The following is a 108,306-nucleotide window of genomic DNA, read 5'->3' on the forward strand; positions in this document are numbered from 1 at the left end:
ACTTAGAATATACTTTTAAAATGCCCCTTCCGTCATGTTTTAAGACAAATAACTCTCAAAAAAAGTTCATCAATATGTTAAACATCTGTTCGGTGTACTTTCACACTTCCATACTTAAAGCCTGGTTTGCTGCTAGTTGACTAATTAGGTAAATTAACATTTATTAAGTAAAAGAGCTCAACACACTCTGGTGCAGTGAGACGTACCACTGGCACGAACTATGAATGAATTACAGATGTCTGTACTGCATGTTGTAGGACATTCATGCCACTCAGATCAAACATCTACAATTTAATACTTTATGAAACTTTCATGTTGTAGTTCCTGGTCTTTGGCCTCTCTGGTAAAATTGTACTTTGGGTAGTTTTTTTGCATCATTAAAATCTGAATTAATGTGTCTCTAAAATCAGTAAAACATAGAAGGATTTATTGCCCTGCTGTTGTATTAAAGTGCTTTAGTTTTAGAGTCACATGTACCTACAATTCTCCCCATTTAGATGCGAACACACCTTCGTCTTAACTTCATCATTAACACTCGAGCTGATTTTCTTTTAATTTGTCATTTTTTGCTTCCGGCTTCATTTACTTTGAAGGGTCGAGTTCCCTCCTCTGGGATCTGATTCACATTTAAATGTCTCTGCCTTGGCTGAAGGTGTGTCTGTTCCTCTCTGACCTTCCTCCCCCTGGCAGGCTGGAAGTGAGGCCTGCTGTGGTTCTGGTGAACTCTCAGGAAAACACGTGTAAACACCTGTGGAGCTCGGTGGCCCATCAGGCCATCTGAGGACGCTCCTCAGCGGGAAGTCTGCTCAGCTTCACAGCTTCCGAATCGCCCTTTTCTCACCTAATGAGCCGCTGATAAGGCCGGAGACAAAGGGCAGCCTAACGGAGTGGGGGTGGCTTGTAAAGAAGAGGTTTGTTCGTGTGAAAGAAGCCAAACAGAGCCCACCAAGGCAGGCGATCAAGGGCCGGAGTTTGGCCTGAAAGGCGACAAACGGAGATTTTACGCGCAAGACTTTTACGCACACATCTCCAGCGGCGCGCACTCTTCTGCTGCTTGGATTTGCGTTGCGGTGATGCGGATCATTCATGTCCGCTGCCCTGAGGACTCTGAGCCGGTGTGTGTGTGACCTGAGGCCCGCTGCTCTCCTCCACAAACGCTGGGCAGAAAATGGAGTGTGTGCCTTTAAGGCGCCCGACTGCCTGTCGCTTTTTGCTGCGGAGAGACTGACGCCCTCTGGACACAGTGGACACTTGAGCGGCGGCAGAACACCATCCTGGAGAAGTTCAAAGAGAAAACAGCCACTCTCACTCTTGAGGAGAAAAGTCGGGAACTTGTTAACAGCGTTGTGGTGAGTTTCAAACCTCTTCTATCTTTACTGTTTCGCTTGGTTTTTTTTTTTTTTCTTTTTCCTGCGCTCGGTTCTGCGTGCGAGTGAAACAGAGCTTTGGTGTTGGGCGATGAGCATAAAAGAGGTGAAGAAACGCGTTCATGAGTGAGGGAGCTAATGTTCCTCACATGTTTTCTCCCCGTCATGAGAAAGTGAACAATGTGCAGCAGAGTGGTGAAGTGGGAAAAGCAGAGCGACCGGATCGGACGGCGTGTTAACGCGCTACACTCTGGCAAGAAAAAAAAAAAAAGAATAGGTGAAGCAAGCTGATGTTGCCAGATGTGTGTGTTGTTATTCCACAGTAACGTGAGTGACTGGGTGCTGGCTTTGAATGAAATGTGACGCAGAGGCCTTTTTAGAAAAGTGGTGTCAGAGTTAGTTCAGGTTTGACAAAGCTGTGATTGTCACTAGATTTTTTTTTTTTTTTTAAAAACACTTTTGCATCTGGTTTTTGCTGCACTGTCCAGTCCTGCTGTTGGAGTTTTACCACTAAGATTTAGATTTCAGATGTGCAGTGAATGAGGTTCACACACAAAGGAAGAAGAACACATCATTCATTGTTATTATTCAGCTTAAAATCCATCTAAATCTAAATCATTAAGAGAATCAGATGGATTTTTACAGCTCACATCTGAATTGGACAAAAGAGTGATTCTAGATTAGTCTGAGTAAACTTTCTCTGTTTCTTTTTTATTCTAAGTGTTGTATAATCTTTATGTCCCATCATCTATTGGGCGCCGACTGCAGCTCTTCACTTTCCCTCTTGTGGAATGTCAGTGGTGAAGTGTTGTTTATTTGTCTTTGCCCTCCGTCCCTGATCTCCGTGGTCCTGTCCTGTGTCCTGTGTTGATGTAGGTGTTTCCAGTGCCGTGCTGGTGAGCCGTCAGGATGAGGCCTGGTCAGCTGATCCTCCTCCCCGCCGCCGCCGCTCTCCTCTTCCTCCTATCAGGGCTGTCTCTGACCTCCGGCTGCAACAAAGCCCTGTGCGCGAGCGACGTCAGCAAGTGTCTCATCCAGGTAGAGGACATCAGGGTGTCCACACTCTGAGCACACACTTTCACTGAGAGCGTTGGATGATCACACACCACTTGTGCCAACTCCTCTTTCCCCTCATGAGGTTTTGCTGCACTAGTTTTCTGAATCTCAGTCAAAGAAATCAAGCCAAACTGCTCTGATCTGTAAAGTTAAGTCTCCTTACTCACAGATATCCTGTTTCTTACTTTAAATGTTGAGTATTTTCTATGGAGTTCTGCTTGTTGGTCTTCAAAAATTCCCATTGGGAACATTTTAAAAAATGTACACAGACTTGTTCACTGATTTATTTCTTTATTCTCTGCATCGCTGCTGAACTGAACTTGTGTATTTGATGAGCTTTTCTGGGGATCAAAGCGGGAAATTTCTATGTGAGCGCAGCCAAGTTCAAGCTTTTCATCCTACAGCCTTGCAGCTGTTTTGTGTAAACAGAGGCTGTTGTTTCTCCCCAAAAGATCACAAATTAAATGTCGTCTGCAGCGAGAGTCGAGTTCAAGTTTAAGAGCGGCAGCAGAGCAGTCAAAACCTCACTTTAATACTAGTGAAATTAGAATCAAACTGGCAGGACAGACCAGCACCATTCCTGCTGCTGCTGTTGCAACTCGGCCAGCTTTGTGCAAACGGCTCAGATAAAAACAAACAGCAGCCACAGTCGAGTTAAAATCCTGTGAGATGGAGATCTGGAACGGAGAACAAGGATGGAATCTGTTTTGAAGAATGCAGATACATTCCTTCGATAAGCCAAGCGAAGTCTGGAAGGAAGGTTTTCCCAGAGCCGAGGAGCAGAGAGTGTGTTCTAACAGCGCGGCTCCACGCACACCTGTTCTCTACCTGCAGGACGCCCGTTCCCAGGCAGAGTCAGGGATGGTGCTGCGGAGCAGGGCATCATGGGAGAAAAGCTCGGTAGTTGTTTGACTTCTGTGAGGTTTTCCAACCTTTTTTTTTATTTTCACATCAAACCCCCTGACGTCTGACTTTGTTGACTTTCTGGCGTCACTTCCTCTGTGTCACCTTTTCCCGTCACGTCTGGAGCCCAGTGGGTGTGTGTGTGTGTGTGTGTGTGTGTGTGTGTGTGTGTGGGGGGGGGGGGGGCAGAGGGGCACGGGGGTGGTACCTCGTAGTCCGCTCATATTCTGTGAGGCGGTCTTGTTGTTTTGAGGGAAAACATGAAGAGAAGTGTTGGCCTGTCTTTCCACCACCTGTCAAGTCAAATTTGAGCTGCGGTTTGCCCTCTGTCCTTCGTCTGTGTGTGTGTGTGTGTGTGTGTGTGTGTGTGTGTGTGTGTGTGTGTGTGTGTGTGTGTGTGTGTGTGTGTGTGTGTGTGTGTGTGTGTGTGTGTGTGTGTGTGTGTGTGTGTGTGTGTAGTGGCCTCTGCCATTAACATCTCTGAAGAACTGTATTTAACCTCGGTGGCTACTTCACCTGTGTGACCTCGGTGGCTGTGAGGGAGCTACAGGTGGCTGTTCTGCAGGTAGCCGACATTTTTGTTTGGAAACTAGAGATGGGAAAGAGTCAGAACGAGTTTAAGTGGAGCTGAAAAGGCAGGTTGATTTTATTTAATGAACTGACTGAGGAATAATTATATTTTAGCATTTGAGTTTCCTGTCAAGAATCAACCCGGAGACCGTGTGATTATATATTATCTGTCTTTACCTCCCGGCCACTGAGAACGTTTATCTGCAACAATTATTATCTTTGATTTATCACTTGAGTCTGTTCATGAAGCAAAATGCCAAACATGCACTGACTTTAATGCTTTTCTCTTTGATAAATCTCTGTAAACTGAATCTCTTTGGGTTTCGTATTGTGTGTCAGACAAAACGAGCAATTTGAAGACATTTTTTTTTTACTATTTTCTGATATTTTAAAGTATAAAATAACACTAGACTCATCATTTATTACAGTAATCGCTAGTTGCAGCTCTAATTTTAACCAAATGATAGTAGTAGTGGTAGATGGAGCCACAGAATTAACTAAAACTGCAGAGCTCGCCTTAGTTTAGTGGATCAGAGTCTGATTCCTGTCTCATTTTGACCAAGTAAACTTTACTTATATTATGTTGCTTCGAGCCTTTAACAATACAGCACCTTGCAGAACGTTAAGTACTTAAGATGGACAAAGATTTAGAAAGATATATTTGGTTAAACATGACTAAAAGCAGCAGCGATTTAAAAAATAAATAAATAAATCAAAGGCCTGCGGGCAAAAGACCAAACCATAGATAAATCCAATTTACAATTTTAGAACAAAGGACTTTTTGTTTTTTTTATTCTGAATTTCTGAGTTACTTTGACTCGACCTCCTTTCAAAATATGATTTTGAATACCCATAATGCACTGCACACGGCGACATACAAAAGACCAGAGCTGCAACTAACGATTGACCTCATTATTAATCATTAATTAGAACAATTAATCAGTGTGTTCTGATTTGTCCAAAATTCAATTAAATTAAACTACTCATTGATGTCAGCAGATCCTCACATTTGAAAGCTAAAATCAGCATTTGGTTTTTTTTTTATTAAGTGATTATCATAATTGTTGACTATTATTAATGACTTGTTTCAGTGCTACAGATGACATTATTATTATTATTATTATTATAGATGACAATCTAAACATGCCTGTTTCAAATTCTGCAGCTTATCTGTTCTGCTCATTTCAAGTTCTGAACCAAAACATTTCAGAAAAACACATAATTTTACATAATTTTATTTTCCATTCTAGTCAAACTTCACAGGAAAATAAAGTCAGTAGTGGCCATTTTTACAGATTAGTCTGTGGTTTTCAGTATTTCGTGGCAGAGACTTAATGCCACCAAACCACCACATTCTGCTCCTCCTGGGTTCAGCATCCGTGATGTTCAAACCTCCTGCGTTCGACACACTTGTGGCTCTGCTTCTTCCTCTTCTTTACTTCTAGGTGGCTTATTTCGCCTGATGAATCACTGCTCAGGACAACAAAGCTCTGTAGCTTCCGCGACCCCGCCGACACCAAGTCGCTAGCTGTCAGGGGCGAGAGTGATGGTGCGTGTGCCATGAAGGAGAAACTTTTCCGCCTCTATAGAAGCTCCATGTTGCTAGTGATTAGTGGGATCTGCCATCTGACGCTCGCTTTTACGCTCTGCTGCCATCTCAAGTCATTTGTCTGAATTCCCCAAAACCCCTGAGGGTGGGAGAACATGAGGAGGAGGAGGAGGAGGAGGAGGGAGGGAGGGGAGGCTAAGGTCAGGAGGAGGTGTGTGTGTCTGTGGGGGGAGGTTGGCTGGGGGAAATATACAGTTGGGAGAGATTCACAAGCCGATTCTGTGCGGACCGGGCCGTTCAGCAGGGTGGGGCAGCAGATTTCAAAGTTAACACACAGCAGCGGTCGCTCGACAGGACGAGGCAGCACATGTTCGCTTTCTCTCCAGAGTCCTTTTGTCTCTCTGCAGTGGAGGTTTGACTGATTACGGCAGTTTCCGCTTGAGAGCGAGGGAGGCCTAATAAGAGCTCTTAAAGCCATTGAGATAAGCTCATCCATTTCAGCGAGGAAGCCGTCGTTTGCTGGGCTGCATCTACTGATTGTCACGATTATGGTGCCCCTTAGTTTTACGTGTTTATTCTGTAAAATGTGAGAAATAAGTTGCTGCTTGTGTCCAAAGACAAAAGTCCAAAGACATTCAATTTAGTGTCGTACAAAACAAAGAAAAACAGCAAATTCTCACATTTGAGAGGCAGGAACCAGAGAACGTTTGCCAATTAATGCTCGGTTAGTGTGTGACGTGCAATAAAGGTCTGCAGCTGGAGTCAAAGTGAGGACGTAGTTATGTCGTACGCTCCTGAACCTCTCAGCCACCAGGACACCATCACTAGTTGTTTCAAGGCTCGAGCAGTCGATGCTTCTCTCTGTCTTTGAGTTTCTGCTGTTTTCTTGCTTCTACCTCAGTCGTTACAGTTTTCTATAATTTAGCTTTGTGTGAAATCTTTTTTTAATGTGCTACCAGCCAGAGTTCACACATATGTAAGGTGAACACCCACAAATATCCTGCTTGTACAATCTATTTTTGGAATGAAGCTTGGCAATATTCTGTCTAGACAAGCTGGACTGTTGTGTAGACGTTGAAAATATGTAACTAGGCAGACAACACCCAAAAGACACATGAATGACATCAAGCTACCCAGCGCTGCTAAATCTATGATATCTGTAGGTTTCTGACCACCGTACATGTTTGTTTCTGAAATAAGCTCTAATGGCGCCCACTATTTATCCTCCCAACATGGAGTCAGGGCACCCGGGTGCTGTTCTTTAAGAAATAGTTAAAGTAAACTCCTCACAAAACCACAAATTATGTTTAATATTTTGCTGGATTAAACAAAAAGGCGTTGGTGAGCAGAAACAGGAGGCAGGTCAACCGTTTCCCTGCTTCAAGTATCTAATCCAAACACCTCAATGCTCTCCTTCTAAAACCACAAACTCTGGTTCTCACATTTTAGTTTGAATTTGGATTAAATAAATAAGACACAACATGTTAAGACGAAATAAGAGAGACTTCATTGATGTAACAGCAGCAGAGAGTCCAGAGACAGAAAAGTAATGCAAAAAAACAAGGGGTATAAAGATTCTAACAATAAATGCAGATATGTAAAATATATACATGTATGTTTTGCTCAGAAGAGAAAAACAATGACTAAATGCAGGTAGTGGTAATTATTGAGGTTTAGAGGGTCTGGTTTGCTGGCTGTTTCTCCTGCTTCCAGTCTTTATGCTATGCTAAGCTAAGCTAAGCTAAACTAGGCTAATAACCTCCTGCCTCCAGCTTCATGTTTGCTAAAACCATTTCTATTTCCATGAAATGGTTTGAAAAACTGTTTTTTTTCCCCTGGAATATGAGATGCATGTTTTTCCCTCCGGGCAGCTGTTTAGTTTTTTATAATTCCACCTTGGAGAGTCATAATTACTCATGGGATCAGATCTTGATCAGAGGTTTGGGGATTGAGAGGCTGGTGATTAAGTGAACTGTGTGTGGTTTTGCAATCCCTCACTGGTGAGTCACTGGAGAGTCTTTTATCATTGCAGAGACTGTTTACATGTAGGAGATGGCTTCTGCGAAGATATAAAGGAGGAGCTGCAGGGTGGAAATGGTAAAAAAAAAAATTGAAAAGAAAGCAAAAAGCAGGAGAGAGAGGGAGCATGACGGAGAGAGGAGTATAAAAAGACGGAGGAGGAGGAGGAGGAGAGGCTGAACGGGGAAAAAACAAGGGAGGGAAGGAGGGGAGCAGCCATGTTCTGTTCTCCAGGTGTTTTCTTCTCCCTCTCCCGTTTCTCCCCCCCGCCTCCCTCATCGTGGTGACCTTGACTTGGAGGAATGTGCTCCCTGTTCTGTGTCAGGAGAGAGCGGAGGGGGGAGAAAGAGGAACTCCTCTGGCAGTCTCACCCACTTTTCAATCCCACCTACACGTTTTTTGTTTCCCTCGCTGTCTGTGCGTCCCCAGAGGTGAGCTGAAGTTGAGGAATGAAGCCTTTTTTTCATGGTTTAAGTGTTTTGTAGAAGAGTTATGAGATCAGCAGAGGTTTCATGTTTTGGGATGTTTGCAGAAGCTCCTGTAATAATATTACTTTTCTTCTATAAAAAGCAACATGAGAAGTTCTCTGCAAGAGCTTTTTTTTTTCCCCCTGTGTGGACAAGCCTGTGTTACAAAAACGAACCCAGTGAACCAGTTCCATATTTAAAAAGCCAACATTTAAAAAAACCTACGATCAGGCCGGTGCATCACTGACCTAAAGAATAATTCTAATTTCTAACAATGTGGGTTTTATTCTGTGGTTTTGGCCGTCAGCGCTACCAGCTGAGTAAACGCTAAAAGATCTGAGAACAAAGAGCAGAAGGGCTGGATTATCGAAACCACTTTATTTGGAGGGGAAAGTGAAAGTGAGCGTACCTCAAAAACAGTTATTTATTATTTAGTAATTTACTTAAGTAAACGCTGTAGTTAAAATACTGCTTTCAAAAATCTTACTTAATTGAAAAAAAGGCAAGTATGAGCAGCAAACCGTGCTTCAAAGTATTAAAAGTAAAAGTACTCAAAGTGTTAAATTTATTACTGGAGTTTCTTTCCTGATTCGTTACTACATAAGCAGCATTTGAATAACTATACTGGTTAACTTCATCTATAATGCTGCGTTTTTTTTGTTTTTTTTTTACGATAGCTGTCAGACAAATGTAGCAGAGTTAAAAAGTACAGTAATTCCCTCTGGAAATAAGTATAAAGTACCATAAAATGGTACAAGTAAAGCACAAGTAGCTCAGACGTGTACTTTAGTACTTTAGTCCACCCTGTCAGTCGGAGGCGTCCGCTGGGCCTCGGCTACAGTTTAAAGCCATTCAGGAAAACGATTTGAATGCCGTGAACTTTGACGTGTCAGGACCTGCTCTGATCACGATTGGAGACACGGCCGAGGTTTCCAGTTTTCCTCTGAGTTATCGCGGCGCTCAGCAGATGGAGGAACATACTTCGATAGATACCACACATGCCACGTGCAGCGTTCAGTCGCACGGTCGTCTTGTAATCGCTTGTGTCTGGTAATAGTTACTGTACATGAAGCAAACCTGCTGTTCTGCTGATGTCTTAATGGTACGTCTCCCGTTTGCACCGTCTGTCTACATGTTGTGTTCTGTCTGCGCTGTGAGTCCAAACTCTGAAGCTGCTACTGCACCGATCACACGCCGACCTTTTATACTGAAAATACACTTCATTCAGTTTGAATGCACGATGGCTGCATTTTCCTAATTTCCTAAAATGACACTTGATAAGATTTGTGGGAGCTTTTGTCTTCTACAGTTTTGACCAAAGTTGAATTGATTTCTTCTTCTTCTTCTTCTTCTTCTTGGACAGATTATAATTATAGACTCAATAATAAAGCTCGAGATGAAGAATTTAGAAATCCATGAGTAATTTGCCACGGTTTTTAATTTTAACAAGAAACAGACGAGGCATCTTGCAGCTGTTTTGTACAGGTTGTCCCTGCTTCGCTCAGAGGTACCTTGTTTATATTCACCCTGCTGTTTAACCAGCTAACGGTTCAGAGTTAGTATCTCAATCCGCAGCATAACTCCTCCTAATTTATGCTGTCATTTTTGTACTCATGATTTACAATTACAGTACAGGACAAGACGGGACAGCTACAAGGTAACAGGATGTGAAGTTGGTGAATATGGGAGAACAATCTGAGGGCTCAAAAATAATTTAGACTGTTATCAGACACTTTTACCAGCAGGATGTGAGGAACCCCAAACAATCAGGAAGTCGTGTCGACAAAACACATGCAGTTAAACTTCGATTTAGAGCCTAAACAGGCCAAAACGTACAAAGAAAGTACCATGTATCATGTTTTATATCTGCTCCTCACCTCCATGTTTTCAGTTCATCAACTGTTTCTCTGATGTGTGTGTGTGTCTGTGTGTGTGTGTGTGTGTGTGTGTGTGTGTGTGTGTGTGTGTGTGTGTGTTTGTGTCCCGCAGGAGCTGTGCCAGTGTCGTCCGTCTGATGGGAACTGTTCGTGCTGTAAAGAGTGCATGCTGTGTCTGGGGAACCTTTGGGAAGAGTGCTGCGACTGCGTAGGTGAGTGCGGCGTCTCGCTTATTAGCGACATACTTAAAAGCTGACAGCAAGTTGGTCTGCGTGTTATCTGGAACTTGGAAAGAAGCTGGAGCATTTTGCCCACGCTCTTGTCTTAAATGGGCTCGGAGCGGCTGAGCAGGTTCAGACAGGCGGCTCTATGAGGCTGAGCTGAACATCTGTGAAAGAGATCAGTGCCAGCAGAGACCGAATCTGTATCAATGTGAATTTGTCCGCTTTGTTCTAAACTGTCGGCGTTTGAAAATGAATTTCTGAGGCATAATTTAAATCTAAACAACACAGTATTGAATTTGATGTTAATTTAACTCTGACTTCAGATTTACATTCCTCAGTTCATCTGACTTTTAAAACTTCATCATGTGCTGCTGCTGTTTGTTTCCACCTGCCGCTGTGGCCACGTCCACACTCCTTCTGTCTGTCGGAGCATTTGTAAAATTAACTGTCTTCAACACCCATTATTTGAGTGGCTGTGGCAGATAATACAATGAATTTATATTTTAACAAATGGTAACCATTTAATTATCACTTCTATGCTATTTATCATTTGCATTCATCATATGCAGTATATAAACATTAAATACATGGTTTAAAACTATATTACAGTAAACGTTTATCAATGTACAGTATTAACAGTTATAGCTTCTTTGTGAAAACATGTTGTGTATTATTACACCTGTGTTTTACTAGGTTGCCTTTCATTATCTGGTCATAGCCTCCATTCATGGTTAAAGCAAATACATTATTAACAACTCATATAATACATTAATAAACACCTATATGTGCTCACAGCTACATTAGTGTGTTATAAACCATCTATTGAATATTTATATACTCATAAATGACCAAATGAACACTGTACAAACAACAAGAGTGTAAATCGAAGACAAAGTTAAAAGTTAAATACAACAAAGGGAAGTGGAAACACAGCAGGCAGTGAGCCCTATAAGTGATCATACTGTGATCGTAACACATTAAAAAGGACTGTGGCTCTAATCTCTTTCCATACATGTGACACCTCAGTTATGTCTCGGCCCTGTTAATCTCTCAGCGCCGAGCACTTTCTCCCCGTAAAAAGCCTGTGAAAAACAAGCCGGTGGCTGTAACACACTTGACAGCCGAGAAACACGCAGGTTTAAAAAGGAGCCAGTTTGTTCCGAGTGTTGCTGCTCTGATACAAGATGAGTGTGAGCGGAGTGAAGCCAGATACTGAAGGTGCCTCTGAAAAGTGACAGTGTGGAGGTTAATGCAGAGCACAGCCGAGAGGGCCGCTGTTTATCTGAGCGTAGCGAGCTAAAAGAACAGTGTCACTACTGAGTGGCAGCCGACACACGTGGACAGGAAGTCCTGAGGTTTTCCAGAAGATCAAAGGACGAAGAAGCCGGAAGAAAGAGAGAGAGAGAACGAGGGGGGACGAGGAGGTCGACCTGCTCGGATGAACTTTGACTTTTCGGCCCCCTGCGAAGTGCGATGGGGGTGTAAATCCCAGGGAGATCCAAAACATTTTCATCTGTTACCCACCTCAAACCAGCCGGGGCGTCAAAGAATGGAGGCACATTTCTAAACAGAGTAAAAATGTGTTAAGACTTAAGATTTAAAGACCTGGTTTTAGATAATGAGACAAAGGACTGTGACAGGAGCAACACACAGACTGTGCTGCTCTGTTTTGTGTCTCTTTGTGGTTATTTTTGTCTCTTTTTAGTTGTTTTGCGTCTCACTTTGCATGTTCTGCTTCTCTTTTAAAGCCATTTTGTGTCTCTGTAGTCGCTCTGCCTCTCTATGTGGTTGTTTGGCACCTTTTTTTTACTCGTTTTAGTTTTGCATGTTTTGTGTCTTGTTTTAAATATCTTACTGTTTTTTCTGCATCGAGGTGTCATTTTGTGTCTCTTTCTGGTCATTATGCATTTTCTTTTTAGTCTTTTTTTTGGGGGTCTGTGTGGTTGCTTTGCATCTCTTTCAGTAATTGTCTCATTTTGAGTGTTTTCGTGTCATTGTGGGCATCTTTTTGTTGTTGTTTGTGTGTTTCTGGTAGTTTGGAGTCTCTTTTTAGTCCTGTTGCGTGTCTTTGGGATGGTTGTGCAAGTCTTTATAGTTGTTTGACTGACTTTCCAATAAGACATGCTAACAGTCACTTTATTCAGTAGTTCTGGTCCAGAGGGTCCCCGGGCCTGCACCCAGTGGGCCTTGTCAACAATCCATCCATGGTGCTGTAACGCCCCACCGTTGGTCGGCCCTGTGGGGGGGAACGACACTCCACCACTGAACCAAATGAAAGCTCTACTAACATCTTTTAAAATCCCCAAGCTGTGGGTTTATTAAGACACTAAATCAAGACTACAAACAACCATCAAAAGACAATAATGATGATAAATCAAAGGCTGAGAGGCAACAAGACCACTGGTCCACAAACCAGAAGCCTGGAGGATTTAACCCTTCCTTTCCTGGGCCAGGTGCACCTCACTGAGGGCCAGTCAGGTGTAGAAGACCTGGGTGGAGATATAGAGACAAACAAAATACAGCCCACATAACAGATACACACCAACTATCTACCACCTCCTGACTCCGTTAAGGGGGCTCCGCCACCCTTGGCTCTCCCTGTGGCTCCGCCCCTGTGAACCAGTAGGCTCTCTGATCAGCTTTGACAGACAGATATTGCTGTGTGTGCTGACAAGGAGGCTTTATTAAAGCTCTTTCATGTGGAACACAAATCTGACACTGAGCGCTGAACTCGCTGCTGCGGCGCAGATGTTGTGGCGGTGGAGTTTTCCTCCCGGACAGGACTTTTACGGCACACTGAGGACAGCCTGTAGCTTTAAGCAACTATATATTTCTTATTTATGTGCTTTTATTTTTTTCTCTGCAGTCCACTCTAAGTAAATTTCCACTCTAAACACGTTATCTGTGCCAAACGCTGGCTACTTTGAAATGTGTGTCTGCGAGTGGTTAGAGGAGCGACGGGGAGAGGACAGTTTGTATTTTCGTAGAAGGGAGGAGGAGGGAGGGAGGGAGGGAGGAAGGACACGAAGGGAGGACCCATGTGTATGTTTTATCGAAAACAGCTGCCCTGGCTCTGCTTTTAGCACTGGTTTGTAATCCAATTCCTCTGTCAAACTCCGTTCCCCATTAAATGATTTACCCATTAGCTGTAACTCACTTTGACTCATTTGAAGGGTTAGGAAGATCATATCTGAGGATGTGGGGGACGTTGTCAAATGATTGCTACTGTATTTGGAAATTAAATGAAGTGTTAAAAGGGCCTTAATTGAGATAAGACACTCTTGACAGCTGTGTGCTTTTCACAGAATGGCCCTTGTGAGCTGGCATTGTGCCGGAGTCCTGGAAAATGGGGTTATTTTGAGTAAAATTCTGATTTGCAAATAGGATAACATTTAGTGTTTATCTAGATAGCTTTAGTTTAATTTGCACAGCTTTTGATCTACTATTGGTCAGATTTTTTTCTGCTGCCCCCATTAAATCTAATCGAGGTGTAAAATTACATTTAACATGTCCCTGTTAGTCTGGATAATCCAAGATTCACAGTTTTTCTTACCTTCTACCAAAGACACAGTGAAAGACATGTCGTTGTTGTGAAGTGACCCTTAACGTCTCCATTGGTCTGTTTACATCAGGGATGTGCAACCCCAAGAACTACAGCGACTCTCCAGCCACGTCGAAGAGCACCGTGGAGGAGCTGCACCGTCCGATCCCCTCGCTGTTCCGCGCCCTCACAGAAGGCGACGCACCGATCAATATGATGGTGGTGTCCTTCCCCGTCGCCGAGGAGCTCTCCCACCACGAGAACCTGGTGTCCTTCCTGGAGTCGCTCGACAGCCAGCAGCAGAACGTCTCCGTGCCCGGCAACAGCATCCACGCCAGCTACGACACTCAAGGTGATGATTCTCACTTCTCGCCTCCACCTTAATGCATCTGCTGAAAGTTCCTCTTTACAGGAGGTTATACAGTCAGTTTTTCAGTGTAAAATTAGTTGTAGATGTCCCCAAACACTTGACCTGTGGTGAATATGTTTACTAAAGTACTGTAAGTCTGAGGTACTTCTATTTCCGTTTTATGCTACTTTATACCTCTATTTCGTTACATTTCAGAGAAAATGTTGGACTTTTTACTCAACTTCATTATATATAGTATATTTTTCAGGAATAGTTGATAATTATTTAGCAAAATATGATTTGACACACAAAACATATGACAAGCTTATAAAATATGAAGCATTTTATGGACTAAACCACCCAACTGTATGTAAAGCAGCTAAAATTACCAACACATCTACCAACTACTGTAACATTAAAATGCTCTTTGTATGTTTATTCAACAGTAATAATGATCCTACAATAGAGGATATATTGATCTGACACTGACAGGAGCGGTACTGCCTCATAAGGAGCACTTCAGCTACTTTTTAAAAGCCTAAAGACTTTTTTTTTTGTGAACCAGGGTTGCCTCATCCTGATGGCTCTTGAGAAACAGGACAAACTTTTTTTTAAAAAAAACTCTAAAATTCAAAAATTAATCATCATCATAGCCAGTTATCATGCAAAAGTCCAAAAATGTTCTTGCCCCAGCTTCTCAAATGTGAAAATTTGCTGCACATCCTTTAAATATTTCTAAATTTAGTATAATTGATCTCACAATATATTGCTAGTTGTAGCCCTATTGAAGAGAAGCCACCCAGTGCGCCTGACACATCTCAGCTTAGTCACTTGCAGTCTCGATAATACGCCTCCTCTCGTTGATTTTAAGCCTCTGTAGAGCGTTTGAGTCACATCAACATCATAATAAAGTCTCTGTATAAGTTGCACAAGCTACACAAGGGAAAAGCTTTGCTCACATGCTTTGTTATTACATAGTTTTCTGGTCCTGTCAAATTTTTCATTCGCATTTATGCACACTCACTGAGAATAAAATCAGGCCCCACCCAGAGCAGACGTTGGCCACAAAGTCTTACAGTTCAGGTTGGGTCAAGGAGGGACAGGACTGCCAAAAGACCTCCAGTTTATTGTGACTGGGTTAAAAGTGTTCTTCTTCTGCCTTATTTTATTTCCATTTGCGGCTGTTTTGGCTGTCTACCTCTAAGCCAGCGCTATTTGCTATAAAGACACTCTCATAATAGGAGTGTTCCCACAGAGCCGAGCAGTTAACTCATTAAGCTCACCGAGACATATGGTCGTACTTAGTTGCAGCAAATTAATTTCACCCCTGAAGTAAAAGTAGGAACACTGAGGGTTAAAGGTAATTACTTAAAACGGTGCTTGTTTTTATGAACCACATTTACTGGATTTTTGATTCACGTCTTTTTTTCTTTTTGCCCATCCTGTTTTTTCTTTTTTTATTGCAGAAAACATGTGCACAGTGGTCTACTTTGACGACTGCGTGTCTATCCGTCAGTGTAAACTATACTGTGAGTCAATGGGAGGATCCAAGTACCGCTGGTTTCACAACGCCTGCTGCCAGTGCATCGGACCGGAGTGTGTGGACTACGGCAGCAAGGCCGTGAAGTGCATGAACTGTCTCTTCTGAAGTGCGGGCACATATTGGTACCAAATGTCTGGGCCATACCAGAGGACTGAGGGCAGAGGAATCTAAGACTGTTATGTGTTAGCATTCCTCAGTTACCTTGTAAAATACCCCCTACACCCCTCCTCCTACCCCTGCAAATTGTTTTTATTCTGCTGTTATGTTTCACTGTATATTTTTAGATATGTTTTCAATAGTGTTTTTTACTAGAGGTGTATATGAATAATGTATTTTTACAATTATGGTCAGCTAAATCCCAGTCTCATGCCAAATAAAGAAAAGTTTGGTGACGTGGACTATTTTGTGTCACAGAAAGATGCCTGATTTTAAAATATCTTCTCTTCTTTTTACTATATTTTCTTTAAAAAATAAGTGCACAGCGTGAGTGGAATAGTAAATGTTTGTCTTCCCAGTTGCTCTAATCTTAGCCCAGTGTTGCCAGCGTCAGGAAACGCATCATTTCCTGGGGAAACAAAGTTGTTATTATGCCATTCTGGTCCACAGGTGTTCCAGTGCTCACTGACCGTCTCATGGAAGCGGAGGGGAAAGGGAGCGTTTATCGATGCCAATCTCTCACCGCCGCACACAAATGCTCTTTTGTAATGCGAGTGCATTTTCAAAAGGCAGCAGGGTGCCCTATCACTGATTCTGTTCCCAATTGGCATCCAGCAGCAGTTTGCACAGACTAATGTACCAGACGCACAATGAGACCTTGTTTGTCTTTTTTTTTTATGATATTGAATCACGACCTCATTTCACCACTGCAGCTGTGGGTTTGGAGCAGATGGTGCCAACAAAGATCAGAGGACTAATGCGTTTCACATGTCAGAATGACCACCAGTCTTCTCAGTCCAACCACAGCGTTTGGGAAAGTACACATGATTCAGAAAAGCTGGCGGTTACACCAAATTTAGATTATAGTTGCTATTCAAAACACTGTTTAACACTTTTCTCTTGTACACAAGCTTGTAAAACAGCAAACTTGTGGTTAATCTCAAAATGATACCACAGCCCAAACAGTCCTCATTAATTCCAGATGATTCTGGTATGAGAAACCTACTTAAACTATACATTTGCGGTGAAATCTCTAAGCATTTGCAGCACTCGTTGTCGAACTACATTTCCCATTATGCACTTTAGCTACCGCGCAGGCGCAGATGGGTTTATTTAGATACAGACATCCGGAAGCTCCACTCTGAAATTGACCGAACAGGATAGCACTTGGTAAAGTTTCTTGTCTTTCGTGTTTTGCATGTGCAACGACAGTACAGCGTTTGTAAAATAGAGGTTGGGAAATGTAGCTAACTATATATTTAATGTTGGTTTTGTGTGGAGGAGACGGTGGCTTTAATCGTCAGGGATAGGCTGGCTAATCAGCTAGCTTAGCAGGTTGGCAGCTAGCTGAAGTAACGTTAGCATATGGGCCCCTCAGTTCAGAGCAGAGCTTCTACTTTCTGGCTGGTTTTAATGTAAATGTGATGAAACTCACCAGTGCAGAAGCTGATCCGAGTACTTTAACAGCAGATTGACGATATGAGGCTGGTTGTGTTTGATTAGTTTTCCTCTGGAAACGGGATAGAGGAAGAAAATAGCGTTAGTGAGATAATCTGCCCACAGCGAAGAAAGATTAAGATGTCAGACTGACACACAGGCTTTATTCATACATTTTGTGTCTCCACTGTTCAATTAAGACAGTGTTAGTGGACGTGTAGCCTTGCTGCTGTGTTGCATCACTAATCACATCTGTCTTCTGGGCTCTGCAGCGTTTTTTTTCCGTAAAGAAACTGAGATAAAACCTCATTAACATCTTGACTTAAAAATAAGTCGTGTCTTGTATCAATATGTAACAGGAGATGTTTAACCTGCTGTCAGTTTGAGAAACATCTTCCAGTGATCAGTGGGGACATTTGAAGCTTACACCCTCACAGTAAGGACGGAAAGTCATCTCCTTCCTAAAACACAGACAACCTGACTGCCGAAGAGTTCCTTTTGTGCTTAATTTACCATAAACAATGCAGACTGACTGCATGCTGTTGTTTCAAATGATTGTCTAAACATTTGACTCAGATGCACAAATGTCTTCTTAGCTAAAGTAATCTGGTAAATGATAATCTGGTTAATATTTTTCTATATGAAGTGGCCTGTGGTTTCTGATGCTGCTGACTGCGGATATCAGAAGTGGCATGTTAGATGTGGGACATGGAAGATGTGATTGTTCATATAGCAGAGCCCCATCTGGTGGGAGGACGTTACTGTTACAGTTGTTCTGTTCCCATGGATGCCATTTTTTATTCTTTTGACTTTCTGTGTAGAAAATGTTTGTATGTTAACCAATAGTTCTGTTACAGATATTGAATGTTACTTTGTATGGAAAATAACTTATTTTCCCTGCGTTATCATACCTTGTTCTTGAGGGTTGATTATTTAAATTGTGTCACAGCTTTGTTGTTCGCTTTATTTAACATGGTTTCTAAACAATTAATTCAAAATGTATTAGAGCCAGAGTAACTTTTTTTGTTTTGTTTTCTGCTCTTGCAAAAATATGTTTAGCCTTTTATTTGATCAGATAAACTGTTTGCGATTGAGATCTCCCCTCTTAAGTACAGCAGGGGAAGACACACACTGCACCAAACATACTTCACTCATACTTATGATTGTAGAAAATACACAAACTGCACCAAAAACAGTCCCAAACCTTTCAAAATATACCCAAGTTGAAAGCAACTCATCTGTCTGGTGAAAAGTTTTGCAAAGCAAGTTCAGTTCATCGTATAGATTAGTTCATGTATGATCTGTATTTCTACAAGTCAGTGCAAACATAATAAATATCAAAAAAATCTCAGACAACAAGCAGAAGGAATGATGAAAGAGCGCGCAGACCGACATGCAGGGTTCTGTTGTGTCAGTATCTCATATGTTCGCCCACTGCAGGTGTGATGGAGAGGTGAGGTGCCAGTCAGAGGCGTGATACGACCAGAGCAGCCATGACTGAGTGCTTCCTGCCCCCCAGCAGCAGCCCTGCAGAGCAGCGTAGGGCCGAGCACCAAGGGGGCGTGGCCCGCACCCCCAGCTCTGAGGAGATCAGTCCCACTAAGTTCCCCGGCCTGTACCGCACTGGGGAACCGTCGCCGCCTCATGATGGCCATCACCATGAGGCACCTGACGCCTACGTCTCCGATGATGACAAAGAGCACGGCAAGAAGAAGAACAAGTTCAAGAAGAAGGAGAAAAGAAGTAAGAAATGTTTATTGCTGACCTTTGAAATAGCAGTTTTGATAAAATTTCGTAGCTCAGGTCGCTAAATGGACATGTTACGGATCTTTCAGCCATTTCGGCTTTGTCAAGCTACGTGAAATACCTAAAGCTCTGGTAACCTTTCAGCAACTGACTATTAAGCTACAAATTTATGTCAAACTTATTTTTTTATATTTCTGTTTACCTATAGATTCATGTTTCAGTATAACAAAACAATGTTCATGAGATAAAATATTGGCCATGGGAAATGTTGTAATGGAATGAGTTTACTGGGTAAATCGTATGCTAGGATGTATTTATATAATATTTTTGTCAAATTGCACAGCACTAATTGCTTGTTTCTGCTGCATGTCATACACTGTAGTAATGCCTTAGTTATGATCTAGAATCATGAAACTGTTCTTTGTTGATAATAAGAAAAAAATCACAATCCTGCAGCTTTAGATCAGTTGAGGACTGAATGCTGTTGTTATCAGTAATAGTAGCTGAGTAAAGAGAAAGAGTTTCCCATTTTTTCCATCCGGTTGGCCGTTGCTGCCTGTAACAGTGAGAAATATTCTCAGTAAAGGAACATTTCTCACTGAGTGGTTGTCAGGCTCATTGTCCACTTTCTGTCAGGATTTTTTCCATGTCTGTATTTAGCTCATACACAGGGGTATGGTGGGAGAGAGGAAGGGATGGACAGTTTCAGAGCACACCCAGAGCGACCAGTGAAGGTGTGTCTCAGGCAGCAGTGTGATAAACAGGGTCTGTTCTAGGGGAAACCCAGAGGAGAGAAAATTCGAACTGTGAAGAGGCCGCTAACTGTCTTTAACACCATCTTGTAGCTGTTTGCTCTGAGGAAAAATATTTTAACTGAGTCCGTTCTTCAGAGGAAAGGCGTAAGGTGCAGTGGGAGATATGCTAAATCGGTGGCTGACCTCTTTTCTAAGTCCCCTTTCTCCCCCTCCTTTGCTATCTTCTCTCTCTCACACATCTCTCTTCCTGTTTCTATTTCAGTACTATTATGGTTCTGTCGTAGGAGGAAGATGAGAAAACAGGGGTGTTTCTCCTCTCAAATCTAACCCTACTTTTGCCTCTTCCTACTCTTTCTTTACTTTCACAGCGGAAGGCTACGCAGCCTTCCAGGAGGACAGTTCAGCAGACGAGGCAGAGAGCCCGTCCAAGATGAAGCGCTCCAAGGGAATCCATGTGTTCAAGAAGCCCAGCTTCTCCAAGAAGAAGGAAAAGGACTTCAAGGTGAAGGAGAAGGGTCTAAAGGAGGACAAGGCCAAGGATAAGAAATCTAAAGACCTGACTGCTGCAGACGTGGTTAAACAATGGAAGGAGAAGAAGAAGAAGAAGAAACCGACAACCGAGGCAGAGCCAGTCCCAGTGGAGACCCCCACCTTCAGGCCCATCTTTGGAGCACCTCTCACTGAGGCTGTCAAGCGGACAGCTCTGTACGACGGCATCCAGCTTCCGGCCATCTTCAGAGAATGTGTGGACTACATTGAAAATTATGGCATGAAGTGTGAGGGCATCTACAGAGTCTCAGGTATGGAAACTTTGAGAAGAAAGGCAAATTACCATGTTATACTATACATCTCATTGATACTCACATCAGCTTCTCTTGTCTGTCAGGTATGAAGTCCAAGGTGGATGAATTGAAAGCAGCATATGACCGTGAGGAGTGCCCCTGCCTGGAGGAGTATGACCCCCACACAGTTGCCAGCCTACTGAAGCAGTACCTGCGTGAGCTGCCAGAGAACCTGTTGGGCCGGGATCTGGCCCAGCGCTTCGAGGACGCCTGCGGACGGCAGGTGGATGCAGAGAAGGTGTCGGAGTTCCAGAGGCTGCTGGCCGAGGTGCCGCCGGAGAGCAGAGTTATGCTCTCCTGGCTCATCACGCACATGGACCACGTCATCGCCAGGGAGGCGGACACCAAGATGAACATTCAGAATATCTCCATCGTCCTCAACCCAACCATACAGGTCAGAGAGGAGGGCTTCATTAAGCTGAATTTGACATTAATGGGTAAAGCTAACAAAGGAAAGAAATGAGCAAATGATAAAAATGTTGCAGAGATTAGAGATTCAACGGCAACAGGCAAACTAAACTAAACATGAAAATGGGTCTTGGGCTCAGGCTCAAGTGTACCTCAAAGATAAGAAACCTCCCCCTAGCAACAAACCACCCGAGTTTTTATTGGATCAAACAGTCAGTTCATCTCTAAAACCCTGGCCCAGTTTAGTGAAGCTAATTTATTCCCTCGGGGGGCATCTCTGTAGCTGCTCCACTTATTCTGAACCAACAGCAGCAGTAGCCACAACACTATTAAATAAACACTTCTCTCAGTTAATGAGTGGAGTCCACGGTCAGTTTAATTAGGCTAAGTAAATATGCAGGAGTTTGTGTTGTGGAGAAGGTGGCGCAGCTCCTATTCGGCTTCATGCTACAGTCTAACACACGCAACACAAAACACTATTTCACATAATGCAAGACTTTATGCAGAGCTGTGAAGCTGTGTGCTTTGTGTTCCCTCATTTGTTTACCTCAGATCGGGAACCGTGTTCTTTACATGTTCTTCACACACGTGAGGGAGCTGTTCGGCGATGTAGTCCTGAAGCCGGTGGTGCGGCCGCTCCGCTGGTCCAATATGGCAACGATGCCGGCGCTGCCTGAGACCCAGGAGAGCATCAAAGAGGAGATCCGACGACAGGTGGGCTCAGTTACACTGTGCTTTCTGTATGGGTTTACCAAGCCAGATATAACATGTTAATTTGTAAGGTTTAGAAGTGCTGGTAGGTGGATTTTTTTTGTTTTTTACCTCTGGCCACAGCTGTCTGAGTTCTCTAAATGATGTACACTTCTTTTTTTTCTCGGTTTCTCGGTGTGACCTGATACTTTGTCACCATGTTGCATAAGTTTGCTGCCGTGTGATTTATATTCCAGTGCGTCACACTGCTAGATAAACAAAAACAAAACTACATTTTGATGAATAATAAAAATATGTTTTAGGAGTTCCTGCTGAACTGCCTGCACAGGGACCTGCAGGCGGGGGTGAAGGACTTATCTAAAGAAGAGCGACTCTGGGAGGTTCAGAGAATCCTGACTGCTCTGAAACGGAAACTTAGGGAGGCCAAACGTCAGGCAAGTGGTGTCTTGATACTACATGTATGTATGTATATATGTTTTGTTTTTTTTTATTCTGTTTAAGAAGAGAGAGAACAATCATGACCAACACAACATATTCTAACGTAACTTTCCAGCCCTCACACTGAATTTCAAGCAGGCTAATGCACATAAACAGGATGGTTGGTTATTCAGAAGTACCGGCAACTAAAATGACTGTAGACATGAATCGACACCACTCTTTATCTCTGCATCTTTCCTCCTTTGGCCTTTCAGGAGTGTGAGAGTAAGATAGCCCAGGAGATAGCGAGCCTCTCAAAGGAAGATGTCTCAAAAGAGGAAATGACTGAGAATGAAGAGGAAGTCATCAACCTCCTCTTGGCACAGGTGAGTGATTTTAAAGACGTACGTCTTAAAATTGTCTGAATTAGTTTTAAAGAATTCTCCACTAAGCTCCATGTAAGCCAGCATAAGATGGATAAGTGTTTTCCTCTCAATATTCAGGAAAATGAGATCCTGACCGAGCAGGAGGAGCTGATTTCTCTTGAGCAGGTGCTTCGCAGACAGATCGCTACAGAGAAGGAAGAAATCGAGAGGCTGCGAGCAGAGATCGCAGACATACAGAGGTAAGAGACCACTGAAACCATTTCAGGTAGTAAATACGTTGTAATGTGCATCTTCACATGCACTTGAAGTCTCAGCGGTAACCCAGCGTTTTGTTGCTCAGTCGGCAGCAGGGTCGCAGTGAGACGGAGGAATACTCGTCAGACAGTGAAAGTGAGAGCGAAGATGAAGAAGAGCTGCAGATGATTCTGGAGGACCTGCAGAAACAAAACGAGGAACTTGAGGTGAGAAAAGTATTCAGCATATATCAGCTGTTTAGTATCATCACTGTTAGTTTGCTTTTTACTTGAAAGTGTGTTAAATTCAATTCTGAAAGTACACATCAGAATGTGTTTATTAAACTGTAATACAAAGTCTGAGAATAAATATTTTTTTGTAATTATTACCAAAGATGAACTATTTGGTTTCTAGAGCTTTGTCTGTGTTTTATGGCCCCGTAGAACAAAAACACCCATCTGAACCAGGCCATCCACGAGGAGCAGGAAGCCATTTTGGAGCTCCGCGTCCAGCTCCGCCTCTTGCAGAGCCACAAGCTGCAGCAGGAACTGACCGTCCAGCCGCCAGCCGAGCAGGCCCCGCCCACGCAGCCGAGCCCGGAGCCGCGCAGCGAGGAGCAAACCAAACGCTCCGTCACCACTGCAGCAGCAGCAGCAGCAGCAGCCGCCACCGCTGCCGCTGACACTGCTGCCTCAGCCAACGGCAAGGCAGCCAAGGATCCCTCAAAGCCCTCGCCAAGCAAAGACAGGAGAGACACCAACATGTGAGACGTATTTGGTGGCTCTGCGCTGCTGTGCGTCTCTGCCGCTGGTCAGTTGTCCTGTAGTGCCACTCGTTATCCACTGGAGATTTCACTTTGCTGGATCTTTTAGTTCATTAGAATTTGTGTCCACCAAGTGGCAGCCTCGGAAATATCTGCTATACCATCTTTGGCATCCCAAGTCTTTTAGCAGAGATCAAATGCCCTGTTTCCCATTTTCCCATGCAAAACGCAAACACAAAGAAGCTAGAAGTAGAGTAGCTACTGTAGTGGACAACTGGCTGCTGCTGTGAGAGACGAGGTGGACCATATCATCAAATTCACAGTGCCAAGCCTGTATGAAGGAAGAGGGATGGGAGGTGGAGAAATGAAGGGATTCATAAAGCAAGCAAGGGGAAGGAAGAGAGAGTAAGACGTAGGCGCCTTGCCAGTATCTGACATAAAGTTTATTTTTCGCTGGTAAGGGCTCAAGAAATGAACGTAGACCAGATATAATCTCAGTCCCTGTGTGTCACCATGTCCCTTACCTGGCTGCAAATTTAAGATGGAGACCACTGTGCCATAACTGAAGACTGGACACGTCCCCCAGAGAACCACTAATACAAAAGCTCTTTGAATAATGAAGAATTTATGATTGGTCTATCTATATATTATATATTTAAGTATTCTGAAGAATACGGTCGACTATTCAAGAAATACATTGATTTCAAATCACAGCTTTTTAGTAATATATGAATATATGTATAAATATATTGTAGATGCTTTCTTTTCTTTGAACGGCAGATGCACAGAAACACAGTGGCGTTGTGCCTCGCAACTGACCAGTGGATGAAAACACGAACGGACAACAAATACGCAACAAAAGTATATTCATCAGTGCAAAATGTAGACAAACAGCTGGAGTTGGCGATGCGACAGTCACTCTGTGAAACAACTCTTTGCTCTGTAGTGCAATCATCCTCTCTGCTATCTCTGCCAAGGAAAAACAAGGAAAAACGACATCTCTCTGGTTTAAAGACGGATTAACAAATCTGTAGCGATGGCTGTGGTCACCAGGATGTGTGCAGAGAAATGCAGGGGTGTTAATTAGTTTTGTTGTGTATTTGATCGTTTTTTTTTTTTTAAACTCTTTATGTGGAGTAATTGTTCATGGCATCAGTTGGAAGTGAGTAAAAAAAAAATTACAAATCAATCATTTCATTTCACAACTGATTCGTGACTGTTGCAAAGTACTGTCATTGTTCAGTGGTATTTAAAGCAAAGGCATGGCCCGACTTACTTACTGTTTGTGTATATTATTGTAAAATTGCAAACATACTGTATTTTCAGCTCTTATGTTTTGTCACGTTCTTTTTTTATTATTAATGACCTGTATGGAGTATGCTAGTGTGACTGCCCCTGCTTTGATCTCGGGCAAATCAAAGCAATCTCATCTGGACTCATGATTCATCTTGTTATTAATCTTGTGACTGAAACACACCAATAGCTAGATTGGGCTCAGAAGCCTCTCATGAGGTTATTTTCATATTGTTCCAAGCTTTTGTAGCTTGTTGTTGCAGACAGAATAATGCTGTGAAGAATAAAGTGTCGATCCGAAGAATTTATATGAGTCTCTGTCTCTTTCTCTGACACTAAGCTTGTGATGTTCACCTTTCTACTCAGCTATGTTTGCTGGAAGACTGCTCCATATTTAGTGCTTCCTATTTTCCATCAGACATTCCCTGAATAGTTTTCCTGAAAAGTCTCCCGGCCTAATGAGGCTGTAAATGAAACCTTTGCATCCATTTTGAGGAAGTGAAACGTGTGATTGTTGGTTTTGACTCAGAATTAAGGCGTTTGAATCTAAGAGATAGTGGAAACACCCGTCTTTTTTTTTGTCGGTGCTTTAACTAGTTTCCGATTTGGAAAGTGGCCCCATCAAGTAGGACAAAATAGACAAAATAACCGGATATGAGAAGATTCATTTCAAAATTAAAAGTACTTTTCATTTTCAGACAGACCTTACAGAAGGCGACCTTAATCTCAGTACATCTTTTTGCACTCATTTGCAACATGAATTGTACTATTATCATTATTATTGTTATTAACCAACTATGTTTTGCCTATTGTTACTTATTAATTTTTTAAAGAAAATCATATCCCTTATTTAACCAGGTAAAAGTGTCATTCATATTAGAATTTCCTTTTCAAGAGTGACCAGGCCAAGAAAGCAGCATAAACATAGCTGCATCAAATAACACAAATAATACAAACAGGCAAATACAACTGTAACACACTACAAATGTGTGAAACAGTATCCTGTTAATATACAAAACAAGGTTCAGGAAAAAAACATCCAGTTAAGAAGCATAACCAGGTACAATTTTCAAAGAACGATTGACCAAGAGTACTGGTCCTTACTCTGTACTTAAATGTGTGACCTTCTCGCACTGTAACAGCAGAAACCTGGTATCACATTAATTTCCACTGTGATCATCTTTAAATGTGCGTATAAGACACGTGTGTACAAGCATTTTGTGAATTACAACTAACTAATAGTGGTCCAATATGGAACTTACACAACTGCGATGTAAATCCACTGCACATACACTAAGAAAGGACAGTTCAGTTAAACCTATGAATTTAGATTTGGGATTTTTTTTCTTCCTATTTTTCCTTTTTTTTTTTCCATTAATGATGCAGAAAGAGATAATGCAATTTTAAGAGATTTTACCAAGGTAATTAAAGTTTTGTGACAAGCCATATCAGACATAAATTACGATTCCAAACAGACTACCTGGAGGACATCTACAACATGGAGTCTTATTTTGAAAGTCCCCAGCGGAAGTTCTACCTGTGGTTCAGGCCGTTTGATGGTGGTTGAGTGTAGACGGTCAGCCTGTCTGCCTGCTCAAGGGCTGGGTTTCTCTTTTATCCAAGAAGAGGGTGAAAAAAGCAGAGTTTCAAGCATGACGAGACAAAGACACTGAGTGAACACAGAAAAATAATGATTTAAAAACCCTCTGAACTCACCATGGCCATACGGGAGCTCAAAGTTTGCCTTTTAGGGGTAAGTGGCAGATGTTTTTTTGTTGATCATCTTTGGGGAAAACTCCTCCTGTCTGCTGCGAGTTTAACTTACCGACAACATTTTGACAATTTAACAGCCATTAGCCACTCTAACTGACACGGATACTACTGTTAATGTCGGTTATTCATCTTCATCGTGTTGTTCCTCGTCAGAAAACTCGATATTTTGACTAATGTTGATAGCTAGCTGACTGAAAACCACTAACCGTTAGCTAGCTGGTCGGCCACAGGGCGCAGCTGTCTTTCACATTCCTTTACTCGTCGTGTTTTTAATTTTTTAATCCATAAACTGGACTCAAGTGTGTCGTTTTTAGTTGTTTTTTTTAACGGCTCTGACGGTTAATTACGCCATTACGTCACCGTGAGACCAGCCGCTACAAGCCGTTAGATTTCCTGCTGCGTTAGCAAAACACCGCAGCAGCTCCCTCCTCACTGAGGCGTCTGCGCTGCAAACCGGTGGTTCATTAGTGAGGTAAAAGGGGAACCTTTTCAGAGCTGCAGGAAGGGTTACCAGGCCTGTATTTTCCGCTTCAGGCCACCGACATGCTTACCGAGCAGTTTAATAGTCACAAACTTAGTTAGGTTAGCCACGCACCGTCGTTAGCATACAGTCTATGGTGTTTGCTAGCTTTTTGTCACCCCCCCTCTACCATTGGGAGTGTAGCAGCTTTTATTTGTGTTTTTAAACATGCAAAGCCAAAATGCTCGCAAATATGTTCGTTTACTTGTTATTTAGGTGATTTGGGGGATGCATTATGTTGGGTTCATGACATGAACTGAGCTCCTGGACTAACCGTGACCTATATGTCTAATGGGGAGATGTGATGTGACCAGACAGTTGTCTAGTCAATAGGGTTCAATAGTGACTGTGACTGATGTGCGACCTTCTCTTTTCAGGATACTGGAGTTGGGAAATCCAGCATTGTTTGCAGATTCGTTCAGGACCATTTTGATCACAACATAAGTCCCACAATAGGGTAAGAGGCCCTGCTGAGCAACTCACAAAACACAGCTTGATAGTGGGAAGCAGTGAAAACAAGAGGGGCGTGATTGATGACTGATGTTTCCCTAATCTTTGCTCCAAAGTCAAAGTTCAAATCGGGCTAGTTTAATTTGAGTATGTGAGGTGTCAAGTCGAGCAATTTTTCACATTAAATAGAAATTTAAAATCAAATCGTCCATACTAATGGTAAGTTAGCTGACATACTGATCATAGTATAACCCATCATAGGAAACAGAGGAAATCCTCAGTACTTAAACATCACTTAAAAACAGTTTGATTTACAGCAGGAACAATATTTAGGCTGATACCAGATAAATTGATTACCCCATTTTACTAAACAAATAAAACAAATATGCCTCAGTACCATAGGCTCGTTTAGCCCAATGCTAACTGGTTTATGCATGTTTTTCTACAGAAATGTTTCAGGTCGCTTTTAGCAGATGTTTAAAGCCTAGCTACTGGTATTAGGTACAAAATGTCATGTTTAAACACACTAAGGGAATTACTTCAGTTGATAAAATGTGAGACTAGTGAGATCAATGGAGATGGATTTTTAAAAAGTTTGCCCTCCTTCATCACTGTTATCTTTGTGTTGGCTCTTTCTAGTTTGATGTTTGTTTTTGTTTGCGTCTGACCCATAATCACTAGTGCTTTTGAGGTTCATTATTCTCAGTGTTATTTGTTTCCTGTGCCGTTTTAAAAGGACATGCTTAGAAGCATTGTTGTGAAAAGCTGTTTATCATCCGCAGAGCATCGTTCCTAACCAAAACAGTCCCATGTGGAAATGAACTACACAAATTCCTAATCTGGGATACAGCCGGACAGGAAAGGGTGAGTACACCCACAGCAGACAGTCTTCATTTGCTTTCTGTTAGCTTTAACTTTAACACACATGATTTTATGAATCACATTTTCTTGAAAAAAAAAAGCTAATTTTACATTACATTTGGCAACAGGAAGCTAGAAGTGACAATGATTTCATTGTCAGAGGTCCTCATGACACAGAGTTATTATTAGGCATGTAATTGGTTTTTCACACTGGGGTCAAAGGTCATGAGACTGTGGCGTCATCATTGTGATTCATTTTATAGAGGTGGGGTGTAGTTGAAGCTTGCCAGATATGCTTACTGCATGGAAAAACTAGTGCGAGAGTTTTCTGCTGAAGTGTGAAAATGACACCATGAAACCTCTGTCACCAGGGCTTAAAGGTCAATATCTCATACATTATCTGTGGACTAATATTACATGCATTACACGTGACTTATCTGTGCAGTTTATCGTTATGGTAAACATCAGTGAACAATGTAACACACTAACACAAAAATGTGAGTGTAGCACTACCATGAACGACGGCGCAATATCAAGGCACTCTGTAGAGTTTTTGACCACTGGTAGTGATTTAGGGCAACTTTATGATGATTAGACAACTTATTGTTTGTATTGCATGTAATGCCACAAACACAGAGATCATGTGATCAACATTTCTGCTGACTGCAGTAGGTGATAATGTATATCAGTTGTCCTGTGCTATATAGTCAGAGGTGCACTAGTAGAAGAGAAGAGAAGAAGACTGCAATGTGGTGCAAACAAAGCTTGCTTTTGAAACATTGAAATAAAGCCATGGATGCATTTAACATGTTCATATATCAACAAATATGGAAGTTTGGTGTAATGTTAACAAAACTGTTTACAATGACTGTAAAGTTGCAGTGTGTAGGATTTAGTGGCATCTAGTGGTGAGGTTGCAGATTGCAACCAACTAAACACTGCAGGGCTCACTGCTCCCTTAGGAGAAACTACGGTGGCCTTCAGGTAATAAGTATGATTTCAGGTGATAAGTACGATTCTCTGTTTGTCACAAAATGGTTAGCCAACACCAGCAATCACTTGTTGCTCTTCTTCTTCGTCTTCCAACCAGTGCATTCGCGTTACCAAATTCAAGCTGCCACTTCAAAATAAGAAAGCAAAAAGCCTCCAGATTTGTCCGTCCTGGGCTGCTGTAAAAACATGGCGGACTCTGCTGAAGAAGATCAGTGCTGGTTGTAGATATGAAGGGCTCATTCTAAGTAAATGGAAGCACGACAATGCTTAGTTTCAGGTGACTATACATTGATGAAAACATAATTGTGAATGTTACATTCCATTTTTGCCAATGAATTTCCCCTAATCCTACTCACTGCACCTTTAAGGTACATTTAAATGTAACTTTTATGTAGAGGCTGTTATAGTGAGAACATTCTTGTAAACCCTGGAGCAACGTTCATACTGAGTTAAGAGGAGTAGAAACTTGTAAGGACGTAACTTTTTCCATTGTCCACTCATCGCTTAAGAATGTATGGGTATAGTGGACTCGGAGTGCAGCATACTCTTTTTTGGGTTAATATTTTTACTCTTATGATCCAGACAGTCTTTTGTGGGTTTCAAATAAGACTTGATTTGATATATTGATTGATCTTGCCAACTATATGTTGTCTTTTTGTAGTTCCACTCATTAGCTCCTATGTACTACCGAGGATCGGCTGCTGCTGTCATCGTCTATGACATTACTAAACTGGTAAGAACACTTATCGTCTTTGAATCAATGGAGTGACTCTAGTCTTGGGCAGGGTGGTGACATGGTCAATGGTTTCAAATCCCCAGAACAGATGACGAAACAAAAAACTGAAATGAATAACTAATAACCCTATTTGCCTCGTGTGGCAACTGTTGAGGGGCTGAAGCAATGCCCTTCACCCCTAACTGTACCACTGGAGCTACTGTTGTGTTCAGTAACTCCCTGGTACATTAAATGTGTGCAACGGAAGAAGCTGGTTTCACACCATTAGCTTGATGTAAAATTCAATTACTTTTCCATCACTCTGGGATGCCCTGCTTCCATTACCTACACATGTCATTTTTTCCTGGTTTGTTAATGGAAACTTGTCTGAAAAACACAATTTAATGTGATGAATATGTGACACAAGTTGGTTGAAATGTAGGACATATTCTCATGGAGAACCTATCCCTGAGTTGACCATGGTGTGTTGTTGTTGTTCAGGACTCTTTCCAGACACTGAAGAAGTGGGTGAAGGAGCTGAAAGAACACGGTCCAGAGGACATCGTTGTAGCCATAGCAGGGAACAAGAACGATTTAGGAGACATCAGGTGAGCAAAGGCTTCTTTTCATATACTCTGTCAACTATACTCTGGAACTGTTTCTCAGAGATATATAATGGTAGCAGTATTTGAGTTAAAGGGTTACTCTGCTATTTTTAAACCTGGGCCCTATTTTGACATTTGTTGGTGTCTAAATGACAATTTTTAATTGGTCCAGTAGATTGCCTCAGCTGACAGCCACAAAGTAGGCTGCAATGGCTGCAACATAATCCTTATGGGCAGCTGCGCCAGTCTGAGTACATCCATTAAAAGTGCTCGTTTTTTTCTCAGATTGTTGTTCTAAGTGGCAAAAACAGGAGGAATTTTCCCTCATAGAAGATGAGACTTTGGTGTTTTAAAGGATTGGTTCTGATCTGAATTAACCCTTTAAAACACTGCAGCTCTCCTTTTAAAGTGAAAACTAGAAGTTTTTATTTTTAATCATTATAGGTCTGTCCAGCATTAGCATGAACATATCGCTCTTATGACTCTTGTTTTATTGCATCAGTTCCTTCTACAAGTTTCTCCACAGCAAGCTCTTACAGATTTAACATGTAGCTTAAAAAAATGCCTCCAAAACATTGAAACACGTGGCCCAAGACACCAGTATCTTTGTGAGACAAAAGTCTATGAATGTCATGGCTAAGAATCATTCTTCAATTTCCGAATATTGTCCCTGCTGGCTACTGTACATTCTTTGCCTTCGAGTAAAGTCAGAAACACAGCAGTGGCTTTGTACACACATTTGTATTTGGACATATTTATTTTCTATTTACTTGCTTTCAAGGTTTATGAATAGCGGCACCATTTTGTTGTAGTTTCATTATATTTATCACATCAGCACTAACTCCTCCTGCATGTATGGTCTTCTTCACAGCAAACTTGTTAGCGCCTGACTGGACCCTCATTACCTGTGAACTCGCATTCACACTTACTTTGATGTCCCCCTCTTTTACAGGGAAGTTCCTATGAAGGAAGCTAAGGAGTTTGCTGAATCAATTGCAGCTATTTTCATCGAAACTAGTGCCAGAAATGCTGTCAATGTGGAGGAGCTCTTTCAGAAAATCAGTAGGTTTCATGCCTTTTCTGTATGTATGTATCTGAGTCATGTGTGTCTATATATACTGTATTATTTTCAACATCAGAAGTTAAGAGCTAAACATCAGCTGTTGACTAAAAGAAACAAGGCTAGAGAAGCCTTTTAATCCCCGAAGCTGTTATTTATGTCGTATTGTGTACAGTGTAATCCCATATGGGATGGACCATTTTAATGATGACACGAAAATGAAAAAAAAACACTAATTCTTTCAAATACAAACTAACTGTCTTTTTGGTGTTTGTTTATTTTCTATTTTCATTTCTCCAACTTCATAATCTATAAATATATTTCTGCCATAATGTGAGACAAATTCCATAATACTTGTTGTTTACAACAAAAATGACAGATTAACATTTTGGACATATATGTTTAATCTAAATAACCTTTTGAAGTTGGTATGTTTTGGCTGTAGACTATGCACTGTACTAAGAAAAGCAGTAAACCATAATGTTTTGTGTTATGGCTGCTCGTAGTGGCGGTTTACTGCTGTACAGCTGGTTACATGTGTGTCTGTGTGATGCTGCAGGGGTTTCTATTTGACTGTGTTGATGTTTTGGGATTTTTATTGCTGTGTGGTGTGTTTAATGCTCTTTGAGTAAATGTTTTATTAATTTGATTTCTACATTTTACTCCTGCTCATATTCTTTTATATTTATGTTTCTTATGCTATTCATGCTTGTTGATTCCTATATTTTAATATTTTATTCAGTATAAAGCACATTGAGTTTATGTGTAATGAAATGTGCTACATAAATAAAACTCCCATTACTATTTATTAGGATGTACTGCCAAAGACATTGCAGTAGTAACAATATGAACCTTTGCATGCTTAAAACAGTTAACTGTGCCATGTTAGCTCTGTAAATGACCCTGTGCTGTGTCTTTAGGTAAACAGATTCCACCCCTGGAAAACCCTGAGGTGGAAAGCAACGAGTCCTTTAAACTCACCAGGCAGCCCGCTCCGTCCGCCAGGAGATGCTGCTAGTACCAACAGCGGCTGATGAGATTACTTCCTTCAGCAGCAGGGACCCCGCCAGCACAGCACACAGTCCACAATGCACACAGTGTCTTACTCCTGGGAAAGACAAGATGGTGGACAGACAGAGGTCAGCTTGCACGTGTGGTCAACTGCAATATGAAACAGAAAAACCCACCAACAGTATTATATGTGTCATTGCACATTTATTTCATTTATTTGTAGCAGTTTTAAGTCTGATGAGGAAACAGAAAGCCTAACGTTTGCCCCCCTCGGGTGGTGCTCTGCCTGAATTACATTAAGATTTCTGTCATAGTGGTATGGTACATGGCTCGATACAAAGAGGCAGTTTCATTCTGTTTTCCATAGTAACTTTAAAATCCAGCACAAATTCATAACAAGTGATCTAGCTGATCTGCTTTTTAAAGCCAGTGTATGGCTGTTGATGCAACTACATTTTCATAACAAGAGTCAGCTGCTCTGTAGGTTTTCATTGCGCTGTGGCTTTTAAATGGCACACATTAAATTAAAGTTTTTATAACATTGATTTTTATCAAGGACACACTTTTCTTCCCACAGAGCTTGTATGTATCGCTCTTGTATAGAACTGAATTAGACTATTTGGATAAAAGGTGGTTGAGATCAAACCGAGGCGAGCAGTCAGCTCTATAGCTCAAATGCAGCGGCTTTACATTCCACTTCGTCATGTGGTTTCACACGTATTTGCTGTATGAGGGTTTAACTGTAATGCTGCACAACGAACAACTTAGAGGCCTTAATCGTAATTACAGTATGACACTCCCTGTTGAAACACTGTGACCAATACTAGAATTGTTTACATAGTGATTTGTTAAAGATGTTTTCTACATGCTGATATGTATTGTCTGAGACTTCACTACAGAGAATGGCTGCATACGACTGCCAAACCCAAGTTTTCCATTTATTTTTATGAGAAAAGACCTGCATGTATTTTACTCTAAACATGTCTAAAGCTGTTACAGTTCCAAAAGACTTGTGTTTTATATACTAACCAAACTCTTAAAAAGCATTTGGGAATATAGCCCTAAACCAATAAAGTTTAGCTTACAAAAGTGTGGAAAAAGGGTATCATTGAAAATAGTTATCTGTGTTGTTAGCTGCTGTTTTTTTTTGGATTTGACCACTTGACAAATTTATAGGTGCACCTTTGCATTCATTTAACACAGTTATATTTGGAGTTACTGTTAATGAAGTGTTGAAACAATTACAGTACAGTATTTTTCTCATAACACACTGAAATTGACATGAAAGTTAGCTTGAATTCAACATGGATAACCGTATTACTTCTTGTACATTTGTACTTAAGATTGTTAGTACAAATTTTAAAAAGTCATTTAGAAATCTACCATTTTTACCAACATGTATGACGAGATAATGGAATTCAGTTTAGTTTTTAAGTCTCATTTTACCAACATGTATTGCTCTCTTTAATGTAAAGTCACACCAAACTCCTTTTTAAAAATTCAGCCAATTAATGTGGTGTTGCTTACTGGAAAGAAAAACATACTATACATACCTCCCAGAAAGAGATGTGACCTTATTTTTTTTTCTGTGTCCTGGGTTTCCATGGGTAAATGTGTGTCACATATAATCACCAAGGATATTTTACCTAAAGCAAATGTCAGACATGTGACTACAATTTTCCACTATGATGTAATGTAATATAATAAAACGCTGTCATTAGGTGAAATTGAAAGTTGAAACTGAATTAGGAGCTGCACGGTGGGCCTCACGCACAGTATGTCAAATTTCCCAGGATATTGTCATAAATGCAGATTTTTCAATGCAGTTTGGTGTGATATTACCTCCATGCCACAGCAGAAAAGATTTATTAGAGATTACATGTTGACATTGTGAAGAGATTTTTAACAAGTACTATATTTGTCGCCACACAAGTGCCTTTTATTATGTTTTTCTAAACAATGTATGACGTGGCTAAAAAGTGCATATTGCTAGAATAATGCATAAATCACTTGACTAAATCAGTACAGACAAACTGTACGCGTAACAGTGAACTTTGAAACTGCCACTTATCTGCAGCCATCCTTATACTGTATGCCTAAGTCATGCTTCCCTGTATCCTCTGTAGACCTGAGTAACTTTTGTATGTTAATCAGTGTAATAAAGTAGTAATTATTCTATTTTTCTGTTTTGTTTTTGTGTTACTTTGACAGACTTTAAGGATAAGATATGTTTATTTTTAAGTGTCGCCAGAGCAGAACACTCTTAAAGGTTCACATTATAGCTTCTTTGATTTTATGTTGAAAGTTTTGTGGACAGAAACCAGGAAAACAAGCGAGAGAAGAAGGGACTCACTCACGCACACAAAAAGGTCAGGACTTGGATTAACCTCCTGACACCATGAGAACATGGTTTCCATCTCAAATGAGCCACCATGACGCCTCTGAAACCTGAACTCCTGCTGAAAACGGAAAACAGTGTAGCATATCTTATTGAAATTTAAATTTTCAATAATCTTAACTCTCCTTATGTAAGAAACTCCAATTTGGGGGAAGTGGTATTACTCCACAGCCTAATAACTTTAACCCCAAAATAACAACCAGTCAACAAATTAGTCCCGTGTGGTTTTTTTGCACACATACTGTTTATTTCATGTGACCTTTTGACAAGCTGTAAACAGCACAAATTACATGCTGTCCCATTCGGTACACTGCAGTGGATTACTCCTTCAGCAGCTTACAGTGGGGAGGGCCACTTCCTTGTCACGAAGATGGATTTAATAGCAGTTGTCAGTAGTCTCTAAGAGAGCAAACCTGGACATAAATTGTTAAAAATGAGCAAACAAACAGCAAACAGAACTCTTCTCCATAAATGTCTTTAACCATTTACCTCTTATTTTCTGTTTGACTTTTCTTCTTTTGAAGATCAAGACTCACGTTATCATCGTCACAAGTTGTGGAGAAAAAGTTAAAATCACACATTTGATTGTTAATGACAGGAGTCTAAACAGATCTGAAAGTAATCCTGCAGTTTGGTTCACCTTAACACAGTGTGATAGTTTACAACTCCAGTGTCCTTCAAGTCTCACAAAGGAGAAACATATCTTTTATTTATACTTTTTCTTATCATATCCTACACCTACATTCAATTAGTTTTAAAGAAAAACATCTTTGTTGGTGAGATCACTGTGATATGGGCCATCCAAAGAATATTAAAATAATCATGTTTTATGTGAAGTTCTGTTGCTCTTTTGAGAGGGTGGGAAAAGTGTGGGAAAGAAAACCTACTCAACTAAACATAATGCCGTAATGACCAAGGCAGTAATTTTTGCTAAGTAACTATAAATATCATATCTACATTTATGCTTTCATTACAGTTTATTATTTAACTGTAATGTGTCCTGCTGCATGGTCCCAATTATTTAGTGACTGCATTTAGGGATCTTTATCCAAAATCACCTATGTATTTATTTAAAAAAAAAAAAAACATATTATCACCAGATTTTTTCAAACTAAATATTCATATTGGCTGATTATCAGTCAGACATTTTAAAAAGTACATGTTCTTTACTTGAGTAGTTCTAATTTACGCCACTTTACACTCCACTCCACTATATTGCAGAGGGAAATAATAAACTAATAAAAAATTTTTTACTTCACTACATTTACTGAGCACCTTTAATTATTTTGATGCTGATACTTTCATAGTATTTCTGTAGTGTAGTGTTGAGTACTTCTTCCACCACTGGAAACAAGCAAGAATATATTAACTTTTTTTTTTTTGTAAGTTTATTTTCATTGTGTAAGTTCCACCCAATTAATAAGGAAATCTCAGCCCAATATAAGACTGTCATGTGTTTTCAGGAATAAGAAAACAAATAATAATAACTGATGGTGTGTATTTAAATCTCAAACACAGTCCACTGAAAGTTCCATTTAACTGAGGCGGATCAAGTCTGGACTCCTCTCATTTTATAGGATGTATTTTTCCTCCCTAAGTACTTGGGTGTACATGCAGTATAAATACTTTACTGTACCATAATCACATCAATTGCCGAGCCACGAGGCCGCGCAACAGGGTAGTGCGCGTTCAAGTACTTGTACCCACATGCTCGTCCTCAGAGCTCAGTCAGCATTTGACTCAGAGGTGGCAGCAGGGGATCCAGGATTTCCACTTGTCAGTTACTCCCCGATACCGAAATCAAGTGCATCCCCACAGCTAAAATGTCAAAGTTGGATCAGGTCCTTATCCTCGACCCTCCCTCCGACCTCAAATTTAAAGGTACGTAACGTTAAATCAACACTTCCTGACGCGTGAAATGTCCGGCGAGTCGTGGCGGAGAATTACCCGACTGCAGAAGATTTCACACTCCCTTCAAGCGAATTTCTTTGCTAGCGAGCGAGCTAGCTAGCTAGCATTCACCGCCATTTTAAGTTAGCCTGAGACGAGACGGGCCGCTGCATCCCCGCACTCTAGTGACGTGGATAGCCGGCGTGGCGTGCTCCTCGACCGGCTGCCTGAACTGACAACACCCTGCAAAGGGGTGGAAGAATGTGGGGCAACTGGCAGTAACTGTAAAAGGGAATTAAAGTGAACGGACAATTCACCGTGTTTGCTCTGAGTTTAGCAGCGCCGGGAGCTAACGTTACTAACGTTATGCTAGTTAGTGTTAGCAACAGCAAACTGTTGTTTCCTCTGGGCTCAGCCTATTCCCTGAAATGCTTACCGCTCACAACCCGGACGTAATATGGAAATAAACTTTTTTTACTGTCAAACCTGACACACCTCTGCCATGTCAAGCTGGTAAAGTGCCTGACAAGTTGGAGTGACAAACTTGGCTAACTAACGTAAACTGCAATGTTAATATTTGGCTCACGTTAGTTCCTTCATCTTAACTCCATTAACGAAAGCTAACTAAATACGCTCAGTAAAATATTAGTTTCCTTTACAGCCCATTCATAGGAAACTAAAGATTTCCACACATTAGTTCCCCTCTGATTGCCTGGCGATGATAACATTCAATGATGTGTCAGTTAACCATTGGCTAATGATAGCTAGGCTAGCTTGCTAATGCAAAAGTTGATATCTAGCTACACTGTTAGCTAACTGTCCATAAACAAACGGTCTTGTTCTGCATCGTGCAGACTTTTCATCCACGTCGCGTCGCTTCACAAACTCCGAGCTGTAGCATAAGTTTGGCATTAGTGTGATTTCAACTGTTGCTCCTTTTTATTAGGTGACCATTACAAATGATAGAGGTAACAGCTAGCAGTAAAACTGTATTGTGCTGATGTCAGTGCAAGTTTCAGTGTAGCTGAAGGCCATGGTGTTGTAAAACAATCCCAGCAGTTGAACTGTTTATCATGACCATTATTCATTTTGACCCAAAATTCTTCTCTACATTTCTTGTATTCGTCCCAATTACTAGTCTGTGTCTCTGCTGCAGGCATTATTGTCAGCGAGGCACTGTTTTATTACTACTGAATAGATCTCTGTCATACAGCCAAGCATCTTTCAGCCTATTGTCTTGCTGATCCTAAGAGGGTGATTGTTGGTTAGGACTACGTACGAGTGGATGCGGATTGTAGCCTGCACTTGACAGAATCATTAAAAAGGTCACCAGTTCAAATACCAGACCCACAGGATAGCTCCAGTTGGGGGATGGAGATGTTTCGGCTATGAGGTGTCCTATGTGAAACTGATTTCTCACATCCCTGTACACCGTTACACAGTTCAGATCCATCATTGCATGAACGATACTACAGGCTGAGTAAAAGCAATAGCACATCGACCCCCAAACCTTTAATCATCCTCAGTACTTCATTAAATTGATCTGCGTTTTTTTTGTTTTTTCTGCTACTGTCAAGCCTGCAGCTGCATCATCAGGTAGAGGAATTGAAGATGCACAGTGGATCCAGCTGAAAATAAATCAAACTCATGGTACTTTAAACTAGCAAGTTAAAACGTGAAAATCAGTGGTAGTGACTTCAATCTTGAGCATCTGATCAAACTTGTGTTTTAGTTAGTGCAACAGGTTACTGGTGCCTCAGCCGCTTCGGTTAAATAGTTAAAAGACTGATAGAAGATCTCTGGCTGCACTGGTCAGCTCAGTCAGGTTGTTTTGTGTATATGTAAAGGTTTCTAAAGGAGGTTAAGAGTCAAAGCCAAATTCATTAATGAATGTTTGTCCTTTAGCTGAACCTTAATTGATATTGATATTCTCATGGCTGAGGCATGATCCATCATAATCTGATCATGGACCTCATTTTACTTGATTAAGAAATTCTGCTGTAATCAAACTTATTCTGATTACCGATCAGTCACACGGTTTACATTTTCCATTTAAGCTTGTACTGTATATTGGAAGGGATGCAAGGTTAATCTGCAAAGTTGATGACAAAGGTGATGCTGATACTCAGATAATTAATCAAACACCCATTCTATTTGAGCAAAACGTGTCATCTTATAAGGCATGAGGACGAAATGTGAATAAAAATGGAAAACACTTGCAAATGTATTGGTATTTTTCCTCAGGAGGATAACTAGCAAGCTGACTTTAATCTCGGCCAGAGCTGTATCTGCTCTAGTACATTTTTAAATAGTCCTCATTTTTAAATTCTTGTGTAAAAAGTGTCATTCACAGAGTTTGGTTTTTGCACCTTTGCCCAGGCTAATGGTTTGTCTCTGGTATGAACCAGCCTGAAATGCTAGATGTACCAAATCTGATCCAAACCACTAAATAAAATTGGAAAAAGAGAGGACCGTTCAGTTTGGAAGGTTTTCTGTGTTTTAGGAGAAACACTGTAGGAAATAAAATGGTTCCTGTTCTGTCAGTGAGAAGCAATAGGAGGAGAAGGGAGATGACCACAGCTCCTTTACTGTCACAGAGGCCGAGCTAAATTGGTCTGCGTGTATCTGAGAGCTGGTCTGTTTTAGAGCCTCTGCTGGGATTCCTCCAGCAAGCTAGAGGGGGCAGCCCTCCTTTCCTTGGCTGGTATTTTTAGAATTGGACTGGCCTGGGGGACCCTAACTCAGCATACATGCAACGAGATGAGAGAGACGGTGCTAACGCTGCTCAAGCAAAGGTGGCATCTCCGAGTTAGGCAATGGATGCAGGCTATGTGGGTGTTTATCTGATGCGCACAACTGCTTTTCAGTGTTTCATCCGTTTCAGTCTTGGTTTTAGCGACGCTCACGGTGTATTAAAGACACATAGTGTAGATTTTTACCTCAAACTCCCTTTTGCAGAAGCATTTACACAACTGTCTTCGGTCTCTATGTTTTTATTGAGTCTGTGTGTCATAGAAGAGGGTTTGATAAATAAATTGAGACCGTTTTTACGTCCTTTTTTCTTTCTCATCTAAAGAACAGGTGCCCATCTTGATGATTTCTGTCCCACCACGACACCAAAAAGAGCTTTAGGCATGTCAAGAAGAATGGTTGACAAGCTGTAATTATCATTACTGCTTTGTGTTTTGATCTGCACCACATTTACTGCTTCATTCCTTACGCAGTATCCATCTTTGTTACAATAGCCAGGTGTGACGACCGCAGGAAGCACCTTATATTTTCTGCCACGTGCTTCAAACAAAGCTGTACAGGGAGAACTAATGGAGATTGTACATGTAAATATCACATGTTGTAGACGCAGTGCCTGTGACAAGGTTTTTCAGGTTTGTAGGAATGCCTTTGTGACGCACCTGTGTTGAAAACAACACCCAAGACATTACCATAACATGTTAGCTTTAGCTGGGTGGAGCCACTCCAATCTGGTCATGCATTGCTTCTTATCTCTCTGAGCACTGGGTGTGAAGGGAGGCTGAATGTAGGCTTTGTGAACCCAAGAGCTGCAACCAAGCCATAAAAAGTATTGAAAGTAGAAAGAATATATATATTTTTTTCATTTCTTGGATGTTTTCCATGTTTTTTTTGGTTTTTTTTGTATGAAATCAATGCAAAGGCATCCAAACTTTAGGCAAATCACCATTGTATTGTGAATTAGTAGACTCTGAAGAAAACTGTGTTTTATCAACTTGAATTATTTGTGTCGGACCTCATAACACTGTGGCATGTATCCTAGTGACCAAAGCTGTTAAGAAAATAGTAAACTCCTCTTTAAATTCCTCTTTATAATGCTTCCCATAAAGGTGTGTTCCTCAAAGCTTCTGAAGGCGAAGCTGAACCTGCGCTTCCTCTATAAAATTGGAGCTCAAGGTCTGAACTCTTCTAGTTTATTATCAGGAGGTTGCCTTCAAATGCCTGAAAACTTGTAAATACCACTGGTCATTTGAGACAACTTCTATGAAACCCAAGTTTATGTTACAGTTTGTCACATCAAAATAAACACTTGCAGAGCAACTACCAAATAGTGTAGCAGGTAATCTCAGTAGGCCTCTTCTAAAGTACCAATGCAACGATGTCCAGACATCATGGGACATTTTTTTTTTCAGACTCCCATGCTAATTGTGCTACTTGAGTTTTGGGTACCTCTAATTTGGCTTCCAGTTGTTTTTGACATGACATGGCTCATCAAAGCTGGATGGTGCTGACCATGGTTAGGGACCTAATTTGAAGCAAGCTCTGTCACAAGATGAAGGGCTAACTATTGATCTCCTGATATATCACCGGAGGAGGGCAGGACCTTAATTTCCAATATGAACATGGGACATCTATATGAAATTAGCTATCTGGAAAACAACGTAATTGACTCAGGTGGCTTGGCCTTTCGCTTCTGGAGTCATAAGCAGCGAGTGTGGGTAGTTTTTGGAGGTCCTGGTTTCCACGAGTGTCTCATTCTGAACTTGTAGGTAGTAATACCCCTCTATCAGGACTGTATAGTTGATGCAAATATTTTAAGATGAAGTTTTAACTTTGCAAAAGGCTCCACTTATAAAGAAGGACAAGCATCCTCCTAAATACTGTGCTTTCAGGGTATGCACATGTCTTACAAATGAGATGGAAGTAGCTGAAAATCCTTCAGTAACACTAAGGAAATCACAGGCATTAGCATCCCTTTCTAATATACTAGAAAATCTATTGCAGGTCATAATTGATATGCATAGAAGTAACACTGGTAATGTATTGGTGTTGTATAGTTCTTCATCTAGCCCCTGTTTTTACAATATTTACAGTAAAACTATCCTGCAGTGCAGATTCAAGCGGAGGCATTCACTATTCAATTAGTTGTCTTAATCATGCAGGCCTAATTGAGTTGCAGCCTGACAGTGTTTTTCCAACTAATCTTTTTAAAGTTCCCTCTGAACCCTGGCACCAAAACACTGCAGCCCTATCCATCTGCCAGGGATGAGGTGTAACTCCAAATATTGAATTTCCTCCAGTTCTCCAGTTTCAGTATAAATATGAAACAAATTTACCCTGCATTGTCTGGTATTCTAAATTTTTTGGAAAATTGCATCTCCCTTGCAGTTTCATGCAGCAGCAGACAATTTAAATTTTGGTTTCTCCTTCAGCTCTGTTTTCGTGCATAATGTGCTGCCAGAAAAATGTTCTCAAATGGTTAATCATAGAAAAAACATGACTGTCAAAGTAAATGACTGTACTGCTTTGTGTATTTTAGGGCTGCAGCTATTAACTATTTTAGTAATCTGTATTCTACCTATTATTCCATTGATTTGATTGAGCAATTGGAAATTGGACAGGTCTCTCAAAATGAACATCTAATTGGTTTCCTTTTTAGAAAAATCGACATGTTTATTGCTTAAATTAAGTACAATATCTGTCAAACAAAACACGTGTGGTGCATTTAAGTGCCATATTACATTCTGGGTTATAAAGAAAACATTTTGCTGAAGCATTGATGTTGCGGTATGCTAGTTTGGTTTTACAATAGACACCCTGACACCATGTTTTAATTGTGTGTCAGTGTGAAATGATCCCAAACTTGGTCACTGTGTTGTTTTCTCTGGCCTGTTTCTTCTCTTCATCTCTTGCTTTCACTCCTGTGTCCACAGCACAGGGCATTGTGTGAAAGAAATGATCATCTGTGTGAAACACAGGGTTCTGTAAAGCTTTTTGATAAAATTTTAAGATTTTTTTGTAATTGAGTCAGTTCAGTTTCTTGAGAAATAATTTCAGCCCTAGTGTTTGCATATATTTTGTCATAGAAATATGGCTTTTTGTTGCTTTTATTTTCCTTTTGCAGTTGTGTTACAGAGATGATAATCGTCTTGTGTTTGTCATTCTATGTCCACCAGGTCCTTTCACAGATGTAGTCACCACCAACCTCAAACTGAAGAACCCCTCTGACAGAAGAGTGTGTTTCAAAGTGAAGACGACTGCACCGCGCAGGTACTGTGTACGGCCAAACAGTGGTGTTATCGATGCCGGAGCAACTGTCATTATCTCTGGTGAGTTTTTCAGAGCTTTTCTTCATTAAATGTCTTTTTTTTTTTTTTCTAGTCCATAAAATGTTGTTGCTGGTGGTGGGGAGAGACGGTGGGAAACCTGAGAGGGAAACTAGGTCAGGGAGATGTGGCACGATTTGGTTGCAGGTCAACAAGGCCACAAGCTAAGTGTTAAAGCCCCAAGCTGTGATTTGTGGAGGCAGTTTTCACTCAAACAAGTCCACACAATCCACATTCCACTTGTGGCCCATTTAGTGCAGCGGACATACTGGATGCAGACAGAAACTGATCTACACTTTGCCAGTTCAAATACTGCAAGTGGTTACTGACACCCAGTATTTTAGCATTAAAAAATATTATTTTCTGTAACCCAAGGCGAAGGAAACACATGCTGCATTGTTCACAGACATACTGCAAAGGAAGATATGTTAAAATAGACAGATATTTCTGTAAATGTTAGTTCAATTCAGTAAGCTTTATTGGCATGAATGTTACAAAGAAAATATTGCCAAAGAGTAGTAATGAGATGTATGTGTGTGTTAAGGTTGCCGTGTGCATGTTGTTGTTTACTCTTAAACAGAACAAATGAGACATTTAAGCAATATTAAACGAGAGGGTGGGCTTTACTGTGATTATTATTAGAGCAGTGCGGTCAAGTGTAATATTGCGATTAAACAACATTTACCAACAAAATGGAATAAATATTTTAAATATAATCATATTGTGGCACAATTTGCTCTCAAAACAAAAAACTTTTTGCCAGTGTTATATCTGTTTCCATGGAAATAGGTGGGACTCCGACCAGTAGGCTGACCCTTAGTAACGATCTGGCAAAAGACCCGATAAGCAGTCCCCATTAAGTCGCCCAGACAAGTTGAGCTAATGCTTTGTAGAGATCGTGGTATTTCCCAAACTGAATAAATGCCACATGTATTAACACAAAACTGGAGAACTGAAATATGATGTTGTCACAAAACAGTCAGTGACCTGAATGGATGGCAGCCACCCATCAGGGCTTTACAGGAGACAGTGATACCATTCAAGTTTGGCATGAAGCGTGATTTTGTATTCACTGAATTAAATTCAGAAAATAAACAACATCCTCCTTAAACTGATAGGAGATGATCAGACATCAGCCGTCAGGTTTCACTGTGGGTCGAATGTACTAACTTGAAATTTCCACATTACATTGAGAGTATATTACATTTAGGCAAATGAGCTCACCAACCTGGGTAATGTTTTCATGGGGAACAGATTTCTAGTCCATTATGCTGAACATTTAGGCTGTGATTTTTCTGTGTAGAAATGTCTTTTCTCAAATATTTTACCATTTTATTTTTTGTCTTTCCTTTACAGTCATGCTACAGCCCTTTGACTATGACCCCAACGAGAAAAGTAAACACAAATTCATGGTGCAGACGATTTTTGCCCCACCAAATGTTTCTGACATGGATTCATTGGTGAGTGTTTTTTAATTACATTTGTTTGTGGAGTTTTAGCAAAGGTTTTGATTTTAAAATGTGTAAATGCCTACTTTTCATCTCGTAACGGGTAGTTATAAAGCCATTTTACACGTTTGCCTCCATACCTGCATTACACTGTATAAACAAACTCCTGCTCCTTCTTGTGTAAGAAACCAGTTTTGTATGTGTAATCTGTGCGGGTCTCCACAGTATATATATATATACAATATGCTTCACATTAATAGAGGGTGAACAGCAAAATTGGAGAACCCAACCAAGCTCTTGACTATAACCTGGAGACTCTCAACATGATGATAAAAACTGAAAATGCTATTTCTAAAATCCTAATTTAAAAAAGTGGGGCTTGTGTGTATTTTTTTCTTTTTATATTAGATGAATCTTCATTCCTTTTTAGAATATTTAAGATGGATACAAATTACTGTGGCATTTCATTAAAGTAAAAGGCCCTATACATACATGATAACACCTCAGAGTCAAATTACATCCACCCTTACATTTTGAAATCATCAATATTTCAGTAGTCCACCAATTATACTCTCATTTCTGTCTGATTACTTAAAGTCTGAATCACTTAATGAAGGGGTGATTGTCATGCTGATATTATCAGACAAAACAACAGAACAGAACAAATTTAGATTAATTCTCCAGTTGTCCACCAGAGGCCAGCAAAGGCTTAGTCAGTCAGTAACACAAGCACATTCTCTCCAGTCTGTTCATGGCCTGGCTTGTCTTGACTTGAGCTAAATCCAGGAAGTGAAGGGGAACAAAGGTCTGACGGGTTCTGATAAGTAAACTGGAGTCTAATTAGGTGACTGTTTTATCAGATAAGTTGGGTCCTTGACATTACTCAACCCCACTGTAACTCTGTGCTATATCTTTCACTTTCCTCATAATCACTTTTAACTGCAACCTTTGTCGTTGAATGTATAAAAGCATAAACCATATAGTCAAGGAGCTGACTGTAAGGAAATTTGTGATTTCTAAAAACACAGACCCAAGACCAATGGAAAAATGTATGCCTGTGACAGCTTGTGGCTGTTTTGTGTAGGGAAATGAGACGGGGCTAATAACTGAATTTTGATTGAAGCTGTGCATGTTTTCTATAATGTCCATAGATTCAAGGCTGCGTTGCATGTGACTAGTATGAAATAGGTTGAAGTGTGTGTGTGTGTGTGTGGATAGAATCCAGCTGCTTGCAGTTTGAGTTGATGAATAACATGCCCATTTTTCATCTCCACCAGTGGAAAGATGCAAAACCCGATGATCTCATGGATTCCAAGCTGAGATGCGTCTTTGAGCTGCCTTCTGAAAACGATAAAGTGGTAAGAGGCGCTGCTGCACACCAAAAACGTCTTATTTTCGTACAACTGAAGTCATAACCTGAAAGACTTATGTTGAACGCTCAACTTCACACTTTTACTTCCATAGACATAAAAACTTCTGAAAGGCTTGGAAAGGCACTGCACCCCCTGTGCAGAAATATATAAAAAAAAAATTTTTGTCTTCTCTGAAGTGAGTTTCTTTTGCTTAATCCCTACGTGCAATACATTATCAGCCGTTTTCCAAACTTCGCCTGGGCCAATTTTTCAAATGGTGAAAGTTTAAGTTTGCCAGGCAGATCTGGAGGATTACTGTCATGAAACTCCCTGCTGCTGCGTGAACAAATCATCTGGCAGCTCCAGGTGTGTCAGCGGTGGCACATAGCAGTCTAGACACTTCCCAGGTCAACAAAGGGAGCTGGCACAAACTGAGGGCGACTCAAGCACCTCCAGAAATATCAAATAAATGTAGATTGACTTCTGAATACTAAAAACTGTATGTGTCCATCGACCCACTCGAACTTGGCTGCTTTTGAAAAAAGCAACACTGACATTCTTCATCGTAATTAAAATTCAGATTGTACGGTATGTGAACGTTCTCTGCGGGATGCACGAAGTCTTTGCATGCAGCTGATTTCTTGTGGAGTCCAAGAACCCCAGGCAGTCGGCGCCTTTTGAGCTGCACTTTGCATTTTGCTAACGGTGCCTATGTTAGCCGCCTAAATCAAGCCCAAGCGCTCCGGTGTGAATACCAAGTGCAGCTGCAGTGAAACCATCTCAAGGTGAGAGAAGAGTTTGAATGATGTGGGTGTTTACTTAGTTGGTTGCTCCAAACACTAGTTCACAAGTATCAGACATTGTAATGTGCTAATATTAGAATAGCTCAGAGTGGTTTGTATCTGGAGATTTAAATTTGAGATCTCAACATGGTGGTGGTGTTCTTTTGGATTACATTAAGTGTCTTTCTAATGCTTTGTCAATCCCCAGAGTTGAATCAACATCTTTCTTTGAGTGTCGACAATAAACAGAACATTATAAGCTTTACATAGATGGGATTTGTTGCGGGGCTATAGTAATGGATTGCAATAGTTTGCACTCAGTAAACTGGTGACTGTGAATACTGGGAGGCTGTATTAATGAACTGTCAGTCTAATCAGGATTTAGATAAGCAGTGCTGCTAGACTGAGCTGTCCAGCAGGCCCTCACAGTTCAGGTGAAAAAGCTGCTAAGGCCAGCCAGATTTAGCTTAAGCTAAGCAGCTACCATGCTAATCGCTGAGTCAGCACGGTATCTGCTCTCTGCTTTGGCACGTATAGCATGTATGTAATGTCCAACGTGAAGTATGTAACTGCAGGATTGAGATGAAGTGTAATCGTATAATGCGAAAATGCATGTTTAGGATCAGCATTTCTGTAGAGTGTAAGAAGAGCAGTGTCCCAAACCTTCACGCCTTTTTAGTACCAACAGTGACTGGGTGTATGTATCACGATGTATACGAACTGATGGGTACTCAAAGCTGCTAATGTTACTACGAAGCTCTTGCAGACAAAAAAGTATTTTTAAAAATATAAGAACCAAAGAGTCCCACACACTGTTGACTACTACTTTTACCTGATGAAGGTCTGAGGACCAGGATGTTGTCGTGATTGACAGGGTGTAGATTTTTTTGGGTCTTTGACAAATGCTGAAACATGATATCTTTTATGAATAGAAAAGCCAGAAAACCCAGTGTCAAAAGTATTATTTTGTTATTGGTATAGAATATCTGGCATTGCGTTGGAGCTAGTAAAAGACTTTCACAACATAACTGGATGGTGCCTAAATCATATCCTGTCTGTGTATTGATTTACCTTCACCTACAATACAGTAGTTGTATTTCCATTACAAAGCCCTTCATTTCCCCATGCCGTCATGTTGTCTGTCCCACAAAACAAAGCCACATCAAACATGACTTCTGGAGGGACGCATTTCCTCCCCGGTCTCTTTGATCTGGCACTGCAAGCTTCTGGGCCTCGGACAAGGCTGCCTTTCTTTGGCACCGGCTCCCGTCTAGAGGCTAACCTCCCCACTTAGCTCAGGGCATGCTGGATTTCTCTCAGTGGTTCTCCCCCTCCTGGCAGAATGACGTGGAGGCGACCAAGGCGGCCCCGGTGATGAACTCTGCGAAGGCCGACTCATCAGCAGCCTCGGTGCCCGTCTCTGCCTCGATGGACGACACAGAGTTGAAGAAAGTGCTGGAGAAGTGCAAGAGGCTGCAATCTGAGATGAATAAGCTGGCTGAGGAGAACCGGCAATTAAAGGTTAGCTGTGGTTATAAATATTATACATAACATGATGAAACATTGTGGCTCCGCTGTGTTTTTCATTGTAATGCATTTTCCACAGTATAAAATTAAAACCAAGATAGCATGCTATTACTGCGTGCAAATGGGACTCCTATGTGACCACACTGACTTTGCAATTAAAATGAATGGCAGCAAAATCGGCCATCAAGGCCACAATTAGTGTAACACCTTTTTTCATACAAACATCAGAATTTGCAGATATGTTTAATGCAGAGATTCTTAAACAATGACCTAAAATGGCTAGAGGACCCTTCAAGTGCATCGCAACCAGATCCGAGATATCTCAATCATTCTGGGATCCAATGTGTACACAGAGGACAGAATACACAGTCCGTCTCATTTCCTCACGATCTGCAACCTCCTCCGTTCTCTAGCTCTTCTAAAAGCTGCGGTGTTGAATGAATTGGAAATGAGAGCGGGTCGCCCTCCACCACCTGAGTGGGAAATTAATGATGTTGGTGCTCTGTCACTCACAGCCAAGCGTAATCTTGAAGGCTAAACCAAAGTCATGTCAACACGTGTAAAGAAATATAAGCACAATTACATTTGATATGGTTTTGTCAAAGCACTCAAACAGCGAGGAGTGCCTGCGGAGTTTTTATGTGGAGTACTGTTCAGTAATGAAAGCTTTTAAAAGCAATCAATCGATTCAACAGCTGAATACAAAGCACCCGCAGTTCAACACTTGAAGAGTAAATTAGCTGCTTCCTTACTAGATAACTCTTTAATTACTACAGAGAAGTGGGAATGTTTCTCTCCGTCACTACACTACATCATTACTCAGTAATGTAAAAGTAATGTTATCTAGTTGTTTCATTAAAGCTTCATTGTTGGTGGAAAATTTTTAATTTATCACAGTGATATGAATATAGAAATTGTTTGTGATTCCAACTGTCAAATCTTCCAGACATTCAAAAGGAACAGAGCTACACTGAATTAATTCCCCTCCTCAAATGATGCTAAAAGAATACAACACGTCAGAAGAAACTCAAAAATCAGTTGTAGGAAAAATGTTGAAATGCTAAAAATGTTTACTTGGATGAAACGGAAGATGTAGATGGAATTCTTGAGTTTATGTCAACGTGGGATCAAAATACGATGCCGAGCTGCAAAGCAACGTCGCCATCTTGGTTTTGGAGCCAGAAGTAGTGTTCATTCTCCCTAGACTCCGCCTCTGTATAGAAGAAAGATCTAATCCTAAGCAATTATTCTTCAAAACAGCGTGATGCTCATTTAGTAGTGACTGAGAGAATAAACTCATTAGGAAAGCATTTACTGAGATAATAAGTAGAGAAGTAGGGTCCTGTTCTCCATACGTCCATACTGTTAGTCTACTGTTTGTGTAGTTGCCCCCTGCTGGTCATTAGGAAGAATACAGGTTCATGGCACTTAGCATCACTTTTCAAACCTGGAAGCCACATCCACTTCTTTTGTTTTATACAGTCTATAAATGGATGTAATAAGAAGAGACCTGTATATTTTCTCTTCTGTGAGATAACATGTCCTTCATTCCTCCTCTTCCTCTGCCACAGGACGATGGCGTTAGAATGAGAAAGGTACCCCGCTCCGACCACATGACATCAAACTCTACTAGCCTCCTCGGCCGAGAAGCCAGCACCGCCTCCCTGCCCTCCCTCCTCGTCGTCATAGCAGCCATCTTCATTGGATTCTTCCTAGGGAAGTTCATCTTGTAGACTGGGAGATGCATGCCAGCCGTATCCCCCCGCCCCGGTTCCGGAATAAAACAGGCCTGGAAAAACCGAGAAGTCTTTCTGTTGACTTTGCCATATCATTGGTAGTGTGGCCTACAGTGAACACATCTGTACAGCATCATTCGAAGGTGTCGCCTTTTTACAATCTCACACGGTTAGTTCACACAGAGAGTTGAGAAAAGCAAGGCGACAAAAAAAAGTGATTGCTCCCTTTTTTGTTTTCTGTTTTTTGATGGCTGGATTATACAGGTAATGTGCCGGGACAATGAAAGTTGTATACTATCAGTCAACATTGAAGATGCACCTAGAGTGAACCATGAGCAAGAGGCAGTCAGAATATTAGAGCTCTCTCTCTCTCTCTCTCTTTCTCTCTTTCTCTCTCTCTCTCTTTCTCCCTCTCTCTCTCTCTCTTTCTTTCTCTCTCTCTCTCTCTGTTTTTAATAAGAATTGAATGGAATGTTAGGTGTCTTGTAAATGTTATTTTAAATCCTTTTAAACAAAAAAGGAAAGAACTTCCATCAAAAAGACCTTGCTACCTGTTGCTGGATTGCCTCTGAAGTAAATTCGTTCAGTTTGTAATTTCTACTTCTTGTCTTGGAATGTTCAGGTCCAGCTGGGGATATAGGTGCCTCCTTCTTGTACATTTCTCTCCTTTCCTTTTCCTCACAACACAATGCAGACTTTATATTATTATTATTATTATTATTATTATTATACAAATCATATGTTTCTTCTGAGGCAAATATTGACTGAAATAAGGTCTCCATTCTTAAAATCCTGTCCCATGGTATTAAGCATTGAAAAAATAAAAATGAAAAAATGTGGTTTTGATAGCTGTCTTTTCCTGTGTCTCCCTCTTCAATGATAAACCCTCTAATACTTACTATTTATACGTATTTATATTTACTATAAAACGAGCGTTTGTGTGCAAAACAACTGTTTTCCTGTTTTGGTACGAGGACAAAGTACAGTTTGAGAGCTAACTGAGTTTTAATTACGCTTGACATTTAAGCTGATGCTAAGAGTCACAAAAATAGAAAATGCTTCTCAGACATCTGCTCTGTTATGAGCCTGAAATTAAGACGCTTCTGTTTGAAGTTATATTTTTTTACATACTTTATTTACTGACTGGATTAGGGTGGAACTCTGGTTTTGGATTATAATACTTATACATTTTAACGGTTTCTTCTTGCACTAAACGGAGGCTGTTACTTAGTATTTCTGAGCTTGGTCCTGCCAAGGTAATTTGGTACATTTTTGGAACATTATGGCTGAATCCGTAGTGGTCATTTGACCCCAAACTTTACTCATTTCAGCATGACGGCTAAAATACAGAACGTTCTAACATGACGCTTATTTTCCCCAAAAGCGAAACCTGCAATCATTTTATTAAAACGTACAGTATTTTGATTCATACTGACTCCTGGAGGACAGGGTAGCGTGGGAAAAGACCACTGGATTTTTTTTCTTTTTGTTTTTTTATACTTGGCAGCAGAGAGAGGGAGAATAACATGTTACAAGCTTCACTGGGACTTTGTGGCGATCGTGTAAATATGAGGCAAAGCAGGAGTTGTGATTCAAATGACCAGTTGTAGCATCTAGAAACAAACAACGTCACCATTCCGGTACTTCCTTTCCACGACGGACCGCTAAAATGTCTCTTAACCTCACTCTTTAAATGTAGTCGTTAGCAAATTACTATGAAAGTAAAGGATCTTCATTAAAACGTTTGTTTATTGTACCAGAAAACAAGCATTTGGTGATTATACAGTTGGATTATGGCGCCAAAATCTAGTATTGGTTGAGCTCTTGTAGAATTAATTTACTAAGTAAATGTGTTTAAATGAGAACTATATGCCAAACAAACAAAAGCGTGGAACATTGTGTATCTATCATATCTATGTGCTGTTATTGGAGGAGGTTTCTTGATTATTTATACCTGTTTTTGTTGTTTACTGTGAATAGCTGGGCAGACAATCAGCCAAATTGTCCCAAACCCAAACTATACTAACTGTCTTGATTTACTGTTTAAGTTCGTACAGAAATACATCAGCGTTTCATTCTAATAACGTTGGGCGTCACTCAAATTGCTGCTTTGAAATGTTGCTGCCAATTAAGCTTCACAAAGAGAATGTTTGAACATTGATGCTTAAGTAGCAGCTCCTTTGTCTCGTCTGTGCAAAAATTCATATTTAGTGTGCAATCTTTGTGGTTTTAGTATACTTTTTAACACACTACATACTCAAAACCTGCTCAGAATTAGTTTGTCGTATGGATTTGGAACGTTTTGAGGTAATTGGTCACAGCTGGCGTAGATATCTATATATGTGCAGTAAAAAAAATTGATTTCTAAGGCAATTTCCCTCCATTGTACATCAGTAATCATCATTCCCGCTCCTGTTTGCTTCAAAATGCATTTATTCTCATTTTGTTATTTATTTTTGCTTACCTTTTGAGGAGTGTATTCATATGCCTCCCTTCTCCTGCACAGCATTCTTTTGAGCACACAAACCATTAAATAATGACATGAGGAGAAATACATAATGCATGAGGCGGATTTCCGTTTATCTACCAGTAGTGGTCTCAGATGCCATCACAATGGCAAACACGACGGAAACATTTATTTTTTTGTGGGATGCAGTGGTGGATTTACTCAGATCTTTTCTCTTATGTCGCAATACAACAGAGTGGAAATACAAAGAAAAGTCATGCATTAAGAAGTTTTACTTTTTCTAATGCAAAACATATGACATACTTACCAAAGTACAAGTACTGATTATGTAGAATTTCACAATCATTATGATTGGATGGACGCATTTATGTGTATGTATCACTTTAATGTTGCTGCTGGTAAAGGTCGGCTGTATTTTAACTAGTGTATACACCGGATGCAACATTGCTTTATCTAAAATATTATATTTTCCTTTGTTCGTTATGTTTTATATTACTAATCAGAATCCGAAGAGTTACTAAAGCTGTACAAGTACAGTATCTACCTGGGAAATGTAGCAGTGTAGTTTAAGGAAGCACGATTTGCACCGAGTGATATTTTACTTGTTCTTGGCAGCCTCAGTGTTTACCTCCCTCATCCATCCATCCATCCATCCATCTATTGTCTTTACCGCTTATCCGTAAGGGTCGCTGGAGCCAATCCCAGCTGATGTTGGGCGAGAGGCGGGGTACATCATAAAAACGTAAGAGATTACAAAAATATGTTCCCTGTCAGAGGTTCAGTATGCACAATAAACAAATCCATTAGATCACGTAACCTATACATACAAGAACAAAAGTACAGAGTAGATGAACATTGAAGAATATCAAACTTTAATCTTATACATGTATCCAGTTACAGTTTCTTGGAGCCTAATACAGGTTCTTTAGTCTGGGAACAAGACTCTGCACCATCAGTGATAATAAACTAAGAAATGACAGTTTCCCATTTCAGGAAACATGTATGCTGGGATGATCTTTCTCTGTTGACCACAGTTTGAGTTTAGGTACAGCAGAAGCATGCTGGTATGTTCCCAAACAGGAACTGGTCCACACTCCAGAGGGTGAAGGCAGTGACAACGTTTCAGTGACCTTCATGAAGATTATAATCAAGATCCCAGTGGAGAACTGAGGGCTGGTGATACTGTGTCACACCTGATGACCTTAATCCCATGGAAGGTATTTTGATTCATTTTTTCTTTCAAGCTTAGAAACCAACTTCAAGGGAAAAGTAATCTGATTTTATGTTATTTTACAGGTTCCTCTCTGGAAGAGTTATTCCAAAAGGAGCTACACAACCTGGGCAGGTAATATGGCCTTCTGCACAGCACTTCCTAACTGCAATCTATCCTTTGTCAAGGCTTTCTGTGTTACAACACAGAGGTGCATCAAATCCAAAAATATTTAATACATTTAAACTCCTGATTAGACTTACAGCAAACTTTAATTTCAAAGCACCCACTTGTATGGTAGAAACACTGGTTTTTATGTATGGTTTCAACAGAGAGCATTGTTCCAAATACCAAAACATAACAAAAAAAAGGACCCATCTATGTCTGGAAAGCAAAAGTAATAAAAAGGCAAATAATTGATGATGCAGTAACAAGTTATGGGGAACAAAAACAGATGACAACTTCTGATTTCCTGTTTGAATTTAGCACAAAGTCTGAAGTTGCCGTTTGATATGATGTCTGCAGGTGAAATCCTTGCTTCGTCTGTCAGCACAAAACTGTAGAACCACAGTATTTAAATGGTTACATGAGAGTTTGCTATAAAAATGAACGATAGTGTACTTTTGCAAAATTCCGCTGCAATTTTAGTAATTAAAAGCAAATTGTGATAAAAAAAAAAAGAATGTAAAACGCTTTGTGCATGTGTAGCACAACAGTGGAACAGTTAATTGCATTAATTTGATTATTCTAAGATATTTCAAACACTTACAATAGATATTTATGTGAAAATGTTAAGCTATATTGCCCAGTCCGAATACAAATGTATCTGAATTCTTCTATAGTTGAGACAAATCTCATTTATATACCAATTTCTCCAGGTGCACTTAGTACAGCCCCAGTGGAAACAAGGTCAAGTATTGGCCAGTGAAGATGCAGATATCTGATTGCTGAGGGAATAAAGATCTCGAGTCTCTTTGGAAAGCAGGGAAGATAATTGCCTGCAGATAAAAGACTGATTGTATCCAAAGTAACGGCACGATTTTAATGCAGAAAAGATGACAGACAACTGTTGAGTTCACCGTACTGTGTGACAATATTTAAAGAAACTGCTTTAATATAAGTAGAGTAGTTCCCTTTTACTGTAAACAGCGACTGTCCACAAGCAGACCTCCTCAAGATGGGGGGCGTCTTGTCAAGAGTTCATTGTGAAAAAGTTTCCACACATCAAATCACGTCTTTTTGCAGTGACGTGATTCAAGTCAAGAAATGACCCGACGGTCGTAGGTAAAATACACTGTATAAAAACACTCTCAGGTCTGTGTGGATATGTAGACATCTTTGTGTATTTGTGGAAACACAGACGAGTTGGTCTTTGGTTCCACTCTAAAGTGCAGTTTCTGTGGTGCAGCAGTGTTCAGTCTTTGGTAACTGGGATCAGGAGCACCAGTTCTCATCTTCTTTCACATCAGAGGAGAGAAGGGAAAAGTGTATTTGCCGTTTTCACAAGCAGTCTCCACTCTCTTGTCTTGTTGTGTCTTTATGTATAAAAAGCCCAAACTGCTCTCTAGCTTTGCCAGCAGAGAAGCAGGGACGTGACGAATGCGACGAGAGCCACCGTGATGCGTTTCTGGCTGCCTCTGTGCCGTCCTGTGCAGTCATTGTGGAGCAGCAGAGGCCTGTCGCCGTCGTCCGCCCTGCTGTACTCGGACGGCTGGCTGCTGGCCGAACACTGCACCAGGGGCATCTGGTAGGAGGTGGCCCGCTTCTCCGGCCCGTCCGGGCTGGAGCCGTCGCTGGGACGCTGGCCGTTGTAGAGCAGGTAGCGGCCGTGGGCGTCCTGCTCCATGCGGAAAAGCTCGTACTCTGTGTGGGGGAGCCGGATGCCCAGTGCCACGCAGCCGTTGGTTATGGTGACATCCTGCTCCACCCCGACCTGCCAGGAACCCTGGACTCCACACTCGTTACCGTTAAAGACGTTGAGGAGGGAGGTGGTGGCCAAGTCCATGGGCGTTACTCTCATGTGGTTCACTAGACGAGGAAAGAAGAAGATGACCTGTTAGGTTGTTCAGGGTTGCTGTTGGTACTTCTGTAAGAACTTCTGGAGCTGTGTTCGATCTCCAGAGTAAAGATGTGGTGCTCAGGTTGGGGGTAAATACACCCTTTGGTTATGGTGAAACTGTTTTTCTGATTATTGTTACAACTCGGGTTTTATTCGATCATTTTAGCCTTCGTTTCTGTTCATTATAATAACACTGAACTCACCAAGATAATTGCAGGATCGGGACAAGAAATGCAAGCATTCAGATGACTGTAAACAAGTAAACAAGCCAACAGATTGTTTAAACTAAACACACCTGAACCTTTGGCAATGATCCCTGATTGCACAGGCAAACTGTGCACAACTACAGTAAGTATAACAGATCAGTTGAGCCAGAACGTCTGCCTGTAAAAGTTTTACGACAAACATCTTAGGTAATCATTTTAGCATCCACCTTTGTTTTCTCTTCAAAATAAGTTTTGCTTTTGTTTAAAAAAACCTGATGATCTTTTCAGTTAGTTTACTTTTTTAGTAACGTCATCATGTTCCAAGATCTCAGCAATTAACTGGTTGAGTACGCTGTCACAATAGACAGCTGTTTCCCCTGTTTGATCTAAATAAAAACAGCTGCTTTTTCTATGGATGAAGATGAACAAGATGTAAAAAAGGTGTTTAACAAGCTTTAGAGGTCCTGGGAGGTAGAGTTTGCCTGCTGGCTCCAGCTACATATTTACCGTACATCTAATTCTCTGCAAGAAAGCAAATAAAAATATTTCCCAAAATGTGGCACCATTACTTCTTTACTTTCTGATTGTTACAAGCAGAAGCAGCTGCATCTATCATGAAAAAAAGACAAGCAGACGCCCTTAACTGCACAGTGATGGGGGAAGTTTTGCCACCAGCCCTGAAGGAATAGATACATTTGTGTAGTTTGGCTTCTGAATTCATGTGTGTCAAAAATCTATATAATAATATGATCCTGAAGCTGCTTTGCTTTGTGTTGGAGAGCAGAAGAAGTAATGCTCTGGCAGAAATGCTCAAACTATATTAATAGTACTTTCACTTCACATGTACTCTCAAAGAAAACATCCCTCAGTTACCTTTGAAGACAAAGTCTGTCCCGCCCATGACCCGGATGGAGTGGAGCCCTCGGCTGTAGCGTCCGCGGGCGTAGATGGTGAAGGTGGGGTGTTTGCAGACGGGGTCGGAGTAGTGGTAGTAGTGGCCCTCCCACGTGTGGTTGTTGTCGTGGAAGATGAAGTGTCGCGTGAGGAAGAGGACCTCGGGGCGAACCTCGCAGCGCTGGCTCACCCACTGGCCGTACAGCCCGACGGTCAGGTCGGCCCGCGGCGGCAGGATGGGAGGGTGGAACTCATCTGATCGGTAGATGATGCGACAGGCGATGCAGCCGTGGTCGTGGTTCTGGGAGGGAAAAAAGTGCGATGATGAAATACGGCCAAATGAAAAAATGGTTACTTTTCAAAATGTAAAATATTGTCACTTAATCTAACTGCAAAAACTGCTAATTAACGGCCTGCTTCATTTACAGTAACTAGTTTATAAGCTCTGAGCTGAACATCATTATTTGAAAATCCACCCATATGAAATCTGTCCTTGCTGAAAGCTTTTTTAATCCATTGTTGGCGTTTTGTGCCATGAAATCCATATAAAGGACCTCTGGCGTCTGTTCAGAAGCGAAGGAGGAAAAAGTATTTCCTTCAGTCTGAACCTCGAGTGCTGGATCCCAGACAAGGTTCCAGCATTTTCTCAGGATGATCACATCATTTTACCATAAAAAGACAGATGTCTGGTCAAACTACAGCCGTGACAACAGGAAGTCACACAGTGAACAGCGAGCTGAACTTTCAAAGCTACTTGTAAACAGCAAGATGTCTTTTGTTCACCCTTATCTTGACCCCCCCAAAAAAAGAGTTTGGAAATCTATAAATGACCATTAGTCATATTCAGTTCATATCATGTCTGACTTAGTGGAGCCCCGGATCAGAGTGTATCTACAGACAGAACAGCTGTGGGTCTCTGGCTGAGAGAAAAGACTTCAGGTCCTGAAGGATTTGGAGCTGGAAGGCTTCACACTATATTCCACAAAACCTCCTCCAAAGATCAAACTCCAGGGAGACGGTGGAGTTTTTGTTATTTGAGGGTGGTCAGAATTTAAAACCCAACCTCCCCAACCTAATCACTATTTTCCCAGACAACATTAATGTCCGCATGAGATTTAAAAGGAAAAAGAAAAAAAAAAGAAACAAAAGAAACTGTGAATGCTGACAGGGAGAAAAAAAAGAAGAAGAAGAAGAATATCACTACATCCTACAGATGAGATAATCTCAGTGCAGCTCTGTAACCGCCTCAGAGTGAGAGGTTAATGTCACGACTGGAAGGGAGGCCTCCTGTGAGTCCACCCTGCGTGCATGAGAGCATAGTGTATTTTTACTGGTGTGTATCTCAGCACTTGTGCATCTGTGTTTGTGCATGTGAGTAAGAAATATATGTATATTTGTATATATGTGTGTGTGTGTGTGTGTGGATTCATGACAAAGTGCACAGGGTGGGAAAGTTTCTGTTGCAGGTGTGGAAAACATGTTCCAGATCTGCAGGAACTTTAAGGCCATAAAACACAGACAGCCTGTCTGAGCTGAAAAAAAAAAGGCCTATGAACATGTCTTCCTTCTATGGATGCTCATCGCTCACCTTTTTCATGCCACCACTGCTCAGTAGATTATGCTAAACTTGGTTATTGTGCTGTACAAAAGAATCATTGTATAATAAATAGAAATGCTGTAGAAACCTGTTTGTTCAGCTTCCTTTACAGATACAACGAACTCTCTGATCAATAATGAACAATAAAGAACACTTTCTTTCTTTCTTTCTTCAGTTCTTGTGTCTTTTGTAAGAATATTATCAGTAAATAAAAGCCTAGATTAAATAATTTCTATCTAATCAGGATTTTCTCAGCCCCGAGTTGCTCCAACAAGCTAAGGGCAGCCTGTAGCCTGAGAGGGCAAAAAAAAAAAAAAGCTCAACGCTCTGAGCGAAGGGTAATAACTGAAGGTGACTCAGAAGAGCGCGTCAACATTTTTAGTTAGAAAATCAACCTGAGACAATAAAAGGGAGGGAGGGAGGGAGGACATGGTGATTACTGCGGTGATTACTGCTTGATTACAAACTGGATGTTAAAGCCAACTCAGAGTTGCTTTAGGGGAACTTTACACAACCCAGTATTTGCACAATTATTTGCAGGTTGCAAGTAAAAGTTTTACTGTTGTGACACTAAAGGCATCTTGAACATTCAAAATGAGACGATGAAAAACAGCAAATCCACAAACTTGAGAAGCTGGAACCAGGGAATGACTTAAACAATAATCTTTGATTGATTCAAAGTTTCAGCTCCACAGGGATCATCTGATGTTGCCGTTGAACAGCCCATAGAACACACTGTCCAACTTGTACAAGCTTGTGCTATAATAAATTGTTGGCTCTTCATGCTGGAAGCGTTTTATATCCTTACTGGAATTTAAGAAAAATAAGGAAATGAGGATGGATATTACTGCCCTCGCTTCCTATAAATGAAATCATTTTATTTCATTTTTACTACTACTACTACATTTGGCCGGCACTTTTGTCTGAACCAACGTACAAATGAGGAACGATCCAGGCCAGAGCAGATCAAGGAGAGTTAGAGCTGAGTTTATATTTGTTTGGCAGCCATCTTTCATTTGGGCATTTTGGGGATCACCGCCATATTTCAGGGGAAGATGATGTCCAGAAGTGCACATTTTTACAAGAAACAGAGACTACGTCAGGCTTTAAAGCACATCTCCAGAAATCCTTCGGTGATATCAAAAAGCACCCACATTTTCCCTATGCTGGTATCCTTTGAGCTACATCAGCATCTGTCCCGTAAGGTGACTTCCAAGGAATTCATAATAAGAGTCTTATCTTAGACTCACTGGAGGCACCTCACTGCACTTCAAGGAATTATAGGCTCACAAAGAAGTAGCAAAGGGCAACACAGCGTAAACCAAACTCAGGAAAGCATAACAGCATCACAAGTGAGTGTCTGCATGAGGGATGCATGTGAAAACATGATAACCACTGAAACTTTAACAACAACAATATAATAAAAACACAGATCCATTCCTAACAAGGATCATTATCAAGTGGTCATCACTCTGCCTCGGTGACGCAGCGGTGAACCAGGCGACAGAAAATGGAGAAAACAGGAGAAACAAACTGTAAAACTAAGTCTGCTGCTTTGCTCTTGCATCACTACTGAGATCCACCCAATAACCACAAATGAACATGCTGGCACCAGCAAATGTTCTGGACTGGGACCAGCTCTGGGTACACCGCTGAAGATTAATGGATTGGATGGTCACCATGGTAATAAAAATCCCCGAAAAGAAACCATTACAACCTCAAGAGATGGTCGGGTTTAGTGTTTTTAGTGTAGGAAGGAGTGAGGTATTTTCTACCACAGTTTCACCAAAAAAAAAATATAAAATTTGAATTCAAAACCAAATTTACTGCATGTGCTTATAGTTGATGACCAAAAAAAACTGGTCAACACTAATGATGTTCAAAAATGGCTATAAGGCAGGTTTATATTATAGAGCTTAAAGAGTCAGTCCACTAAAACTACAAAATAAAATGTTTCCTCACGTGTCTCGACAGGGATCTAACCATGGGGATCATTTTGGGCCCATGTGTGGGGGATTTGAGAAAAACTACTTTTGAGATTTCTGCCTGCACCCACATGCAATAGAAGTGAATTGAAATTCATTTTAATTTCCGACAATATAAAATTACAAAAACATTTTTGGTCACCTGGGGGCAGTAAAACAAGCTGTAAATGCAACATTATCACCATTTTATCACTTCATTAAGCTGAAAATACATAATTCATCATCAGTCAGTTGCCCATTTATGCATCCAGCAGACTTGAAACAACATTAGTGTTAATTTGTTCTATTTCTGGTGACTTAATACGTTTAATAAGAGAACTCAGTCGACTTCAGACATCAAAGTCTGTTCACAGGTCTTGTGGAATAATACTGCATGGAAAAAAAAAAGTTGGATAAAGCCTTTTCAGGTTGATCCAATTGTTTTCCGCTGTGAACAGCTGCTTACCTGCTGCAGATGGAAACAAGACTGATGAGAGCAGTGAGAATTAATTAAAACATTAAAAGCTGCCATCCATAAAAGGAAACGCTTAAGTAGAGCTGAGGGAAAGTGGAGAGTTGGGCGATAATTCTGTTTGTATTGTATATGAAAAAATATTGATACATTTCAACAGCATGATGTCTTCAGAAAAAATGTTAGGTAACAATGGATAATCCAAAGAACAACTTTCTGCAGAAAAAACACTTTTGAAAGTGTGTTCTGTGTCTAATCCACAGTGATCAGTGTTTCGGGAAGGAAATGTTATGTTTTATAATCAGAATTCCATGCACCTCCATTATTTTGGGGTACCAACAGAAAAACAAATTTGGCAAGTAAAAATAAAACTACCTGCATGGCTGGAAACTGCCACAGGTAAATGTGAAAATGTAGACAATATGCAAAATTGATTTTTTTGGTGAAATTCCCCTTTTTAAGGCTATGCTGAAATTGTGTTAAACTCTCAACTTTGGACGTGCATCTACGAGCAAGAATCATATCGTTTTATTTTGATCTTTTCTTATTCAGAAAAGACTGAGGAGAAATAGAGCACATGCAACACTTTGATTCGAGCCTCAGGCATGCATGAAATCAGACCTGGTATGCGCTCGCTGGAATAATTCATATGGCTGCATGATTCCAAATTCTAGGAATACCACATGTTGATCGCTCCCAGAGATAGGCTGGGTTTCACGTTGCGCCTCTGCGGGCCAGAGGGGCTTAAGAAGAGCAGCCCTGGTCATTACAGCGCCACAGGGGAGCTCGTCCGATCACAGCTCCTCACTCCACACTCTGTTTACATTCTGATCAGCAACACCAAGCCCCATCATCCCTGAACAAATGGGTGTTTATTTAGACAGCGGACCTGAACAGGATTTCATTGTAATCTCTGTGGAGGGTGACAGTGAAAACATCACTCTAGAGTTTCACCCAGCGGGGAAACTGCTGCTCAGCAGTGTAAATAGAGAAATTACATCCTGTAAGCATGGTGCAGGAAAGAAAGGACTCTTTCTTAACGCCAGATTTGGGAGATGAAATCGGTATGTGCATGGCTTCTGGTTTCTGCTAGTGCAAATGTTTAGTGTGTAAAGAGCAAGACTGCTGACATACGCACTGATCCTACATCAGATTTGGATTAAACAGTATCTGATTCTTGTTTTGCGTCTTGTGTTGCCACAGACAGGAGCAGTTTACTGCCACAGAACAATTCAGATTGTATGCAAATGACAATAACTCCACATTCCAGCGTTGCACACTTGTTTAGCATCCATTGTTTTTTTCTTATCAGTCTAAAGCTATGACACCTCATAAACAAAACAAAGACTTACTTTCAAATACCGTTTTACCCCGTCTCCTCACAGCCTTGCGTAGGCTACGCTTCACAGAAACTCTCATACAAGAGCACTGCTGTTAAGGTCAGTTCACGCTGTTGCTGGTGTGTGTGTGTGGTCTTTGCGGTGCTGAGGGTCAACACAGTGGTATCAAGTTCAGCAGAGGTTTGATCTCAGGACACAAAACAAAACTCTACCTGCGGCTTGGTCACAGAGTCCAACTAACATAAAACTCAGTGTTTACGAACGGGAAGAGTTCTCATCCTGGTTGCACGAGCGTCTCGCACTGGTAACAAAGTGTCTACATGTATCAGCAAGTTGAATTTAAGACTTTTTAAAACTTTTTAAAACCACATTTTAATCAAATTTAAGGCCAATTTTGCAATAGCATAAACATCAAATGTGATTTCAATAAATTAAACGTTCAGGTACTTTATTCTGGATTTTAGAACGTATTCTCAAACAGAATTTTTGGAACTATTTAACATTTTTTTAAGGCCTTTTAATCAGTAAATGTGAATTTAAGACATATTACCCTGTGGTAAGTCGTGAATCGCATGAATCTGTGTACCAAATTTCAGAGCGATCCAGCCACTCAAAATTACAAATGCCATCCTCATGATGGCGCTAGAGGAAAACTCCGGGGATCGCCAAAGAACGTAGGATTTGACGTTTGAGAACTATGAATGTTTGCACCAAATTTCGTTACAATCCATCCAATAATCGTACTGATATTTCTGTATGAACCAAAGTGGAGGGCTAACCAGCAGACAGTCATTGTCATCCCTTGTTGCCACAATGCTAGTTTGGCTAAAGACCAGAGAAATCTGAAAAATTTGCTTAATTTTGTGTTGCAGAATTCTGTTTTTTCTGGTTTCCTGCTCTAGTAAATTACCTCTTGACTTATCTTGGATCCCTTGAGAAGGGGACCAGTAACAAGTAAGCCGCATTTCACCTTCATCCCTCTAAACTCAAAGTGAGAGACGACCATTAGGGACTGACCTTGGCGTTCTGCAGGGCGGTCTGGTAGCTGGACGGCTTGTAGTACAGCCTCTGGGACGGCTCCGTGTGGATGTCTCCCAGAAACAGCTCCTCCACCAGGTGATCCAGGTTGTGATGCAGGTACTGCTTCTCTACCCTCAGCAGCTGCAGCTCATGCATGGCGAAGTTAAGCTCCCTGGAGCAGTCGTAGCCGGCCTCCTCGCTCCACAGCTCGTAGATGGCGTTGGGCTCCCAGGGGCCCTTCACGGCCCCTCTGCAGCTGCGGTTGAGCCTCTGGCTGAGCTCTTTGGCCACGGTGGCTGTGTGACAAACCATCTGGACGCGGTGGAGGTGGTACTCCGCTTCCGTGCCGCCGCGGATGATCCAGGAGGCTTGGCGTAAGCGCAGGCGGCCCCGGATCACCAGAGTGTAGGACGGTCTGGTGCAGTGGTTGTCCTCGTAGTAGAACTGGTGAGCCTGGAAGGTGTTGTTGGAGAAGAAACTGTAGGAGCGCGTCAGGAACTCCGGGCCTGGTCTCACCTCACAGCTGAATCAGAAAACAGAGGAGGTTTCCAGATAAACACCATGCAAAACTACTTACAGGAAATGTTTAAATAAATACCTAGAAAGTTTTAAGTTGATCCAGAGATGAGTGTTTCAGTGTGCAGCCGAGCACTTTCCTTATTTTCCATTTCCTTTCTTTTAGCATTGCCTGTGTTTGCACAGTACATTTCAGTGAAGCTGCTGTTTAAATGGCCATCTGACTTTCTTATCACAAATGCATGTTCTTTTTTTTTGCTAAGTGAAAACACAGTCTTCTACCAATTTAAACTTGAATGAATTGTGGTGCAGAGAACATGTGATGTCTGAACTTTCCATTTGAGCTTCTGACCTATTGTAGCTACAGGGCCATTCTGTTTTCATGTTTTACTCTGTTGTGTCACACTATAAGCTTCTAGAAATATTTAGGTGTTTGTTTCTACTTCTACGAGGCACCTGTTGGTTTTTAGTCCACTCAGTACAGTAGGATCATCATTTTGCAGAGACTTGAAAACTCGCTTATGAGAAGTTTTAATCCATGTTTCTTTTGGTCAAAGAACTGAAAAGTTTCCGTGTTGCATTCAAGCAAACTCAGAAACTCAAGGTTTATGATTTGGCTGATGCAAAGCATTGCTTTTACAAGCTTTTTTTTAAGGAAAATAAAAAGCCAACATGAATATTGTGAAAAGGATAATGTGAGTTTGGTCATAATGAATAAAGTGGACCACAAAAGCACCAAAACAGGATTTCAAAGCACTTGGTCAGAAAAAGATGATTATTATCAACCTTTGTCAAATAAAACTTAACTTAAGACTTAACAGGACAGAAAGCTTAGGTTTATTTTCTACCAGTGCAGACCAGAAGTAAAATTAATCCCTACTTGGTAACTAAGAAATCATGTGTCAATGTTGCATTGGATTTTATATGTCAAAACTTCCTGCCTCCCTATAAAAAGTTGCACAGAAAACACAAGGCCGTGAGTCTGCAGCTGTTTACCTGGTGGACACCCAGTGACCCTCTACGTTAGGGGGCATCTGCACAGTGATTCGGGCTCCATTGTGAAGGTGCTTCAACATGTGGTGACACTGGGAGTCTTTGACCAACCGGCCGAAGGTTTTCTCCAGGGAGAGACGGCCGGAGCGACCGTCTGAGTAGTGAAGAGAGGAACCTCCGGCCCAGCCTGTGGGAACGAAAGGACAGGAAAGGTTTAGCATATTAAAGAAAGGGATTTCATCCTTTGTTACATTAGAATATTTCAGGATTAAAATGATTTCATTGTTATTTGGAGGTTATTAGTTTCTTAATGTTTGAGTAATAAAGTAGTGTTTTGAATGGATACACCATTAAAAAAAAACAAAAAAACTGTAAGACACAAGCACACACACACAAAAAGAGATTTAGAGTGGTGTACGAGCCATGCAGGGATGTTTGAACGTCATTTGAGGTTGAAATGTTGAATAAACCGCTAAGGAATTTAGTGGTTTAGTTTGGCAGAGCTTTTCTCTGTTAGATCTTTACATCCTAATAAATGATGCCCAACTGCTTTTAGGGAAACTAATAAGAAAGTTAATTACACTTAAACAGATCAAATAGAAAAAAAAGTCGTCTAGCTAGTTTGAAGTTTCTCTCTCATGTTCATGGTCAGGCCTCTTTGAAGTGTTCAAAGGGTTTCATTTAGTCAGTTTAACTCAAGTCATCACCCAGGGATTACAGGGCTTTATCAGTGACCTGCAACACCTGGCATGAGTGGAGTCTTTATGGGTCAATACTGGCTGAACTTGATGGCTTGAACTCGATGAAAAAGGCAAAGCTTGGATGTCCAAGCTGAAGAAGTGATAGATGGCTTTCTGCTACCAAAGCAGACACGGACAAACTCTGAAATAAAGCTGCAAACAAAATTAAAAAGGTCAAGAGCAGAAATGACATTTGAAAACTCTCAGTTCCCACCCCGCATACGCATACCCTCGATGCACCACATGAGATAACAATACCTTCAACAATGGGCTGAGCTCAAGGGGATAAAATATCGGAAATGAAAGCATTTTCAAAGCCTTCAGGCAAAGAAAAGCCTTGAAGCTCACATTCCAGTGAGGATTTATTCCACATAATGCTCTAATATTATCAAAATCTACCTTGAAATATGAAGACTTTGCTTTAAATTCTTTCTATTGGACCCAACTTGCCTGGAAATATCACTGAATGTCTTGGAATGCCGCTGCAGTCGTTTCTGTGCTTTTAATTTGAGAGTAATGGCACAGAGGGAGGAACACAAACACCAGATTAAAAGAAGCCAAAAGCTACATGAAGAACAAAGCTCAATTCAGTTGTTTTACACCCAGCGAGGCAGCAACTATGTGTGTTAGCTGGGGATTTTGTGTAAACCGTGTAAATCACAGCGCTGCTCAGTGGAAACACTGGACAGCAGGGAGACTTGATCTCCCGACTCAGCTGGTGGTATTAGTAACGCTGCTCCGCTGGCTGAAGGAAAAAAAAATCAAAGAAAATGCTTCACAGTTTGCTGCATGTTATGTGTGTGTGTGTGTGTGTGTTTATGGGTGTGAGGCCTTTTTTTTTTTTTTTTTTACAGCAGGGGAAAGACTCTGAGAGGCTGCAAACAGCTTGTTTTCACAATGAGGAGAACAGTAAGGGTGTGTGAATTTAAAGGGAACCCTGCTGTGATGTGTAATGCAAACAAACTCTTAACCTCACTGAGGTTTCTGCTGAAGAAATAGCACCTCGGGTTTAATAGCAGGTGAATTTCAGGGTACAGCAGGACACACACATACCGGATTTTCATGCTGAAAATACAAATGTATGCCAGTATGCTTGCAATAAACACGCAGAAAGTATTAAAAGTACAAACATACACACAACTACAGCTGGACAAGGAACAATATTCATTGAATTACTAAAATTACAAATATCCCACGGACATTAATTAGTTCATATAGCAGTTTTATTAGAACTGAAATGACCAGTCAATTAATGACTTTGCCCATCAACAGAAATTAATTGAAATTTTTGAGATGCGATTCATCATTTAGCATTTTTTAAAAGTAAAAATACCATAAAATCATTATTTTCTGCTTCTGAAATGTGAATATTTGCAGTTTATTCTGTCTTCTATGGTAGTAAATTTAACGCCTGCATCTAAGCAGGAAGTTCAATCAACCAATCAGCAAACAACACAGTAAAAAAAAACAGAAACATGTCAGAAGTGAGCCAACATTAGAAAGAAAATACATGCGCTGAAATTGAGCATTAGCTCATTTAGCTTATTTTTGCCTTTGGAAACCATAGTTTGAAAAGTGAAAGTAAAGTTTGAAAGTGAAACTCTTGATTTGATGTTACACTGCAGCAGCGACACACTTGTTCAAGTCTTGAGCAGCTGAATCTGGACTTGTTTAATATTCATTTGTGGCTTTGTAAAAATATAAGTACAATGATATGAAGCAGGAGGGGTATTTAGAGTAATTTAAAAACAAAGCTACAAAGCTCTTTTACAAAGAGTTTTATTGCATCAAAGCTAAACAAGAACACATTATGAAAAACGGGCTTATAGGGGAATAAATAAGGAAATGATTAAAAGAGGTAATGTGGAGACTATTTGTAAAATTACTTTCAGAGGAAGCTTCATACAACTCCTTCTCTAGAAGTTTAATGTGTTTTGAATGTGTGAGTGGTGGGAGGCTTTTCCAATAGCGTTCTTAAAAAACCAAAAAAAAAAAAAAAAAAAAAAGACTCTCCCTTCATTAAGGCAATCATCAGAGCGGCTGGACTCTCTCCGGTCCCTCGCTGCTGACGCTTTCCCAAACTGCTGCTCTCTATCTAAATCAAAGCGCCCACAAAATCCCAGAGCCCTAAACCACAGAGAACATTTCCAGTTGGCCCGATCCCACCGGTGAGGTAACAGCACTGGGACCCCTGACAAGAGGAGAGACTCCACATCGTTTATGGGAAGAGAAAAACCCAAAAGTGCCAGAGCAGAGACCAGACAAAGGACTGGTCTTTGTGTTATCTTTGCATTTGGCAGTAGGACCATGAAGAACTTAAAGGGGGGAGAGAAAATAACATCACACTTAAGGACTTTAACTCTAAAGTGACCAAGTGCTGGTACTGGTGCCTGAGTAGTTTTATTTTTGAAAATGTTTTACTTCTATATCACTGACTTTCAGAGGGGACTACTGTACTTTTTGTAATCAAATACACATTGATCTGACAGCTGTAGGTGTGAGTTCGTTGGCATGACATCACAGCAGCAGTGACGCCACATTGGTGTGTATGGTGCACTAGAGCACATGACAGGAAGTGTATTTGGTGAAACAGGTGAACTGTGCCAGACTTATTCACTATGCCTAACCATCCTCATATCAAATAGGGTAAGTAAAGGTTTAATGTGCTTACAACTTGAATAGTATTTTTCATTTATAAAAGGCTGCTGTTTATAGATGTTTGTTTATAGATATTGTTAGTATGTCTTAAGTGTAAGAAGTATGTTAGTTGCTGTTTTTATAATAAATGTTATCTAGATTCCACTGAATCAGTGGAGGCGAGTGATTGATTGAAACTGGGATACAGCGATCCACAACTTAAAACAAATGTGGGCCAGGAGCGCAAAGCGGGGGGGGGGGGGGGGGGGGGCATTTGCCCCTTCCCCACTTCCGGCACCCTTGCCTGGACTACACCCATCTCCAAACTCAGCCTTTATTGTAAGGTGTTGTGACTGTGTATTGTACAGTTGTGATGATACCGCGCTGACAGAAATCAGTCCACAGACAGACAGATGTACAAACACAAACACACACACGGTGAAAACAATACCAGCCACAGCTGGTAATAAGCATTTGTCTTTAAGAGCTTTTCTCATACCCAGATGGACTGTCTCGATCACCAAAGAATGAAGATCACACTCTTCTTGTACGGGCAGGAAAGCGTCATGAACAAAAGGAAAGTGGCCGTCAAGTCCTGTCTGTCTGACTATGTCAAACATGCATCAGCGCTACACCTGGATGCCTCCTGCCCAGACAGTCTCCTGATTTATCAGAAGAAAGAGGCGGTGGCGTCTCCAGGATGGACAGGTGGGTAGAACAAAAAAACACAACTCTTGATTAAAGAGCCTTTGACATCCAAGGCCAAACAAACCTACGAGTTGAGCCGCACACTTGAACTAATGAGGCACCGGTCAGCTGGCCTGCACACAGACGAAACTAATGAGACATAAAGCGCACTTCGGCTGAGCCCACACTTTATCTGTGTGCTCTCATAATGAGTCATAACTCACACTTCAGCCTTCTTCAGTTAAAACAATGAAATAGTAAAAGACGTAAAACATGGGAATGACTTAAGTAGTAAATACAGAATTTCCAACACAACCTTTAACAATTTAACTTAAAATTCTTCTTTGAGCTTCATTACGCAGCCAATTTCATGATAACAATACTTTCACACTTACAGGGTCCATTAAAAATCCATTAAGTAACTTTTCTGGAGTTAATTCAACGTTTAAGCCAAAACACACAACAATCCTTTAAATTGACCGTCACCAGTTCCACGATAAACTCCATCTGTTAATGAAGATAATTTGACATAACTGAAAGCTTTAGAGCAGCTACTAAATGGTCCTAAAGGGTGCATTCTTCATCACCAGCATTTTTCCTGCAGGAATGAAGAATATTCTCCCATTGAACTTAACTTCACCACTGAATGAATCACCACTGAAACGCTGCTGAAACAGAGTTGGGACTTGCTGGATTTCATGGTAATTAAGTATCATTTGTATCTCCTCCATCTGTCTTTCTTCCTCCTTTATCCCTGTTGGTTTATTCAAACTTGTGACCGCCCTTTTCTTTCTCTCTGCTGCTGCAGTTTGTCAAACTCATGTTGACATGATTTCTAAGACAGTTTCTCTTCATATGAAATTATTGTGTTGCCATTTTCTGCATGATATCTCTGCAGTCACAGCAGTTACTACTGAACGTCTTTGTATTTCTGTTCGACTCAAACAAAGACATGCTGGTAACTGGCATCCAGCCCGACAAGACCCTCAACTGAAGTGGTGTTTGTATCAGAGCCCGACTGATATTAGCAGGCTGACAGAGTGTTGTTTCATTTCTTTTGTCAAGTTGTAATTTGATTTATTTTAAAATCGCTTAGTGTACAATATTTTGTCAGCTGTATTTAGGCAGGATATATACACAACCTACACAAATAAACTAAAAATAAAATTACAAAGAACTCTTAACAGTACGTGGATGGATTGTTGGATTTTTATACTTTTTTTTTTTTTTACATCTTATGGCTTTGAACATTTTCTTCCTGTATTTGTGTCACTGTCACTTTATAATGATTAATTCATTCAAGTTCAGGTGAAGTTTACTCGATACCTTTGATAGAAAAGTCTAATCATTTACTTGATAAATATGCCTCAGTGCATGCCAGCATTCCTTCAAAACCACATTTGAATGAGCATTTTTAAAAAACCTCAGAGATACAATATTGGATCTAGTGTGTAATTATGAATAAAATGGTGAAATGGCTCTTTTATGAAGTGTTTTTTTTCTATTATTGTTGCTATAAATTGCCATGTTGTCTATTCCCTGAACTGATGATGACCAAACTTTGCGAGAGATTCACACACACACGTCTTCTTGCCCTCCAACTCTGCCACCAAAAGGAAAAAAGAAAAACATAAAAAGTTGTAGGATGAGCCTTTACATGAGCAAACTGTATAGTCGTCCTCTTGCAATGCAATCTAACCAATTGCTGAATATTTACAGATGCAATAAAACTTAAAGACCCTATGGAGGCCCAGCAGAAGTCTTATTAGATTCATATCAGTAAAAAAGATACTTACAAGTACAAGCAGCTGTTGCTCCAGGTTTCTTTCTGTGTATATGTGTTTTAAACTTTGCTGTTTAACTCTCCGAAGGCTCGCTGAGGTTTTCTCCCCCAGTAAATTTACAGCACACACTAATCTAGGCTGACAGTGCAGTTTCATTGCCACTACGAAAAGGCTGCAATAACACACCACTTAATTGAACGTTAGATTCACTTAAACACACTTAAGGATAAGTGGACTCCAAAATATCATTTTATCTCAACCCGGTCATTTGAAGTCGCAGCCAAGTGTTGCCTTCCACTGTCACTGGCAGCAGATGGATTGGGTCAACTGCAGTCCCATAATCCTCTGCTGCTCAGACAGGGTTTTCATCAGGAGTGGATGTTTTAAGTGGCTCTTAACTCTCCCAGTGCTTTCATCCCCCCGGCAGCCCCGGGGAAGCTTTTTTATTGCCTTTTAGCCTTCAAACATGTTCATCACTGTGGCATAAGGGATAACTTATCCAGAAAATATTATCATTATTAAGTCCTGTTGGACACACAGACACAAACACATAGCCCATGATGGTGAACAGGTGTGCTGAGGTGAATGAGGTGCTTATCTACTTCATGGAAGAAGCAGACATTTCTCTAAACATGTACAAAATTTGGATGATTTCAGTCTGTTTTTATGTTTGAGCCAAATTTTGTACAACAAAGATTCCATAGAAGCATTTTGTTTTCCATGCACACGTGAAGTAAAACATGTTTTTCACTCATTTGGGAGGCAAGAAAGCCCTCAGTCATCCACACTTGCTGCACTTCATGGATCAAAGTTAACTCATGTGCAAGTTTCTTACCCAAGAGAGCAATGAGAAGCAGGGTTGACGGCCCCATTCCGCACTTCAGGGGGTTGAAACGAGCTTCACTGGTCACACTGGTGAGTTCAGGGCTTCCTTTACGCTGCGTCCGTATTCACCCCGACACAAATCCTCACATTATGTATCCAAAGCGGGGAGCATACACTCCTGAGATATCCGAGCATCATAGGAAACACATCTCCTGTTGGCTGGAGAGAATAAAACCCCCGCTGTACCTGAGCTTGAAATCAAATAATCTCTCCAAGAAAACGAAGCAGAGTCCAAACTTGACTACGGGACACGCTGAAGGACTCAAACTTCGTCGTTCACTGTTGAACTGAAGCAGCTCGGTCGCTTTTACGCGCCTCCGTGCGTCCTGCGTCCTGGAGGAGTGTTTGTTAGTGTGTTCAGAGCCCGGACTCCCCCTCCCACCACCCGTCTCTGCAGAGACTTTATGGGCGTGGAGTGTGTGTTCAAGTTTTCTCCTGTTAGGTGCACACTGCAAAAAATCAACCAAGTGCACAAGGTGTGTTGAACCTCAAGAGGTCAGTTTATCAAACAATCACATCACCATAACATCATAGTGCCCAAATATATAAACCTGTTTTTTTTTTTTTTTTAAGAATCTCCCTTAAATGAAAAAATCTCCAAATAGAAAACTTTTTTCCCCCATTAGGTTTGAAGAAAACCAGAGTTTAACTCCATGTGAGACTTGGTCAAGTGACATTTTTTACAGTGAAGAAATTCTACCTATGCACCTTTAATTAAAGGTTTAAAAATGTCTTGGAAAAATCTTCTTTCCTCATAATTATTTCTGAATTAAAAATGGCTTGCAAAATGTTTACTCTATCCCTAAACAGTTGTAAAGATGCTCCAAAGTATCTTTGGAAGCCTGCTGAAATAGTAGGACCATGAGTTAAACTTAGAATGTGACTTAGAATATCTATATCAGTATTTTTGTTAGGGAACAACACGCCTTTATGGGGACAAGCCCCAAAATGACAAACCCAAAGTAAAATGGTTAGTGTTCTTGAACTCTTCTGGTTGCAGTCCTTATCCTGGTGTCTCCTAACAGGTAACTCTTTGGAGTGCACAATCAACAAGTCAGAATTAGCTGAACGTTTGGTGGCACAAACCTGGTAAAATGTAAAAGGTCTTTGTACACACTCTTAACTGTTGCTGCAATACTGGGATGTTAAAATGGTTTACACAGATACAGCAGTGATGGGCTAATCAAATTACTTGTGTTATTTGGGATTAATTGGGGGTAAAGCTGTCACAGGACCATGCTGAGCCGTTACTGTTGGCTTGAGTCAGTTGTGTCCAACATCCTGCATGTTATCGCTCATGATGAATGCTGCACATTTTTCTTGACCGTGACTCTCAAATTATACACCTTCTCATCATAGCCTGCCTGCCTGGAGGGAGGAACAACAACAAAGCTTCACAGAGCCTTTTCCTCCCCAACACCTGTTGTGTGTGTGTGTGTGGGGGGGGGACCTTGGCCTTGAGTTTCTGGCTCTCTGTCTTTTTTTTTTCTTGTGGTTCTTTGCTCCTGCCTCTTTTTGATCTTTTGACCCTGAGGCAAGTCTCCAGCTCCTCTTCATTCATCCAGTCAGCCACTCTGACACTGAGCCAACTGTGTTATATCTGCTTTTAAACACTGATTGTATCTGAACAAAAGCACCAAACCTATTTTTTTGTTTTATGAGACTATGAGAGAAAATCTTGAAACACAGCATACATTGCTAACCTTGCAAGTTAGCAGAAAACTATCACTTTTCTTGTTTCAAGAACTTTGTTCGTATAAAGAATAGAGAGAATGATGTCCTGATGCAAGGTTTTACTACACGACAGCAGCTAGTACCACTTAAAGGAGTCGTGCACCGATTTAAGATTGATTCCCTATAAAGCTGTCTGACTCACAGTGGACAGTTTAAAGAAAGGGGATCAAAATGAATGCGCCAGAACAAAATATATCAGCTTTTTTATTTCAAGCATTTTTCTATCTTGTCAAAACTTGTGACTAAATTACCCACAATGCAACAGTTTGGTTGGGGATTTGCGTGTTATGCCAGTGGCAGCTAATGTTGCCTCGAGCTGGTACCCTAAAGCAGACATGAGGAGCGAACTGTGGAGGTCTGGTGGCAAGCTCACTTCTTTCTGACCTCACACCTACAGAGTTTTTTCATTTTCAAACACTTTTGTCTTCAGCTCCAACCAACTCTGACTCAAGTGACATCACGTGAGGCAGTTTTTTTTTTTTTTTTTTTAATCAGACTTCACACAGCTCTCTCTGGAGCCACAAAAAACCTTGTATTATCTCTTTATATAATCTCTAGAATCAGATATCTGCATATAAATGCAGAGTCTGTAGGCAAGGGAAAAGATTTTCGATATCGGGAAGAGTTCTGGTTTCCGTTTGTTGCCCGAGTGGTCTTAGCCAAAATCCAATCTCAGAGCCATGGGTGTTTTACAACTGGATACTAAGCTGCTGCTCAGCCATGTTTACAATTTTTCTCAGTGGCCACTTGTGCTATTGCAATGAAAAATCCCTTGTGGCACAAAGATCCTTTTCTCCATAGATCACACATCTGTGAAAGTGCTGACTGGACACCTCCAGCCATAATCAAGGTCAATTATTACACCTTGAAATGTTTAAACGATGGAGGTTTAATCTTTGTAAAAATTTCCAAAGCCCCAAAGTTAAACTAGGCTCATACAGAATTAGAGCTGCAACCAGTTAATGTTTTCAGTAGTCCGACAATTAAATTAAAGAAAAATCTGTTAATCATTTAGTCTATAAAATGTGATATGTCCATTACAATCTACAGTTATATATAAAAAAGAGAAAAGCATAAAATCCTCACATTTAAGAAACTTGAACGAGTGACAAGTAAATTCAGAATCAATTGACAAATCATGTCAGCTCAGAATTTTCCTAATATTGCCAGCCAGTGTGGACAGTGTATAAGATACACTTTTATAAACTTTTACATATGTACTGAGTTCTGTTTCAGTCAAATTAAAGAACTTTGTGGCACCAAAGTGGCAGAACATATTTTGCAGTGTAAACTTTACATCCCAGCTTTCACATCTAGAGAGAAATGAGAAGGCCCCACGTATATTCCATGTGCTTATCCAATAATCCTCCAATCCTTAATCAGTGGAGCAATGCTACACTGAGGGAGTTCTAATTAATTTCTATTGTCTGAGTCTTAACCCTCACTGCTGCCTCCCTCTATACGCTCCATGGTATTTGCTCTCTTTCCTCTAATCCTGGATCCACGCTCTGGGAGAGTGACTCCAGCCCTCTTCTCTCTCTCCATTCCTTCTTTTCTCAGGATCCGGAAGCGAGATCCGGACAAACAGACTGATGGGATTTGCAAGAAGGCCGGAAAGGGTATTAATAAGAAGGCTGTATAGAGGAGAGGCTGAAGGCAGGGAGGTGAAACTAGGAGGCTTGTTCTGGTGTGTTGACCCCTGCGTTGTCCTGTGTGGCTAATCAAAGCATCACTGCACCCTCTTTGTGTCGCTGCAGGAATGTGATCCATCAGAGGTGGACATAAGACTGCTTTGATTGTCAAAAGGCTCAATGGGACAGTAAAACCACATGAAAATCCTGTATTCTCTACTTTTTAATCCCATCTCCTATAGGTTGCGTTGGTTTTATCTCATAAAAACACTCTGTAATGGGGCAACGTGATTATGATTTTAGCTGTAAATGCTGAAACTTGTTATTCTCTTGTTAAACCTTGAGGGATCTTTCTACCATGTTTTTCGCATTAAGCCTTTATCATCAGTGTCCCTAAACATGTCAGAGCAGATGAATGTGAGTGGGGACATTTCAAAGATGCTGTCTCTCTGTTTCTGATTACGGCCGTGTTCTGATGAACTGGATGACTGCACTGTTTTCTGTTTGCCTCTTTTTTTTTTTCATGTCTCCCAGTTGATGTTTGTGTCATTTCTGGAGGGTGCTGTAAAAGGCAGAGCGATGAGGGAGTGGCGCACAATGAACATAAAACTCACACTGAGTTATGGGATGTTAATTGTTTAACAGTTGATTGTTTGTTACTGTACATCAGGCCAGAGGAGTTACTGACTGACACCAATAACAATGTGTTTTCAGTGAGCGTCATCTTGAGTCTTCAACCCGACAAACTTATTGGCAGGTTGGTTGAACTCAAACCCTCAGGATTTTATCTTAAATACAAGAAGAGATCTCTAAGTTTCTAGAAATATCAAATATGTTAGGCTGCATGGAGTTTCATATTTGAATATTGAATTCAGTGAGAACATTTTAGGTTCGATGAAGAGCTGGAACAATCTGGTACAGAATATATATCTTTACGCAAGGCAGCGTGGAGATGATTTTAACAACCTTAAAGCTATTTAAACCTGCATTAATACATATTTTAGCCTCTTGGGGAGCAGCAGGAAAAGAGTGTGAATACAACATTCATTCATACAACAGCAAACTGTTGCTTATTTAGACATTCAGCATTTAGACATTAAACATTATCTTTCACTTGGAGTTGTGTTTCAGTCCACCTGATGAATTGAACCAATTTCATCGACCCCTGAGGGAAATAACTGGCTCTTTAGCTGCTAAATGACTTCCTCGCTGCTATCTTTCTCTGTCAGCTGCTAAATGCTGGGCAGGGCAGCTTTTTGATGCCTGATTTCAGCCTGATGTGGATGGAAATGATGCTGATGAGCTGGTGAGAGTGAACCGTAAAATCAAAACATTGAGCTGAAAGACGCTAAAGGGTTAATCAGTAAGGTCCTGTTGTGCCAGTGCCAATCTATCTTTCTTTCTAATGAACATTAGCCTTTCTTCAAACCGTGGCTACGTACTGTATTGTTCTGCTTTGGAAATCATAGAAGAGGGATTCACCCTGCAAGAACAACTCAAGCAGCATGAGAATACAGACAGTATCCATTTACTTTATTTTCTGGCCCTATTTTTCTTTTGAACCATTATGCAGTTAAAGGAATATTTAGTATTCCACTTCCATAAAGTTGGGATAATGTGAGACAGATTCTTTTTTCACAGTCTGTGCAACAGAAGCTGAGATAAGCTAACTTTGAGTCCCTACTATGGGTCAAGCTTGAAAAACACGAGATCATACAATTCCCATAATGTGACTCAATTATGGGAATTTGTTAGACCCCCCCCAGCCTAGTAATCACACACATCTTTCAAACTCAACAACCCCAGTTTGTGATGCCATCTTTACATGAAAAAAGAAGACAGCTGTTGCTGGACAGCTGTTATACGTGGGTAATATTTTTCACGACAAATAAACTGATCTTCATGTGTAAGATCAGTTGCATGCAACTTTAAGTGAGATAAAACTTGAAATAAATACTACTGTACTTGATTCACTTGCTCTGACAGCAGATGGAATACAGTCAGCAGTGGAACAATGAGTCAAACGTGAGGTGGCCTTGAGCCTCGTCGAGGACGCTCCAAGTTCAGTTCCAATATGGCCGACATCTGCTGCAGCGGAGACAATTGTAACAGTACAGTTAAATAAAGCCAGACTAGGAGCGGGAAACAGAGAGACAGAGAGGGTGGGGGGGGTTTGAAGAGGAGAGGCGGTGTAGGAGGGGAGGGGAGGGAGGTCTTTTCATCTGTGTTGCGCTGGTAAATACTCCCATGTGCAATGAGAGATCCCATTGTGTGGAACTTCAGTGAAATTAAGCGGCCTGCGGGGTCAAGGAGAAATTGTCCCTGAAAAAAAACAGGAAAAAAAAAACCACAGTGAGGAAAAAAGGGACAATAATCAAGGGAGAACATGCTGAGGCCCAAGAAACACAGTTCCTGCTGTCTTCATCTTATTTTCTTTTCCTTCAGTCCTTTAGTTTTTTTTTTAATGTCATTCACAAACTCAGCCTTTCATGGCCAACTTACAGTAGCTTGAAAAAAAAAAAAAAGTGCCGTCCCACAGGAAGAGCCAGATGTTACGGTAACGTTTGTGAGGCAGCAATCTTTTGAGTGATTACTTCCTCCAGGAGACCTCCCGGTCTTCCGCGCGGGTGTGAGCTGATTGACGGTAAGCAGAGCGTAACGTAACGCAGCGCCGATACGAAAACACTCCGCTTGGCACAGAGAAATTATGATAAAACTGAAACACTGACAGAACCCATAAGCTGTCGTGTTTTCTGTGATGGATTGTTTACCTTGGGCGGTTTTCAGGGCTGCCGAGGTTGTTTTTCATGGTGGACAAGAATGAGGTGCAGCCAATGGCTCCTTTTGAAGGAAGGAAAACAACTAAATGCTAAAAATGGAAAAGGTGGGCGAACCTTAATAACTGGCACAAGCCGAGAAAAGATAAAATGCTTGAAATTCACAGAAATCCATGATGTAGAACAACCCTTTCTCCTTCTACACCAACCTACAGTAAAAGAGGCCCGTGCTGTTGCTCTGCCATGAGAGAGTCAGGATTCTTGTGGGTTTTGTGGCCTCTGGTCCTCTCTGGCAGGTCCCTGTTTGTCCACCGTGATGCCAGCTGCTTAGTGAACACACATGCTGACTGGACACCGTCCTGCTCTGCATGAGGCAGGCAGAGGAAGCAGAGGTCTCCAACCGACTGAGGCAGCAGTGATTTATGCTACAGTACAAGCGCAAGCATAACCATAAATACACATGACGAGTTCCTCTAGTGACCAGAAAACCAGCTTTGTTCTTGTACTAAGTGTTTGAGAAGAAGGGGTACAAGGAAAAAAACCTAGAAAAACTAAAGCTGTCAGTGTGCTTCTTCAGACCTGCATGTGCGATGGTCAAATACCTTTGGAAAAGCCCTCAAGCGACACTTTACCAGCGTCAGAATTGGGGTCACTGCATCTGACAATTTCTGTACTTGTGTACTTCTCTCAGGCTCACTTTTCATGTGTGCAACTGAGAGCAACATTATGAATGTCTTCCATTATTTATTGCATTGCCACCTCTTGGTGAAATGCCCTTAAATTGCTGTGGCATTTGTGACACTTTATGTCGACATGCAATTTTTAAAGGATTTTTCGTGATGAATCAGACAGAGTTTGGATTTTAGCAATAGATGATACAATACAAATGAGTGTGTTGTTTTTCCAGTCATCTAAATATAGTACGTATCAAGTTTAGTAAAGACTGGAGGAAATATGAGGGATGAAATAACACAAAGCGAGAGAAAAGCAAATCAAGTTCAAGTCAATGGAAAATCTCCTGATAATAAATACAAACCCGGGTACCAACTTTGTTTTTGTTTTTGAGATTTTAGAAAAAAGGTTCATCCACATTTTCCACTGACTTGTAGGGAGAAAAAAGAAATTCCATGATTTCTGTGGAGGCTGTGTCGGATCGTAGCTCGTAGCATATTGATCTTGAATGGGGGGGGGGCACCACTTAACTTTAAGTTCTGTGTTCATAGATTTGGTGTACTTGCACAAAATGTTCACATTGTAAAAACAGTTTTGAAAACATCTGTCCAAAAAGTCCCAATTTCTCAAAAAGATGGAGGCAGCAGCTGTTGTCTCAGTTTTCATTTTGGAGCGACATGAGTGCATGTGTTAATAGCATTTGTTCAGCATAATAATGTTTGCAGGCGGTATCGCACCAGTTGGCAACTTGTTAACAAAACATGAAAAAGGAATCAACAATAAATAACAGTTCTGTTGAAGGTTTGCCACAAAGTCAGCTATAGAGATTTCATTTTATTTCTGTCCAAGTGGTTTTCCCCTGGGTGTGACAGGCAGCTGCATGCATCAAAGGCTCTGGCAGTAGTCTGAGGAGGAGGAACAGAAAGCTGTGAAATGCTTCCTGACCATCCAGCTGCTCACAGGTGGCAGGAAGACGACTGGAGAGCAGAGCAGCATCCCAGCTGCCACTGGGAGATGAAGTAGTCGGACATAGCCAAAATCCATTTGTCATTGCCATTTAAAGTCATGCCATCACATTTTTAGACCTTGTTTTTACCCAGACAAGTTGATGACAATCTTATTTATAATATGGCTTCAGGGAGACTGAAGTTTTAAGTAATAAAAATAACTTTCCATATAAATAGATGCCCGTTTTGACAGGCGGTGCCAGTTGATAATGATAATGGTTGTACACTCGCACGCTGTAAACACCTATGAGATGGTTCCAGGAGTACATAGACAGATGAGGCCACAGCGTGCATTGTGTCTTTTAAGCAAATTTTCTGGAGCTTTCAGTTTTTATTAAATGGTCTTCCAAAGGAGACGGATCTGTCTGGTTGTCATTGGATTGTACATCTTCAAATAAACACTTCATGTCCATGTTGGCTTTAACGCTCAGATTGAAAGTTCATTCTTGACCTTGGAAATAAAAGTTTTACTCCTTTTCTGAATGATTGTCCAAAGTCAGGAGTGAACTTTCAATCTTATATCCACTGGAGCTTTTGCTGAATTGAAGGCAAACATAAATCAGTTCAAATTCAGGGATGTAACACAGGCTAAGCTCACCAAACCAGAGTTTTTAAAACAATTGAGTTCATCATCATTTAAGATAATCTGATAGTTTAACATATTACAATTAAAGTGTGATTAAACTAATCTGGACATTTAAGGGAACAAATAAACTATTAGGCATTAGTGCTTTATTGAAAATAGAAACTGATTGTTGTTTGTATTGTAGCTGTTGCCTCTGGTGAACATCTGACCAAAATATGTTGAGTTATTATGTGGAATTTAGATTTTTATCAATCTAAATTTAGGGCAAGTCATCCGAGGTGGTTTTCAGACATTCACAGCTATGCTAAACATTTATAATAATATATAATATAGTTTTGCAGGAAGTGATAGCTCTGCTCTTGGCATTCATGAGATTTTTTTTTTTTTCTTTGGCGTTTCGACAGGTTTGCTTCTCAGACTCCTTTCAGCTTCATCCCCACCCTCTGTGGACTGACAGGTGGATTCGACCTCTGCACCCACAGGTTCCCTTGCTAGCCTGGAGCACAAGAGATTTTGACCCTTCACTGGATTTTCAGAGTGATGAGGTCAACAGGTTTGGTTCCGCACTGATGTTGTGCGGCCGGCATGTTCATTTCACACCACAGCACTGCAGCTGTAGGACAAGCTCTGCTTTCTTTAAAAAAAAAAAAATCATTTTGTTTTACCGCGCTATCTGTCTTTAAACCTTTATCCACAAATTCAAGTCTCTTCTCTGGAGGTTTGTCAAAAGTCACTCTGGGAGGAAATCACATTATGATGTATATAAAGACCAGACAAGTTAATAGAAGGCTGTTAAAACCAAAAACAAATAACAATACAACAACTAGAAAGCACTTAATAGCCTGTAACAGTTTTATGATATAATACTGTGCACTAGAGGGATATTTAGTGGGAGAAGAAACCTTTTGAAAGCAAGCTCCCCATTATTAGGACTAGTACACATCATTGCAGATTAAGGTGGTATTTATCAATTACTGTTATAGATACCTTGTGCTATTTTTTCTGGTAAGTGTGTTTTTTGTCTTTATTAGATTAGAGACAATGAGAGGAAGCCAGGAAAAAGAGAAAGAGAAGGAAACAACATGCTAGAAAGGTCATGAGCTGGAATCGAAGTGGCGATGGTTATGGTTAACCATGTGGTTACCGCTTGGTTACCATGGCACTCCACAACTACAGTTTCTTAAATGTAAAACAAAAAAATAATCAAGTCACATTTTTTATCACGTCTGTTCCTCTCTAAACTTGAATCAGTACTTTAACTAATTCTGACTCTTTTTTTTTAGCGTGAACTCCAAGTTAGCGGTCAGAAGAGACCAGGCTCATCACTGTAATCAGAACAAGTGAAGATCAGGACGGACGGGTTTGGACAGATAACCTTCCCTCCCCTCGCTGCTAACGCTCAACCCTCCTGACCCACATTACTTTCATCTGTTACTAATTTAGGACGCTTTAGAGCAGAGACAAAATGTAATTTAATGGTAATTCATTACCGTTCACGTCAAGTGTCACAACATGTCTGTGCATGAGTGAAAATTGTTCTTTGAGTTTTCAGCTGTCGAACACAAAGAGCAGCAGGAAGCGGCAGGTACACTCATGTTTGTGCTTTGGTGCCTTTGAGTGATGGGGAAATTGCTAAAGGGTCACATTTCAAAAAGGACCATCACACCCCTCAACATTTGATCTTCTTTCTGTGTGTGTGTGTGTGTGAGTTGGTGTGTGTACGTGTCCAAGCCTGAAGACAGGAAAGGCATTAAGTGGATTTTCGATCCCAGTGATCTTTTTCACAGTGCAGATTTGTTTGTTCAGGGATTTCCAAGCACACAGAAGACAGAGGTTGAGGTTAAATCTTGCCATCACAGTTTCATTGACATAATAATGATGTAACACTAATACAGTAGAAACTGACAACAAATTTAAGGGCTTAGAAACATCCTGCCAAAGCCTCCAAAGCAGTAAAAAGATGAGCGTGGGAGCCAAAGTCAGACTATCTGTGCGAGTGAAGCGGTCAGGGCACAGAGATTGATGGATTCTCAACGCAACACCACAGATGTGCGCTGCAATTTTTCCATGAGCAAAGACAGATTTGCGGTGTGTGTGTGAAACAGAATTTGTCCCAGATTTTCTCTCTTCTCCTTCCTCCCTCTTTGCTCTCCTCTCTTCTCTGCGGGCTGGATGGAGGGAGCTTTTGATGTGGCACTTTCTCAGTGTTGTGACCGCAGGCCCAAGAGGAACCAGATGCTCTTTGGACTGGCTTGTGGTGGAGTGGCATATATATATATATATATATATATAAATAAAAAAAAGAGAGAGAGAGAGAGAGAAGATGGGTGCAGGGCTACAGGGGGGCTGCCTTCATGCCAGCCGAGTTTACTGTAAAGTATCCTGCACCAGAGCAGACAGGACAGGGTGTCTGACAGTCCACAGGAAACCAGAAAACAGCAGAAATGAACGGAGGACCTTCTCACCAAAAGAAACAATTATTATTTAGGGGTTTTAGAGCAGGAAAACATCAAGTCATCAGCTTGGTATTCGCCTTTGTACTTGGGTTCAAGCCCCCAAGAGACAGCACCAGGCTGGGAGAAGTGGCCAGGGTTGACATTACACGTCACATGGTGCACTTAGGCGAGGAAAGACACTTTCCCCATACTGAGCCATCAAAAAGAAAAGAATGTAATATGTCACCATGAGAGAAATTCAACAGAGCAAAGAGAAGAGGAGAGGCCATCACAAACATGAAATTATTCTTTGTATTATCTTAACTCAAGCCTTTAAGTCCAGTAAAGAGGATAATCTAATATGCCTGCTCAAAAACAACCAAAAAAATGTGGAAACCTGATGTAACTATTTATAATGCTCTCTGAAGGCTGATATTCATATACTAACACTGATAAAAGGCAATAATATATGACGGTATCAGTATCATAGCTACATTTTCACAAGACTTTTATTTTTAACAGACTAAAAAAAGCCTCAAAAAAAACAACATTTTGACCAAAACATACAAAATCTGAAACTATTTCTCAGCTGTTGGAGCCAGGTGGCTCCTCCTTATTGGCATGAATCAGAATCTCACAAATTATATTGCGTACTGACTGTTTTATGTTTATGTTATATCAACATTGGAGGACATGACTTACTGACATTTGTTTTTGTGGGAAATGGCTGGATACTGAGATACTGAGGATATGGCAATCATAAAAAGCAGAAAGTATCTCTCATCACAAAAACATGTGAGTCAGATTCATGTAAGTCATGAATTGGATTCTGAACTTTTATTGAGAAAAACAGTTGTGAATGTAACAATGAAGGTAAAATCGTGATTCTGATGAAAAAATACCAGATTTGACTTTTATCAGCCTATTAAAGGGCCCATTAACAGTTCCCATCACTACCTTTAGTGTGGTTCAGGTGGGCCTGACAGAACCCAGAAGGTGACAATCATCTATTATTATTAACACATCCAAAACGACATATGCAACTGTTGGAGAGCACCAGCAACAGGCATACTGGACTGCATCATCATGGTGACAACAATAAACATGTGGTTGTGAACGGATGCGGTTTAGGCATCAAAATTATGTATTTCTGAGTAAGAAAAAAAGTTGGTTTGGGTTAGAATAAGTACATTAATCATGAAAGTGAAGTTGTTATTTACGTGACGTCACTTAACCCTAACCTTAATGTTACTTAAAGGGCCAGCGTGCCAGATTCAGTGGCATTTAGTGGTGACGTTAATGGTGAGGTGATGCAACAGTCTCACGCTCCCTCGCTTTTTCTTGTGCTAAATAATACGTATGATCCTCCATTTGTCACAACATAACATGGTGTTCCTCTTCTTGTTTCTTTGTCTTTAAACCGGTGCATGTCCCCAGCAAATTCAAACTGCCACTTCAAAGTAAAAAAAAAACGAAAGGTCTTGTTTGTTTGTTCTGGGCTCCTGTAGAAGCTGGCAAATCGACATGGTGGCCTCCGGGAAAGAGGTATAGATATAAAGGGCTCATTCTAAGGTGACAAAGACATAACAACTCTTAGTTTCAGGTGATCATACACTATTGAAAAAATAGTTATGAATAATATTCCATATCTTGGTATTAGGTCTCCTTCAATCCTGCACACTGAACCCTTAAGTTACGTTACGTCTTTGACATAAGTTACATTACATTCATGATGTAACTTCACTTCCTTAACTAATGTGCTTATTTTAACCTAAACCATCATCTTTTCCTAAACTAACCAATTCGACTCAATTCACTTGTTTTACTGTCATAAGAACAGACGAAAGTTTCACCACACAATGAAATTCTTGCTTTGCCTCTTGAGTAGGTTTAGCAGGCCCCTTTTGGCCCACATATTTGCAACCGTGATCTAATAATGCCTGTACACAAGATGCTGCACATCGTCACTGAAACATTTAAGCAATTGGTTAATGTTAATTTCTAATTAAATAAAGTATTTAACTGACTTTCTCTCTGACCTGCCTTCTGCTCTTCTGCTTCAGTTAGCAGTTTTCCTACATTTCCCAGAATGATTTGTGACAACACCCAAAGAACATGCCTGAACTTGCTCCTTTCAGCTGTGGGTTTTCTGTGTAGGTGGAGGGAGTGATGGTGGCAGAAAAAGCAAGACAGGAACAGAACTTATTCTGGTCCTATAAAGGAGGGAAAAGGCGTTGTGGCTGTGACACAAAATGCAGCATGCTTTGTTGTACTGCTGTAACAGACCATTGTGGTATATGGAAACTACATTACTTATGCAATTAATCTCTGGAAAGGCGTTGAAGCCTGAAGTGTCTATGTTTGGGATTAAGATCAATGAAAAGAATCTAATTTTAGACGTTTGATTGCTATGATTGCAACAACAGAATAAGAAAAATAAAATACACTCTTAAAAATCTACTGTACATCTGCAATGGCTGATAAAAAAATCTTTTTTTGGGTTGACTTTTCCTTTAAGGACACTTCAGCAGACTGAACATTTGCTGACACAGCGGATTTGTGTCCCGGTCCTGTGTTTGAAGGACAGTCTGTCTGACCACCAGGCCACCAACAACCACACCAGCATCAGCAGGATGACAAAACACAAACTGAATCGAATCCGTTTCCCCCACGACTCTCCGTAACCGCTCGTACTGTACCATTACACAAACCTCATAATAGTTTTGATTTATGACCCTCATGTGACACTGTAGAGTTTGGCAGGAAGCCTACGCAGCTCCATCTTCGGCTTTGACCACAAGAAACATAAAGGCACACATTATGAATTTCCCTCAGGTCATCGGTCACCGGGGACGTTGATGTAGCTGAGAAGACATGAAAGCCACAAACAGTGAGATTAATCTGACCTCTTTAACATGATGTTTTCTCATCTTTCTCTGCGTGGAGAACGAGGAACGAAGAACACAGAGAGAAAGTCAGTCTTTCCACCATCTTTCTCCACCTTCTTCATTTGCTTCCCAACCCCGTTTCTCTCTTTCTCCGTCTCTCTGTGAGGCAGCCATGACACGAAGTGTTTACTTTATATGTCAAATAACTATTTATGCAGTAAACCAAAGCAGGGCAGTACCATGGCGCAGTAATGGATGCTAGATGCTAAGTACAATGGAATGATCCAAGTGTTTTGATTGGAAGGCAACCGAACCCGGCAGAGAATAAACAGAAACAACTAGGAGCTGATTTTGTTTATTAAAGATGAAGACAAAGAGAGGAGTTTGGTGAGTGACAGTGTTTGAGCCTGCTGTCAGGGGAATCTCAAGGGGTTTTAAATGAGCTTTGCGATCAAAATCACTTTAATCGTGAAGTGCAATAAACATAGCAGGGTTTGTTGTGTTGACATTGGCGCAGAGGCATATTGACAACCTGACGTACTGGTACAAAGACTGCATGACGTCACAGGTCCAAGTGGAGAGGGTAAGACATGCTGTGAGACTGCACACGTTCTCTGCAGCGTAGCAGCCTTTCTTCTAGAGTAGTATAGATAGTAGAGGCGGACATGGGGAGAGACAGGGGAACGCTGTGCAACAAGTGTCTGGGGCCAGAACCAAACTGTGGATGTTGGGATTATGTCCGACTTAACCACTAGGCTCCCAGGACACCCCAAGAACCACAATACTTCTAAATAAAACAATAACACAGTTAAGTCTCCGTCACAGTGATGCACGTTTTAAGAGGATTAAACTGAAACCCTACATAGCAATCTGTCATAATTAACTGATCCGAAATTTCATTGAATCCTCCAAGCGAAATTGTGTTTGTTTTTAAATAATGATCCCCTCATACCACATTGTGTTTTAATTGACAGTTTTGATGATGGTTTGAAGGCAAAGACATTTAACAAAAAGCCCCTCTGTCTGGACTTGGACTTGGTTGTAGCAGTTAATTACACTCCTGACACCCCCGTTCTTTATTTATCCTTCAGTTTTGGGGCTTTCACATGGAATAAAGGCAGGTTATGGTGTAAATAAGTAAGTAAGTAAAGTTTATTTAGTTTAGCTCCTTTCACAAAGTGCTTCACAAAAGTAAAACTTGTTAGAAAATAAGACTATAAAGTATTTTATAGTTTCTTTAAAGCAGAGACCATAAACAGAGGCAGCAGATCGTATGTCTACAGCTCACCATCACCTTCTGTTTTTAGTCGGGGCGTCACCAGTAAGCTCCGGTCAGCAGACCAAAGTGACCTTCTGGTGATATAAGGATAAAGCAGGTCCGAGACGTACACATTGTGCAGGGCTCTATCTGAGAAAACAAGAACCGTGCATCCAATCCTGAACTTGATGGGAAGCCAGTGACAAAGATAAGAGAGGTGTGATGTGAGGATCACATCCACATGTGTGGCATCATGACACAACTACTTTGTCTGCTGCACCAGAATAGATCTGACAGGCTTATCTTTCTGTTAGTGTTAAATCAAAAATCCATTTGTGCTATGCAAACCTTTCTACTCAAGCCAAGTGGACAAAGATTCTGCTTCAGGTCAGCTTTTTTGAGTTTCTGGGATTTTCAATAACGTTTTTTTTTCCCATTATAAATGCACAGAAAAACTGGTGAATGGAAGCAACTGTGTAACTGGACTGATTGTAGTAGTGTAGTTTAGTCCTATGAAGGCTGGTGTTTCTACAAAGATACATGTAAATGTCTCTGTGGAAAAAAAAAAAAAAAGCTTGTTGTGAGTAACTATGGGTCACAGAGGAGTCGGCAAGTACACGTCCCAAATGCCAACATGTTGTGCAGACATACACGTCAGGTGAGCTGGCTGGTTGATGCAAGTCCGATCAGGAGCTGAGTGTGCAATCGAAATACCTACAAGTGTAAAAGAAGCAGTGACACAAGCTCTCTCAGAGAGGAGCGTTTCAGCTTTAAGTTGCAAGAGATTTTCTATCATTTCTCTGACAACAAAATTGCGGTTTAAGTGAATTTGCTAATTCTGTTTCCACGAATTCCATGTTCATGAGTTAATAAAAAATTCTTACATATCTATTTATCTTGTCCCATAAAATGTCTCCTGCCTCAGGCAAATCGTTGTGTTACCAAACCTACACGATGCTGGTTTAAGAGCTTTAAAATGCAGATTTTTCCAGTGAGCATTGAGTCAGGGGAACATCGTTGACAGAAGAACTCCAAAATTATGCCAGTGGTTTGTTTTATGTGGAAAAGTGGTGCCAGTTTAAGGATACTCTTTGGTTTCTCTCTTAAAGATCAAAGGATCAGAGCTAATCTATCTGACTGAGCCCTGCTGTCTCCACGACAACAAGATCACAGACAGGAAGCCTGTCCTTCCTTCACGGGACCTTGTCATCAACAATGCAACCACTCAGCAGTGTCTGACGCTCCCATAAGTCACTGTGTGTGTGCGTGCACGCCTGCTTGCATTTTTGGGTCCATGTGTGCGTAATTCAACTCCACAAAGCACAAAAACCTCTCCCATTTTTTCTTCTGTGTGTGTGTGTGTGTGTGTTGGTGCATGAGGGTATGTTGGTAGAAATCTTTTCGCTTTGGAGTGATACACAACCTCTTTTCATCCCCAGGTATGAGTGTGTATGTGTCATGTAAGTGAGAGAGTGTTGAGTTCTGCTTCAGTGACCCAGAAAACATATTTAAATGGGGCTCCCTGTGTTTGCAAAACACATGATTAGAAACTAAGACTAAGCTTTAGCTCAGAGAAGGGATGAAGCATTACCACATATTCACAAAGCACTTCTTTTAGGGAAAAAGACTATTTTTATGAGGGAAATATTGCATAAAAACTTTCTTCCAACTATTCTTTTATACATAATCTGTGTGGTTGTATAGCTTTTAAGTCATGAAAACAAAAATTGCACCAATCTACAGGATTCATGTGCTTTTAATTTTACTCAACAGTATGCTGTGTGGTTCAACCCATATGTCTAGATAGTGACAGCAGTTAATTTATCCTTGTTTGTTCAATATTTCCATTTTTAGTGTCCTTTAACGAACACCACTTTCTTTCTTCATCACGGGCCAAACTTTGCCATGCCTGAGGTACCCACGCTTCATGGGTGCAATGTTTAAATTTGTTAAACTTACAAAGGTTTCAATGTCTAATAGCAAGTGCTCAGTGTGTCAAGATATGGATGGTAAACTCCTTGTTTTTGTAAGAAAAACAGATGATGTAAAGATGTAAAAATGGCTCTCACTTCATGACGGTTTCTCTTCAAAGATGTTCATGATGTTGCAGTTGGATGAACACACAAAAGGTTACAAAAGTAGATGTGTGAAAAATGAAAACAGGGAAATCTAAATCTAAATCCTCACTGTCTCACTGTCACCACTGGACATATTCGGCTACGCAAATTCGAGAAAACTGTCGGAAGTTGACCTTTCAATTCTGATCTCGGAAGTCTGGGGTTACCGACCCCATTCGACAAAGTTTGAAGCGGTTTATTTAAGGCATACTGACACCTTAAGTGAAAGGTTCAAATGAATCTACCATGATACAATACCCACATCCATATGCTGAGAGAGTCACTGTAATCACTCATCTTCTCCACACTGGCTGTGAAAAGATGCTCTTGTGCCACGAGCACGCTGTAAGAAATGAGGGACAACATCCACTGACTTTGAGCAACGAGCCAACCTCACATTCAACATTCAATAAAGTCAAATAAAGTGGGCAGATTTGCTGTTGTAGGAGTTGTGTATAGGTTTATTTGTGGTCTCTTGTCACCTCAGCAGTGCAAAGGTTGATGGTTACCTCGCTCTTCTACCGGCCACTGCCTGATGAGAAGTGTGTGTGTGTGTGTGTGTGTCACAGCCTTTTTGTTATCTTCAGATTGGTTCAAGCTGTATATGAACAATATGATTTGGATGCCTGCAGGCCTTTACGGACTCGGGGGGTGTGGAGCCTGTGTCCCATTACGAATCTGTTATAATCTTATGATTGAAAGATGGAATGATGCTGTGAAAGCTGCGGGGATCAGCTGCAGTACATTAGGACTTAAAGCCTGACAGATCTCACTATTCTGGGCTCAACAACTAGATTCCATGGTGTCCAAATAACCCGATTTTTTTCCTCTCCTCTCAATCTTGTTTGTGTGACATCAATGGCTGGGCAAATTGAAAAGATAATCCCTTTTCTTTTATGCATTACTGAGGGCTATATTGTGCTTTGTGCATTGAACACTGAATGTGACGGAGAAACAGTGGGTGTGAGTAGAGGACCTAAAATATGAGTCCCATTCGGTGAGCTGGATCAAACTGCATTCACACGTAGATTTTATGGCTTGTTGTTTAAGGTTTCTTAAGTACAAGGTGGTTTTGATTTGCCCCTAAGTACATGAACATTTAGAGCGACTGCTTTAAGTCATAGTTTATAAAAGATTTATAAGCTGGTGGTAATGGATGTAAGAATTGTTAATCATGCTTTACAGATCACCAAAACTCAACAACAAAAACAACATTTTGGTCGGCAGGTTGTAATAAAAGCCACCACTCGCAACAAACCCTTCAGCACCTCAAGATCTCTGCTGGTGCGTCCGAGGAAGACTGACATGGTTTACAGGTCATGGTTGCAGGCTTTCATTTGTAATTTTTGATTGGTTGCCAAGCTTCAAGATGGTGAGTCTTACATTATACGAGCCGGCCTGATGGCCAACGCCAGAGGGAAGGGAGGAGTGAGGAGACATGGAGTGGCGTGCTGCGGACAAGCACGCAGTCTGCAGGACAAAACTGCAGGGAATGTTTGGCCTGTTACTATTAAGTATTGCTTATCAAAATCAAATCCCCAAGACTTCACAACAAATCATTTCATCAGTACATCACTGCCTGTGCTGCAACATTTGACTGCACCTGCGACACCTGTGAGCTAAACACCACTGATTGAACTGATTGATCTGCTGTCTGAAAACATCAGCCACATTAGAGAGTGGCACCGCTCTAGCTAATTATAACAGCGTGGACTGTCAGATGAACGGATTGTCCAGATTTAATGGTAAATACTTTGCTTTCTTTGGAAATGAGAATATATCATGACAGAAGTGTTTTAATCCTGATGGAAATGTTTTCATTTCTATTGCCCAACATCTTGAGCTTTAACTGTGGCAGCTTAGCATAGTCCACCCATCAGAGAGTCCAGATGTTATTCCCTCAGCGTCACCATCTGAAGCGAAACACTGAGTAAAGTCTGAATGTCACTTTAGAAGATACTGATTAAGAAACGTGTCTCAGAGCGTCAGACTTGAGTTTTATTAATGGCCGGGCCAAAGTGTTGTGTGGCTCTTCGAGCCTTTAGAAACCTGCAGAAGATTTGTCACAGGGCCTTAAAACCGTCTCATTCCTTCCCTCCACCCGCACCAACCCACACAGTTTCAAACACTTCATTACTGATGAGTTGCGAGGCAATGGATTTTCAAACATTTCACTGACTCCATCTCTTGGCAGGGCCATTTTTTTTAGTGTGTGTGTGTGTGTGTGTGTGTGTGTGGGTGTGTGTGTCTGGTCACATCAGCAGCTTGGAAACAGATGGGAGGAGTGACCGAGGAAAATGTCGGACAATATCTAAACTATCTCAAACACTTGCCTCATGATCTGTCAGACTGCCTGTGATCTTGACTTTGTAAAGGAACTATTAGTGCAGCTGCAGGTTTTAGTAAAATACCTCTGTTAGTTCTCACTCCTAGAAATGATTGCATCTCATTTTTGGAAAGAAATTCCAAAACATATTCATCTTAACACTTTCAGCTTGGCTAACCCAAATAATTATTACTACACAGCAAAAATAATCCTCACATAATGCTTGTATTTACCTCAAAAGCAGTGGGCAGAAATATTCTTTGGCTGTTTCAGATGGATGCAGCCATGTTTTCATCAGGTTTTATGGAGGACTGGTGTTATTTTCATGTGGCACTCCATATTTTTTTGGTTTCGTGCCTTTTAATTTATGAGGCATGTCCAGCATCACGCAGATAAAAAGTGCTCAGTGCTTAGCATTGTTTTTTCTTCTTTTCTTTGCGTGCAGTTTGTTACACCGTGCAGACAGAAAAACACATTCTGTGACACATGTGCTGGTGGATTAAGCCAAGTAATTCATCATTTATAAACATTTGGTTTTCATTTCATAAATGCATATCAGATTTATGTGAAGGACAAATGAGTCCCCAACATTTGTGAAGAGTGACGGTTCCTCCAAGCCAAGCTCCTTTTTTTTGCACGTGTGCTTTGTGCCTAATTAAGCACTCAATGCAATAAGGGCTCCAAACAACGTTCATGAGTCTGTATGTCTGACATTGTTCCTCTTATTTATTTACAGAGCTGTATTCTGACATGTTGACCTCTGCTCATCGTGCTGTCCTGCACTCACATTACTCACAAGGACAGAAATACAATTCATGCAGAGCATCGACTTTCTCTCTCTAACGATTATTTCACAACCTCAGATAAAATCTTTAAATGAGTGCATCCTCTGAAATGCAGCTTATAGCCTACGTACGTTATTTCGCAGATATAGATTTAAGTGGAAGAGATGCTCCACTGCTATGTCAGGATTATTGGATCACAGCATGAATTGAAGACACCATTTTCCCAGTTTCATCACTTTAAACGCTGTGCTCAATGTACCGATTTCATGTCACAGAGTAAACCACCTGCTCTGGGTGTGTCGCACTCAGCTCCATCTCACCATCTGTGTAGACAAGGGTTCAAATCAAAACATTTTCTTTTTTGCGGTTGATTAAAGAGTCATGGGAGGGACGACCTTGCATGTTTTATGCCTCGAGGTTTAAAAAGGCTTTTTTATATTAACATACAGTACATCTTGAGATTTATAGAGATTATAAAGATGATGAATGAGGTTTTTGTTTGATTAATGTAAACTCCTTAAAGTGTTTTAAGTCAGATTGGGACCTACAAACATGCAGTTTTTTTGTGACATTTAACCGATCAGGGATTTTTTGACAATAATGAAGCAAGTAGAATGTAGTTAAAGACAATCTTGAGAAAAATAATCCTCCATTTGTAGCGCAGCTATACAGTATATGTCCTACTGTACATATAATCAGAATCAGAATCAGAATTACTTCTACTTATATAGCATCATGCATCACTGTCATTTTACAGTCTTACAAATTTATGGACCACGAAAACTGGATTGGCATCCCATTCAGGTAGTTTGCATACCTTTTCCTTAAAAAGAGCTCAAAGAGGTACATTTAGAAATCAAAAAGAAAAGTTTGTGTGATTGATAAGAATTTCATCACATTAAGCTGGAGATCATCCAAGACATATTATGCAGAGTGCTCCTTGTCCATCAACTACGCTGTCAACATGTCGATCACTGTCTTACATAAAAAATACTAAAGGCCTCTCTGTCTTGCAGAGCCTGCAGCCAACCATGCCTGTGGAAACACACACTGACAGCTGCATACTGACCAAAAGTCGGACCAGCATTCACCCTGTCATCATGCTGTATTTCAGGAGTGTTTGACATCAACATATGTGGTATTCTTCGATTAAAAGGGAGGCAAGTTAAATTATTGATCTGGGGCAAAGGGCATGTAAAGATCTGGGTCCACCAAAGCCAAACTACGATTGAAAGGTTTATATTTCAAATGCATAATAAACTGATTTACTCCTGTAATTCTCAAATCAGTATTTCCAAAGTAAAACAGTCTCTCCTTACAGCACTGTTGATAACATGTAGGCATACGTTCAAACAGAAGCTGTAGGTGATAACTTAGGTGATAACAAGTTAGAAGGGCCTTACATTGACACTGATAATGCCATCACATAAACATACACACAATATTGAAGCTGTTTAACAGGTGCAGCCTTATGACCAAAGCCTTACATTTTTACTCATCTACTGTTGCAAATAATTGTGGCACTATCACAATTAGTCCGCCAATTTAATCTCTTAACCTTTTAAGACTTCAAACCTTCTCTTTTTTCCTGTGGCTGCCCAGAATCCTTCCTCTGACCTTCTTTTTGCAAACGATACTGAAAATAGTTGGAGGATTGTAAAATAAGGGCAAGTTCTGGTGTCTATTTCCAATAGTGAATCATACGGTAATGACACAGATGCATTTTAGTACAGCTTTAAGGCCCAACATGCATTTTTGGAGGTAAGTGAGATTTGGGTTTTGAAGCCCAAATCAGATACTGAGCGACAGAGCAATCTGTATGAGCTCAAAAGCAAACTTTCAGCATTCCTCATCCTGGGGCGGACCACCCAAACAGACCCCAACGCTGCCTCCCCCGCTCACTCCCAGCTTACCCAACCCTCCCCTCTGTCTCAGGTTACAAGGCATCGCTGGTCTCCAAAGGAAAATGTCACAAAAAAGGAACTTGAACTTCAAAAGGCGACTAATCTGAAGTAGCTTGAGTTAATCGTGTGCATCTGTTCCGCAGCTCTGAGGCTTCTGACCCGCAGGAGTCTCGCTCTGCCGGCTGCTTCACCATGCAGTAAGCACCAAACACTAACCTAAAGACTATTCAAATTATCACTACTCCGTGTTTGGACGAAGAACCTTTCTGGTAAACTTTGTTGACAAAGCCACATGGAGTGATAGACTGTTATTTGGAGGTTGTGGAGGCTGATGTTCCCTCCAAGTCTGATTTTATGAGACTCCAGAAGCTAATGCCATGACCTCAGTAGAGGATTACATTTTCAACCCAGATGAATTATGCATTTTGCAAATACTCAGTCATCAAGAAGAAAAATCAAACCTAAGATCTTATTTTTTGTGTGTCTACAGAGCATTTTGGCATCTTTCCGCTCATTGTTTCCATTTTACCAGTCGTGGCTTTAACGTTTTGGTTGACATGGTTCTCATAAGTGCTGTTTCCAGATGCAGCTGATGGCTACTTACGTTGAAAAATCTCCATTAACTTACTGTACTTGACCTGCTTGCCTTCACCAAACAGAAGACAGACAAAAGTTAGATAGTAACTGGTGAACATAGTGGACCATTTAGAAACTAAAGACCCAGATGTGTCACTCCGGAGCTGGTGGAGACAAATCTAAGCTCAAAGGAGAGTATGCTAAATATTGCAAAACTCTGATTGAAAATTGGCAATTTTTTCAATGTTGTGTTTACAGCTTGTTCCCAAGTGGGGCAAAAAATTCAGTTAAACGTTAGCTACAGAGTGAGTACTACAAATTCAAAAGGTGCACACACACACGCTAAATTAACAAACAAGTTCAAGCCTGACATGCTTCAGTTCCTGATACTTTAATCTTGGTAAACAAAACAGAGACACAGTCAAACATGGGCATTAAGCTAGGCAGCAAACAACAATCTACACAGCTGCCAAATACTCCAGATCTGATGAGATTGGCCCTGATATTGCGTTATTCCCTTCAGGCAGATGCAAAAACAAGTGAGTCTAGAAAGAAACACGTTGGGCAAGCATTGACTGCTTTTACAATATGCTGTCACATCAAAAGACTCTCAGAAATAACTTTAAAAAAAAAGAAATAAAACAGTTTTTCTGACTTTACCAGAGGACACAGACAATACGCATTAAAGTTGATCCCAAAAATCCCAATCTAAGTCGATTAACTAGCTTTTTCCAGAGCGTTCAGCCATTATATCAGGTTTATGTTATGATGATGAAGACTATGGATGAAAGCTTCAGAAAATAGGACTTGGACCTGCACTTTCATGCTCTGATTCTTAAGTCTACGCATACAAAAAGTTCCATAAAGCTTTATGACTGAACTTGCATGTGAACAGCTCCATCTCCATAAACACTGAGCAAACTTCATCTACACACACAGACAATTGTAGAAGACAGAAATTACCATAATGCAATGCAGCCACAAGACAAGAGATGTTGTGCTTTGTGTTGCTCCAGGATAGAATTAATGGGAAAACTCAAAACACCTGTACACCTGAATGGAGCTAATTTGGGCAAAATGCACTCTGGTAAATGTAGGATATTCACTCACTCAAATGAGAAGGAAACATAGGGAAAGTGTGTCAAACAGAAATCCATCCATCCATCTGTCCGTCCGTCCATCCATCCATCGTTTATACCACTTATCCTTAAGGGTAGTGGGGGGCCTGGAACCAATCCCCCAACAGAAGTCTCAAAAATATATATACACTGAAAATGGCATCATTTATTGGCACCAGATTTTTGTATCAACCAGGGAGCATTTTCAGTATAGAGTTTGAAGTATAGAGTCTGTTTAAATTAGTTAGACTCTTTGAACTTTAACCCCTTGAACCCTTAAATTGCTACACACTCATGCTGTGTGGCCAAATATTATTCAAACCCCCAAATATGACATTTATATTCTAGCAGAGATCTCCAAGAGACACCAAATAAGTCTGAATGAATTACAGGATAAGTGCATAAAATGAAGCACAAGACATCTGGTGCAGCCATAAAAACACTTTGATTAAGTGATTTTGTTTAACTTTAAACTACATGAGGGAAAATTTAAGGGGGGCAATTAGGGATGGAGAGATTAAATCATGATTTTATGCATTTGAAATGCAGCATCCTTTCATTAACAACATGAAAACATCTTAACTATATTACTGTGTCTCCATGCCAATCCCACCAGAATCCCACAAATTATTTCATATGTATTTTACCTGCCGTTCTTATTCGGACTCTGGTTGCCTTGAAGTTTAAAGGCTCACAAAAGGTGTTAAAGTATTTTTAACATCACCAGATGTTCTGCAGCTCTGCGGTGGATCGACCCGCTCACGATCATACGATATGACACACAGGAGCCAGACGTCACTGACATCAGTGCGGGCAACATTAGATTTCTCTCTATTTGGGAGTAATGACAAACCCCCAACCAAACTGTCTGCATTCCTCGCTGTGGGACAGAGGCAGAAAAAACACGCCTATCACATTTCACCCTCAGCACCACCTTTGCCAGGCAGATAGCAACTCCAGTAACATGTGGCCTGCCCTTGAAGACTACCCAAAACCACATGTGTGAATCCCCCATCCCCTCACACACACACACACACACACACACACACACACACACACACATATATATACACACACACAAAGGCAACCTGGTGTCGTTGCAGTGGGGTGATTAGGGGGAAGCCAAAATCAAAGGAGCAAATCTTGAAAATTAAAGGACTTGCAGACTGGCCATCTTTTCCTCTCTAAGGCAGGAATGCTTCTCATTAGACCGCTGCCTCAATGTGAAGCAGCAACCCGCAGATGCAGATCGAGTGGGCGTTCACTTTTCTAAGTCTCTTCAGAAAAACTAAAAAAGAAAAAATAGGGCTCAAACCCTTAATGTTTTCAGTGTGTCTGCATTGGTTTAGATCTGACTACAACAGGATGTGCTTAGGGGTTTAAATGCACAGTGAAAGCAGGTTGCAGATACATGAAATCAAGCAATTAAAGGGTTAGTTCACCTAAATCGGTAAACCAGTACTAGTGCGCACTAGTTTTGAGTTTTGAGATCTCTCTGAAACTTCTGCAGCCATTCAAATACAGAGGTGAATAGTTAACACCCACATCAACAAACCACCTGACTGGAATATAGTGGCATTTTAGAATAATACAAAATGTTGTCAGAGCCAAAGATAGTTTTTTGTTTTTCAAAACACGACAGCTGTTGGCATGCCATGAGTTGGTGACATGTTTCTGCTTGCGTTTCTTTTATTCTGTGCTGCGACGATTCACCAGACATTCATCACACAATCTGACATACCTCAAAGTTGATGTCATACAGGCTGACAGATTGTGACCAAGATTTTATTAAACCCATCTTGCGCAACGTGACATGTCATGAACTTGCAAAGTTGCTGCTGCAGTCTTCATGGGGACTATTTCTATGGTAGAGAGTAGGTCTCACCACATAAAAGCAAGACGGATATCTCAAAACCTCAGCTGCTAAAAACCAAAAGCATCAGCAGTTGGCCTTCAGTTGTCACTGGAAGCAACTGTGAAAGTGTGCAAACAATACTGGACAACAAAATCAATGACAGTCAGTAAAATCTGAAATACCATTAATCAGGGGTGTCCAAACTTTTTTCCCTGAGGGCCACATACAGAAAAACATACAAACTAGAAGTACAAACACTCACTAGAAGTGAGCTATATTGCTAACTCTAATCCACTAGTGGTGATGTACCAGCACCAGCAACAGCATCGGAGAGGGAAGCTTGAAATAGTCTGTGCTAGAGCCCTGGTGCTCCATTCCTTTGCGCTCACCTGTCCCAGCTGGAGCCCCATCCGTTGTACCTCCACACAGCTCGTCCCATTTAAGTCCCATCATGCCAACTGCACCTGGCCCAGCTTCAGAAACATCCTCACCTGTCGTGGTGCTCTTTAGACTGCTAACATCAAGCAGCTCCTCCTTAATGCAAAAGTGATCTTCATTAGTTATTAGCTGTGCTCTCATCGCACACTGCGTCTGAAACTTTCTACACTAACTTGCTCTCTTACGTTTCCTTAATTCTGCCATTTTGGGTCACCTGTAGCACATTTCTTCTTCTATTACTCTTTTTATAGAGAAGCTGCCTCGTTCAAGACCGTTACTCCACCTAGCGGTGAGACTAAGAAGTACAATACAGTCCAGCACAGGTTCCATGTGTGGGCCGTATTACAATACATTTTTACAATTTCCTGCGAGCCAATGAAAATTGGACCACGGGCCATTTTGGACACCCCTGCCATTAACAATAGCCAGACCAAAAATTGTAAAAATGAATTAGCATGGGAACAGTCTCAATAGGAAGAGCAACAGTAAGAGAGTCCTCGAGTAAAAATATGAAGAGTAATGGTGGACACCATGGAAGATGATTATTTTATGGACAGTAAGTTAATATATTGTACTATCACACAGCATTGGTGAATACCTGATTCTGATTGGTCAATCACAGCATTAAACGGTCTGTTATTTTAACAGACTGTTGCTATGGACGCCATTCTGATAACTACAAGCTCACAAGTTCAATTTGAATTAATTAAACTGCTCCAGTGGTGGTTGCTACTAGCAACAGAATGTTCAGCTGGGCGCTGGTGTCAGCTAACAGCTAATGGACGGTAATGGATTACAGTGGGCTGATAAAAGAGCCAATAAAACAAGAGTGAATAACATAATTAATCATTAACTAGTTCACTTCACTTGTAATGGCCAGCCGGTGCTTGTGACTGGAACAAATTTGTCAGTGTCAAAGTTAAAAAGAAAACGTGCATTAATCTCTTGAGTGGCACTTTCCTTTACCTTACCTTGGGAAAAGACAAAAGTCTGGACAAAAATCTGAACAAGTGAAGGTGTGGAGAGTCATAAAGGGGTCGCCAATAAATCAAATCCCTTCCCCCGTCCTCTTCATGTGTCTGTGTCCATGAAATGATGGATAGGAAACACTTGAGATCACGTGTTTATGTTTAAAGTGCCTCAGATATTAGATCCGTTGCCCAACACCTATGCACATGTTTAACTTATGTGAGTGTGTATTTGTGTGGTGAAGGCGGTGGTGACGGGTGAGCAGGAAGTCAGCATACAAAGTTTATCCACTTTCTGTCACCGCTTGCCTTGAATTTTGAGCCTTTCACTCGAATCAACTTTGTTGAGCTGGTGAATTATTCACAGCGGGAGCCATTTAATCATTGAAGTTTATTTAACCTTTCAGAAAGCCTGCCCACCAGCCAACAGGGCTGTGTCATAGGTGTGTGTACTCTATAGGGAAAGGCATGCGCTAAGTGAGTGTGTGTATAGAATTAGAGTCAACGCCGTATCCTGTTTACATTCACACGCTCCTCTCCTATAGACCATTACCGGTTTGTGGTTTGGTATAAGTCAAGCCGACGTCCCCTCACTTCTCTCTTTTGTTGCTCTTAAGCAGCAGCATCATCTGCAGCTTTTAGAATCTCGCAGATGTGCAGAAAGAGAGGTCACCACTCTCGGGCACATGGCACCCCGTTTTAGCCTCTTGTGATGGTGCCGTCATCGCCAGCCCACCTGTTCCCTGCACAGTGCGTCCATTTTATGCCGAAAGAGCAACTGTTGGGCTGAAGGGGATTGAAATCCCTCTGAAAGCAGGCTGTCGACCTTCTCCCTACGAGGTGTTTATGGCAGCAGGTTGGATTTTAGGCACTTGAGCTATGCGAGCCCCCTCCGATCCTACACTTGAATGTAAAAACGGTCCCTTCATCTCTCGGCCGGAGCCCCTACCACGGCTAAGCCATGACTTGAAATCTTAGATTGTGGGAATATGGCAGAGAATTCTTCACCTTTCATCCCTGTTTGAGTCTTAAAGTGTAAAGAAGTCAGTCAAGGCACTTCTGGTCTGATAGTGATAAACAGGGCTTCAGATAATTTCCCAAGAAGTATGTGCGTGTAACAACTGCAAACTCCCCGTATCTTTTCACTACACTCTTTGTTCTATTTCAGTCACTTAGCGGGCTGGCAGCTACTATCTGGAAAATTAAGAGATTTTCTTTGAAAAATGTCAGCCACAACATTGAATAACCACTTAACTGCCTCTGCTGCACCGCCACATTACATTATGTCAGGCGGTGGTTGGCAGATAGTGAGTTCAAAACCTTTGGCTGCGATGCTGTTGACCACTTGTGATGGTTGAGACAAGGCCTCCACTGTTAGCGGAGCAGCTCTCTGTGGATGAGTTCAGGCTGAGGACGCTACAGCTGCTGATAGCGCCGGCTCTGGAATGATTTGAGTCATGTGTGACAAGATGAAAGCGGACGCATAGAGGGTGCAGTTTCGAGTGGTAATCTCCGGATTCGTGCTGCTTTGATGCTTTGATTTGGGTGCCATGTGTGGCGCTAAGCGGTCTTTGCTGTGGTGTTTCTTCACCACACCACCAGGAGTCACCTGTCAAACAAAGAATTCATTTCCTGTGAAGATTAAACGGTTTTGATGTTGTCAGGAAAAGTAGCGCGATGTTTTACAAGCTCTTATGTTCTTTAATCTCTAGGTTTGTACCCACAGACGCAGTATGAACAATGTCATGTGCGTGTCAGGGAGCAACAGGTGCGATGTAGAAGCAGGTGCATCGTGGACAGCTTTTTAGCCTCTTTTAGCTTCATGCTACCTGCCCTGAGGCTAAAGACTGTTCCCTCAGTAGCTGGTGGAGAACAAACAAGAGTTAAAAGAAACTGAATATTGGACTAAAATTGGTCGGACAGCAACAACTCCAAGTGTTTGTGTCCAATGTTTGCAAACACCATAACAATGTTGGTGTGTTTTCGCTTGTTCCATTGTCCTTTAATCAATTTAATAGTTTCAAGGTTTCGAGTTCAGTTTGAATGTTTGTTTTTTTTTACCTTTGAGGCAGATGCTTCACGTTTAATTTGACTGAAATAAAAAGCAGACGATTCAAAAATTCCTTAATACCTCACGCTGTGATGTGAATTAGACTCCTCTGATTTACTACTTAAAAGGTCTGAGTTTCTTTAAGAAGCCCTCTTTTATTTGTCATTTTTGCAATTGATTCCAAACAACATAGAAATAAGACAAAGAAAGAAATAGTTTTCCTGACAAAACTCGCCAGACACCAGATGGTCCAATCAAATCTCTATTGTTTTATGCAAATCAGTGAGTATCAAAATGGAAATGTATTTAAATGATAGTGACATGGCGTTTTCTTTATTCTTATTAACTTTAATGCTTTAGCAAGATGAGCCAGCTCTGTGCAGTCGTGGAGTGCACAGACTTTGTAAGCTACAGGGGTGAAAATGGGAGAGGGCCACCTTCACTTAAAGCAGGGCTAAGGCTACGTCCTGGGTTCAAATGTTCACATTCCCATCTTGTGCAGCAACAGGGCCAAATTGGAGCACGGCAGTGTTCAAACTATGTAACATTTGTATGAAAATAACACATTCCCCATCTTAGAAATAAAAAAATTGAATTCAGGCATAATGAAACACACTGTTGCTCATTTCACTGCTATGGCCTGATATGGTGTGGTGTGACCAGTAGCTTACTGTGGCTATTGTAATGCTAGCAAACTTTAGATAGATATTGCTATGTGTGTAAGTGTAAGTGGCATTACAGTCAGTTTAATGATTTCCTGATTGTTTCTTACTTGTGCTACTACCATGTTAAAGCATTTGCCATTATCCTATAATTGTCACAGTAGTTGCTGTTCAGCACAGTTCACGGCTCACTTTAAAACACAAACAAATCCTGCAAGCTAAATTTGATACGCCACTGTTCACAGAAAGTGAAAAAAAAAACTGGACCTATGGTGCTAAAGATTGTAATAATTGTCATTTTGGATCTGGTCAATTCTATAGAAAAACTGAGACATATGCATGTCACACATGTTTTCGTATTAAATTCCACAGAAGCGTGCCTCCAGAGATGGGTCAATATTTTCAGGGACTCCCTCTAACCTTGTATTCTGCCCAGTGAGGCTCCTGTGGTGTGAGTGTCTGGCTGACGAAAACAGAGGCCCCTCTCATGAACACCAGACCCCAGCACGGCTGGCTGACATCAAAGTTCCCCTCCACACTCAGACACAGACCAGACAGGGAGAGGCCGAGCGGACAAGCACTTCGAGAAATCGAAGCGATACCTTTTATCATTTATTTTCCCTCAGCAGGGACATCCTTAGATTAAACACCAAAGTAAGAAAGCACTCCTGGAGACACAGACTGGAGAAACAACCACTGATAATTGATATCTGAACACCTGCTGAGGAAAAGGGACAGCGAGGTTCTCGTCGACTCCAAGCCAACTCACATACAAGCAATGTTTCAACACAGCTATTGTTCTCCACTCCTGAACCACACACTTAATATTCAGCTGAATGAGATGTCTGCTTCGCCTCCATCTCTGCTTTGACAGGCCTTTATGATAATATCATCGAGGTTGTCCAGGTTGAAGTGCCCTTCCAAAGTGGCAAGACAGACATCTGAATCACAAGTAGAGGTTGAATTCTCTTTAAAGGCTGGTGCCCTTTTACCCTCAGGGAGAAACCACAGAGTAATACGTGATGGAGGGGTTGTGATTTGGGAGAAGACAAGAGAGTTGGCTGTCTTTTCCCAACGTTACGTCTGGAGATGATTACGAAGCCGGTTTGGAAATAGATCTGACTCTTCCAAGAAGCTTTTAAGTGAAATGCAATTTGTATAATTTCTTATGTCATGTAAGTAAATCCGGGTTGTCTTCACAAAGCACGAGGATATTTCGCAACTGACTATAGTGTGAGGTCAAAGGGAAAATCACTCAAGTCCTATTTTCGGTTAAACTCACTGTGTTTATGTGTCGCGTTAAAAGCTGTACTGGGGATTCATTAGTGATTGTTTCTGAGTTTCACTTTGAATCCTTTTGACAGTCTTAGCCTATTTCCTGCTCTAATGGGTCTATATTCAAACGTGGAATAGGACGTATGAAAACGCTAATCTTGATAATATCGTGATTGAAACACGATTTTATAACAGAAAATCTACAGTCTGACAACATAATCTGATTAAATCTAGATTACATCTGATCACGTCAAGATCTGCTGAATTTTACGTGCAGAGGTGTAGGTAGGAGATATACAGGCATGTGTAACTCTGGGCCAGCTCTCTCTTAAAACACTCAACGGGACTTTTGTCCAGTTAAATAAAGGAAAATTAAATGTAAAGTTATATGTTAAGTTCTGTCGCACTTGCCATTTTTTGTCTGTGAAAAAATATTCATCTAAAAAAAAAAGAGCACTTTGTAATTTATTTCGCACGTAGGCATAATGTCTTAGTGACTTATCTCATGCAGTAAACCCTAAGCACATGGTACCTCAGCATCTTAAGGCACTAAAAAATATTTGTGGGCTTGTCTTCGTATCTAGAAGCTGTAGCTTCTCTTTAACATAATTCTATGACTTTTATTATGATTACAGTTTATAGATTAATGGCTGCCTGTTCAGTCAGGGGATCGTAGCCCATGAGTAAACCCCAATGCAATAATCACAGTCTGACAGCGCTGCACTTTGCATTCGACATTACAGAAAATCCATAAAATTGAGATAAATTCTAATTCACTGTATGATTACGACACTGTTATGTGGCAGTATTTAACAGTAAAGACAGCTGTAGATAGGGACAGACTAGTCATACTTGACACATTTTGTCTTCTAAATTGTCAATCTGTCATCTAATTATTCATTTTTTCATCCCAAAAGTAGTCAAAAGTTTTAATAAACCAAAAAATCCTGAATCATCCGTGTGCGGTATGTGTGATTTTAAACTCTGTACTACTGTATCCTCTGTGGTATCTAAAGTCCTGAATAAGTATATCTACAAGGTCTTTTCAATCAAACGTACCGTAATCTGCTAAATGTGTTTGTCTCAGTAACAGACTCAAGATTGGGGCAGATTACAGGTGACATTTTTTCTAATCAGATTATGGCAGTTTTTCCTTTTCATGCCCTCCGCTGCTCCCCAGATGTGGTCTCCAAACAAACGCTGCCTTTAGATCCGTCAGTGTGATCATCACAGAGAGAATTTCATTAGAGTGAGACCTCCATGACGGAGGCTGATAACAGCAGAGGAGGGCAGGAGGACGGAGGGGAGGGAGGAGAACAGCGAGCACTGTGTTTGACCACAGATAGCCCTCAGTTGTTATCTGTGCTGGGTGGTGAGGAGGAGGAGGGGGAGGAGGGGGAGGAGGAGGAGATAAAAAGGAGCAGAGAAGAGGAAGATATATGGGCAGGGAAGATAAAGGAGAGGAGAAGAGGGGATAAGAAAGGAGAGGAAGCAAGGAGGGGTGAGGAGGGAGACAGTAGAGGAGAAGAGAGCAGGTGAATGATGGAGATGAGGATAAGGGGGAGGAAAAGGGAGGGGGGGATAAGAAAGGATAGGAGGAGAGGGGATAATAAGAGAGGAATAGAAAGAAAAGGAAGGGGAGAGGGAGGAGGGAAGGACAAAAAGGAGAGGACTGGGACAGGGAGGAGATGAAGGTGAGGAGAAGAGGAAGGAGGGGCCATGAGGAAAGGAGAGAAAGGGGAAAAGGGGGATAGATGACAAGGAAGAGGGATGGACAGGAGGAAAGGAGAGGAGTGAGGAAAGAGAAAACAGGAAGGAGAGCAGAGGAAGAAGGAAAGGGGACAAGGATGTAGAGGAAGCGGGACAGGTGGAGAAAAGGTGAGAGGGGCAGAGGTAAAAGAGACCTAAGAGGAGAGAGAGGGGCGATGCAGGAGCGGGTGAGGGGGCCTGGACTCCCCACTGAGGAGTGATGCGATGATAATCTCTCAGCTGGAACATCTGGTCCGGCCCTGAACAATGGCTCCTGCAGGCAGATCGCAGCGATCCGGCCGGCTCTCTCAGTCCTGTGGAGATGGCCTGATAACCCTCCTCCAGTGGTCTGACTCCACAGGTCAGCGCCATGCCGATCAACAAAGACGTACCTTGTCTGCAGACGCACCGGGTCACAGTTAATAAACCGGTTTCTATGTGGTCCGATGGGAGAGGAGGAAGCTGGTCAGATAGGAGCTCCTGTGTTTAAGGTGATGAGTGAAACCACCCGGGAACATTCCTCAGAGCTCCTCCTCGCATTAATACGACATTCACAGCGAAGATGAGCCGTTAATCGAGTGATATTTTACTGTTGTGTCGCTCTCAGGCGCTGCCCTACAAATCAGTTTAACAGCCTGTATGTGTGTTTGTACTCGGACTGGAGATGCACAGTTGTGGGATGATTTATGCTTTTTTTCTTCTCAGGTTTAAGATGCCTTAGAGAGCAGATCAAGGTCATAAAATGTCTCATGAAAAAGGACTTGAAGGACAGACAGACACCATCATCATCGAGTCCTTAAAACCCAAGATATTCCAGATGGTGCTCGAGTGGAGGACGACATCACAGGAGACTATATGGCTCATGAATGTCAGCAACTGATTAAAAGCCATTCTGCTTGGGGGGTGGGAGGTGTGGGGGGACTGCTGGCTTTGCCTTTCATGCCCATTTATCATATGGGATTGTTTGTATACAGTTGTTTTATTTTCCCTGAGTGTGTGTGTGAGAGCGAGAGATGAGATGAATGTAATTAAAGTTTTTTAATTAGACGCTGTTCTTTTCTGGGAAGCCTGTGGCAGCGCTGGGTGGAGCCAGAGTGGAGACAGGAGGTTTGTGGTCTGGCTGAGGGAACCACGCCGGCCGGGGTAATGGAAACCGGGTGTTCAGTGTACACATATACACATACATGCAAACACACACTCACATACGCGTGCACTATAGCGCCCACACACACACACACACACACACACACACACAAAGCTGAAGAGAGAATAAACACACACAAAAAGCCACATAAAGTTATGCAGACATGAATCTGAATGCACTGCCCCCACAATACTAATGTATGCCACACACACACACACACACACACGCATTCAAATACATAAATTCATTCATGTGACTACCTGCATTATAGAATTCAGCCTGCTGACACGTAAATTCCCTAAATAGTGATGATGTGTGCATTTGCATGCACATGCAAGCTCATGCATAGGCATACATGAAAACAAATAGGGAGTCTCTCACACCCACACACACATACACACACCCCCTCCTCCATACTGATGCACAATCCTCACGCACAGGCACGGATGAATACACGCAGAGAGGCACATGCATGAATGCACACTCATTGGCTGCCTGTCACTCACTCACGGATGTGCGTGCGCACACGCAGAACTCATTATAGATGCACATAGTGCACACGAACATATACACTCCCTCCGCTGCCCCCTCCCTCGGTCATTACACATGCATACACACGCACACATGCGTGCACACACATATAGATGCACTTAGACGCATGCTTGAGCACACACATACAAACACACAATAAGTCCTCATCACGCAAATCCCTTGGCACGCACACACACGTCCACCCAAACAATCAGTCCAACAATGGGATGCAAAACCATATCCTGCATCATTCACTGGCTTTAATGCACTAACACACACACACACACACACACACACACACACACAGAGCAGGGCCAGGAAATGCAGAAAACAGATCTCAGGCTTCTACTGACATCAGTGAGGCAAGGGCCCGCCTTTTCCATTAGACACTGACGTCAGTTTTCCACAAAACTGTTTCACCCCAAATTACAGGCGATCAAACCCTTCCTCTGTTGACAGTCAAGAATAGATCAATCTTAGATACATGCAACAAAGAGGGCCACTCCTGACGACGTTCTCCCTGCAGACTGTGTGGTCAGACTGTCATAAACAGGCAGCGAGTATCTGCATCTGACTGTCAGTGCAAACAGAGCAGAGGCTGTGAAACCCTGATACTGCACTCGCCTCACTCCAACCACTCGAGTCAGATGTATGTAAATATATGGAAAACACTGAGGTGTGAGGGCGCATACATTTCACACAGCCACCATATGCGTGTCTCACCGAGCTTGGCTTCCTTTAATAAACCCCAGGATCTATTATTCGGCTGTGCCATCAGCGTCTGCACTGCTCTCTCAGTGCTGGACAGTCAACATGAGCGGGTCAAATTGGGCAGCAACAGGTCAATCACTATGAACAGGGCACCATCTAGTGTTGCATGCAGAGTATGGGAGAGCTGCTGAAGTTCTCCCTCACAGATGAATCACAGCCGTGTTCGCTGTGTGTTTGCTGGCTTTTTATGGCCCGTGCAAAGTGTTTTTTTCCCCTCATGAGACACTCGGGTCACTGATTGCTTAGTTTAATGGCGGAGTGAGACTGAAGAGCCGAAACAGAGCTGAATGAGTCCGAAGGTGCAGCGGACTTCAGGTCTGGGTGGGGTGGGCTTGGGGGGGGGGGGGGGGGGGGGGGCTGGGCAGCAGATGCGATTGTTTGTATAGTCCGGGCTTCGAAACAAACCGAATCCTGAGGCACTGCTGCGTCTCAGGGTGGAGGGAAATTTCAGCCTGAAGTAAAAACTCATTATCCTGAGCAGTCATTTGCATTATTAATTACATTCTCAATTAATTATTTGATTCATAACAGATGCTGAAAACGCTGAAACAAATTCTAGAGGTGAGGTGTTCAAACCGCTCGTCTCGTCCTTAAGATAATCAGTGTAGTATCACATGAGACCAAGAAAAGGACAAATCTTCACAATAAAAACGCTGGAACTTGAGAATCTTTAATGTTTTTACATGAAAAATGATTAATCACTTACCAATATAATTACAAACGAATTTTCAGTCAATTGACTAATCGTTGCAGCTTTAATTCCAAGTACCCCCATTATAACTATTATAAACCAATTAGTCAATCAACAGGAAATTAATCCGCAACTATTTTGGAGGTAATTCTTTCAAGCAAACATACAAAAAAAAATCTCTAGTTTCAGATTCTCAAATGTGAGGATTTGCTGCTTTTCTTTGTTTCACATCACAGAAAACTGAACATCTTTGGGGTTTTTTGACAGTTTGTCAGACAAAATGAGCCACATCAATAAGTCACCTCGATATTCAGGAAGCAGGGATGGACAGTTTTCACTACTGACATTTTATAGACCAATTAATTGAGGATGTAATGAGCAGATTAATCAATAATCATTACTTGCAGCCCTAGTTGTTATATTGTTTTCCAGGTACATCGTTGTTGTGATGTTGTCATTGTGTCGACAAAAGGTCACCAAATGCTGCAGCTTTACAAACGGCACGTCTCAAAAATCGGCACTATTTTACAGACTTAGTCAGCAGACACACACCTGTAGCCCCCTCCAGCTCGCTTTTTGACTGTGAACAGATTATGGACCTTTAGGAGATACAAGTGAACGATTCACATTTTTTAAACAGATTTTAAATCCAGAAAGGTTAAACGTTTGGTCTTGCACGCACATACAGGTCACAGGTAGATCACTTTCTGTTTGGAGATGAGAAATAAGGAGCGAAACAAACCAAATACCTCAACACTCGATCAATTTAAGCCAAGACAAAAGAAGCAGAGGACTCTGACGTCTCTGAACGCTTCAGTAAACTCCACAAAACACTTATTTCTAAAAGTATTTTTTGGCTCGTACTTTTTCGTACCAAGTTTTCAACATGACGGGGTTTGACGTTTAACCTCTGAACCCACGTTCTGAGGCGCTTTCAGGGTGATCTGGATGTGGCAAAGACACTTCCACTGAGTCTGCAGGATCCAAACTCTGCTGGCTGAGCTCTCTTCACCAAAAACCAAACTTTGCAAAAACAATAAAACACAGCAAATGGTGTTTATTGTCAAAGTGTGGGAGTA

General features: G+C 41.1%; 5 protein-coding genes across 5 annotated transcripts; 4 read left to right on the top strand and 1 right to left on the bottom strand.

Moving 5' to 3' along the window:
- Positions 1 to 1,146: 1,146 nt before the first annotated feature.
- twsg1a (twisted gastrulation BMP signaling modulator 1a) lies at positions 1,147 to 15,834 on the top strand. The gene is made up of 5 exons (XM_070845427.1): positions 1,147 to 1,349; positions 2,244 to 2,405; positions 9,921 to 10,020; positions 13,665 to 13,925; positions 15,389 to 15,834. The coding sequence occupies exons 2-5, from the start codon at positions 2,277 to 2,279 to the stop codon at positions 15,568 to 15,570; spliced, it is 672 nt and encodes a 223-aa protein (XP_070701528.1). The 5' UTR covers positions 1,147 to 1,349; positions 2,244 to 2,276; the 3' UTR covers positions 15,571 to 15,834.
- Positions 15,835 to 16,748: 914 nt separating this feature from the next.
- Positions 16,749 to 24,921, top strand: ralbp1 (ralA binding protein 1). Its single transcript, XM_070845585.1, has 10 exons — positions 16,749 to 16,791; positions 18,499 to 18,801; positions 19,928 to 20,359; positions 20,446 to 20,795; positions 21,362 to 21,523; positions 21,823 to 21,954; positions 22,213 to 22,323; positions 22,441 to 22,562; positions 22,664 to 22,784; positions 23,001 to 24,921. The coding sequence occupies exons 2-10, from the start codon at positions 18,552 to 18,554 to the stop codon at positions 23,322 to 23,324; spliced, it is 2,004 nt and encodes a 667-aa protein (XP_070701686.1). The 5' UTR covers positions 16,749 to 16,791; positions 18,499 to 18,551; the 3' UTR covers positions 23,325 to 24,921.
- Positions 24,922 to 26,173: 1,252 nt separating this feature from the next.
- rab31 (RAB31, member RAS oncogene family) lies at positions 26,174 to 34,779 on the top strand. Its single transcript, XM_070844728.1, has 7 exons — positions 26,174 to 26,366; positions 27,284 to 27,363; positions 28,139 to 28,220; positions 29,872 to 29,943; positions 30,427 to 30,533; positions 31,483 to 31,592; positions 32,511 to 34,779. Exons 1-7 carry the CDS (start codon positions 26,331 to 26,333, stop codon positions 32,606 to 32,608), a joined length of 585 nt encoding a protein of 194 aa, XP_070700829.1. The 5' UTR covers positions 26,174 to 26,330; the 3' UTR covers positions 32,609 to 34,779.
- Positions 34,780 to 36,704: 1,925 nt separating this feature from the next.
- Positions 36,705 to 50,654, top strand: vapal (VAMP (vesicle-associated membrane protein)-associated protein A, like). The gene is made up of 6 exons (XM_070845816.1): positions 36,705 to 36,880; positions 42,814 to 42,966; positions 44,320 to 44,423; positions 45,689 to 45,769; positions 47,887 to 48,066; positions 49,644 to 50,654. The coding sequence occupies exons 1-6, from the start codon at positions 36,823 to 36,825 to the stop codon at positions 49,803 to 49,805; spliced, it is 738 nt and encodes a 245-aa protein (XP_070701917.1). The 5' UTR covers positions 36,705 to 36,822; the 3' UTR covers positions 49,806 to 50,654.
- A 3,757-nt stretch (positions 50,655 to 54,411) lies between these two features.
- LOC139214539 (protein APCDD1) lies at positions 54,412 to 71,472 on the bottom strand. The gene is made up of 5 exons (XM_070845416.1): positions 71,230 to 71,472; positions 64,550 to 64,733; positions 63,035 to 63,560; positions 56,624 to 56,945; positions 54,412 to 55,513 (listed from the first exon to the last, which is right to left on the bottom strand). Exons 1-5 carry the CDS (start codon positions 71,264 to 71,266, stop codon positions 55,050 to 55,052), a joined length of 1,533 nt encoding a protein of 510 aa, XP_070701517.1. The 5' UTR covers positions 71,267 to 71,472; the 3' UTR covers positions 54,412 to 55,049.
- Positions 71,473 to 108,306: the final 36,834 nt, after the last annotated feature.

This window comes from Pempheris klunzingeri, chromosome 15, assembly GCF_042242105.1.
Source record: "Pempheris klunzingeri isolate RE-2024b chromosome 15, fPemKlu1.hap1, whole genome shotgun sequence".
Taxonomy (NCBI): Eukaryota; Metazoa; Chordata; class Actinopteri; order Acropomatiformes; family Pempheridae; genus Pempheris; species Pempheris klunzingeri.

Bases quoted from the DNA above. Each gene is read 5' to 3' on its own strand.
- vapal (XM_070845816.1), top strand. From the start codon at position 36,823: ATGTCAAAGTTGGATCAGGTCCTTATCCTCGACCCTCCCTCCGACCTC. The intron at 36,881-42,813 runs GTACGTAACGTT...TATGTCCACCAG, and splicing joins CTCCGACCTCAAATTTAAAG to GTCCTTTCACAGATGTAGTC. The intron at 44,424-45,688 runs GTGAGTGTTTTT...CATCTCCACCAG, and splicing joins TTTCTGACATGGATTCATTG to TGGAAAGATGCAAAACCCGA.
- LOC139214539 (XM_070845416.1), bottom strand. From the start codon at position 71,266: ATGGGGCCGTCAACCCTGCTTCTCATTGCTCTCTTGG. The intron at 64,734-71,229 runs GTAAGAAACTTG...TCGTTCCCACAG, and splicing joins GCTTCTCATTGCTCTCTTGG to GCTGGGCCGGAGGTTCCTCT. The intron at 56,946-63,034 runs GTCAGTCCCTAA...TTTCCCTCCCAG, and splicing joins CCGCCCTGCAGAACGCCAAG to AACCACGACCACGGCTGCAT.
- twsg1a (XM_070845427.1), top strand. From the start codon at position 2,277: ATGAGGCCTGGTCAGCTGATCCTCCTCCCCGCCGCCGCCGCTCTCCTC. The intron at 2,406-9,920 runs GTAGAGGACATC...TGTGTCCCGCAG, and splicing joins TCAGCAAGTGTCTCATCCAG to GAGCTGTGCCAGTGTCGTCC. The intron at 13,926-15,388 runs GTGATGATTCTC...TTTTTATTGCAG, and splicing joins CGCCAGCTACGACACTCAAG to AAAACATGTGCACAGTGGTC.
- rab31 (XM_070844728.1), top strand. From the start codon at position 26,331: ATGGCCATACGGGAGCTCAAAGTTTGCCTTTTAGGG. The intron at 27,364-28,138 runs GTAAGAGGCCCT...TATCATCCGCAG, and splicing joins AACATAAGTCCCACAATAGG to AGCATCGTTCCTAACCAAAA. The intron at 31,593-32,510 runs GTAGGTTTCATG...CTGTGTCTTTAG, and splicing joins GGAGCTCTTTCAGAAAATCA to GTAAACAGATTCCACCCCTG.
- ralbp1 (XM_070845585.1), top strand. From the start codon at position 18,552: ATGACTGAGTGCTTCCTGCCCCCCAGCAGCAGCCCTGCAGAGCAGCGT. The intron at 20,360-20,445 runs GTATGGAAACTT...CTTGTCTGTCAG, and splicing joins GGGCATCTACAGAGTCTCAG to GTATGAAGTCCAAGGTGGAT. The intron at 22,324-22,440 runs GTGAGTGATTTT...CTCAATATTCAG, and splicing joins TCAACCTCCTCTTGGCACAG to GAAAATGAGATCCTGACCGA.